The 144,179-nt window shown below is 40.2% G+C and overlaps 2 protein-coding genes and 1 long non-coding RNA gene across 7 annotated transcripts; 2 read left to right on the top strand and 1 right to left on the bottom strand.

Moving 5' to 3' along the window:
• Window positions 1-38,135: 38,135 nt before the first annotated feature.
• On the bottom strand, window positions 38,136-43,839 carry LOC135418024 (uncharacterized). Its single transcript, XR_010432297.1, has 3 exons — window positions 43,119-43,839; window positions 40,268-42,706; window positions 38,136-39,226 (listed from the first exon to the last, which is right to left on the bottom strand). It is a non-coding gene; the product is annotated as an uncharacterized LOC135418024 (long non-coding RNA).
• Window positions 43,840-75,518: 31,679 nt separating this feature from the next.
• On the top strand, window positions 75,519-122,734 carry ERCC6 (ERCC excision repair 6, chromatin remodeling factor). Of its 5 annotated transcripts, none has more exons than XM_064662811.1 (21): window positions 75,519-75,662; window positions 76,521-76,954; window positions 79,382-79,502; window positions 81,766-81,874; window positions 83,672-84,395; window positions 92,540-92,665; window positions 96,396-96,554; window positions 100,855-100,990; window positions 107,567-107,737; window positions 108,173-108,349; window positions 109,688-109,804; window positions 111,189-111,284; window positions 113,092-113,310; window positions 114,042-114,152; window positions 114,599-114,718; window positions 115,741-115,835; window positions 117,719-117,864; window positions 117,947-118,651; window positions 119,222-119,423; window positions 119,746-119,824; window positions 120,245-122,734. In XM_064662811.1, the coding sequence occupies exons 2-21, from the start codon at window positions 76,524-76,526 to the stop codon at window positions 120,668-120,670; spliced, it is 4,470 nt and encodes a 1,489-aa protein (XP_064518881.1). In that variant the 5' UTR covers window positions 75,519-75,662; window positions 76,521-76,523; the 3' UTR covers window positions 120,671-122,734. The 5 variants fall into 5 exon arrangements, with proteins under 5 accessions (XP_064518881.1, XP_064518880.1, XP_064518878.1 ...); XM_064662810.1 differs by having other exon boundaries at window positions 75,526-75,662; window positions 76,518-76,954; XM_064662808.1 differs by having other exon boundaries at window positions 75,526-75,662; window positions 75,938-76,954.
• Window positions 122,735-128,880: 6,146 nt separating this feature from the next.
• Window positions 128,881-134,838, top strand: LOC135418012 (bone morphogenetic protein 2-like). Its single transcript, XM_064662792.1, has 4 exons — window positions 128,881-129,471; window positions 130,030-130,146; window positions 131,344-131,545; window positions 133,160-134,838. The coding sequence occupies exons 1-4, from the start codon at window positions 128,881-128,883 to the stop codon at window positions 133,606-133,608; spliced, it is 1,359 nt and encodes a 452-aa protein (XP_064518862.1). The 3' UTR covers window positions 133,609-134,838.
• Window positions 134,839-144,179: the final 9,341 nt, after the last annotated feature.

The following is a 144,179-nucleotide window of genomic DNA, read 5'->3' as shown; positions in this document are numbered from 1 at the left end:
GAATGGTGATGTTTGAGAAGGATTTAGCCGGTGATAGGCGCCTTTAGCGGAGTGCAAGTTCTTCTCAAAGTTTGTCCCTGAAGCAGGGGTGCATGAGGTGCAATGAGAGAGCATGAGAGAGAGGCAATTGATAGCAGATGGGGGAATAAAGAACTGCTTTCAACAGACCTCTGAAACAGTATGGAAAGTGGTGGGAAAGAAGGGCTACAGACAAAGCTATCCTGCGTCTTGTAAGAGCTTCAGAAAAAGGGGCAGGGGAGAGTGGTGTGCCTTGAAAAACTAGATTTCCCAATATACAATATATACAATATATACATGACTCTGAAAAAGAGGGTCACATGGAAGGAAAGAAAAATACCCAAACTAAAAATCAACAGAGACAATCCTGAAAAAATGCTTTTTAATCTGAAGGGTCACCATCCCTCACAATGTGACTGTGGATATTGTGAAATCTGGTGATTTTTTAAAAGTCCAGATTGCGAAATCCCAGGATTTATGTGTGAGCCTCATCCAGCATTCTGTCAATGCTTCATGGAGACTTCTTGCCCCCATGCTTAGAAATGTAACTTGCAGGTTACCTAAAGGCTCAGAAATCAGCTGCAAGAAACAGAAATGTCCCCACTTATAAAATTTGTTTTAAGCCAAGCTCAGGACTTTTTAAGGCTCATTTTTCAGCAGTAGTAGAAAATGGGAAGCTGAACTTTGCTCCCTTTTGACAGTCAGAGACTTACAGATCACTTTGCCAGAACAAAACAAGCCTGCAAACAATATGATTAGGTAAAGCCTTTTCTATTAATGTCCTAGCAAGAAATCCTCTGCAGCAAAAACAATGTACTAATCTCTGATCTGCTTCTAACTCTATAATATCACTCCAAGCACTATATTAAGCCTTATTGTTCCCTTCAGTAAAAGGCAGTTCTTAGGCTGCGTTTTTGGGGACAGCTTCACACAATTAGAGATTGAATAGCTGTAAGCATGACTCCTACAACTGAAAGGAATGAGCATTTAGTATGGCCTTTCATAAAAGACAGAAGATATGAGGATAAAGGTCAAGTACTTTGAACCAAAGGCTGGGAAAGAAAACCAACTTCTTGCTACTTTAGGCAATGGTACTGCCTGTCTGTTCCATTGATCTGCTAAGCTCTCTCGTGAGTGAATGCACAGGGCATGTGGTACCCTATGTGCCATTTTCTTATGAGGCTCCATCTTACTTCATTTCTGTTGTACTTAAGATTACATCTGTAGTCCAGAAAGAGGGTTAGAGAACAACAGACCCTAAAGTGTCCTTCCACATTTTCATATGTGCTTTTCTTGACAGGTAACATGAGATTACAGTTAATTTCCTGGGTAGCAAGGGAATTTTTGTTCCATGGGAGTGACTAGAAGGGTGGTAAAAGAGCCTCAAAACTTGCTGGAATTAACTAGAATCAGGTACCATTGCAAAGTGCCTCAAGTTTTTAATTTCCAATGCAAATTGGTCCAGTGTTGCCCCTTCAGATGAAGGGATTTTCTATTTTTAATCAAAAGGGAAAATCCTGAACAAAAGCAGAGCAAAAGGTTACCAATCCACGTCTGCCTTTTTTTCCCCTTTAGATTCATCCAAATCTCCCATGGAGTAATAGAAACATCACTATATAATGAAACTTATAAAACTTTAACATAGGATTTATACTTTTTCATGTCTATTATTTCCAAAGCTTGCCTCCACACCCTGTCAATCGGCTTCCTCAAGGGTATGGGTAAGGATCTCAGCTGTATCTGATTTGATTACATCCTAATGAAAATGGTGAGTTGGTAAGGATCGGATATATCTGAACATTCTCCCAAAATTACATCTGACATTTACAAGAAATAATACTGTAAATTCAGCCTTAGGATCTAGTAGTTGCTTGTAAAGCAAAAATTGGCATTGGCAGGCTCATGTTGATCTAGAAATTTCAGGGAACATAAGAATTCCTTCAGCAGAAAAAAATCTGTGCCTGTATTGACAGTAAATTTTAAGCGTCCAATATCAATCAGAAATGAAATGCAATGTAATTCAATATCCCTCCTTGAGACCTGGCCAAAAAGGAGAACTTTCACAAGTTGAAGAGTAGATAGTAACCCATCCTCCCATATTGCATAATGCAACCTTGCTCACATATGGTTCTGCTCAGTGTTTATCAGACAACATAGACACTTCCACAAGCAGGAAAGAAAGTCCTAGGGACAGATTGGGGCTGTAAAAGGGAGATCTGTGACAAGCTGCATTGCCTCAAGATGAACTCTTGGAAGTACAGGGCTGAGCACCATCCGTTTTCAGAGATAGCTGCTGGGCAGAGAGAATCAGGGTTTTTTCAGGGTTTCATAATGCAGTGCCATTCCATTATAACTGTTTTTCTTCCTGGGAAAGAGTTTTTTCTTGTGAAGTTTCCAGTTTGAAGTTTCCCTCTTCTAAATTGCTCAGACCTCCATTTTTCAAAGTAACTTTTAATTTCCAAATTTAAGGTAATTGTATGGCTAGAAACAATTTAGAAATATCCAGAACTAAAACAAAACATTTGAAAATTGTCTAAACAAAGTGCTGCACTTGACCCCTAACCTCACTGCTCTTTTCCAGATTTTCAGTTCACCAATATGGTTCAGATTTTGACTTTCTGGCCTCTGTCAGAACAAAAAAAGTTTTTCCAGCTCTTTGAAAATCCTCACAAACTAAGAAAATAACTTCCAGCCTAGATCTAGTGCCTGTCCTATGCTCTTCTATCTATATAATTCTTAGTTTTTCTCCAGTGGCACAGGATGTCAAAAAAGAAGAGTTTTGACATTCGAAAGTGTGCAAAGACTGTAGATGCAGCGGAGATAAAGGGGAGAGAAGAAGGGAGATGGTGTCAGACAGAGTGCATCTCCTGTGAACCTCAGTCTTGCCTGTTTCAGTTTTCTCTTCACCCTCAGTAAGTTTTTACTAGAGCCAGTATAAGAAATCTCCCAAGGCACTGTTGCTCCAGCCCACACGAGGTCCTGGTAGCAATTCCCTTTTTCTTTTACATTTGACCTCACGTGGAACAGCCATGAAGTGCAGATCTCAGTTAGAGTCAGCCTCACCCACAGACTCATTACTTGCTCTGGATCAGATCCATAACTTTAATTCCAATTGTTACTCAGTCAAAACTCCCAACTGACTCCCAGAAGACTTGAGTGCAAAGTATGTCTCTGCCATCACTCATAACTCTTGCAAAACATCCATGACCTTAGAAAAATACTGGGTGCCCTTTTGGATTCAGAGAAATTCTTCTTCAGAAGAGAAGGATTCACATCACCCTTGCCTCTCCAGCTGTAGTAGAACACCACAGCCATCCTCTCCAGCTGTCCCAGGCCTGAGTGAGAGCAGGCAAGATCACACAGCCACAAAAATTTGAAGTACTTCTCAAGTTAGTTGAGTGCTGTCTCTGCTCTCCTCTCACTTTGATGCACTGGTCAGTATAACAGGCTGGAGAGCCATCTTCCAGTAGAGACATACAAAGCAAGGAAATCCTGCAGAGGCTGCTGTTCACACACTCTGCTCAGGGGACTACTGCCCCTTGAAATTGGTCATAGACAAAACTGGCAGAGGCAAGGATTCAACTGACCTGGCCACAGCCATTTAGAATAAAGCACATATCATAGCCTGTGTTTTCTCCCTCAGCACTCAAAAGAGGAGAGCAGAGACTTCATTTAAGAAATATAATTTTTTTTATCCACATCTAGGCATGTCTGGGAGACCAATGGAGTCAGGGCTTTAGGCAACGCCCTGACATCACAGTCTAGTGGGGAGGGAGATGATGCCAAAAGTGTCTATGGTGCAGAATCCCTGGGTTCCACTCCTTCTCCCTAGGCATACTAAGAGAAATCAGCCCATCAGGGGAAACAAACCCAACTCCAAACCAAGGTCACCCCTTGGCACAAAACCTGCCAGATACAGAGGCAGGGATGGGCTGTCTGCATTCCACGAAGGCACATTAAGCACCCACACACACTACAAGCTGCGCAGCCGAGAGCAGAGTGGAGCCACCATGGCTTGGACTGCTCTCAGCAGACTAGAGCTCATCTCTGAGCTGTCACAAGGAAGATCTGCCACATCTATCTCCCCACTGAGCATGATTTTTGCTTTCAAGCTTAGAGCTGAAAGCCCCAAGTGCAATGGGACAGTGTGCAGTGCAAAAAGCATGAGCTCTGGAAACCATCTTGTGTGAGCAGCTCCTCCGAGGCGGGACATACTGTTTTGGCAGCTAAATGGTGAGCAGGTTGTTCTGGCATCTCATGCATCTCATTAACCCTAGGAAGCAGCAGAAACTGGAAGTAACCTTAGCAGCCCCTGATGCCTCCATTTCTCATCTTCCCTAGTGCCTCCACTTCTCACCCCGGCATGTGTAGTGACTGGAGCTGAGTCTTGGTCAGATTGAATTTAAACAGACTGATTTTCACCCCAGACTACAGCAGATCTCGAGGCAGTGAGTGCCTGCAAGTGCTGTGAAGTACCTGTGTGAGGTTTAGAAGGAAAGAGTTCTATGAGACCTGAGTGTGGAGAAGTATGTGTTTCTCACAAGTGCGGCCAACCATACCCTCCCAAAATCATACGTGAGATCCCTGAAGAAGGCAGCTTAAAAATCACTGAATTCATCAGCATAACAGTGATGTTTCTGGGATTATTTTTATTTGCCTTCTGGTTTGAAGGCATTTTAGATCATATTTATGTGGTTTTTTTTTCTTCAACCATAAAACCTAAAAACCCTGTTGAGATTTTTATTGTTCCCATGAATCCAGGAGCTGGAAGTTCACAGAATGTTCATGGGACTTACAGTAAAACTCATGAGCTAAGAACGCATAGGCTTGCATGCAAGAGGCTGTTGTGTAGTGCTAAGCAAATTTAGTCTGTATAACAATATGTAAAGGGAAGTATGTGAGGAGGATGTTGTAAGTTAGTATGACGTGTCTGTGGGAGAGATGATGGGTATATAGGGGATTGCTGCACTTTAGGGCCATAAGTACATCTCTGGCAATTGTCTTTTCTTAAGTGTGCCTGGTATTTAATTTTTTTTCAGTGTGCAGAGGAGCATGAACATCGTTTGCTAGCGATTTGCTGGCTGCATAAGGAGGTGTTACAGAACACAGAAACATAGACAGGTATTTGAGGACTAGGCTGTGACCGAGAATAGTCACAGCTGGACTTGGCCGTTCTGTTGATCCAGAAATAGACTTTTCTCCCATGTGCTCACTGAATCCAAATCACAGAGAGAATTAAATCTAGTTGAATCACAAACTGCTGGCTAGTGGTAGATGAACTCTAAAGCTAGAAGGTAAAATTTCAGAATCAGCTATTTTTGGCTATTCTGTACCTTTTCAGTCCTCAGTGCTGATACACTTGTGGATTGTTCTAGAAGGCCCACCTGCTAATAAGGACCCTCTGATGCAAATTTAAGGCACCTAGAGTTTTACGAGTCCAAGCACTCTCGATATGCAAGTCAGCCCTGTCCCCCACGCCCTCCCCATTTCAGGAGCTTGCATGTGCTGTGTACCACACAGGCACACCCCTCACAATAGCACAATTGCAGGGGCAAATCCTGTCACAGCCTCTCTGAGCTCCCAGAGCCACTGCTGCCAGAGCCAGCATTGTGCTGCTGGCAGGCAGCCACCATGTCAGGCTTCCCTGAGAGCCCAGAGATACGACACTATTGAGGCAGCGCTGGAGTATCTGCTGCTCTGCATCCCTGCTGCCCCGCACAGCCCCACGAGCATCAGCAGCGCTGTCACAAATGTAAACATTCAGCAGTCTTGATGTTTGTAATCCTCTAAAGACCACTCCATCTTTCAAGTGAGACTGCCCAAGTGTTCAAGCCGCAGAGCCAGGTATCTGGTTACACTTATCTCAGGGACATAACTGCCATGATATTATCAACTGTTAAATTGTCCGATCAGTTAATAGGCCTCCAACACAACTGACCTGGTGACACATCTGCTGCAGCAAATACCAGGAGTCCCTCGAGAAACCCAGCACACAGTGAACTGTCCCACTCTGGTTTTCTGGGCTGGCTCTGCAGTTTAAACCACTCAGTTGTGTCAGGGCTTAGCTCTTCTGAAAACCTGTTCTCAGAAATGCCTGGCTCATCTTCTTGTTGAGACAGAATACTTGGTCATTTATCATTTGTCTTCTCATGGTTTTCTGCCTGAGGCCCAGCACCTCGCTTGGAAGTTAAGCCCTAATTGTTTTTCCTCTCAGGTTTCTCAGCGAGGTATCTTGGGGATTTTCACAGGAGCACATAGGAGTGACCAGTAGGAACATAAAATACCGCAGACTTTCACATTACCCAGCCAAGATTTAGTACTCTTCTAGGTTGTAATAAAAAGGACTCTGTTGCTAATTAATCACCTGATTAAGATTCTGGGCTTGCAGTTCTCATTTTTTTTCTACTGAGATGTGCTTTCTTTCTCTGCCTGTCAGCATAGCTGAGAACTCCAACCCTTGCTCAGCAGAAGCACAACAAGGTTCTCTTTATGGGCATGGCTGTGGTGGTCATCAGTGAAACAGTGGCTTCAGATCCTGCTGACCTAGAGGTTCACATGGAGATGCTACTTCCACATGGTGAACTGATAGCAATAACTTAGAAATGTAACAGATATGGTATGATAAATATTAGAAGGAATTAGACTTTTTCATATGCACAACATTCCCAGAAGCTTCATCAAGACCTTACATGGAGCTTGCAGGGAAGGATAGGGAAAAATAACTATATTTTTTTCTTTAGTCCTAATGTTCACTTCTGACCTTGCACCAGGAGCTGAAGCAGAAATGTCAGAAAGAGCTGGGGGCAGAGTTGTTCTGGTCCACTTTAGCTTAGCCCATCAGGTTCGGAGCTCAGTTTGCACTTCTTAATCACCACGGTGGTTGTGCCAAAGATAAGGCAGAAGAGCTACATGCAGAAGCAATTTTCCTGTGAGTTACTGTTTCAGTGATTCAATCATTTTACTGGTCAGTGTGGAGTGGCTCTCAAGCGATTCCCTTAAACTGATGGGCAGCTGTTTTTCAGCCTGAAAAGAATTACAATTACAGCAGAATTCCAGGCATGACCCTTTCCACATGCATTTTAGCTCCTATATAAAACCTTTTGGCAGCATCAGATGGGAGGAAAAGGTTCTTTGGTCAAACAGTTTAAAACTTATTGTTTTTTTTTAAGTAAATACTTGATAACATCTATTTAACACAAGCTCTCTGTGAATACGTGTATAAGGAAAAAAATCTGTGTGAGAGAGATATAAGACTATAACTAAAGCTGGTTTGCAAATTTCCGACTAAACAAAGTTTCATCAGTAAACACTGCTTCCTTGAACGTTTCATCTGAAGCATCTCACATTTGATCAAGTTTCACTGAAGTTGAGACAAAGCTAAGGTTTAACAGATTGACAATAAAATAGATTTGCATTGCTAAGCAGCTCAGATGACTTTCATTTTTCAGATTTGTTTTCAGAATTTCCAGTACACAACAGTAAAGAACAAATTGGAAACGGAAAATGTGCATCTCACAAAGCTTTCTCAAGTCAGCAATGCTGACTTTTTGGTCACATTTACTGATCTCATCCTCAGTTGTGCTTTGAGAAGTTCTCATCCTTGTTCTCAATCCCTTAGAAAGGGGAGATCAGATATTACTGAACAGACACCAATTATAACGTAATTGTAAATTACGCCAGAAAAAGTGAAAAAAGCAACGGGGGGGGGGGGAAGAGGAGGAGGAACAAAAAATTTCATGGGTAGTTTTAATCCTCACCTCTTCAGTATCTCTGCAGAACTAAGGCAGACTCTGGTGTATTAAACGGAAATAGCTGCAAGCTCTTTGTTTATTTGTGTTTCTTATTTTTGACCTCTGACAAAGCAGTCACCAAAGATCCCAAAGAAGACACTGTAGCCACTTTTTTTTAGCAGTGACTGGGAATTTAAAGAGGCATGAAATTTAAAACATATCCCAGGTACTAACTTTCAGAAAGCACTAAGAAGCAGTGCCCTGGAAATCAGCCTCCTTGAGGTTTTCCCATTCAGAAACTCAAACACCGAGGTATTCAAAATCACCACCACATGGACTCTTTATAGTCCTAAAAGCTCAGTCCCCAATTAGGCTGATGCATAAAAACAGGGTAATTTTTTGCTATTTTTGGAAACCATTTTCTAAATACTAATTCAGTTAATTGCCTAACCAGATACTGGGAAATCACCTCCTTCTTAGTTAACTGTCTCAAACACTGATAAAAACAACTTTGCAAGAACTTGCCTCAATCAATCTGGGAACTTTCAACACTGTTTCATGGAAATTGGACCATATGCTATCATTGTCACCCTGCATCATATATGCAAGTGTATGTGTGTTCATATACACACATGGTGCTTGGAAGAGCCAAAATATGCCAGAGGCCATTCTGGCATTACAAAAAGTCTTAGAGGTTTATGGAATAACTGTAAAAAAAGATAATTTTTCCTCTCAACGTATCTCAGTATCTATATCTGCACTTCTTAAATATTATTTCAAGCACTGACGATGCCTGTTTGTGTGTGCATATATTGTGCTTTGTTTTCTTTTCTATCTGGGTCATTAACTGGAAAAAGTCAGCTCATGTGCAAAACATCTGGTTTTTGGTAAAGTCCTGCTTTTCCTCAGCTTAGCAGCTGCATTGATTGAGGCATAAAGCTGTTGCCGAATTGTTCACAAGTAGTGTGACACGGGCAGAACAGCAACCTACACTTCTTTCCAACCTTGGTTGCTTTCTTTCTGGTGCCAAGTCAGAAAAATTATCATTATGAATGATTGATAGCATGCAATCAGCTGCTTTCAGGACTATTACCATCTCTAATTCAATGAGGGAGGAGGTGAATCAGTCTTGTTTATACTATTGAAATCTGGCTGGAGGGCTTTGGCTAGGCTGTGAAGGTTCAGTTCAGTTCATTTGGGGATTTATGTCAGCATTTCACACATTCTGGGAAACTTCACTCACTCTGTAGACAGTGCCTCTAGCTCTAGAAGTTAACCTGGGCCATAGAGTATCTATAACAACCACCTCATTATCCAAGGTGGTTCCCATCTAGTTTATGGTTAGTGTTTATTATTTCTAGGGCACCATAGGTGTGCACAGCATATTTTATGGCCATGTACAACATGGAATCTAGGGCTCAACTCCTGCAATCAGGTCCATTGCTAGGAGCTCTGGTGACCATGCTTTGTCTAGAAGGGCTCTGCTGGTGCATCAGCATCTGGGTCTCTAACTCTGGAGGCAGGATCAGGGAGAGCACTAGGCAATGCACAGATAAGTGTGAGTCAGGGTAGAAGGAGACTGAGATGTGAAATCCTGGAGTGCAAAACATTTTGGCTACAGATAGTTTCAGGTATTACTCTTCACTTAACTACGTTTTAGCTGCACTAGTGCCATTCAGGCTAACTAACTCACCTTGTTTATGCCTGTCTCTCACCATGAATGAAAAATGAGATGGAGGCAACAGAGATCCTAATTTCAGTATCTCAGTCAAATGTCTTTGGGCTGAATGGATATGGGATGTAGTACTGAGGAGTCTGGAGAAGACCATATTCCTTTGAGAAAGATCAGTACAACTACAGATGATCCCAGTGTAAAGAGAAAGATGATGGGGGAGACATAGACAGGGCACTCCCAGGAACTGTGAGTATGATAGGCAGAGATCTCAGAACACCAGTATTTGTTCTCATCAACCAATCAACTCACATCAACTAAAGCTGGCCACTGCAGTCCAGGGCATCTTGATGTAATTATTGCAGAGGTTTTTTGCTCAAATGAGCCAGACTAACCAGCAGCCATATTTAGGATGAATTTAAACCATACTGTCCCTCTCAATGCAAATATGAGCTAGATGTCCCCTGATAGCAGTGCCTTTAACCTTTCAGGAAGCATGAGGCAGCTGCCATCTGGCTGGCCATCTGTCTTTCAAAAGGCGCATGTATAGATGAGGAAGCAGGAAGACTAGGTGACGTATGACAATGCTGAAGGCCCAAAGTATTGGTGACCTCAGTGCTTTTAAGGTCTGGGTTTGCCCCACATGTATTCTGTCACTCCCTTGCTTTTGGGGTACCAGCCACATGCACAATTACCACTGGGCTGGAGGTTCTCCCCCTCTTCCTTTGACATTAATGGAGTTGCAAGAAGATACAGCTGCACAAGTCACACTTGCTGCCCTGCTTTGGCAAAGTTTATCAAGCTGTTACCTTGTGAGCTCCCAGTTCAGTGCCAAGCGGAGGAAAAATCTTTTGAGGTTTCATTTACTATTTTACCTTCTTGAATAATGTTATGTCTTCTGGCTGGGAGCTGGGATACCAGCGCAGACAGAACTAATTAGCCAAGCCCCTCCACATCTGGCACCCAAGTATCTGCATGCTACCACAGCTAAATGGCATTTGACCTGGGAGCTTGATCTTCCACAGACAGCAACTTTATTAAGAACAGCTCAAGGAAATCCCCCATCCCCCTACCCTAGTCTGCACTGTGCTAAGTTGCCCTCTGCTCAGTCACTCCTGACAAACACTGGACTGCTTACGAGACCCTGGGGCACACACACAGAGCCACTACAATGGATTTTACTGGCATACCCAGCCTTCTCTGCTGTTGCCTATTGCCATCTTTCAGCACAGTGTCATGGGATGATTGTATAAAAGGCTTAAATATTCATTTCTCTGGAGATTCTTTTGCACTGTGACATCTCAGACTTGGACTCTACCGTTTTTAATACATTCTGTGGGATTTGTAGTGTATAAACCAACACAGAGAGGTTTACGAGAGCTTTTCTCCAGCAGCATGTACAGCCAAAATTTCTTGGAGTATGAGATCTTGTGTGGAGGGTGTGAGTTTTGCTTCTTGAAGTGTTTTTTGTTGTTCGTAGCCTGCTTAGCCCAGATGTACATGGCATTTTATATCTAAGTGAAAGCAGATGCCCAAAATAAAACAAGACACTTTCATGGGGGGAAGGAAAACCCAATTATGTAGTTTTGATATGATTGTTAAGTATCACATTAGCAGAAGGCTCAGGAGCTACACATCCAAGTCATGTAAAAAAAGACCTAAAGATGCATGACTCTGCACATACGGACTAATTACAGTCATCTTCTCAGTTGAGACACCTTTCCACATTACCTGACCATAAATGTCACAACAAAAAAGTAATCTGTTAAGAGATGACCCATTTTAATTACTTATATAAGTGCACTGTTGTAACACATGGAAGTCTATCTTGTTATTATTCTTAGCCTGTTCTGCTCAGATGACAAGTGCAAACTGGGACATATAGAAAGAAAAAATGACACAGCCAAAGCTTCACAGACTGTTTAGGGCAGAAGATTGACATTGGAGGCTTAAGACACAGGTCTAGCCTTCTTTGTACTAGACTGGCTGTTGTCTCAAGAAACTTCATCTGCAGATAAGGACATGCACTCTCTCTCTGCATATACAGCAGATGATGAGTTTGCTGTACTACAACAGAGAACAAGAATAAAAACTGTGTAAAGTCACTTAAAGCTGGATGATAAAGGATTCAAGATCTGGTGCTAAATATCAATTACAAGGCCTGAAGTGAAACACCACCTGTCTTTTAGATTTTGCTTGTTCTACTAGGCTGCTCCAATCCAACTCATCATTTCCAAGGACATCTTTGTCTACAAGTTCATGTCATTCTCTTTACAAAAAGCAAATTTATATCCTAAGAAGAGAGAAGAAGGTGTAGCACTCTTCAAGCAGTACTGTTTCAGTGTTGTTTCCTGCTGTGGGTAGACTAGCTTAGAAATATAGCAGTAAGAACTATTCATTATGAACTGTCATTGCAGTTGTACTATAGATTCATGGTTTATATATCAAGTTCCTCAAAGTCTGTTAGCATTTTCAAGTGATGCCTGCCCCCTCCCCCCCACCTCAAACCAGAGCTGATTGAAACAGGGTCATTTATAACTCCAGGTCAGAACTAGAAGAAATTCTCGTTTTTGACCTCAAAGCAGTTGATTTTGTGTATGCTCAGACCTCAGACCATGGATATGCGGATCAAAACCAAAGAAACAGAAACCCTTTCACTATGAACCTGCATGGCTTTCCCTGGGAACTGAAGGAAAAAAGCTGCTGTTCATTTATCTTTGAAGTAAGAACAGTGTCAGAGGAGTGGGATGATGCAGTGGTTTATTAATCACCGTGGGATCCCAGACATGTGTCTTCATTTTCCACTTCTAGAACTACATAATGGGATTTTCAACCAGTTCTTTAGATAGGAAAGAGTGTGGTGTACTCTGAATACCAAGCTAGCACTGGTGAAGGAGCATTTTAACCTTGCTTAAAATCTATAGGTGCTACAGGGGCAGTAGCACCTATAAATCATAAATCATAACAGTCAAAATGGGACAACATGGACTATGTGCAAGTGTCATAACCTGTCTTCATTCATTCTAATTTTTCAATTCAGAGTATTGTCTCTGAAAAACAGAAGGCACAGAGGCAACAACTTTGCTGATTAGATATAATTGACATATATCTAATGTTCAGAAAAGAGAAAATCACAACAGACTTTTTTTCCCACACATTTAGATAAAAGTTTGATTCTGCCTTGTACTCTGCTTTCTGTTACTAATTGATTACAATATTTACATCATCTAGAAATTCAAAAAGTAGGTACATTTACTGAGATCACCTTTCAGGCAGATATAAAAACAACAAAACTAAACTGGCAGAGAAGCAGCAGTAACCAGAGAAATCCACCCTATGGTTACTCTAGTTTTACCTTGCATTGTCTACTTTGGTTCAGAGCAGAGCAAGAGGACAGAGAGGGGCTCAGGTATCATTGTGGCAAACATCAATGAGGATTCAAGGATCACGTGTCCCAGTTTTAATTTTCCAGAAGGACTTTAAAGTTCTTAGGACATTTAGGATCTAACATTTAAGACAATATGAGCCTAAGTCACTACAGAAAAACATAATTAGGAGTGTTTTCTGCCTTTAGATCCAAGAACCTCAACTTGATGAGGCAAAGATTCCCAGAACTTTTCAACAGCTCTCGGAAGCCTAGGAACAGAAGATATCTCTAGCTACTGCCCCAGACAGAAAGATTTTCTTCTTTCAAGACTACAGCTTCCATGTGAGAGAAAATGTTTAAAGTGAGACCCACAACTTGAGGAAACCTCAACCTTCAAGACAGCACTCTTAGGTCAATAGTAACGTGGATGCAAGCAATGGGAACCTGACCCTGTGTCATGGGAGCATCCTGTTATCCCGGGTGACTTGAGTATAGAAATCAAGCTGCCCTGGGTATCCAACAGCTTACAGAGAGAGCCCATTTACTTTGTGGGCTGCCCAACTGGCTGTATCCTCTGAAACCTAATATCATCAGTCCTGAGAATCAGCCTCCCATTCAGACTCTGCCCTGTGGGAGAGGTCACATCCAGATCTCATACTTCTGACAGACAAAACAAAGGGAGCTGGAAGACTCAATGGGTTTGAATATATATATATAATAAAATTAAAAAAAAAAAAAAAAGGAAAAGAAACAAGACACAAAATTCAAATGTTGGATGTGAAAAGTAACTAAACTCTATTTTACATGGTCCAAAATGCTGTGAAACATCTGGCAGCTTCTTCCAAGGAAGAAGGATATTCATTGGCGTTTCCTGCAATTTCTGCTCCTAGGAAAAAGAAAGAATCATTGGGCTTCTCTGGCTATCCAGCTCCCTTCACATTCTAAGAGAATTATACTCTAAGATCTAAACTTTCTCTTCCTGAAAACCATGTATTTATCCATGCTTTATAACTGATGCTGACTAAATGACTGGGAATGATGAAATCATTGAGTGGGCTAAATCTGTTTCCCCAGCTTGATTTAATGGGCATTATTTTAAATGTTAATGACTGCAAGGAAACAACCTGGTTTGATTAGCTGTGGTTGGGCATAGAGGTCATCTGGGTTTTCTTGTTGGTGGATACAAATTCTACATATGCTCATTATTCATGGAGAGCAATATATTCATTTGCAGGTGGTTTGCACAAGCTGATGCCAGTGAAAATTGTCCTATTAAAAGGTCCTTGAAAGCTGAAAGCACACAGCTGCTTTCAGATCATCAAACAGTATTAGCCAAGCCTTGTAAAATGACTGGTACAATCAACATCCCCATTGTCACAATTGCCTAGAAGCATCCAGCTTGCAGAGGATCCACTCATGCCAAGCATGCTCAATACTGTACAAAGAAAAAGTACAGTAGGTTCTTGACTAAGAAATCTTGTCTTTAGTGGTGCTTCCAGTCTTCTCTTGTTGTGCTGAGACTCTTAAATCTCCTTGATCAAAAGAGCTGATTGAATCCACTTCTCAATGAAAAATATCTGGTATTGGAACATAGACATTGGATGGAAATTTAATAGAGATTGCTGCTTCTCCCTCTTTTTGTATAAGAGCACACCATTCAGAATCACAGTGTTAGTATCTAAAGACTAAAACACTCAAACCCAGTGTGGTTTGTGTGGGAACACCATAATAACTGTGTGGGATATCCAATAAAAGGTTGCTTTAAAGTGCAAGCCAAAAACTGAGCTAAAAATCAGGCAAGCTGTACGGGAATGATGGCAAAAAATCCTCCTCCAAACCAGTCTTTTCTCTTTGGCCACCCTGCCCCAGGGCTGGTCACCCCCACAGCTCCCACAGTCCTGTAAAATCTGCCATTGGAGACAGAAGCTCAGTTCTCACTGAAGTCAGCAGGGTCTTCTACAGTCCTTCACAACCAGCACATGCCCATCACCCATCCCTCCCTCCCCTCCACTGGGTACACCATGCAGAACACCCCTTGAAGTGAACAGGAGTTTTGCCAAATTAAGATCTGCGGGTTCAAGCCCTGCATGCTGTAAATAATTAGCCTTAAAAACATCCCCACAACAAAATTCACTGCCTGAGGACTTGTAAATGAGCATAGTAAAAATAATTCTCTTGCCGTCTGTAAAATGTGTTTCTTATTAGAGAATGCTCCTGACCCCAGGAGTGGCCACACTGTATTTCTCTCTCTGGTTCTCACTCTTACACACATGAGCGCATGTGCACATGCACTTTGTTGATTTCTAAAGCTGGCAGCTGTAACAGTAACAGCAGTTGTAGACATTTTGAGTATTTATTCATCCCCCATATGTTGGGAAAGTCTTTGGGGGTTCAAAATAAGATCCTTTGCCCTCATAGAAAGAAGAATAAATATGTTTAAAAGAATGTTACAAATTTGGCAAACATCACATCACAACATCAATCCAGACCCTCATCATAGCGAAGCAAATAACAATGTGCAGATTTTAGTAGAAGTACAAGAATGAAAAAACTGTTTCCCACAACTGAGGAACTTAAAGTCAAAAATAAGCAATCCTGAACTCTAGCTTTGCCTGTGGTAATGAGCTGTTCCTCCCCCAGCAGAGTGCGGATGACTGTTTGCTTCACCCTGCATTGCACTCCTTTCTCTGAGAGTTGTCAGTTAAAGAATAGATTGTGCTGAACAAAAAGAAAACATTTTCTTCAGTAGCCAATGGATCCTGATCCTCCCTCTGCCCCGGCTTTACATGTTGTCTAAAGCAAAAACAACATTTTTATGGATGAATGCTTTTCCATGCAAGGTGCCTTCTGTTCAGTTTCCCAGCACACAATGGCTGCTCAGTTTCCACAAAGATGCAACATCACTTGATTGTAATGATTCCTGATCAGAACTAAAGACAATTTATCAGCACAATTGGACACATAACAAACATATGTAAGTGACCGTGTTCTGGGAGCAGTGAGAACCACAGCCATCAGCACCACAGCTCAAAGCATTTTTTGAGGAGAAAGAAAATTCTTTTTGGTGTCATTGGAATTGTAATCACTGAGATCAGGCATAAGAGGGAGACGTGGTCACATAACAGAGCAATTCAGAGTTTAATTCCATTCTTCCTACTCTTACTGATAGCACAGGATGAGAGTTTCCCCCAAATGAAAATATGGATAACTATCGGTTCCACAAAGGTTACTCTGATTTATGCTAAAGGAAACAAAACACTGTCTAGCCTTAGGGGCTTTAGCTTTTAAAAAGGGCTTATTAGAATGCAGCCACAGGAGATTTAAAAAGAATAGGGTCAAGTTCCCTGCTCTTGATAGTTACAAGCCAAACAAGAAGTTCTGGGATTGGTACTGAATACACAGCATGAACTTCAAGACATTTGCTTTGAAAAAGTCAGATTAGGTGATCAGTGATTCCTTCAGGCCTTAAAACATCAAACATATATGATGAAAGTAGAGAAACCAAGGGAAACATTTTATAAAAGATCCTGTGCTTGGTTCTTCTGTATTCCTTTCTATTTCCTATTGGTTCACTTTGTCACTGCTGTACTTTGATCGAAATGAAATGTTCTTCAGTTCATGAAAGAAATATCACTAAGGCATGGCTCTTGCTAATAATTCCCAGCAGAACCACTTGGTGGATAATGCTTGTTTATCAAATTTGACATTGATTTGCATTTTCAACACTCGAAGCAACCTGATCTCTGTAGAAACTGGCACCTCTATGTTGTCTTTGAAGCTGAAGGGTGTTTAGAATAATTCTTCAGACCCTGTAAACCAAGATCCTTATCCCATAAGGGGATTTCACACAGAACTTTGACTGCAAGTTTGAATCAGTTATATTAAACCTGAACATTTTTCAAGCAGTCAGACAAGTTTAAATTCCAGTGGAGCCAAAACATTTTCAGCCATATAACAACCAGGTTTTAGTGTTAATAAATGTCCTTTTCCTCCTGTCTACAGTATGTCACTGCAAAATGAAACTGCTCCTAAAGAATGTTAACAGAGACACACAATACATTTTACCTCCTTGGACTCCTACAGCTGTGCAGCAAGGGTAATTCACGGCTACATTCCAGTCCCTGGTGCTTATAAAGTAGTTTTCCTTTGTCCTCAGGACCACACTTGCCTCTGATGAGGTCAAAGACATGACTGGGATGAAGGGGCTTATGAGTGCAGATCTCATTTCCATCCTAAATGGAACTATAATTCTAGGCAGGCTTTGTTTCCTAAGGGCCAAAATCAAAGATGGAGTCTACAACATTGTAACATCTAAATCAATAGCTTCTTCCGGCTCCTTCTGTCATTCCAAGCACAGTTACTCCAACTTTGTTTAAACCTGAGCTCGCTTCCTACCATGGAAATACATGGCTCACCTTTACAGAAGGTTGCATCCCTTCCCGTACACATGTATTAGGTCCCACATGCCAATAGATCACACCAAGCACAAAGTAAAAACCAAACTGATGTAGAAAGTGGCAAATTAGGAGACCTAATTCAGACGAATTTGCATCACAGTAGATTCTCAACTGTACTGGCTGGGCATAAACAGATCTACACGAAGGAATCTAAACCAGAATGTGTCACTACCCTACTGAATGTAGCCAAAATTTGTTTCCCTATTTACTGTCTGTAACCTGATGTAGTAAGGTCATATTAGCTCAAAGTGAATTAATTAATTTGTCTGAGCTTGAACCCATGGAACCTCTTGGTGAGCTGTCAAGAGTCTTGCCCCAGACATATTACCCTTTGTAACCTTGTAGGTGGAGAGTAAACAGAGAATAAACTATATTGTCTCACAACAGATGAAAAATACCCTTATGTCCACTAAATGCATGCAAGCAAATTTTACTGATAAGACTTTATAAGCTTCCAGGTGTAAAATCCCAGTAAAATATTCTACAATTTCTGAAACATTGATTTTAATGATTGAAATCTTCCAGGCTGTCATTTTCCCAAAATCATTCGGAAGTTTGACCAAAATGTTTAAGCAGCTTCTAGAGCACAAGGATAAAACTGTCTACGAAAGTATTTTTGTTATTAAAATAGGGGAAGAAAGGGAGATTTATTAATTATATTTTTTTATTAAATCCAAATGCAGTAAAAGTTTGCACCAAAATAACAAATGGAAATAATTAAAGCTCTTCCTTGGGCATGTGTATTACAGATCCTCATTTGTTGTCCTCTCCTCCAGTCAGGCCCTGAGACATATGGGAAAAACGAAGTTAAAACAGTTATATTAATAAAGCCATGAAGAATAATTGTTTATAAGCACACAGCCAGTATCCACCTGCCATAACCTGGAACTGCACTATGCTACCAGATAAGAATGTGACCCATGATAAAGTACAATGGAGGTCACAGACAGCTTTGGGGGAAAAGGAAATCCAGCCTTTTCCCTCCTAGTTAAATCCTCAAATAAAATAACATGGTTACAAACTGGGAAGGTGGCTCTTTTCACTGGCAATTAGAGGCATGTCTAGGGCCACTGTGGAATTCAAGACCGTATGAAGGTAAAAGGTAGCATGAACAATCCCAGGACTCTGGCTGGATGCAGATTCATCCCTCGGCAGTGATTGTCCACAGAGTCTACAACCACCAGGGAAACAGAGGAAGCAATGCAAGTAGAATTATAAAGTACTTAAATATTCTAAGTAGTTAGTCTGAGAATGTGAGTTATATTGATCTTGATGTCATGAAGTTCTAATCAGCCATTTCACGTGTCACAGTGAGAGCTATGGATTCAGGCAAACATGTATTCTCAGCAATATTTTATTACACATCTCATGATTTTGCCCTGAGGGGGAAAGGAACTTGACTATAACTTCAGAACCACAGTGTACATGTCTAAAACACGAAGCTGCCCTTGTGTCATCTCCTGATCCTGCTGTATCACCTTACTACTGAGGGCAGGAAGCTCTTTTTCTGGAATCACAACAATCACACTAAGACATAAGCAAGAGTTAAGATGAATATGTGGTGGGACCTATTATACAGCACAGTCAAAAGTGGTTCTTAAAAGTGGTCCATGGGCCATTTTAGCCCTTGATCAAAATCTTCTAAGTAGGGAGAAATCTCAGACCCATCATTTCCTACTGAATTTATATATAACATTTCTCCAAGTGCTTTAATGATCTCCTTCCTGTTGGGACTGGAATAGGCAGAGGTTAAAATTCCAGCCCAGATTTATGACAAGTAAAATGTGAGTTTTGCGGCACAGACACAGACAGATATTCAGTTCAAGGGTTCTGCATCCTAGTTCTTTAAACTACTGCCATTTTCTTTTTGACATTCCCTTAGGTAAGAGAGCTGTAAACAAGTACAGCAAGACAGCTATTACTGTTGTTTATTTGTATCAAAACTTTTTCTTTGGAAATTTGCAATTAGACAACATTTTTATAAAAGTCTCATGTTTTACTATTTTTTTTCTTCAAAAGCTTGTAATTTAATGGATTTACAGTGTTTGCCAAAATTTATTGATTGAAGAAGTTTGTAGAAAGTGGCAGGTATGAGGGATGCACATACTAATTCATAGTGTCTGGGGGAGGAGAGCTATTTTCTGCCAAAAACTGTTCAGCTTTCAGAAACAGATGTATTTTGGGTTTTCAGAGTTTGAAGGAGATTCCTGAAAGCAAAGTTTCTACAATGGGAAGGAGACACACTTTTTATACTAGCTGTACATGATTCATCAGTTCAATTGTGTGTTAGATGAACCAGCAACCTGAAGTTCACTGTGCTATTACTTAGCCAGACTAAGAGGGGAAAGCTGACCTGAACAAAACACTAATATGTATAACAATACATATGTGAAGGCAAGAATACTGTATATGAGCAGGGTATAATAGCAAAAGGAAAGCTCATTGAGAAATGAACTTCAGTTTGGAAGAACAATAAGGTGTTATCAGGCAGGTCTCACGGCAGTGGATAGTGTAGAAAGATAACTTGCATCCAGAAGCTTGTGCAGCATCCACACAAGCCAGTAAATCCTGCCAACACTTTGTATAACAGTTAGTTCAGGGGCAGTCCCAGAAAGGTCTGTAGTGGAACATATTCTAAGAGAAGATGGAGTCCAGAATCTGAATCTGAATCTCTGAGATCCTACAAACAAAATTCTATTCTCTAGGAGAAAGATAATTTCCAAGAAAACTTCGTTCCAAATTTCCCCATCAAGTAATAATGGCTTCCCTGTAGGAAAATTAGAAAAAAATCGGGCACAGGCAGGGGGAAGGGTGACAAAACAAAGACTCGCTTTGTTCCCCATCCTATGACTCTCCTTAAGCTCTTGTCAGTTGAAAACCAGATAATTTTTTTTTTTATTATTATTCTAACTTTTCCAGCTGGAACAGAGCAGTGGAGCTATGTGCAAGCATTACCTTCCGAGCAGAAGTAACACTTCCACATGGAAATGAAATTATTTTTTAAAAAGTTGTTCAAGAGAAAAAAATCCTGCAATTACACCCTATTTCATTCTGGTGAAAAACCTTCATTTTTGACAGAAAGCTTTAACTTTCATTTAAAACGTTTTTTAACCAGCTCTGCTTACAGAAGATATTTTAAAGATCTGTTTCACAAATCAGCATGAGCCTTTCTAGGGCTCATCAGTGAGGCACGCATTATTTTGTCCAAAGCTATTACCCTTGTCCAAAGCTATTACCCTTATCCAGAGCTTTCTGCCTCAGCTCACAAGCTGATCAGCCTGCAACTGCCTCATTTTATACTTGAATGCCTCATTTACACCAATGAAAACATGTGAGAGCCATTTGTGTTGGCTCACATCATATTCTGCTCAGCACAAAAGAACTGAGGGCAATTTCACTGCAGGCCCGACAATGGCCACTGTGCCTTTGAGCCCTCCAGCCTGCCTTATTTACAGCCCCACACACGCTCCACCGCTGCTCCAGCCGGGAACACCAGCCTTCCCGTTGGGACTGTTTGCTCTCAATGTTTTGGTCTCTCCAGCAGGAGATCAGAGGCAGATCAAACACACAGGATCCTCCCGCTGAAGAAAGAGAAGGCAGGAATCACCTCAAAGTCACTCTTCTTTTATAATCCAGATGGGAAATAGACTCTGAGTATTTTCTCTGCAGTTATAAAAAGTTGTAAGCACAAAATATAAGGATATAAATGGAATAGTTCATGTGACAACAGACAGAATTTAAGTGACAAATTCCCAGTGCAGCAAAAATGTCAGTTTTTAACTGCCCCAGCCTAAGACCAGATGCCACCCAAAGAAATTCATGCCAGCACTCTAGCAGCATAAGGCTGGCCCCGAAGTGTTACGGCTAAGTGTTCACATCTAGAACTCAGTAGCAGGGCTGGGAGGTCTGGCCTGGGATCCCTGAATTAATCCACCTATACCCACTGGTTAAGCAAAAATCTTAGCTTTAAAGATCTCAGTTTCTAATTATGTTGAAGAGCCATGGGCTTGAAGCAGAGGATAGGAAGAACATGAAATCAGCTGGAGCTCTCTTAAGAATAGCTACTCTCTGTACCTCTGGTTGAATGGACAGATCAATGTCTTTTTTTTTGTCTACTGAAAAACATTCATTCCTCAGCCAAGATAGGGATTGTAAACTTTGTCTAATTTGGCTCCTGCATAAGGTCATGCCACGATTCACTACCTTCCTCCCCTCACTGCTCTGATATTTGTAAGCTCTCAGGCCTTCCTGTGCAGCAGGGCTGGAAAGGAAGGCACTACACTGCAGCCTGAAACAGCTCCACCTTTGTCCTTCTTGGTTTACCCTTTGGCACAAGAAGACACATTACAATTGTCTCCTAGTTGGGAGAAATATGCAGGAAACACCTAAGGAAAATATCTGGTTTTCCTTTCCTTTTCCTTTTCCTTTCCTTTTCCTTTTCCTTTCCTTTCCTCAAGAGGAGGAAGATCATGAAATTGCCCATTTGCAGAGAATATTTTCTAAAATGGATAGCAAATTCCTGAACTCAAAAATCTGCAGTTGATACCTGTGTTAAGACTTATTTTTGGAGGAAACCAAATGGCAGGAACATCCTGCATGGATGCACCAGTGACCTGATTTCATTTCTTCCCTGGGGTGTAAGTCTCATTACAAAACACAGCATTACCCTCTGGAACTCATTTCCACAGGAGCCTCAGGAGTGGGAGTCGGGAGCTAACTACACATACATACAATTGACAGGAACAACCACAGTCAGAGTAGTTGGAAATCACTTCAAAACGCAGAAAAGATATGACTGACACTGCTTCAGGGAATTAGTCAAGCACCATGTAACAGAAATTAGAATAACGCTTTATCCTCTGGTAATTTTTTTCATTATTGTACCCACCGAGAAACTTTTCTATTATTTCATGCTTTCTTTTCAGAATGTTTCAGACTGGTCACTAACAGAAAGAGGAGATGGAGTAAATTTGACAGAACTCATAAACAATTCCTATTTCCCATTTATTTGAGTTAAAACCACCATCAGCCCTTAAAGAAGATGTTGGCAACTAGACGATGTTTTTGTGAGCTCAGCTCTATGACCAAAGAATCAGAGTTTAAATTGTTTCCATGCAATTTGTGCACATAGGTAAGTGTTTTCCTGAAGAAAGGCCCCTGTGCCTCAGTTTTCCACCTATTTAACAAGAGCAGTAGACTTGCCACTTCACAAAAGCTTTTGGGCAAAGAGGAGCATGTTGGTTCACAAAGGGTGAGGGCACCACTCCACCTACCACTCTGGATCCTTACAAGGAAACAGAGAGGATCAGCCAAGTGACCAGTCAGATACTGAAGAAGGGTGGGTTCATGGTGGTACCACTAACAATAACTCCTCTCAGCCATCCCACTTTCCCTTCAATATCACCCTTTCCTGGGACTTGCACTATGGCCCTCCCATGCCAAGCAAAATGAGGACTTGATTCTTGGCTGAAAACCATTTTGATATGCTGCAATAGTGACAAATAAACAAAAGTTTTAAGACAGGAATCCAGATGCACAGAACAATGCCATGATACCAGCTGATTCCAGAGCCTATGTAGAATTGGATATCATCTTTTGGGCACTGCTGATGGTGAACTTGGGGGGCAAAGACAAGCCTGTCTGGTGTTTGAAAGGAGTCAGGAAAAGTTGTAAGAGCAAAGGGTGTCTCTGCAGAGGGAAGATAGTGTTGACATCCAGCTGAACTGAGCATTCACTTTTATGCCAGAATGAAACCCCCAGATCTAAATACTGCCTAGTTTTGGAGGGCACCTCCCCAAGATCTGTGCCTCACAAACATCCACTCTGAAGATGGTGAACCAAAACTTATGTCTGAGTTTCCCATGCTACGGGGTGGCCACATCGAAATGCCAGACTCAAATTCTAATCTTGATCCTCTTTCACAGATTAGATCCCATAGGGAAAACCAAAGGTTCAGGTTTGTTGCTTATCCCAGCATCTGTACTTTGCACAGTGGCTAGAAATCACAGCAAGCTTGGTTATCCCTTGGCACTGCAAGATTTCTGCTGGAGTTAACGCTGGAAAGTACTCAGAAATGGCCACAAACCAAAACCACAAAGGGCCTGTCACAAGTCTCACAAACCTTGGTTTTGCACCGAGCTAATAACATCAACATCACTGAAGCTATGCATGATTTGTAGTCTGTAAGTGAGAACAGAAGCTGGCCGTCTGTGCAGAGAAGCTAAATCCCTTTAATTATTAAAACATATCCTACTGCTGTTGAAAATCCCATTGCCGTTGGAAAAAATACACTAGTAATAAATGTATGCTATACATCAAAGGCCTCTTTTGTAAATATAGTATCCAATTTTTTTTTCTTAAAAAAAATGACCTAAGGACTAAATTAATGTTTAATCTTTTATCTCAGAAACATTCTGTAGTGGCATATTTATCTGCTGTTTACATTTTTCTTCCTAATACAGCAATTAATAACTCTTGTTGATAATGAGAAATGATTTAATATAAATGGTTGAAGGGTCCTCTTCTGAAGTCGGTGGGAGATTTGACTGGGCAGGAAAGGCATCATTGGAGAGGAGTGCAGTAAAACTCATTCCTGCAGTCCCAAAAATGCCTTTCAGAGTGTCCATGCAAGTTGACCCATCCTGGCCTTTGGAGATGAATAAAGCTTTAGCCCCCTTTCAAACTCGTACAATATTTTGTTTGTGAAATGGCAACTGTGCAGTTAACTCTGACATGTTAGGAATCCATGGCTTATTTCAAAGATCCAATGTCCCATACCAGCATAAGCACCACAGCTGAGTATTTGCTCTTAATCTGGTGAAAACGTGCCTTGGCTTAGAACTGCACAGAGGACTAGGCACGAGCAGCTGGGGTTCCTGACTCCCCTCCCAGCCAGTTGTGTGGGCAGCATTTCTGGCACACAGATCACAGACAACTCTTCTGGCCCCAGAGTCAAGCTTGGCCAGCTGGATGGGTGCAATTAGCCTGCAGTGACTGGAGAGGAGAGCTGGTGAGTGCTCAGCCTGCAGCAGTAGGGCCTTTGCCATCCAAACTGCACCAATAATCTGGACTCTGCAGGGGGGTCTCATGATATGAAAGGTGTCACTTTTAGCAGCTATATCTGCCTTACTATGCCCTTTCATCCTCTGCAGGCAGCAGACAGGCAGATTTTTGTCCCCATGTCCCACTACGGGTTTGTACACTTCATGCCATCACTTCCCTTGCTGAAAGCAGGGCCCATTCCTGCCCTGTGCACTGCCTGTCCTGCCCCAGGGCTGCTGGCACAGCAGGATGGAGCCACTGGCACGGCTCATAGCCCCTGATGCCTCTACGTGCTGCACCTCCCCATTCCGTCCCTGCAGCCCCGGGCACAGAGCCAAGGTCCTACTTTCCCTCCTGCAGTGCACCACGGAGACTGGCCAGGGCTGCATTTATGTAATGCTTCATAAGCAAGACTATCTAAATAAGCAATGTCAGCACAACATCTGTTACCCAGCCCTGTCCATTGTTTTCATGGACGGCTTCAATCAGCATTCCCCTCCACCCAAATTCAAGTTAGTGCAAGGATATTGAGTGCACATTTCAGGGGTGCAGAGGAGAAACATGTTCTTGGACATCCCATGGAACTTAAGCTCTGCACTCTCTTACTGGTTTCCAACCCCTTCCACTCCTTTCATCATGGTGAAGAGCACTGACACAGTCCTTTCCCAGGGTGTCCAAAGAGAAGGTGCCATCCCTCCTCCACCCTCCCAGCCCACTGATGAAGACTCCAGGGCACCATCCTCTAGCCAGGGACTTCTAGAGTGCTCAGAGTTTTAGTCACACATACTCTGCTCCCTCTATACTCGTGAGACATGACCCATGCACATTTTCAGTAAGGTTTGCCAGGAAGATCTCTTGCCATCATAAAATGCTTGGCTCTGTCCTTGTCTGCTCCATCCTTTTGCCATGCTAGACTGGCAAAAAAGGAATGGATCTGGTCAGAGTACTCACTCCCTGCTTGAGTGCTGCCTGATCCTCAGTCTATCTGAGATGGATGAACTTGAAAAACTATGACCTGTGAACACATATGCTATGAAAAAGCATGGGGAAATGATAACTTAGTTCTCCAAATGATCAATCTCCCATCTAGCTATATCAGACACTGAAGGAACTTTAAGGTAGGGCAGGAATTCTCCTTAAGTAAGCCTCTTGAAAGCTAAGTGTCATACCTGAAGCCTGTGTTAAGGGTCTTCAGAGAGTCAGGGAGAGGCACAAGTGCTTCCTCTGCAATTGATTCCAGTAATTGATAGCTGGGCAGATCTGACAGGACCTTTCTGGAGATGCTGGTCTTTTTCTTGACTCAGAGACTCAGTGAATACTTTAGATTCAATGACAGGGCTGAAATTAAAAAAAAAAAAAAAAGACATTGCAGAGTGAGTCTTGCTAAGCAAAGCTACCAGCTGCAGGCAGGAGAAGCCTGGAAAGAAAACCTGTATCAGGTTTCAAGCATCATGAATGTATCCCCTCAAAGCAAGCCCAGATATAAATGTTCCATACTTAGGTCTTTCCACTTCACACTACAGTCGTTATAAAAATCCTCTACTCCCTGCCTGAGCAGATCTGCAGATGAGGAGACCCTCCTGTGTGCCTTTGCCAAGTGATAGTGCAGTTCCCATCCCTGAACGTTCAAGTAATTCAGGCAAGTCTTAAATCAATCTATAATAAATCCAGTTTTGGTTGGCAGGGCTTTGCAAGTACTCTGTGAGCTTTCCTGATACCCCTGGGGCTGAACTGAAAGAAAACCCACAATCTGAGGAGAAGAAACAAATTCAGAGATTGCTTTTGGGTAGCTGAGAGAGCAGGATCTATTTTGGGACTAACTCAATGAGAAATTTGTTTATGAGACTCTGGGGAGGAATAGAAGTTATGTGTTATAAACCAAAATAGGTCCTTTACCCTCTTCCTAAATACAGTGTACTTGAAGGCTGCTTTAGGGTGGAAATACATGTAATCCTTTGAGACAAACCACAGGAACAAGAACAAAAAGAAATATAGAGCTCTGCCTACCCACCCACCACTGCAGCAATATCCCTCTATGCCCTGGTGCCCCAGGGCAATGGTTAGGAGATTGTCCAAATGGACTTTGGTCAGGGTAAGAACCTTGGCAGTGCAAATACTGCTGTAGGTTGAAATACAGACCTACAGGGTGGAGTTTCAACCAGAGGCAGTTGGTGCCTTGCTCTCCTGGCTTCCATGATTCCCAGGGTGGCTGGGGCGAGCTGCCTTCAATCCTATAAGAGATGCATGCAGGGGCAGCTGCATGGCTCTGTCTTCAGATGATCGGGCTGTTAGCCTTTCTGGCAGGCAAATTGTACAATGGTTTATGATGCCAAATATTCACCAGAGAAAATACAGTGAGTTTTTCGTGAGAGAACTGGTGGCTGAAATTTTCACTGAGGTTTTCATAAAATCTGGGTTTTCAGCTTTGTTATTGGTTTTGTATCTTCCTGAAGCCTTACAAAGCAACAAACTGGCAATCTAAAGTATACATCCATATCATGTCTATACACATTTACATATTCTGCTTCGTATTATTGAGATTAAAGAGACTCTGATGCTAAGCTCTATATCACATTTCCTCTCTTATTCTAGACCAGATCATATCTTCAAAGCAGCTTCACAGCTGCTGGAAAAATTAGGTTAAATAGGTTGGATCCCCCAAAAATATTTCTCTAAAAAATTTTCTAATGGCAATTTTTTAAATTAAATATCTCATTTCGAAAATGCTGAAATATTTCATGTTGACTGTTTTAATTATATTTAGGTCAGAGTTTGTTTTCAAAATAGAAATATTAATTTAAAAGGATCTACACTTGAAATTTAAAAAAAGGTGAAAATGTTTTAATATGGGCAAACTAACTCAAGAGCAACTCTGTTGCAGCCAGATCTGAAATTTGATGGAATTAAAATATAACTTTTTTTCCCACAGTGTATCTGTTTACTACGCTCAATAATTGCATCAAAATAATGGCATCAAAAAAAACACTTGCTGATCCATCCCTAAGCAATATTCATCCTTCAGCTATCAGTGAGATTAGTTCTCTAAAGAGTCACAGATGCTTCACAGAGTGAGGTCACAGCAACCCCTTGTGAAGATCTGAGGATGTCTTAGCTCAGTGCTCTCACAATATATCATACACAGTCCTCTGTCTTTTCCACCCCTCCTTTCCCCAAGAATAGCACAGCTATGGGATGGAAATATATCTGAATACTGCAGATATACAAAATACTGTGAAGGCCATGATGGAATATGAGAATGGTCCCTTGCCATAATAAAATTTCCTTTCCATTGCTCCAGTTGTATCAATGACTATGGCTCAGGAACAGCAGGAGCTGGACACCTTCCAAATCTGCTGAACAGAGCACCAAGATGCTGATTACAATGGAGAAGGCTCCTCACGGCCTCTGCTTCAGCAGGACAGAGGGATCTGTGTGAAGGATCACACAGAAGGGTCTTACAGTCCCAGAACTGGAAGAGTTTGCACTCTGAGGTCCCTCTTCAGGCCCATCAATTACCCTTCATTAAAGGGGTGATGATTCTCCACAAAATCTGATCCGCCTCCTAGGAAAAGCAGAGCTGCATCAGTTCTCTTCAGAATACATTTCTACTCTGCTGTTTCATTCAGCCCCACAGAACCAAACATGTAAAATTGTGCTGATGAGTTAGCTAGCCCAGGAGCAGCAACCTGAAGACTATTCCTGCCTAGGCACTGGCATGAAATCTGTGTATTAAGACAAAAGCAATCTTTGGGTGAAAGTAGTCAGCCAGCTTGAGTCTCAGATTCCCATTGGATTTGTAGGGAAGGAGGATGGAAAGGAGCATCTTTCCTGCCCAGTAAAGGGGGTGCATGTGAATTTGGCTTTCTGTGCAGCGGTAACCAAGGCACAGTTTTGCTGACTCTTTTCAGAGCAGAACCACACTTAAACAGCAGATATGTATCTGGGAGTAGGAAACTAATTGAAAGCAGCCCTGATATCCTAATTATGGACTGCTGCCTCTTCCAGCTGGAATAGCCACAGAAGGCCCTGCAGGAAGACCAGCCACCCCACACACAGGGAGCTTGTCAGTAAGAGCCAGCCGGTCCTGAGGCCTGCCATTCCTGCTGTCATTCCATGGCTGTATTACAGAAGGAAGTCTCTGTCTGCTCCTCTGTGTGCACTCTGTGCTGGGCTTCTGGCAAGTTACCAGTTGAAGTCATGGTGGGAAAGCCTGAAATTCTTCCTTTCCCTCTACATTTCCCTTTCAGTTTCTCATGCTCTCCAGACAGTCACTCCTACAGCTTTCCTTCTCTCTTGCCCCGACCCGATCAACACCCCAGCGAGGTGGTGACGGCATTCTGCCAGATATGCTGAACCTGAAAGCATCCCCATCTTGCCCAACAATCACCCAGGGAGGGAAGCAGCATTTATCACCACTCCATCAGCCGCTGCCAGACACTCTTTCCATTAAGATGTCAAAACAGGTTTCTCTCTAGAAATCCAACAGCCCTGCAGACTTACCCTTGCCGGCAGCAGCCCCAGTTGGACATCTGTTCCCTTTCAACCTCACACGTGCACTTAAAATGCCGGTACTGTCCACTTCTTTGGGGGATTAAGCTCCTATTAAAGCTGCCTTCCACATGATTCATTGTTATCTCCTGGTGTTGATCTGATTTATGGATTGGCCTGTGCTAATTAAGGTCATAAAATTGGGAGTGGGAAAAGGCTTCCAGCACTGTGAAGCTGTTTAATGTTGGGTCATTTTCCAGCGCCTATGTTATTTTGCAGGAGATGGGAGATACCACAGCTGATATGCTGTGGTCAGAAATGAGATTTCACTGGGATGAGACCTTGCTGCCCTCTCAGTCTTGGGAGAGGAGACAAGTCACTGGGAAGGTGAAACCATTTTTGCTCAGCACTGATTCACAGATGAACTCATAGTCCAAACTCTTATTACTCAGATTAGGCTTGTGTCTACAGCCCCATCTGAGACTGGAGTTCCATTCTGCTAGGCACCACATAATCATCTTGCAAAGATGTTTCCTGCCACATGAAATCTTGCTGAGAACTCAGCCCATGGGCACACTGCACTCTTTACTGTAACTGCAGCAAAACAAAGACAGACCTGAGCCCCCCTGTTCAGCTCAGGAACCACCAGTCACATAACTCTGGCCAAACGCCACTCTCTGCAGGTTGCCACTGTGCTTCCAGGTCACACAGAGCTCCAAGCTACCATGGCAGGTCTGTTACTCCATCCCGAGCTGCACTGGTTCAAGCTACCTCAAGCACCTAAACTAGTGTATGGATCACAAGGTGCGCTGTCACCAAAGCATCACCCAGACGTGCAGCAACTGGTCACTGCACCCAGGGTCACACTACAAGTTCACAGAAAAGCCAGAACCCAAAGGCGTGCAGTCACGACAGCCCTTCAGCCACTTGGCCACTTCCCACAGGACCTGTGTGTTAGTCCAGCTGCAGGGATACTGTCCTATATAACATCTTTTCACACTTAACTTTGGGAGTTTGGTTTGGGATTAGGTTTTTCGTTTGGTGGGTTTTGGGGAAAAAAATCTACAGAGTCCAGATGCTTTCTTTAATATAAAAATTACTGAAGAGATTCGCCTCTGGTACAGTAGCACAGACCTGGCCAGACATTTGGCCTCATGTGCTATGAAATAGGCAGATAAATACACATAAAACCAGCACTACCCATTTAACTTTGTGAGCTGCTACACTTTGTTTTGCTAATTTGCTACAATTTGTGATTTTTCTTAGTTTCACAACATTCACTTTCCCAAATCTTCCTTTGTGAAGCCTAGCCATGACAACATTCACTTATTTTAACACACCTGCTCCCATTGGTAGCAGCAAGTTTACCTTTGGCATATGAACCTGACTTGCCCAGAAAGGGTGAGGTTTTCTGTTTCACCTTCCTCTTCCAGCCAATTTTGTTACAAGATTCCTGCAAACTGGCTCAGTAATTCATTTGTTGTGGCCATTTTAGCAAGCAGGGACTGTATAAGCATATGCTCATTACACTTCTATTTTAACATCAGCATTGGTCCCTGTAAATCTGCTATGGCTTCGCCATCAACTACAGCAAAATTGTTTGTTTGATGCAAACATGGTGCAATCTTAAATATTTCCAATGCTAGACCAAAATATTATGTGTTCTATAAATAAAAATTAGAAACAGGGCAAAATATTGAAATATCTGAAATATCAATTTAAATAAAAAATAAAAAGCAACATAAAAATAAAATTAATTCTCTGATTAGGAGTTCGCAAACTTTACCAGAGGGATATCCAAGTAGAAAAGCAGAAAAAAATAAACATGCTAAGTTCTTCATAACATAAAGTCTTTATTTAAGGAGTTAATATCTTTTTTTTAAAAAAAAGGTACAATTTATAGCCTGGCTGAAGGAATTTCTTGGTGAGCTTCTGTGACCTTTGTTGTGCATGAGGTCAGATCAATTATCATAATGGTCCCTTCTGGCCATGAGCTATGAATCTGTTAATTTTAGCTCAATATCCTCTTTCTCTGGGGGCTAAGCTAACTGAAATGATATCACATTTTCCACTTAGGACTAGAGACACACACAGTCCCTACAGTTGAGTTGGCATGTACCGCTGTACCATCACACATTAACTTCTCTGTGTGTCTGAACCTTCATTCTGCTACTTAATAAGTGACATTGTTCTCCTTGGGTCATGAATTATTACTGATATCCCTGATGATCAAAATCAGAGTGAGATAGCCTTTCTGTTCCACTCTCCAAAAACTGGGACATTTTAAAACAATTCAAATATTCATCTTCCTTCTGACGCAAATGTTTAAGTTCCTGTTTGGGAGTTCCTGTTATATTCTATTTATGTTTTACCACAGCTTATTTATGTATTTTAAGAGGACCTGAAATTCTCTCAGCTACCCCCTTCCCATAGGTGGGGCTTTACAAAAGAATAAACAGATCCCGTGATACTAAGCAGTGATGCAAAGAGCACTGCAGTTGTAGATTATTAGAAGACAGACTGAACAATTTTGCAGTTAAGCACACCAGTGTGTTTTATGGCAGTAAGGCTTCTTGGTGGCCAAGTAAAAGCTACAAATTTCATTTCCAGATCCAGTTGTTCATACGATACAATGTTTTAAAAAGGTTCTTTTTCAGCACAGATAATCCACCCTCAGTTAACTGTGAGCTGACTATTCCACTCAGGGCTGCTTAAGCTGAAATGAAAACATTTTGTCCTGGCTAGATGAGCAGAAGAATTTTACTGCAGGTCAGTTCAGTGCCCCTTTGCCTGTGCCCCTGGTGCCTCCCAGCCACTGCAGAAATTGGGGTGCAACACACTTAAATGCTTTGCAGACTGCACCCCTCATCTGCTTTAAAATTTTTGATTTCACATTTTTTTCTAATGGTTTGTGTGGGAAACAAATGAGTTATCTGGTCCCTTTTCCCCAGCTTGGAATGAAAACTAATAGTGATATATGCAGATTTCCCTTGAGAGAAAACATCCAGTTTTTACACAGTATCTACACAAGATGTTGAACTTGAACAGAGAAAAGCTTTGGTGAAAGCAGAGAGGAGGTTTTTAGCCCAGGAAAACTTATATAATAATTAATCCTGATCAGTTCTCCAATCCACTTCTCCACAAGGACATCCAAAGGGCTGCACTGATGCAAAGGAAAGAGAGAAGGCAGAGATGTTGGGCACAGAAAACAGTGGCGTGCAGCCAGGGCAACTTAATCCAGTTCTCAGGAAACTACAGCATCAGAGAGGAAAGGTCAAAATGGGGTTTACAGCAGAAATGCAGACACAATATGATGATGGGGAGACAATCTGCTCTCCATAATATTCTTGTTATCCTAAGCAAACAGTAGAAGAGAATGAAAAGTACCACAGGGCTGTTCTGTTGTGTTTGTGTAAGAATGTCATTTTAATTCAAGTTTGCCAATGCCTCTAAGTTAATACTTCTTTAGAGCTACATTCTCATGTGAAATCTATATCCCAGCCATTGGAATCAAGACTGCCCCAGGTCAGACACCTGTAAAACTGAACTGCAACAGGAAAGAATGGCACTTTGTATTAATAGGGAAAAGACAATTCAGAGTCATAGTTTTCCTGTTGGACCAGAAGGCAGAAAGAAAGACTCATGGTGCAATTACAAATGCCCATATTATTAGGCAACTTCTCTTGAACCTTCTCCCTTCACTCATCTCTATACCCACTCTCAGAGAGGCTACTCAAGGAGCTGCATTCCAAGGTGAATGGACATACAACAGACCCAAGCCAAATATGTCTACAAACAAACACTTTTGTAGATTTAATCAGTTTTTAAAGACTTAGACTCCAGATTCTTTGCCTTTCCCAGACTTTGATCTCCAAGATTTGTTTAGTGAGATACCTATGACTTAGTCACTGAACTCAACAGTCAGAGGATTGGGAGAAGCAGAAAGCCTGGTCACTTGCAGTTTATGCTAATATAAAAACTGTAGATGTCCTCAACTGTAAGAAAAACTTGCTTTTGTCTCCAGTAAAACACAGCTACTGCCTTGACCTAAGGGTTCATCACGCAAAATGTGTGCTGTGAGTTACTAACCACCTTCATCCCAAACAACCCTCAGAGGATGCTCTTACATGTGCCCACAGCCCCCAGATGCTTTGCCAGCAGAAGTAAAGAATGCAGATTCTGCTCACCTTAGTGAGCAGTCTGCACATCCCCCACCATCCCTGGTGCCTGTGGTGAGAGCTGGCAGACCTCACTCAGAAGCAGTAGATGTGTTGGGGTGACTGATTGGGTTACACTTCCTCACCTTTCCCCTCACGCGTTCTCTCAGAGGTTGCTGCCACTGCAGCATGGGTGGCTTCACTGCTTGTGAAACTGTGAACTACAATAGTTTACTGCCTGATGTCTTAAAGGCTTCACCAGATGTGCTGGCAACCACTTCCAAGAGAGGGATGACACGAACAGCTGAGGACAGCAATTTCACCACCCATTCTAGCTGCATCCATGGGTGCCTGTGACTCAACACCCTCAAGCTCTTCAGCTTTGCTCAGAGGCTGTGGTCTCTCAGCAGACACATCACCAGTGCTTGAGTTGGAAAAAGATCAAGCACTAGCAGACCAGGCCTTGAATGTGCCTCCAGGAGCTGCAGCTAATGGCTCAGAGAAGTGCCAGGGACACCCACCCACTCTGTCTTCCAGAAAACAGGTAATACTATGCAGAAGGCAGATGCAGGGAAGAGAGATGTTGCTGCTCTGTGCATCTCTGCTGCTGCTGCAGCCTGGGAGGTGTCTTCTCTGGCAACCAAGTGCTAGGAATCTCCAAGAAATTCTGCTATGATTTACAAGAGAGCTATTAATTGTCTGGAAATGCTAAAGAATTTTAGATCCTAAGGCATAAAATATCTATCAACCTTAACTCAAATGAAATTGCTGTATATTATTACATAAACTGAAGGCCTATTATTTTCTCCATGCTAAGTGCTTTTTAACTGAAATCCCTGATTGTTTTTTCCAGGTCCCTCTCCAGCCCATCACCCAAAGATTAGTGATGCATGTAGCAAAGTGTTGTTAACGTGCAAGATGTGTGGTAGGGATTGCCCACGATTATTTCACCAATTCCCTCTGTGGTCTGGTCTTTTTATTGAAGCAAAAGGGTCTTGCCAGACTTAATTGAAGTTAAATAAGATGAAATTTTTCCAGGGGCCTCCCTCCACAAATTGCAAATCATATACATGACACTCAATTTTGCAGCCCATAACCACATTAGCAAGCCCACTGAAGTGAACAGATCTCCTTGGGTGAGTAAGAGTTACTTGCACAGAAACGAATTTCAGATTTGGTTAGAGCCTAAGCTGGACTCACTCCAAACTGAAAGTTTCATATGCCCTAGTCTTGTTCACGATTTTGGGGCAAAGTTCATCTTTTTAAGAAGTGATGCCAACTTCACATCAGATGAATGTGGCTTTTCTGTCTAGAGAGGGGAGTGTTTCTAACAACTTAATTCCACTGATGCTTTATGACTATAATCCCAAACACTGTTTTTGCAGCTGGCTGTTCAGAACTGAAATAAAACCAAAGCACCTCTGTAAGGACAAGTCTTTCAAACTGCACTGAATGGCAGACCCACACACTTCTGTGAGACACCAAAAGAGACATATGTGCTGAACAGGACAGGATAGACCCAGTCTGGCATCAAACACTATTTAATGTAGCTCAAGCTCATAGAATTGACTGTGCTGGGATGTTCAAGCTGAACAGGAAGTTGAATGCCTTTTTTTCAATGTAACTTTTAGAGTGGTGTGTCCTAGGGCTACAGGTGAAAAGCTTCAATCAAAAGCTATGTCTTCTGTAGGCAGCGTACAGCCTGTGACACACTGGGCTCACACAGAGGGGTCATTCACACCACCAGAAGACACACCACATGATTTCAGTTGCTAATGGATACACTCAACTGGGGTTTGCTGATCCACTGAGCTCCTCTCGGGCTCTGGCACGCTGCCCAGCAGCCCCAGCAGTCCTCCTGTGCCACACCATAGCAAAGTCACACAAGCGGTGGGACCATTGGGAGCTATCATCTAACTCCCTTGGGGTCCTTTTGTCCACAGACAATGCTGAAATAACTTTGGCCATTGTGGCCAATCTCAGTGACTGTATAGCTCTCCAGAAACAAAACCACAAGGTTTCAGACTGACTTCAGCTACTTTGCACAATGAATGTCTCTACCACACATACCTCCAACAGGTCAGAGCTAAAGGGCCTCTGGAGACACATAAAACTCTTTCCTTCTCACATAGACATTTGACTTTTGGTCTTAATTCATGTTTTCCCTGGATCATTCTGAATCTGGAATCAGGCCCCCAGACCGTGATCTCTCTTTCAACATGAATTACACATTATGCTACAACTTTGACATTCTCTGTGGCTTTGCCATGATGACATCTCATCTGAGGTGCCCAGGCTTTCAAAAGAAAAGGGCTTTCTCCACCAAAGAGGTGGCCAGAATGACTAGATGGAGCTTCCAGAAAATCTACCAGCAATGTCCTTCCCACACCCCAAATACCCTCCATAATACTGCAAGCAATAAGTAAAAGTTTGCTTCCTATGAAAGATCTTTGAGAGTCCTTTGGGACTACAGTACAGATCAGGACAATATAAGTCTTTGGGATCACAAGGGCAGGAAACAATGAAACAATGTTAATTTTTTTATTATTTTTTAATAAAATGTATTCCATATTGTATTTCAATACTTCTATGAGACTTGTCTTCAGTCACTCATGGCCCTTAGAACACCCTCTTCATCTTCCCTCGGGGCAACTGACATTTTTAACATCAGCAAATTTGAATGTGATTTATACAGTTTCTTAAATATAGCCCTTACCTCGTTATAAAATGCTGCCCCAATTCTTTTATATACAATAACCATTGTGTTTATGATGACTTAAGTCATGTGTATTATTTTTTAAAAGAATTATATTTACATGGAATGTTTAAGAAAAGAATTTTCCAGATTCCGGAAGTAGAACCTCCTTCAGAACAGGAAGGAAAACATTAATTTTTACCTTAAAACCCAGCAAGTGTAATGGTTTATTACCCAGCAGGAAAAGTGTGAGAGAGTTTCTTTTCAACTTGATGAGGTGGATGTTTACATTAAGAGATTGTTCTGAAACTTTGGTACCACCAGCAAGTGAATAAAAATAGTCAGATCATACCTCAACTCATTTTAGAGATGAAGTCAGTAATATTTTGGGATGGTGGGACACATGAGGCACAGTGAAAGACAGATGACTTGCTCAAAGCCACCTCAGAGGTCAGTAGCAAAGCTGACCTCTTTGAGCATGGAACTCAGGGCTCCAGTCCCTCCCTTCTACTGGTCTGACCATGATTCCTTCCTTCCTTACTCATAAAGCCTCAGTCATGAAGTCTTTTTCTGCAGTGATTAGTTCTTCCTTAGCAGACAGGACCCTATAAGGTACTCTGTCATACTGTGAGGTTCCAGTATACACTGTCAGTAACTCAGAATTTTACAGTATTTGGAAAGTCCTATTTAAAAATTAAGAGAGGAGAAAAAAAAGAAATCTAGAGCCTCAATGCAGCAAGGCACTCTGTGTTCACATCTATTCCTGTCTTCCAAGTGATCCCATTTCTGGAAATGCCCAATATGGATATGCAGGGATCTGAGGAGGGTGTTATAACAGTGTGTTTTCCCAAATAATTTCTGAATCACTGTTCTTGAAAAGCTGAAGTGCCCCAACTGTATCACAAATCAAGATCAAAACCCCATTCTTCTTCAGACCTGCTCAACATCTGGGGACTTGTACCACCTCAAACACCTTCTTTGGCCAATAAGGTCCTAAGCATTTGTGCTATCAGTGATCTTTTGACACATGTGAGTAGCATGACACCAACACTTATATCCTGGCCACATAACGATCAGGGAAGTGCTGTCTAGTCCCTTCTACATTCCTGCTGGTGATTCAGTTCCCTTTGTACCCTGCTTTGCTGCACAACCTTGACAGTAAATAGGCTGCCCCACTGTGTCCCAGTGGTGGGGCTGCCTTTCAACAGTGGTGAAAGTAATTCCTAAACATAATAGTTTTCTGTTATTTTCAGGCTTCAAAGCACTTTGAGATGCCTCAGAAGCTGGGGAGATATTACTACTTCTATAGAATTTTACTTCTCCTGCAGACTTGCATGTACCCCTAGGACCCAAAGGCAAACATGGGGGAACTTAAGTCCTAGAGCTGAACTCCAGCTGCATTCATCACCTCATCTGTTATTATATGGACTTTCGCCAATGGGCATTGTCAACAGGAAAACAATAAAGAAAAGAAAAAAGAAAATCCTGACAACTTTCCAGCTAGTATTTTAAGGCTGTGAGTTACACGTCACTTCCAAGAAAGGAGAAGTAGAAATATTTTGAGCATGTGTTCTGACATGGGGAAGGTATGCCAGCATGGTGTACTGGTCTTCCAGTATGAACATTGCATTAATCAGTCAAGAGAGCTGGGAGAGGGGAGCTGCAGCCCCTCAAGCCATATCTTCTCCTTTGACAAATCTACCCCTTCATGAGAATACAGGAGAAAGTTAACTAGTAGGGAAGAAGATTTGATGTTGGGCTCTCCATCTCATCCCCATGTCAATGCCTTTAAGGAATCTTCAGCTAATGTGTCAGTGAAAGCAAGCTCCAGGCTGGCAGTCACCCAAACCTGTGGGACATTTGTGTGCCTCCACTAACACCCATTCACCCTCGACTGGGGAAATGGTCTGCATGGCCCCTGATCCCTAATCTCAACTATCAGACATCACTTTTAGAGAAGTCTCTCCTTATTTTAAGAGCAAAATTAAACTTAAACATTTTCTTGAATTGTGTTCCCTAAAACAAAACCTTCCCAACTTTTTTTATCCCTCACTTGCTTTATTTACTCACAGTTTGTCAGTTCATCACAGGGACCAGGCTGTGTTAAATCTGGTGGTTGGCAATGTGTGTATGTAGTCACAGACAAGTGCCTCTGCCCTGAACTGGATGAGATCAGAACAGGAGGACAGCAAAACTGTGTCCCCCGGACCCTCTGCCAAAGGGCAACAGATGATTAACCTACTGTATAAGACTTTGGAATTTGTACTTCTGGAACAATACATTTATTTTCCTGGGTTTTGTGAAAAGATGTAGCTACTGGGTGTGTAGCCAAATCAGGTATTGGGAGTCCATACACTTCTTACAGTTCTTCTGTGGGATAGCAGTTGTCAGAACTGGAACCAGCATGTCACAGCCAGCAGACATGGGGGTTAGCTAACTTGCATCTTATGCATTTCCAATATCTGTCATTTAGTGTGCAAAAGATTCACCTTCCATAAGAACAGACAGAATTTGCATATTTGCCACTATTTATTGTTGGGCTTCAAGAGGCACAGCACCTCCAGAATTTGCTGCTCAAAGGATTGGAGCTGCAGATCCTCCTGCAGTAACTCAGAGCAACTTCAACCATTTCAGCTTGAAGCTCTGCAAAACATTAGTGACAGGCATACCAATGTATGACTGGACACTGATTCAGAGTTTTTGTCTGATCTCACTGTCAGTTCTTGGAAAAAAGGAGGGAAAGGGGGAAGGGAAGACTGGATTGAAGTTGAAGTCATTGCTACCCTTCTACTTGAAGAATGAGTCCAGGGAGAAAAAGCAAGTAAGGTCGAATGTACATTAAAGCAGTGAGAAAGAATAGCCACCAGGCACATCTGAAGTCACAGCAATACTTTTGCCTTCTTTTTCCACCCTCCAAATTCAAGAATCCTTTTCTAAGCAAAATTAAGTATCTAGACAGAGAAGAATCTGTATTTATGATCCTTGATTCTGAAGCAGAGTGAAGCAAGCTGCCAGATGCAGGGGGCAGGTGGCTGAAAATCAGCTGCTCTAGGCCTTAGAGATGTCATCACTCCTACGCCACAGATCATGTGCACTCTGTTAGAGCTGCACGAGTGTTATTGCAAAAGTGGTCACCTCTGGGCTCCCCATGACTTGCAGAGCACCCTGAAGAGTAGCAAGTGAGATGTTTGGGCTCTCTGAACCAATTTACTGCACTACTTCTGCACATGGGAGAGAGGGCACTTGGTAAACGGAGATGGCTCAAAATGAGGAATTCTTCTAAAAGCTGCTCCTCGTACATTATTGCTAAAACAAGAAGCCTCTTCCCATACCACTGTCCAGATTCGACTTGTGAAACCAGGAGGAAGAACGTCTTCGCTTTCACTGACAGGTCCTTCAGCGAGAACTGTATTTTCCTGAGTACCTGCGTTCTTCACAGCTCTGGAAGGGACATCTCCATCTAGTGGTCAGGCCAGGGAAGAGAGGCTGACAGGCCATGCTCCAGCTTGTCCAGGGCTGAGCAAGCCTGCTCTGCTTCAGTGGCTTTGGCTTCTCCGGTCGCACATTGATACAGCAACATTTCTCAAACTTCCAGGGGGTCCTGTTAATGTCAGAGAAAGGCCTGGAGATTCTTGGCTGGAGACTCTGCTGAGAGCTACAGCCCAGATTCCACCCACTCAGCTCAGCCAGAGCAGGAAGGGATCAAATTGTCATCTCAACATCTGGTTTGAATCCAGAAGAGAGATGCTGTAGTGTCGCACACACGCACACACATACATACACTCTCAGGGGCTTACAAGTATCAGGCTGTGGTGACATCCAAGTGGTTTCAGAAGGTGGAGGTGTGAGTGAGGGAAAAATCTGGCTGTCCATCAACTCCCAACTACTATTTGTTTGGCTTTCCTTAACAGCGAGTATAGCAAGTAACAGCAGTCAATGCCAACATTAATGCTTTTATCTCCTCAGCATCCCTAAGAGGCAGTGTAGTGCTGTCAGTCTCACTTTACAGTTGGGGAACCAATGGCCAGGAGTAGCCAAAGTGAGGCAACCCAAGTCCTATGCAGGCTAGAGGCAGAATGAGGGGGTGAATGTAGGTTCTCCATCACTCAGCTAAGCCTGCTTGCTGGCTCCACTCATACTGACTCACTCTGGAGCCTGGCAGAGGGTTCAGAGCAAAGGTACAGCCCAGTATAAATACTGTAATATAGCTTAATTCCCCAAGCTTTGTGTAAAGAGGTATCTCAGCCAGGGGACACACTCAGATGCCTCAACAGGAGAGCTTTGTGTTGTCACCAAGTACAATGATGAATTACCTGCTAGAAGACAGATTTCATCCTGTGCAGCAGCTGGGGAACGAGCCATAAAGAGAGCTCAAAAGAGTATGGAGGGGAGTGGGGCTGGGTCCTCCTGCTAGCAGGCACAGTGCATCACCTGCCACAGGGTCCTGGCCCCAAACAGAGCATTTTGAGGGGTAGCCAAAAGAGAAGAGTGGAAATGAATGCAAAGGTACAAAAAGTGGCAGGACTTCGTGCAATGTAAGCAAACACATTTGGAATGGAAAAAGCAGCTCTTATCAAATGGAACTCCAAATTTCCCTCTAGACACAGGGTATTAAAAATAATCCCAGCTGAACTTTACCCACCTCTCTCACAGCATCTCCCAGATGCTTCAAAAATAAACAGCTCTGTCTGGGTGGAGCTGCAGCCACATATGATTTTGGGCTCCCAACATGAGTGCAGAGATGGTGAATAAAGCTTCCCTGGCCCACCTGTCCAGGGGGGTCTGCCATGTACAGTTTGTGACTGCAATGCCAACTACCCAGTGGATAAGCCACAGTGAAATGAAGAACAAGGAGAAGGGCTCTGAGTCCACAACCCCGCTCCCACACCGTTGCCACAAGTTGCCCCTTGCAGACCCACAGCCCCTCAAGCTCAGAGACCCCTCCTGCCCTGCAGCCACTGTCCTGCCCTGCCCCAGCACAGCCTGTGCTCCCACCCAGCCATTGGTTGACCTGAGCCCAATTCTGGTGAGCTCTTTTCCAATAGTACTGCCAACAGCACCCTCCCAGCACCCACATGGGGCAACACCTTGTCAGGTGCCCCAAGAAGAGAAGGTGTTCGACCTTCCCCCCACCATGCCAGGATATAAACCCCAGGTTACAAGCTGCCAGGAAGCACACACATTACATTTTAAGACGATTTAGCATTAGTTATGTGAATTCCAGTGCCCATGGGACTCTTCTGGTCCTCAGGCTCTCCAAACCTGGGACAAAAGTTTCACAGGAGGGCATGGGTGCCTTGTGGAGTCAGAGACAGCATAGGCTGCAGGCCACTGGAAGTCCCAGTACTTCTCCAATGACCATGTTTAACCACAAACAGTTGCCACAGACTTTGTACCTCTCCTCTGGTGCTGGGCCAGCAGCAAGTGGCAGCATGGGAGTTGGGGAACACAAACCTGAGGCTTTATTGGTGCCAGGGAATAGGACACAGTTTTTGGTGTGAAACAGTGACTGGCTCTTGGGTTGTAAGTGATTTATGCTGCAGCTTCTACATTTTTAAGTTATCTGAGGTTGGTCAGGCACACAAAATCTCCTGCTTCGGGCTCCACTGATCTTCAGACACCAGAAAGCTTTTCATTTTTTAACAAATTCTCTCCCAGGGAATGCAAGATCTAACAGGTACCTGGCAATGACAAATGGGCCCATCCCAGGCTGAAATGCTGCTCTTCGTCAGTTGTCTTTGTCTCCCTCCTAGTCTAAAGACCAGGATCCCTTCTACCCTTGAACCCTGCCAAATCCAAACACTGTACAGAAATCCCCAGGGGAGGTAGAAACTACTCTCCCCAGCAGACTCTAAGTCTCTAGCAAGTTCCGAATTTTTGAAGGTGTTAACCTTATTTGAAAGGGGAAGCAAGTAACAAGGCTAGTCCATGGCAAAAATAATCAGGCTGGGTGGGAATTACAGCTGCTTTTGACAGGGCCACACAATCCGCTCTGCAACAAACCCTTTGTTAATCTCCCACCTATTTCCTGCTGCAGCATTAATTGTCGGGCGTTGCTCAGAGGGAGGCAGCAGTCAGCAGGAGGCTTTCCCTTCCGACCCAGTGAGAACCACCACACACCATGCCGCTCTGGAAAGCTCCTTTCTGAGGGACTTGGCCGAAGCACAGTTTCCAATTCTGGCTGCTCTATTTCAGGCAGAGCACGTACACCCACCCTGGGCTTTTTGCCTCGTTGTAGGCTTGCCTTTTTACTTTCCTCAGATTCTGTTGAGGCAAATTCTCATTGACCTCCATTCTCTGGTACATCATCCTCATAGAACAACTGATTTACTCAGCTGTGACAATGCAGAGCAGCCTGTGCCCTGCTCAGACACAATATCCAAGAAAGCCTCTTACAGAGATGCAACCCCAGGCTCCCACCAGCCCTACCTGCCATGGGTTCACAGTGGGAGGCTCTCAGCAGAGAAGCCCCCCAGAAGAAGCTGCAGCCACTGTCCTTCCCAAGATGCCCATGTGCTGGGGGAAGAGGAACATGGCTGGGTACCTTCCAGCTCCCAGCAGAAGTTTCCCAGGATGAACATAGTGAGAACTCTTCTGGGGTAACAAGACTCACCCAGCACAGTCATGCATAGAAGTACCCGCCTGGCACAGTTCCTCCTTGGTAATTTTAGAAATGTCTTTCTGGCATGAGTGAGAAGCTTTTCATTCAGGACAGACAGGGCATGGGAACAAAGAAGGCATGCACAAGAGAGAGCCCTCAGGCAGTGCTTGAAAAGGGGGTTGGAAAGTGTGACAGAGATTGAAAATCTAATGTTGGAGACTTCATGAAGCAACAGAAAACCACCACTAACAATCAGGTCCTCTGAGTCCAAGGACTCACACACGCTCCTGAGCTTGTCACTCCTGCCAGCTGCATTCTGGTGTGACAAATTCAAATTTTTAACATACCAGTGTGCTTTCCCCACCTTTCCTACATGGATTGCTCATTGTTCTCTCATTCCTCACAGCAGGTGATGGCTCCTTGCAATGTAGATGTTAAAGAGTCACAAGTTTCCTGAAAACTGTATCATGGGCTGTGAAACTAAACAACACGTGCTGTACAATAAGTCATAAAGCATGTGTGAGAAATAGTTGACACAGAAGCTGTCATGGAAACCAGTGCTACCAGAGAGCACACAGCCACAGAGCTCCCATTAAAGGCTGCAAAGTTGAACAAAAACGCTAATCACTAAGGCAGAATATATTTAATTTACTGTCATGCCCAATTCAGTTTTTACAGCAAGTGAGCTGAAAACTACAACCATTTCCACTAACAGTGCTGGATGGTAGTTAGTGGTAATTACATTACCAGAAATCTTCTCACGGAGAAATTCTTTTTGTTTTGTGTACCCTAGAAACTGTTTTTGCTGACTAGGGGCCATTCTTCTCCCAGGAAGTAAGTCTGTTTAAAACAGACTATGCACATTTCTCAGGTTTGGGTTATATTCTCCTACCTGATTGTCTTCCAGCTGCCCTCAGCAACAATACCCTGCAAGCAAGAAAAAGCACAGTCTGGAAAAAGAAACATGGTGAAACCAGATTAAGCTGTTCAGGCAAGATAAAGAGAGACAGATTGAAAACTACACAATACCCTGCAAGTATTACAGGCGTATCCCACACAGTGATCCAACCTGTGGTCCTTAGATACCAGCTAGAAGGAAGCAAGTGACCTAAAAGTAATCGCATATAGATACCTTTTGACATCTCAGAGGCAGAGCAGGGGTGGAGGAACCTTGCCCTCTGTTGTGGAAAAAAAGCTGTACAGCCTTTCCTCATTCTCCAGCTCAGCACACTCCTCAGGTGGCCTCACTGGCTGGGCTTCAGACATGGGTGTTGCATGTTCTGCTGTGATGGGGACACACCAGAATTCATCCCTGACAGCAACATTTACATCCTAGAGCAATGCTAAGCTGTCTGGTGTGGTCTGGATGGAGGCACAGCATTCTAATTTTTCCCTCCACCACTTTGTTCAAAATATTTTTATGTATCCAAGGGCCAGAGCCATGCATTTAAGTGTATTTTTTGTGCTCTCTCTCAGGGCCTGGTCTTTATCTCAGTGACTTCAGAAAGCTTCAGGATTGCACTGGTTCAGGCTATGAAGAAAGCCAGCTTTTTCTGCTGACTCTACAAACATATAACAAGGCTTTTACTGACCTATAAAGGAAGCGTCTAGGCCAGGGTTGTCAAAAATAGGGCACCAGCAAACTTATTTCACCTTATTTTTAATCCACTCAAATACCATAGGTTGGAAAGTTCACCTAGTGCTCAAATGTTTATAGGGATCTTATTTTGCTCAAGAGGCAAAGAAAGAGAAATGGTGAAGGAGAAAATAAAATCCTTATGAAGAAAAATTAGGACTGGTTAAAAACTCCTGATGAAGAAAAATTAGGGCTGGCTGAAAAATTTGTCAGAATTATTTTTCTGGACATAAGTCAGATCCTTGAGTAAGTGAAATTTTTTGAGCATATGAAATATGTGTACTTTCTGTAGAAAATAGAATGTTTGTCATAACCTTTTGACTGAAAAGTTTGTGATTCTGCCAGACACTCCTGGTTAACTCTTTCTGGCTTATAAATGAAAAGTTGCCTTGTTTCACATGGAGATGCAAGAGGAAGAAGAAGGGTCCAGCTACAGTTCTACAAGAGATTTTAAAATAAACTAGAGAATGACCCACTGCAAATGAGAAATGAAGAATGGTCCTGAAAAGGGGATGAAACAAGAAAGTGGAAAATTAAAGTATGGGTTACGATTTAATAAGGTACATAAGAATATAAGAGTTTGTAGTATAAGAGTTAGTGCTCTTCTAAAGTAAGAGTCAGAATAAGGTTTTTGGCCAAGACTAGGGCCTTTTCTACACATTCATTGCCCTCTTTAATGGCAAGATCACAATCCATTTTTCCTACAGTTCTTTTCACTGCATATACCTTGTTATTATGCTCCAACAATAACATATAATAATAGCATATCAAACTCCAATATGCACATTTTTTATGATACATAAAAGGCGAAAGCTTAGCTAACACAGATGGCTAGATGACAGTCATGATGGGAAAAGGACAATATTTTCCACCAAACAAAGCGCCTTCGGTACATAAATATTGAAGTGTGACAGAAGATCAAGCTGCAGCTCATCAGATTGGGTGTAGCTTTCCTTTAGACTCCCCGGAATCCGAAGTTCTGCTGCTGACCCCACGCCAATCTAGGTTTGGTTCTTCAAATGAAGGATGTGAGTGCTGTGGCTCCGAAGGCGGCATTGTCTCTTCACTTGCTCTTTCCCCGCATGGCAAGATGGGGAGGTGACTATACTTCTGACATTTCCCATCTAAAGTCAAAATGCTTCTACTGATGTTGCCAAGACATACACAGAGGAAATCACATTAGCTCCACTATGTCAATACAGTGGGGCAAATTTACACCAATGGAACTTGTGACCCAAAATGACTCAGACCTCAGCATTTTTTTCTATGAGATGCCAGTTTTATCTCCCAGGCTTGACAAAAGCAGCTTAAAGGCTTTCCCATCACACTCACAGTGAGAGCTGATAAGGCCCAAAATCCAGAAATTGCTTACTTTACAACTCTGAGTCCCTTTCAAGCTGACCTTCTGCCCTGAAAGCCTAAAACTCCTCACCAACAACTATATTTAGGCAACTAAAGGACTGGAACATCTGGGAATAATAACAGCAGTCTCACTTGGAAATGGCATTTATATACCATTGTCTAGAAAGCATCACCATGCTGCAAAAGCTTTGTAAAATTCACTTTGTAGATTTCAGACTGAAAAATTACCTGCAGGATGATCTGTGCATCACCAGAGGTAATGAGTGGCAATCATATGTAGAAACAGTACAGTTATTAAAAAAAATCTTAAAACAATGTGACCTGGCAAAATAAAATATAATAAAAAAAATACTCTTTAGAAAGTGTCTAACATTTTCTTCAACCAGAATGTTTTTCATGATCTGTTGAAGGTGTATTTCAACATTACCCTTCCAGCACAGAAAATGCAAAGTCATCAACATTGACCAAAGTCTGAGAAAGAGGAAATCAAACTGATGGGTATTTTCACCTCCCAAGCTGAACAGCATGTGAAAAAACAAACAAGCAGCCTTCAGGATCTCACAGTGCTTCCTTTTGATTGCTTCCTTTTAAAGGGGGCTGCAAAGCTAAATGGAGCTCTGGGTCAATATTAGCAGCATTAGTTGTTTGTCCAGCCTGCTCTTCATCACAGCTTGCCTAGGGCTATTCGTATTCAACACATAAGTAAGCAAAATAACTAATCTCAGCTGAAAGTTCTTCATTAATATCCAGAATTCTGTTGGTCCACCCTCTGATTCTTGAGAATCCCTAAATACTTCAGTAGTGTTGCAAAATAACTAACAAGCCTACATCATACAGCCAGAGGGGCAGAAGCAAATGTGAAATCTAACTTGACGTAACACAGGACTATAAGCTGGATGCAGACACTAACTGCTGGACCTCTTGATGTCCCCAGTAAAGATCTTTGCTAAACTGTCCAGTACCAGGGATAGGTGATAGTTTGTTGGAGCCAGTGGCTAAGCTTGCAGTGAAGTGCAAAGATAGCAGGTTACAGTTATACACGTAGGGGCTAAAATAGCTGTATCTGGCTAGACAGCCAGGACAACCCAAGCAGCGATGGACTGAGCCTAGCAAACATCTTCATGATGTGGCCAAGATTTGAGGTACAGACAGTGAAGAACTCATTTGCATCTGGACATATCAATACATTGAGTACTTAAAAGCATTAGATGGATCACACTGATACATGAGGCAGATAACTCATTGCCTGTGGATGAGATACTCAAATTTACATCTCTGGCTCTGCCTGTTTGCCGTAATAGCAGCTCCACATGATAATTAAATGCCTGTTACACTAGTACTAATTCCAGGACTAGTAGTAACATCCTCAACTAAACAGCACACCATCAATAAGGGCAGCAAACAGTGTAAGACTGTGGGACTTGTTAGCATTTGTAGAAGTCAACACACATGCGTTTACATACCAACCCCTACCATAGCTGAAAGCAAAGGTTGGGCTCCTAAATCCAACAGCACGTCCACACTGATTACTGGGATCAACATCAAGGCCACAGTTAAGCCGTGACCCAGTGATCATCTGTTGCAAACCCCTTTTCTCATTCTCATCATCATCCAGCGCAGTTTTGCTGAATCCCCACACATGAAGTCAACACCATCCCGCCTTCACCCTCTCCACTGGTGTTTGGTCAGCAATGCAGGCAATCAGCCCAAGAAGATCCCCCACCTCACTCCCACTCCCCTTGCACCCCACTTAGTCTTCAACCTCCCTGTAAGTAGCAGCAAATCTGCAAGGATGGGTAAAAGGCTATTTTAGATAAGCTTGTTTCCTTGAAATGAACTCTGAAATAAATCTGAAATACTTTCATTTGCATGGAGCTTAAAAAACTACAAAAAAAAGCAGCACCCTCTGGACAGTCTCGGTGTGCACTGCATGGTGCACAGCCTGCAGAGGAATGGCAGGTCCACTCATCAAACTTTGCTCCATTTGTGATGTCACACCACCTTCTCGGCTCACCTTGGTGACTGTACAGTGTCTGCATGCTTGCTACATGCTTGGCAAGTGTTGAGGTCAAACTGAATTCCCATTGCCTCTCTGATTTCGACTCTAGGCTCACTTAAAAACCCAAAGCTGTATCATGTAGCACACATTCTTTAATTTTAAAATTAACTTTTGAGGGGACAAAGGGTGAAATAAAATAGGCAAGTAGGACAGGGAAAGGCAAAGGAAATTGCTTTACTGGAACACATTTTATTAATTTTGGTACTGTCTCTTTTTCAGCTGGCCAAATAATTGTCAAGGCTGTTTCAAGTCCTGCAGAGGAGTTTGTGGAAACTGGAGTGATATGCACTTGTCACGACTCAGCCAGTCAAATTAAGGTTCCCATGCATCAGCCTCTAAGCCAACAGGACACTTCATGACTCCACTAACAAAACCAATAATTAGAATTACAGAGACTGACAGCTATGAAAAATAAACAGCAACAAAGATTAAAGACTCCAAAGCTGCCCAACCAATGGGAGCTAAAGTTTATGTACTCAGTTTAAGAAAGACCTAGTAGAGCTCCCCTGTGGTCTTTTGGCAATTTGATTTAATTTAGTCTGTTCCTCCAACAAATAATTTTTAAATTAAAAGAGAATAAAATAAAAAAATCCCAACCCAAACACTGCAGTGCATTTGTCCAGTGCTCAGGCTTGGTTGATTACATCCCTCTAGCTTCCAGGAAATCTTGGAAAGCTTTAAAAGCCAGATGACTGTTACTGGATCAACAAATTCTTCTTTTTTGTTATGTTTCTCCCTTTACTTCACCCCAACAGGGCTCAGCACTTCCAGCCACAGTCACACAGGGAGATGGGATTCCCCTGTCTCTGCAGAACCTGACCACAGCCATACACACAGCCAAGTTGTAGGTACACAGGGCTGTGTACCATACAGGTAGGGCACGAGGAGCTATTCCCAGTCCTGCCCCCACAACACTAAAGAAGTAAGAGGAGGATTTAAACACACATTTTCAACCCAAACAGTACAGCCATTATTGCCTTTAGCACCTGTTACACACAGGTCGACTAACAACACTTTTCTTCAGGACCTCTTCTCTGGGCACTTGGGCTTGCCTTGCTCTGTTCTGTACACCCTCTAATCAGGCATATCATCAGGGGGTTCAAATGACATACCTCTTTCTTTTTTCCCTGCCTTTTGTAGCCTGAAACCTTCACCTCCCTTCTCTGCAGAGGTGTGGGTGTCATCTGCCCTATTCCCTGACATCTTTCTTTCTTTGGTTCTGGTCACAATTTGCAACTCCAGCAGTGCAAACCCCAGTTTTCCTCTGTTGCCCTTCAGGGTACAGCCCTAACTCACCTTTTTCCAGCCCAAGTCTGCAGCAATTTTAACATAGAGATATGCACTGAAAGCTGCTGAAGGGAAATCAAAGTCAAAAAGATAGAAAGAGACAGGAAAGCAGATCCCATTCTGACATATACACAATTCTCTGCAGCTAAACATGGCATGTTGCAGTATGAAATGACACATCTCCAGACATGTTCTCAGCCTGGAGCCTTACACTGCCAGAGCTCCTTCAGCAGCACAGGGTGTGCTGGCCTGTACTTACTCACAGATGAGATCCATGAGCTGAATGACACCTTTCAGTCAACATTACATAAAGCTATTGAGTTACTGAATTTTCTTCTCAGGTGCTTCCTTCTAGACAGGTTATAGTCAAAGACTCATCCTACCCTCTCTGAAGTCAACAGAAAGATTAGCAGGCACAGGGCCAGACCCCAGCACCACAGCACTAGCTTTAAATTTCCACGGAGTAAATTGCACACTCACTTTCTTCCTCCTTCCAGCAGTATTTTACAGGCAATAACCATCACTCAGAGCTGGATCCTTCTCCTTTAGCTTTTGAAATATCTATTGGTACACTATTGTCCACCAAATACAAAAAATTGCTGATCAGTTTTAAAAGGATTGTCAAAGGCTACTTTTACTATTAGTTTGAGAGAAGGGACACCCAGTGCAATTACCTGTGGAAGAAAATTTAAGACATGAAAACCCTGATTGATTTACAGTGTCCTGAAGAAGCAAAAATTACCTGTGTGACTTTCTAGAAAAATAGTGGTATTTAAATGAGTCTTCATTTTATGCTGGAATATATCTTTCCTATTTTCCTTACCTCTTCCTGCTAACCACATTCTTTCCCCTGCCCGCCTTTGTCTCTATGCTTTGTATCAATTGTGCCTTCAGGAACTTGCTTCTGAAAACCTTAATTTTAGAGTCACATTTTTTCCTCCGAGATTTTTCTCTTCTTTATATTCTTGTCACTTCCCTTCACTTAACACTGAGTTTTTACATGATGAAACAACAACAAAACCACAGTTAAAAAAAAAAAAAAGAAAAAATTAATGCTGTTGGCTGTCTCTTTTGTCAAGCACACACTCCTCCCACCTTCCAGACACCTTGGCAGTACTCAGAAGACTTGCTGCTCACATGCTGGCACAGGCACGTGATTACTACAAATAACTACCCTTTAAATAACAGACCCAGCCCCTGTATGTGGCCAGTTTGTGGCCAGCACGAACTCAGTGGTAGTTCTAAGGATTCTCACCATCCCCTGATCCTTACAATTTTACCTTTCTAACTTATTCAGTCAGTGTTTCATACAAACATATTTCAGCCTCTTATCTGTTTCTCTTCAGATTCACAGAGCATTTTCATAGCTACAGAGTGCAAAAATCAGGAAGAAAACTCATAAGAAAAGTTACCAAACCTTATTTGGCAAGGATGTCCAAACAAACAATGCTATGCTTAAAAAAAAATAGGGTTTCCTTTTACCAGAAAAACAGGACTTTGGTGTTCAAACAACCACCAGATAAACTTCAGTAGCACAGTGACTGCAGAGCTTTGCTGGGACATTGACTTAATAAATAAAAATATCTCAATAAACCAACACCATTTCATGAAACACCTGCTCTTGTCTGCTTCCTATACAAGTTTTGGCATGGTCAACTCTTGCTTAGCATGGAGATCTGATGAAATCATAGCCTAAAGCAGTATGTTGAGAACTGAAGGGATGAGTTAACCAACATCATCAGAAGCCCTAAATTCTCCTTCAAGTCAACACTGGTGGGCTACATGCCCTTTGGAAGAAATCACTATATAGTTGTTACAAGGCACTTAAGAAATCACCTTGCGTCCTTCAATTCATTTTTATCAGGAAAATAACCAGACAAGGAATGAGTTTCAGTTGTTCCAAGTCACTTATCTTTTTCTACATTAAAATGTAATAAAAAGTGAAGCAGTCATTTTTGCAGTACTTCGAGGGCTGCTCCATGCGGAAAATCCAATGTGAACATTTTGAGTCAATATGACAACAACCAAGTCCCTCACTATACTAATGATCTGCAAGTAAGTATCACTTTACATCCTCCTTCATATATTATCTCCCTTACACCTAATCAATCCCATCATGATCTCAGTGTGATTTGTAGAATCCCTTATTATTTGTCAGTGGGAGGGAAGGGCTGTAGTTTTTGGGAAGTCCTCCATAAGCCAAAAGAATACGCATCAATTGGTAACATTTAGGGTCTATTGCAATCATCCTTTATAAATTCCACTCTAATTGCTGCCATGGACCATGCTGCGTGCCAGCAGTTCCCGGTAATAGGCTTCTTCACATGAGGAGTGAAAGAGATCTGGCAGTAAGTGGTAGGTAGTGTCAGTGGCTTTCCTGAGTAATTTCCTGTGTTCCTACAGAAAATGAACCTGCAAGACAGCTGCCTTAAAGTTCAAGAGGCATAATCAGACACAGATGTGAAACAAGGGTAGCTCTTAGGGCTCAGTGAGAGGAATTCATCATTTTGAACACACTCCTCCATTGGTGGCTAATTAGTTCCAATAAAATGGGGTGTGCATTGTTTGTCAGGGCTCTGAAGCCATTCATTCCCAGAACATAGATAACAAAAAACGCTCTGCATGACCCACCTGTGCTATCATCCAGAAAAAAAAGCTCATGATTATTTTTTAAAGGTGTCTTACCAAAACAACTATTTCATACTTATTAGAACTATTTCCACGAGCCTTTCTAACTACCTCAGTCCCTCTCTGATCACTAGGTACAGCTCTGTCCTGCTGCTGTAAAATGCCTGGGTTTGCAAAGTCCAGTCAAACCTCAGATATGCAAGCCTGAATACAGGTTTCTGAAAAGCCACCTCCACCTCTTCCAGTGATGGAGCACTGGAGAGTCAAGTCTAAAAGCCTTGGAAGATGAAGCACCCACTACTGGCACAACTGAAGGCAAGGAAGCATTAACTTCCATGCAAGTTTGATATTCTCCAGTGAAGGCTACCCAGACGAGCAGTAGAAAAGCAGCTTAGACAGACAGAATATGCAGCATCATACTTGGAATACTGCTGCTCTAAATAGAACATTGCTTGTGACTTCAGATGGAGTCTCTTCAAGCAATTCAAGTGGCTAAGATGAGGATACTGTTGGTGGTTGTTTCACACCAAGTTGATTGTTTTTGCTGGAATCTTTCTTACTTTGCCTTTTTTCCCCCATACATTAAAAGAACTAAGATTTTGTCTAAGACTTGTTAAATCAAGAGGGAGAATCCTATTGACCACAAAGAATGGGGCATCGATCTGTTTGCAAGGACACATTGTTGATTTTACTCCAGCAACATGAGCAGATTGAAGATGCTTGCATAATATTTAAAGACTGGTTTACTCCTTGGAAAAAAATCCTGAATGAATTCTGTAACACTTGCCCTTTTTGTGAATCTTAAAGATAACTTCTTTGTCATAATTCAATAAAAATGGCTCTTCCCTACTAAAATAACCATATCCTTGAATGAGTACAGTGAATTTGTATTTGGAGAAGAGGCAGATCTTACATGTTTTGCTCTTGCTCAGTGAGCATATTTTTGTGCAGTGTTCCTCCTCTTCCCCTTCACAAGGAAGCTTATAAGTGCAGGGTGGAACTTTTCTGCCAGGCTTTTTATTCACCAAGCCAAGGCACTGCTTAGTCCCAGTACCCCGACTGTCTCATCTTTTCACCGTAGAGATAAATAAGAACAAAAGCTGCTGGCTTCTCTTTAATCTATACTGCACTCCCTGAGGAGGCCAGAAGCCAGCCAGGATCAGAAGAGAAAAGCTGTGGTCATTGCAGGTCATGGCTGTATTTTCTTTCTGGCTTCCTTCCAAAGTAATACCTTCTCTTGGACCAGAGTTTATTTTGCATTCTGAAAATATTCTTAACAACACCGTTTCCTTTTTCAAGTTATTTTTTGCCCAGCCCTTTGGGAACCTCTCCAGCATGCTGGCCAGCATGTGTGCGTGAGCGTGTGCATGCCTGGGTCTCACACCAACGCCCAGGGCAGCCCCAGAGCTTTCCCAACATCTTTTGACCTCTGCAACCTCTATTAAGTCTTGAGTGGTTGCTCAGTGCCAGGCAGCTACAAACATGTGGCAATACAAACAACTACTGGTCTAATAGACGTAGGCCTAAAGTGGGTCTTGTTCCCTCATTCAAAACCATATCTTTTTTTCCAAACATCACATACAGATCAGCTACGACAAGATCATGGTGTGAAGTTAAACCATGCAGGATACCTGTCCCAGTGATTGAAACAGAAGCAGCCAACACACTGAAACGTTTCAGCCAGGCTGTGTTCACAGAGACCTCGTACACGTTAGCCAAGGTCCTCTCCCAGAGGTCAAACTGTAGATATCATCAAGGCAGTTGCAGAGAAGAGCTACATTCCCATCTGGGATCCTCTGACCCAGGATCTCCAGTTCAGCTGTCATAACTCTGCTCTTGCTTAAACCTAAGAAGATCCAGTTTGCATAGTATCTCTTTCACTTCCAGTTCAGACACCAGACTTAGCAAACAGTCTCAGATCTTCCAGATGACATCAGCCTTGAGTCACAGCTGACCACTTCTCCATGTAGGAAATGAAAGATTAAACAGCACTCTGGTTCCCCCAGCAACAAAAACTCAGGGCATTTCCTTCAGCCCCATGCTTCAGTTTCTCAGAGGATGTTTACCCACACACTGCCAGAGCTAATGATGTACTGCAGGTTTGGGGACTTGTCATGAACCAACTGTAGGACGAATCGAGGAGTAGATTGCAACCGCATGGTGTTTCTGAAGGTGAAGAATGGCTCAGTGAGTAGGAGCAAAGGATGTTGATTAATCTTACTTAAAAATTACGTGCCTTACTTGTCCCTACAGAGGATTTCTGTTGTACCAGAAAAATAGCAGTTTGAAATATATGAGACACCACATTCTGTATTCAAAAGGGCCTCTGTATTTTCTCAGCCACCATGGGACTAGACCAGACAATGCTTTCCATGGCTGCTGGACTAACTATAAAAAGTCAAGTCTGGTGTCTTAGACGCTGCCTCCTGAACAATGACTTGTCCCCCTTTTGGTAAACAAAGAGAAAAGCTGAGCTTGAGACAAAAATTTCACCGTGATACAACTCTGACTCTGGCTTTGGGTCAAGTAGCAGGGTCAGTAGGGCCACTGTGGTACCTATTCATTATTCTACTGTTGGAAAATGTAGTGTTCTTGAACTTTAGATTTTCTGTTGGAAAACAATGTCAGCAGAATTGACCCTGGAGAAGAGGAGGGAAGCATGGAGTCAATCAAGAAGAAATAATCCCTTGCATCCACTCAGTTCCTTATACCCCCATTTTCTCCAACGGAGCACACTAACCTCCCAGCTGTCTCTTAATTTACTTGCAATCAGAGGCACTGTAACCTGCACCTTCCATTATTCTTCCCTATTGAAATTACCACTTTAAGGCAAAGATAGGACATATGACTGACTATTTCTTTATGCTTCCCTGGAGGTTTATGTGTCTAGCACTAATCTGAGTCACTATACTGAAGGAGAGCACAGATTCCCTCAACAATTCAGGACACTGCACAGTCTCTATGCCTGTATCACAGATGTCAGTACTGGAGACCCTTCCTTGGAAACAACCAATCCCTCTCATCCCAGCCTGCTCTCAACTGCAGGTCACTCATATTTTATTTCTGCTCTCAGCTCATATATATGAACTCTCATTCAAAATTATTTCCAAGCAACTGTGAAGCACAACTGCAGCAAAGGCAACTGAGGGAATGAGCTTGGTTGTTTAGATGCTCCGAGTGCCCTAGCTGAGGCAGACAAAAGGAAAAGAGAATAGCAATTTCATCAAATAAGCCACACAGAATTACCATACCTCTTTGAGTGAGGCCACCTTTAACAGAATAGGTAAGTCCCATTAAGAGATTTAATTTCCTATGTCCATGGGCAGCTTCCTAACAATATTAGAAATCTTTCAGTTTTCTTCCCAAAGAGTGGGTGGACAAAGAGGGGAAAACATAATTTTAGGAAACAAATCCTCAGGACCACTGCCGAATCTGTGATACATTAAGCTTTCTGAAATGAACCACTTTCACAGCATGCATTGTTCAATAGCCATTATACACACTGCAGAAAACATCTCCCCCACCATGCAGAATGCCCATGGATAAATGCCATGCCTCCTTCATTCCCTCTCTGTCTTTGCATCTGCTCTGTGCTGCACAGGGAGCAGCAGAAATGGCCACTACGTGAGTGAAAGGATCACACTTCAACTCATGGCCTTGCTTGGAGCAGCTGGGACTTTTCAGGATCTGGGGAACAGTCAATTCCTTTTGTTTGATACCTATTTCTTGAGCAACTGCTTCAAATCTACTATAGAAGTAATAGAAATGTACTTTTACCTTACTGTAAAAGTTCCTTTCGCACAGCACTACTAAAGCTTCTCTGCCTAGATTTATGTTCCTTCTGTTAAATAAATATAATAGCCTGCACCTCTAATGGTGAATAAGCCATGGTTGTTTTGTGTTTCAGTAAGGGTTTAGCTCTTGACAAATAGAGATGGTCAGATTATTATATATGTATGATGTGAACTGGAGAGTAAAGCAACGCTAAATGGTTTAATGAGCTGGAAGAAAGCAAACTCTGCTTAACCACTATTTTTGCAGGCCTGCTAATATCTATAATTCATCCAAATAATTGGCAGATGGAAGATCTATAGCAGCCAAGTAATCCTGGCCATTCCCACCTGGCTAGTAAAAAATTTTGATGATTAAACAAAATGTCTGAATCTTCTGGCAGCAATAAAACCTAGTGTGTTGACACCGGATCTGACCTAGCAGAGTCCATGGAGACCAGGAACACTTTGTGCTGGCTAGATCCCACTAGGGCAAACTGTGGTTGGGTTTGCAAGACCAGTAGCTACATTACCCTTGATGAAGATGAGGTGGCAGAAAATAAAATTGCTGTTCTTAAAGTATCTGCTGCTATTGCTTATATACAGCTTTCTGGAAGGCAGAGTTCTGTAGCCTGCTTGAACTGACTGTGTCAACCATCATGTGAATTTCTGTCAAGACTGAGGTTCATGAAAAGATGGATGTGCCCCCATGCCTCCAAACTATATTCCAGTGAGAGGAGCTTTAAGACTCTGTTGAATTACACATGAGAAATATGTATGTCAGAGAAAAATAAAACCACCCTGATTTTAGTGAAGTCTCTTTTTTATGGCTACCACCCACTTAGCTTCAGAGAAATAAGCACTGCAAAGTGGACACACAGCCTCCAGTACCCAGACACTGATGGGGTGCTCTGGGATGTATTAAACTCTCTGACACAGAACAGCAGCACCAGTGAACTTGTAAGGTAACAGCAAAAATACACAGAGCTAAGCACTGGTCGCATGTCCTGCTAAGACAGCCAGAGCTGGGGTTCGCTTTCCGGCATCAATCCAATACTTTAGAGAAATTCTGCTGTTAGATGCAACTCCAAGTCAGCTGTCAACACCCTCTAGCTTCTGGGCCTACACATTGCTGCTAACATCTGCCTCTGGACAGATGATCTGAGCCTCCCTAAACCTCCATTCGAGACAGTGACCAACCTCATGTCTCAGACCAATCCACAGCTGCAGTTAGTGGAAACTCTAATGTGCAATTGTGCTAGGAGCAGGGTTTGCCATTAGCAAGACTCCATGCTTTAGGTTCTTCCAGAATATGTTACTGATGCTTCCTAACATGGAAATCATAATACCAGCAAAATTTGACAGTGTAGAGAATTTCCCTTCCCCTCTTCCCCTCAACACACTTATATTCTTGGTCCTTGAATCATTCAGTTTACTTCTAGGACATCACTAAGTAATCAGGTGGATGTAAACATTCTGGATATGAAAACAGTAGTATGACATCCTGGAGAAAAAAAAAATAAAGAGAAATAATTTTATTTCATCATGAATAATAGTTTTGCAGATGGATGGAAACTAAAGTATAAATCTATGTGCCTCAACTGAGTTTATCAGTTAATATAGGCTATGAGAATCAGAAACAGTCTTGCAAAACCCAAGATAGCCTTGGTAAGAATTTTCCTTATTGACTATTGAGTTAAGGGGAAAAAACCCAAACAACAACGAAAAAAACCCCGTCTGCTTAACCCCGTCTGCTTATCTGTCTCAGAACAGCCACCAGAAAAGCCCATTCCAAAATTACACTGGTGCAATCCAACCATCTCCATTTGCTCCCATAAATGCTGTTCAAAGCAAGGCTTTTCCCTGTTCTCAGCAGCACGTAACTGTGCTTTCACAGTGGAAGAACAAAGCACCGCAGATTTGATTAGCACTCTCAACTTACATTTGTTTTGAGGAAAAATGGGCACAAAAAACCTCAAGCACTTCTTCAATAGTTTGCAACTCTGTTCTCTATGCATCTGGTTTACGCTGGCTTTCATTCCAACTTATTTCAAGTTAAGCCTTCTGGTTACTAACTGGAACAAATTGCTGTCATGTTCCCTTCAGCTTGGTAATCAGGGGAAGATTTTATATCCATAAAAATGCATCAGATCATTGTGATAACACTTTTGGGGGAAGGGGAGTTAATATGAAACTCCTGCCACCTTGAACGCATTGAATACTTTCTCTTAAGCTAACATGGGAGGATGTGCTCCACACCTCCAACAGAGGGACTCAAGTGAGTGCTCTCCAGATAAACCACCAGCAATGCATAAAGAAATGTCCTGTCATACTTCCTAGGTTTACATTAAACAGGTCCTTTTGACAAGGAAGAGCAAAGGAAGGAAGTTGCAGCTCACATGCCCTTGATTATAAGTAAATCAAGAGATCACTGGGAAGTTAATCTCAGATGTAGCATTTGCAGAGTATTGTACTTAATGGAACACATCTCCCTCTTGTGATACACTGCCTTCCATTAAGCAGCTGTGAGTCTTTTAAAATATTGCTTTCCTAAGGGTGACATACACAGACAATAGGTAGCTATTTGAAGAACATATTGGTATGTTTAACTCCAAGGAGGACAAAACCCCTGCCTGGGCTGTTCACCATATCCATGTGCAAAACTGGTGCCCAGGGACTGCTCCTATGGCATCCATGTCAGATGGAATTCTGCTGTCAACCTCAATGTGAGCAAGATCAGGTTCCTGAAGGCTCTGACTGCAGTTCTCTCAGCAAACTAAATTGATTCCCAGGCTCACTATTGCTGAAAGAGTGAAAGGGTCTTGCTGACACTCTCCACTGATAATTTTCACCTACATTAGTGAACTGAATCAGGTTACAGATGGACGTAACAAACAGCAGAGTTGGCGGAAGAAAGGAGATGGGGTGACACAGCCAGGAGCAAGAGCAGGAGGCACACATGCTACCTCTCAGCCAAAGTGTACTAACCAAAATAATGCCAGAGAAAACTTCCTAAAATAAGGTAAAAGCTAGAAGCAGTTGCATGAGATTAGCATGGGTCCCTTCCAACTCAGAATATTCTGTGATTCTGTGATAAGAACTGCCCACCCATGGAGGGTGCAAACACCCAGCGGGCTGCAGAGGGGTGCACAACAGCACAGATGCCAGTTAGCTTAAATCACCTGTGAAACTCTATCTTCAATACAAGGGGCCCAAGTGCCAGGAAGGAGCTATTCTACTCTGATATACCTACACCCGAGTGTATTAGTTTGTTACAATGTGATTAATCAAGGCTTCAGGGAGTTTAAAAGCATGCTGTGTTCCTAGTTGATAGCATATTTATGAACGTGCTCTATTCCTATTTGGTACTAGATCATCATTGTATAATTTGAGAGCCATAAGCTGTCAGGCTGCCAGCAGCACACTGTACATGCAGCACGATGTTTTTTGTTGTTTCACCATCGTTTAATTTTAAATAAAATCTTAATTGCAAATGTGAAAAAAATCTGCCTAATCAATCAGGCCTGCTCTGAAGAGAGTTTCCAAAAGTTTCATAATTGGGAAGTTCAACCCAGTTCAGAAAAGATTTACTGGAGTTAACAATAGGAAAGGGCTTGCTCGAAACTGTTGCCAAACTCCCACTCAGGACAGAAAATCAGCTGGAGAGCACCATCTATTGGCCGGAAGAAATGGCTGGATTGCTTTCTTTTCGCTTTTTAGAACTCAAACCGAAAGCAGCTCCAGCACGGCGGGAGCCAGAGCAGTTCCCCAGCTCGGCTCCGCAGGACATGCCCAGCAGTGGGAGCGGGAGGACGCTCCGACCCAATGCACACCCACAGACCCGTGCGTGGGCAGCTCTTTTACCTGTCGGGCAAAACTCTGGGTTTGACCGAATGCAACCCAAGGGCTGGCTGCTGAGGGCAGGACAGTACAGGCAGTCTCAGTGCTTCATTTCAATGTCATTTTCCTCCCCACCAATGACCTCTACATTTGGTAGCTTCATGGCACAACCAAGCTACCAAGAGTTTTCTGATTCTGGCTTCAGACAATCACTGATGCCCACCTGAAGGCCCATCCCACAAATGAGCAGCATCCCAGACCAGTGTGAAATTAGCACCTGGCAGTTGTCTCTGCATGGCACTGAGCGAATTCATCAGCCCTCTGGCCTCTCCCTTCTTTCCCCCCCCCCCTGCATTTTGCTGTGTGTCTCAATACAGAAGGGGCAGGAGAGGGCTAGCCTACACCAGCATCTATTTCTGTGACACTGTCAACAGCTCCATAGATGTCTGGCTTAGCCAGAAAATGTATTTTTGACTGCAGAATTATGTTTATGAGGATTCCTACTCCAAGCTGGTCTTATCTTTAGACTATCTCTATTTAGATGCCTAAGTTTAAAATTCAAGGGTTGCCCTATGAATCCTACTTTTAACTGTGAAACGCAACTCCCTGGGGAATGCTTTTATTAGAGCTGGCTAACACTTCTGGCCAGAGAAACAGGAAAGAAATCTTAAGTAGCTTTTCACTACTTTTTGCCTAATTGCCAATTGTGTTTATTAGAAATACCATGAAGGCATAAAAACTAAATTAATGCTGTCTTTGCACCCAGGGTGGCTGACCCAGGTCACCACCCTCCATGGCACTGGTGTTCTCCTGGAAAAGTTCATTGGAAGTTAAATAGGTTGAAAGGTCCCACTCAGTGACCACCTCCAGCAACATCAGAGGGACCTGGCTGTGGTACATACATAAGAGAGGCACAAAGCCCCACAGCAAAGACACTGCTGCAGGTAACATGAGTTCAGTTTCCAAAGCAACACCAGCGATTCAGATCCTGACTGGACATGAGGAAGGCTCTGAGCTGCCTAAGCAGTGAGTCACAGGAGGACTGTCTCCATCCTATGTGGTCTTTAGAGCATTTCCAGCTCCAGTACTTTTCCAAAGACCTTTTGCAGAAGCTATACAGAGTTAAGCTGGATAAATATAAGTTATCAGTGATAATTGTGAACTAACTATCTGTGATATCAATGAATCAAATAGCCAGTACAGACTGTGTTTTGGTTTGAACTAAAATAGAGGCTTCCTGAGAAATAGAAAAGCTGTTCTGATCAAACATGAATATTTAATACATATTTTTTCTAAAAAGAAATCTATTAATGGTTGTGTTTCGATTTTTTATTTTTTTTTGGAGGTGCGTGGAGCTAAATTCAAAGTGGATACAAACATCAAACTTCAGAGTAATAAAAATCTGGATCCCAGTTGGAACATCTCAGTTCAAATCAAACACTGGATGAGAAAGTAAATCTAACAGTGGCAATAGCTGCAGCCCAAAAGGTCTGCCCACCTTAGCAAATTTCCTGATCTAAAAGCATAGAATGAAACAATACAAATCCAACTGGATTTCGTGGGAGAAAGAGGGGTCCTCTTTTGTCAGAGCTCTTCCCCATGATGCCCATTCAAACTGGCTCAGGGCACAGTAAGGAATGTGGCAGTGTAGGGATGGAAAGGCAGGCCATGGCAAACTGCAACAAGTGCTCAGATAAATCACCGCCAATAAGCTAAATACTAGGGCAAAATTCTGCTGCAGAGTAGAGAGGACACAATTAAATCAGAAGCAAAATTTATGGGTGACAAATAACTTGACACAATTAGAGAAAGATAAATCAGCCTGTAAATTACTCCAAAAGAGGCAGGCAAGAGAATGTCCAGCAAAGAGCACCCTGTCTGATCTGCTTAAGTGGAATTCCTCTGGGAGAAGGCCAGCAGGTCTGAGGTCTCAGAGCCCAGAGCACAAATTGGAAAATAATGAAGCTGGTCTGCTGCGATTGCTGTAGAGGTGACAGCGCTGCAAAACAAAGGGATTCTGGAGCCTGAGTTAGGGCAGTCTGAGAGATCGGCTTGCACATACAGCAAGGGGTTGGGTTACATGTAATTGCTCCTGTGAAGAGTGGGTGGTTTGCAAGTGTTATGACAGCTGCAGAACAGAGGATGTCTCTGCTATGAGACAATACAGAGCTAGACCAGAAAGCAGGGAGGCACGAGTCACCGAACTTTCTAACACAGGGTAAGTACTCTGTCCCAAGGCACTTGCTCTATGCAGGGACTTCAGAAGCAGGTAAGTTTATCAGCACTTACATTCATCCATTCATCCCCTCCAAGGAGCACAGAGTGGCTCTATGCAGCCAAAGAAATAAACTTCAGGGTATCTAACAGGTCCATTTGCTGTACAAATTCATGTGATAACCATATGAATGGGGCTTTCTTCTCACAACTTGCAGGGCAGGACTGGGGGACAGTGATTTTCAGTCTAGATCTACCAACTTTATCATGTTTTCATCTTCATTACTTGAAGACAAAAAAGCTTTAATTGTATGTTCTTAACATGACAGGTTGTCTTGCCAAAATAATCTGTATTCAGAAGTTCCTGGAACTGCATAGCTAATTACATCATGATTTTAACTTTTAAATGACTGATACACAACCTCACCTTTAACTCCACCTTTACATCTTTTATCTAGCAATGCATTTGGCAGCCATTTCCTCTCATCTGAATCTTCTATTCAGAAATGAGCGAGCAGCAGGACTGCTAGCACGTTCCTACACTAACAGCTAACCCACACACAAGAGCTCACCTTAAGGCTTGCTGCTTTTAAAAAGCTCTCTACTTGGATGCCAGTTTGGGCACAGTGCTCACAAAGCACTCCCTTGTATCCAAATAAAGTGGACACTGATGCCTTATAGATGCACACGTGGGGAGTGAGCCTGGCACTCTGGACACAGCCAAAACATGAGCAGGCCCCCAGGCTCAAGCTGGACAGCCGGGCAAGGCTGCTCAGCCTGCTGGCACTGTCATTGGATCATCAGACAGCCCTGTGGCACCTTCCCCATCTTCCCCACCAAGTAGGGCCCTATGGGTGCTGGTTTCTTCCTTAATGGCATCAGCATCCAAAACCCTTTGGAAATGCCTCACACGACGACAAGCTTGTGTCATAAGCAGGTCATGTTTTCTCCTTCTGATGTTCTTTCACTGAGTCCCATTTTGCCTGTGCATGGTTGATCTCCTAAACTATATTAGGGTACCACTTCATTTTCCTGTTCTGAGAAAACTGGCAAGTGAAAAATGGATTTGAACAGAGAGGGGAAAAGTTGTCCTGAAGTGTTAGCCTTCCAGGACAGCACTTTTATCACAGACAGCAAGACAAAACTTCAGCTTAACAGCTTGGTTTTGATACTGCAGCAATGAATGTTCTTCCACAGTGTTTTCCATACCAAGTCCTGTCATGGAAATTAAATGGGAACCCCTATCTACACACCTTCCTGCCCTAGTTCCCAGTGTTCCCAACAATTGACACCTGTGTGGTTGTTTCTACTCTTTGGCCAGTCTTTGTTCACCCTAGTCCTGAGCCCTGTGGTCATTTCCCCAAGGATATAAGCCCATTACAAACCTTAATTGCAGAACCCACTTTAGCTCAGTCTGCACGGATCCAAGTGTTTTCAGTACAGGAGGTCTCTCATTTCAATCCTGGGGGAACCTGCCTAGACATCTGCTGGCACAAAACTAATAGAGCCAGATTGTGCCTTGAAGGCTTGGGCTTATGTGGGAGCATCACTGAGGTGCATGACCTGGGCAGAAGCTTGAAATATGATTCTCCAGAAGGAAGTGCAGTCCTTCATCAACTGACAGTCATCTCTGCTATACTGAAAGCACTGCCCCCTTCCCTACTAACAGTGAGGGTGGCTTGTGCCTGACAAGTACACTCAGCTCTGAAAGTAAGACCCACTAAACTGATGGGGAAAGGGACCAGCAGGAAAAGAGGAGTAAACAGATAAAGAGTCCTTGTATTCAACATACTCTTTTAAAAAGCAATACTGGTTATCTCTGCCTCATGTCCTGAAAGAACACCTTTTGTTTCTACTGATGTGCTTTCTCCTAGACCCTGCGGAGAGCTATCTGATGTAGAGCAAAAACAAGTCCAGTGCATCACAAAGTTTGACTCTGCCAGGAAATCTGGGAGTGAAACAGAGAACTATGCTGCAGAAAACCAGTATCTCTCCTTCACACCTCCCTGTCCTTGCAGAAAAAGCAGACAGCCAGCATAGTGGTTTGCTGCAAAGGGAGGCAAAACGGCACATACTGAGTCATCACTGCTCAGTGCACACAAGAGAGGCACTACTGTATCAGGTCACTTCGGCACATACTGCATGGAAGGGGAGATGAGCAGGGGACCTGCAGCCTGGGGGCCACAACTGTGCACTCTGGTGGCTGCTTCGTTATCCCCAGCCCCCTGATTATTCAATCACACAATGATTGGCTCACAAAAGCCTATTTGATTCTCACTGAGAATCTGATTTAACAGATCTAGCATTTTCTGCAGAGAGAATCAGGCTCTTTGGCCAGTTATCATTCTCACTTAGTTCTCTGAGAGTTTATCTGAGTAAAGACTGAGAAATTTTGCCCTTCCACTGTAACCCAGAACGTACAAACCAAGAGCCACAGGAACATTGTCACTGGTTTTATTTGGGCCATGATTTTACACTTAGTTTTCTATTGAGAGAGGAAAGAGAAGCCCCCTCTCCTCCCTCCCCTTCCCCCATTCTCACCAATGCTTGCCAGTTACTCAAATCTACAACACAATTTGCACAAGAGATTCTTTGTTATTTTTCCTTTCCTACAGTAGCGCAAATTTAACATGCAAACAACCTTGGCCTTTCTGATGTCAGATATGACTCATGAGATAGAAGCTGGCTTTACTGATTAATCTTACTTATGCACATGTCTTCTTTCTCCCCTATGACTTGCCAAGAGCATTTATTTCTGCTACACTAGGAACAAAATCTCAGCTATGTCTCCGGAGCATTACATATTGCAGATTCTGTCTCTTTGGCCCTCTGCATTAATTTTCTTCAAGTGACACCAAGAGGCCAATATGTTAAATTTGCACTATTGGTCTGACAAAATTTTGGCTTCTATTTATAATCATTTGTGTAAAAAGCAACAGTTTGAGTTAGCTTAGACCTATTGTGAAGGGAATCACTCTAGCACAGATAATTCTGAAACTGCTTTCACTTTCTATACTTGCTGAGGTTTGTGGTTTTGAGGCAGTGTAAATTGTATCGGGGATACTGGCAACTCTCTGACGTGCAGTTGGAGATGTACACTGAAAGACTCTATTAATCCCAGTTTTGGTCTCCTGTCCTTTTTAAGAGGATTTCTTTATAGAATTAGGTATTGATCCTACCCTAGTTATTGGAGTTGATTCACAGCTGCATTACTCCATGGCCTGCTGGCATAAACACTTGAAAATCAGATGAATACTATGAGCATCAATACACATGATGCAACAAGGGCAATTCCAATTACATAATAAGGATGGAAATTTATGAGCTCCTCTGGACCTCTGCCCCAGTGTTTTACTTTCCTTACTGTTCTTTTTCTTCATCTTTCAGATACAAAAATCTAAGATTATTCATTACACATTATTCTCCTAGGTTTGGGTATATTATGATTGTATGTAACTCGTGTTACAAGCCTTCTGATGTTTCTTTAGGCTGACTTCACTGTAATAAATTTATCTGTTGTAAAGTTCTTTGATATTTAGTCTAACTTTTGGGTTTTAGTGTTGTCATAATAATTCTGATTATAAAGGAATGCTGTTCCCAGCTACTTTATGGAGAAGACTGTAAACCAGAGTATATGTGTCCAAAACATTCAGAGAACACAAAGGTTTCCCAAACAGTGAGAGGTGGATCCCACTCAATCAAAGGAAAAATCCCTTCTTCGCTAGATGGTTGTTCAGGTATATGTCAAAAAAAGTCTTGCAAGCTTCCTTCTGATGCAGGAGCTCTGAGCTCCTAGATCTTCTACCTCAGCCTGCTCATCTTGGAAGCATACTGAATGCTGGCAAAGTTGTATTTGTGTCAGCAGCCTGCCCTCAGACATCTTTTCTCCAGCCCTTCCAGACAGTGCATTGCATGGGGCACCATCTACTCTCACCCAGCAGTTCTGTGAGTAGTTTCCTACAGTTGCCAAACAGCAGAGACATTGCTACACAGTAAGACGGATATTTCCAGGAGTATCAAACATCCTGCCTGACTGAGGGGGAAAAGCAGCATCATGCCAACATTCCCATACACAGAAAGGATGCAAAACTTCCATCAGAAAAAAATCTTGGGCTCTGTGAACCAATTCTAGATCCACTTTGTATTATTCTTGCAGAAAGATATAGAAATGGGGAAGAAGTGTACCAACATGTGGAATGGACTGAGCAAGGACATATATTTTGATGCAGAACCTACTGGCTCACAGTTCCTATTGTGTGTCCCAAAGGAAAGCATAGCAATACTTTTTGTAGATATCTAAACAAAGGTATTGCTACCCAACCACATGGCAAAATACAAGACAGAGCTCCTACATTCTAAAAGTATACACCGTATACCCTACCCTGTAGCAAGCATTAAACTCAGTTAAGTTAAAAACATGGGATTATTTACTGAGGAATTTTGATCTGAAGTTTTGCTTTTTGAGCACTCCTCAATTAACTAAGAATATAAAACAACAGGGTAACTGATTTATCCATGTTTGGAAAAATATATAGAGAGATATATATGTGTGATATATAGAGCAAGAAAATACAGCTAACTGGGACTATCCCTTGCAAAAACAGACCAGCGTGGACAGGGTCCCAAATATCTCATGCCTGCCTCTTTCTAGGTACATTGTAATCATATTTGGCAGCCTCTACAATTTAGGAAAGACAAGTTTTTACATGTGTTCTTATGAAAAGCCCAACAAAATTTTGCAACCTTAACTTCATCTTGCCTTAATGAAAAGCGTCTTAGCAGAGGCTCTATAGAGCCTGGATCTACTCCAGTGTAGTCTGTGGAAGGTTGCTTATGGATCTCAACCTTTTAGGCTCAAATCTAAAAAGATTCGTTCACAAAAAACAGCTCAGTAAAGCCAATTAACTAGGCTTAGCCTAGGCTGTTCTGAGATATTTTATTAGAGATGAAACCAATTCCCTTTGAAGATAAGGGAATGCTTTAGTTGATGGACTCTATTTTGCTTTTGGCAATATCTATGTAAATCTGGAGTAATGCCATTGATTTCATAAGAACTTCAGCCCAGATTTACAGTGATGTCACCAGGAGCAGCATATAAGCCCTGGTTGATTGAAAATGAGTACTGAACCCTTTAATTGAAACTGAATCTTAAAGTTACCAGTGGGAAGATATTTTTTCAATTGCACTTGTGATTAATGTTAATTTGCAGTGAATTATTAATTTAACCCTTAAAGTCAAAGAATTCACATAAATGTGAGGAATTGAGCATACCTGATCAACTCCAATTGTTGGTTATTAATTATTGTTTTTTTCTGGGCAAGCAAGGCTCCTAATGCTCTAGGGTGAGCCAGAAAATCTAGTTTGCTTTGACAGTGTATAGATATTTGGGATTTGGAGCACATTGAAAGGCCCACATTTTCTTTACTATAACTTCCCACAACTCAAACACATCCAAAGCGAGACACAGGGAGAATTAAGTTTATTCTTAGGTAGTCTCTCAATGTTCTGTTTCCAAAATATTTGAATTTTGGACCAAAATAAACTAAAAACATATATGGAAAAAACTTTTTACCATAGATGGTAAAAACCTCCATATGCTTCAAAAGTCTCCTCTTCTGAGAGAAATGCATTGTTGAGACACCTTTTTTCACACTACTCTTAATGTCAAAGCGCCAATAGTGAACAGGTTAGAGTTATGCCCTACTTTTAAATGGTATTTCATGTAACATTAAGAAATCATTTGAGTTCCTGACAAAGTCTACTTATTCCTTTCTAAATGTTTGAGGCAAAGAGGGAACACTATCATAATCTAGTCTGATCTTCTGCTAAACTGACAGACAAGCATTGAGAGGGAATATATTATGGATATTGTTAGTAGTGAGGCTTTGTATACCCAGTCTGGACATGGAAGACACCAAGGCACCACTTTGAAGTTGAACTGTTCTTCTCATTTTGACCAACCAGGCTAAACTAGTGAGAATTCTCAATGTAAATTTATTTATTCAGCCATTTTAAGGAATTTCATGATACACAGCTAGGATTATACAACAGCATAGACATTTACCCCATTGATGATCTTCACCTTTTCACCCCACTCCAACTTGCCTCCAGTACTGTCTATCATTAGACTATGGCCTCTAGAGGCATTCGATGGAGGTATGGTACCTTTTAAACCTCTCAATATGTATAGTTAAACCCCTACCCTAAGGTCCCTCACTGATGCTCACCTTGGGTCATTCTGACACAGAAAGCAAGCTGCGTGGGCATTATTATTTCATCAGTGATGTCAGTAGCCAGAACATTTATCCAGATCCTATTTCATGTTCCAACAGGACCGTTGCCTCAGAAGATGTCATATGGTCAGGAAGAAAAGTCCAGAGACAAGAAGGAGAACATCAACCTCAGAATAAGGCACAGAGCGTTAGTATAAAGCGCATTGTACCACAGACAACAGCAAGCCACTGCACAGCAGCAAGATGGAAGATGTTTTCATATTATTCTGAGAATTTATACTCTGGGTCTAGTATGTAATCCCAAGCTTTACAACAGTCTGATCAGCCTCTTCACCTCATCTTTCTAATTTCCACCTCATGCCCCCTGGATCTATTTAAAACAGTCCAGAAAAAATTATTTTCTTGGGCTATTATTTGACCATGTCACATAAACCAAATCTGAGCCAAAGGCAAATCCAGTTCAGGCTGTGGTTCAGGTTTGGGTTTAAATCAAAAGAATGCTTGTGATTTGAGTAGACAGAACATTAACAAGTATCAACAATGTATAATAACTGTAATAATAAGCTCACTTTGCAAGAATAGAGTCACAGATGAGTCAAAGGAAGAAACTAACCCTCTGAGTGATATGGTTTTAGGATTAATATGGTATGAACACAGATCCTCAGAGACATGCAAACCAATTTAAAATGCAGTAGGGTTTGTTTGGCACCAAGCTTCCAGCTTTGACTCCATATTAACAAAAATAAGATTTTTGTATCTTTCCTCCAACTTATATAAAAATATTTCAACCATTTTAAAGAGCAAAACCTTCCCAAACTACCAAGGTCCAGTGGCCTCTATTTTTGCAGCTCCAACAATTTTACTAAGACATCTCCTACTTTGTGACATTTTAATTATTCACAGCACTAGTGCACTACAAGTGAAACATGCTGTGTATTCTCCATTCACTCGTTCATTAGTTTTAATTAAACCCTCTAATTTTATTTATGCTGTCATGGACTGATTAACAATTTGCAGCACAAAACAGGAAGTTTTAAACAGCACCTTGAGAAATCTTCCTTGCTCTAAACAGAGGTCTGCTATAATAACTACAAATCTGCTGGATTATGTTCTGAAAGCCAAGAGGAACTACATCAGCAGCTTTCCCAAAGCAATTTTCTTTTAGCTGTTTAACAAAATATATCTCACAGCCTTCGGTGAGAAACACAGATGATGAGGTGTCCAAGGGATTCAACAGAATGAAACTGCAGACAGACACTATGAAAGTTCCTTTATTAGAAGCAGTCTAGGGCTGAGATGGAGCAGCATGATGCAATTGGAACTGTGGACCATGTCCCACTTCAGCAGACACTCAGGACACTTTAGTTGTTGCCAAAAGGATGAAAGTCAATTCCTGAAACTTGTTAAAGTTGGAACATCTTAAGTAACTCCAGTCTTTATAGCTGTAATTTACACATTTTATTATTCTTCTAAATTCCTGTCATCAATTTGAAGTGTCTGTAACTTGCACCTTCTGACAACAGATCTTCTATCTCTAAAGACCTTCATCACAGTGATCTTAGAGCACCTGAGTTCATCAGCACGTGTGCTATACCTCACAAATGCAAAGATTTAAGTTCACTCAAAACAGCCACCCATATACCTCTGCAGCGCCCTGCTCAGCAATTCATTCTGGTCCCCAGAATTCATAACAGCCCTTCTCTCACTCTTCACATCTGTTCTTTCCTCGCTGGTCCCCCTCTACACATTTCCTCCTCACATCTGTTTCTGTCCCCACCTGAACATCTCAGGTCTGCCTCTCCTGCTCTCTCAACAGTGACTGGAAAAGACTGCCTCAGACCACTTTTTCCACCTTTCCCTGCTAGGTGTAGCTGTGCTCACCAGCTGAGGCAAGGCAGATAAAAGTCTAGGAGAAGAAATAAGTATCTCCATTGAACAGAACTCATTGAAAGATTTGAAGAGGATAACTGGGGTTCCTGGGCCCTTTCTCTTACCTCACTTCCCTTCTCCATGAACATATTTACTCCCAAAAATAAGGAGTGGGGGAAGTAACAGGTAATCATACTCCCTCTCCCCTTCTGCTGGAATTACCTTGCAGCTACCCTGTCCCTACTTCAGAAAAGTAACTTCCAGCTCTCTGCTCAGTACAATATATGCTTTATACAACTCTGAGTTACTGTCAGCTCCTGTGGAGCCCTCAAATAACTACTCACATTCTTCTATTGTCTTTTTGTGCAACCTAGCAAAATGTAGTCTACAGACATAGAAGTCCTAATACAAACAAGAGAGCTGTGCATTACCTCCCCTTTTTATGGTACACACTGCAACAGGACAAGCTAATGGGGTAAAGTGGGAGAGGGAAAGCCTCCTCAGGGACCACAACCATTCCTACATAGCAATCATCATTATGTGAATCCCTATGATTTTGCTTATAGGCTTGCAATTAGGGAGAAATAAATAGAGAGTGAGGCATAGACATTTCATCTTCCTGGGCTCTGCTCTGAGTACAAACTGAGGCAAGACAGTGAAATCTGTTTGCGTGTGTCAGTCTAAAGCAAACTAGACCAACACAAGACTTTATCCTTTGGCACAACGATCAAAATCTGTTCACACAAGAATTAAGCAGTTGGCTATTTATAGAGGCTGCACTACCTCCAGATCCGGAGCAAAAGGTTGTCCCAGGAGAGCCCAGCTAAGACAAAGCAGAGCAGCTCAGGCTGAATCTGCCTTCCTCATCAGGAGGGTTGGATTTCACTCTGGCCAAGAGCGTTCCCAGCAACAAATGAGGCCTCCCATAATGTATTCCAATAAAAACAGAGGCTTTAAAAAGAAATCAGTGTTTTGTTCCCTTCCAAGACATATAAATCCTTCTAAATTGCGCTATTTTAGAAGCATTAGCAATTTCTTTTAGGCGATGCCTCCCTCTAGTGTTAGTCCGCAGGTGGCCGCCACCGGGTCTCTGCCAGCCCAGTTTTTGAGGAGGTGAAAGATTTTCGAGTACTCGCTACTTATTATGCTTCTCGTCCTGGCACCATCCAACAGTTCAAACACAGTTTTAGCAGGACTGTGCCAGCGAGCTTTAGGAATCACCCCAGGTGCTACTCCTTGCAAGGAGACCTAGCACAGGTCGTCAGCAGGTGAGAAAGCAGCAGCCGATGGCTGCCTGGATAAGATGGCAGAAGAAGATAAAAGTGTTAGAGCCCTGTCATAAGCTTTAAAATGAACAGCTATGAAGTTCACAAAATGTGCAAGGCTGATTTGAAAAGACTCAATAAACTCCCAGGTTCAACTTCCCTCTTTTCCTGCAGGAGATCGACGCAATGGCTCTGCCAACATCCTATTACATGCTTACTCAGGGCCTTAAAAAGTCTTGTGCACACACAGCTATAGAAGATATATAACAAAGACACACATGAAGCACTGATCTGGCTGCAAGCTCAGGATCAGGCCTCTACAAGCAGCAGCAGATTCATCTAGAAAGTAACCTTTTAATTCCTCTGGAGAAACGTACAGCCCAAATAATCACAAATTCAGAGCTTTCTTAAAAATGTGATACTATCAAGAACGCCCTTACATGTGAGCCATAGTCCAGCAATATTTGTTGGAAATACAAAAGGTGACCATGGAAAAGTGGTGGGAGAAACCTTCACTTCTGCAATCTGTTCCCATTTGCAGTCATGATTTTTTCAACCTAATAGTGCATTAGGAGTAGATTTCTCCATTTAATTTCTTAAGCTCACCACAGCAGGGAGAGTGAGGGAGGGGAAAAAACAGTTTTATTTCTCTGCAATATAAAGAGTAACAGTTATTGCTTGCCAACTACACAATTATTTTCAAAGAGCTTACCATCTCTCTTAGGTTGATATATTAGCTTTATTACACTGGCATGGCTCTGAGAGATACTTGCCATTCAACTCGTTGGTACAAAGAGATACAGATGCTTTATTACTGTGGATGGAATTCCCATTTCTGCCAATGCTCCTGGCAATTCTGTGCCCCCCCGAGAAGTAATGCAGACCCTAAATCATTTATTATCTATTCTCATCACAGTTTTGGCATTTTGCTTTAAAAGTATCAGGATGCCTCAGTGTATAGCATTTTCACTACCAGTACAGAAATCTCCTAGGGTGTTGGCTCAGACCCACAGCTGCTCTTTCATGGAGAAAGGATTGAAAAATAGAGGAGCTGAACTGATATGCACTAAAATATGCCACTGCCATCTGTTTTTTAGCACAACAGTACTGCCTGTGGGCACTAGGACACTCCATACCTGACTAACTGACCCCTCTAGCATAGTGTTGGGATTTTCAGCTTCTAAGCTGGCCTCAGGCAGGACAAGTGTACCCAGCTGATCAGCTCAGCCATAAAAGCAGCATTTCTAGGAACAGCCATAGCACAGGGAAGCACATAACTGCTTTGGTAAGTTTTAGGTGAAACCTCTGGTGTCCATCCCATTGCAGACTTCTAAGCAGGTAAGGGAAAGTTTTTTCTCCTGGAATATTGCCTCAAGATTTTACAAAGTTGTGTTTGAGCCTTATTCCAAAATACCATTGAAGTCTTTCCTTCCCCTATGTTTAATACTCACTTAAACATAGTGAGTGTTAAACATTCACTTAATGTTTAACTTAGTTTTTTTCAAAGCTAGTGTGTTTCAGGCTACTCGAAAGATAGCAGGGGAATTAGCTCCTGGAACAATCTACCAAGTCATTTAGTGGATTTTCTACTGTTCAGTGTATTTAAATCAAAATGTGATGTCCTGCTAAGCCATCTGTACTACCTCAGCTCCAAGACTCAGGCCTAATATAGAAGTTACTGAGTATTTTTACTGTGTGTCACACAGGAGGTCAGAAAAAATGATCTAATGGTCCTGTCTGGCCTTAAGCTCTATGAATCTATGAATAAATGAAAATCTTAGGCCTAAGCACTTTGGGACAAAGAACATCTTTAAATATTTAGCAAAGCGCTACGTCCACTGGGACTGCTCCATAAATGAAAGTAGCAGTCACATGCCTGAGGCTCAGGCATCTCAGGTCATCTGAATGCATGTAAACACTGGTGTGATGAGAGATCGAAGATGTTCAAATCCTGGGGTCACTTAACTCTTAAAATGTAGTGATTCAGATTACTTTTTTCTTAGACAGTCAGTTCAAGCCTTTCTGTGCAGTTGCTCCATTGCAATCAGTCATAGTTCATGTACAGAATTTCCTCAGAACAAAATCCATAAATATGTTCTGTCACAAAGTCATCCTTAGCCTTCGGTTTGGCAAAATACATACTAAAATCTGTGGAGGAAATGCCTAATTGAAAAAGCAAGAATGAAGATTTGGCCAACTTCCAGCAGGGCACACCCTTAATAGCACAACCAGACCCTCAAGCACAAAGGGCTTAAGAGGATCATCTCCTGCTAAGAAACAGGGACTTAGACATGGCAGGTTATTACTGGTTATACTGGGTACATCACTGGGATGTATTTCTCACAGAAATCCCAAGCCATGACTCTTGGGATAGCTTCTTAGAGCAGGAAACTGAACAAAAATGATGGTCTAAGAATTAAACCACTGTCCTTTTCCCCCTCATCACTGACCATAATTTAGAGAACCTGACTTTTCATTAGCCAATTCTGAGTAACAGAAACAAACTGCTTCCTTTCCAAGTTGTTGTTGTATTTGAGCTTCCTTGGAAGTCTGTTTGCATTTCCTCACAGCCCTCCAGATCCAACAGCTGAGCTCTGAGCTGCTGCTTCACATGATCTGTCAGGATCCTTCCCAGTAACCCCTCAAGGCTGATGGAAAGGAAAGATGCCCATACAGTTTAATTACCCAGTCTTCCTAGTTCAAGTTAAAGAGTATAATATCTGCATATCAAAATTTGCCAGAAGCAGCTCCAGCAAGAATTGTCATCATTAATGCTTGCATACAATGGACGTGAAGATAGTGGCTATGTTAACAACATTTTAAAAAACTAATCAAACAAGCAGGACTTGTCCTACCCGGGAAACCACACTGCCAATGGTTTAGCAGAGTACCTGTACTGCGGCTAGCAGTTATCTATATGTAGGGAAAAAAAGAAGGAAAATAAAATGAAGGTAAATGCAATTAAGTACTTTCGTAAAAGATAAACATGCATGCATGCAGGCTATTTGAAAATATCTGAAGCCACAGATGTATGTAGTCAAGACCAGAACCGAACTTTTGGTTCATCAGAAGTTAATTTTCTGTGTGAAAATAACTGCACTGAAAATATAACTTCGTTCTGTTTTATAGTACCGATTTTGTACTTTTACAGCCTTTGTAATAAACCATTCCAGGTAATAGATAAGGCTGAGAACAGACTAAATGACAGATCTCACCTGCTTAGGCAAAACTATTTTTTGAGACAGAAAAGTTAAAGAAAGGCATAGTGTTGCAAATGCATCAAGGACAGACCACCACAGAATAAGTTTTAAAGGCCTATAGAATCTATCCCTGCTATGACTTTAATGCAGCCATATTGATTTTAATCTGCTGGAAGATCTGGCATCAGCAGACTTCAGTCGAACAGCACATGGGAGTTCGACCGAGTTTCTGCAAGATCTGCTTGTTGTTGATACATCATTGCCAGTCTCGATGGTGTTTCATGGAGAGATGCCATTGGTCAGTCTCTGAAGGGACTCCCACATTTTTATATCATGGTTTCAGAACACTCCCAGAAAGACCATCTTCAGTCCCAGAAATGCCCTTATATACAGAGCACAATAGGGACCTTTATGAGCAAGCTCTACTAGGGATCTTTGGAGTCACAATCAGGATCTCAGTGTAACTGTTTTATTTAGTGAGTACCTGCTTTGATGCAATAGTATTTAATCACAGAATCAACTAGGTTGAGAAAGACCTCTGAGATCAATGTTGGATTAGAAATCTTCTTCTGTCTTAGTAGTGACTCTCACTCGCACTAGTAATCTCTTAACCCATAGAAGTCTCTTAACATATAGGAAAATTTCCTCCTGAGCTTAGGAAAGAGTCAGCCTTTCGTTTGAAAACTCTCCTAGCAAACAACACAAAGCTCTTCTTTTCTGCTTCCAGGACAACTCATCTTTTGACCCTCATTAATCAGTTCCTTGAAAACTGAGCCTACCCCTCCATACCATGGTTTAGTTTTGACAACAGCTTGATGTTGCTCTGTCCTTAAGTGACTCATGGTTGCTGCCTCTCTCACTTTGCTGAAAGACTTTGCACTACAAATTTTAAATTGTTTCAGCAATTACAAAACATCATTCCTTCTACTGAGAACATGGCAATGAAGATGAAAAAAGCCTCCTCACTGTAGTCACTAAATATTAAGTAAAGGATATTTGCAGTAATAGGATATTTCTGGGCTGAGGAAAGAAACAAGAGTTTATCAATGTAGTACTGCTTTATTTGCCTGATGACCTTTCAGGTCTTGGTCTTATAGAGAACCCATTCTGTGTTTTCCTGAGACTTCAGGCACTGTGAGAAGTCTCAATGAAAGAAGAAAAGGAACATCTTCAGTCAAGGACCTGAAATTGTAGTTCAGAGTAAAGCCACCAATGATTTTGAGAATTATCCATTAATACTCACATCAGCGGATATTAAAAGAAATTGTATAATCTGACACAGAGGCAGCAACACGGAGAACTTGGTAGGACACAGCATTTTATAAAAACTGTCAGTGGTGGTCACTTATGAGAAAAAGTAACAGAACTCTTGCTCTTGGAGCAAGCGTGTAAGTACTCCATGGGTCTGTTAAGCATGCCACAAATTTTGAAAAAAAAACTATGTCGATGTTTGAAATGCTTGAATCGCTGGATACTTGATTTATCAACAGTGTTATATCACAGCAATGTGGGCTCCATCAGTGTAATGTAGGAACATAGTCAAGGAAATGTCAGACCACCAGTGTCTAGAGAGCCTTTCCCGGTGCAAGAGACATGGGGCTACCAGAGAGCGTGCGGCAAAGGGCCACTGAGATGAGCAGGGATGGATCATGACCCTCTCCCCTAGGAGGAAAGGCTGGAAAGAGCTGGGTCTGCATAACCTAAAGAATAAGAAAGATCGTCAATATGTACAAATAGGGTGAAAAGAAGACAAAGCCCGAAATCTAATAGAAGTTATCTTCTCTCCCTGTATACCCTAACCTACACCCTTAAACTTTCCACTGGCCCACCACACCCGGCCGGGCCCGCCGCTAACGGGGCTGCCGCGGCCCCCGCGCCCTCCCGCGCACGCGCACCGCCACGCCCCCGCCGCTGCGGAAGTGACGTGCTGCGGAAGAGCCGTCCCGGTGCGGAGCAGCTGCGGGCCCGGCCCGGCCGCTCCCGGCCCTGTCCCTGCACAGCCCGGGGGGAGGCGGCGGCCTCCGCAGCCCCTCGCGTTCCTATCCCGAGCCGGGGGCTCGCCCGCAGGGAGAGGTGGGTGAAACAGTGCCTGAGGCCCCGCGGTGTGGGCGGTGACGGGGTCCGGGGTCTCTCGGAGCTCATGGCCGGTGCGTGCGGTTGTATCCGCACCGAGCGCGGTGCGAGAGCGTTCGGAGCGGAGGGGAGGGAACCGTGGGGTGGGGACTGAGGGACACGGGCTGCCCTCCCGGGAGAGGCTGCTGATGGAGCCCAGCAAAGTTATTAGTGCCCTCCTGCAAGTTAATAGGACTTGTTTCTCCACGAATTTGACAAGAAATACATCCTTTCAGGTGACAGTTTTGTTCTGAAGGTGCCGAACCATACCAGCTTCAGGCTTGCCTGAGTATGTCTGTCCAGCGTTAATTTCCCAAGAACTAAGGTGCTTTATATTTCACTTTAAAGCTGAATTGTCAAACTAAAGCTTACAGTCAGCTGTTCTCATCAATGCTTTCACTGGCAAGTCTTAACCTGTTTCAGAAACTTGTATTTTGGGTGTTCGGTTATGTTAAGTTGTGCATGTTTTTGTTATGTCATAATCATCTAGAGCATGACCATTTACACACAAGACTGAGTTTACTGTCTGGCAAGCAGAGTAATTTTTAGAGGTTGTCTTATTTGTTTTCATATCGACATCTTCCAGGAGAGTTAGGCACAGTTGTCTCTAAGAGGTTTAGGCCACTCTTTTCTTTTGATTGTGGAAGTTGGTGGGGAGGACTTATGGAGGAGTAAACTACCAGGTGTTTAGAGGCACCAGTTTCTCATAAATGTGCTTATTGGTTTGCTTACTTTGATTTGGGCACAGTCTTGATGAGGAGCTTTGTATGTGTGAATGTTCTTGTGACCATGTGTTTTTTCTTTGTTGCCTTTGAGCAGAGGATGCCAACAGACAACAGCCCCCTGCCAGACAGTATCCAAGAACAAGACTCTGCTACTACTTCAAGCAATAATTGCCTGCTTAAAGATGAGGAATTGGGAATTGAACAAGAAAATGGCATATGTGACAATGACGTGGGTAATAGTGCCAGAGTTCCCAACTCTGACAGCCAGCCTTCCACTTCTATGGGTGTTCCTTTGGAGATGCCCAGAAGAGGACATCCCCTTTTACAGATTAACAGGCAGCAGATTCAGTCTGTCTCCTGTAGTGCACATGCTGCTGAGCTCAAAGATTTAGGAGTTGATGTCTATGACCAGGATGTACTGGAGCAAGGAGTTCTTCAGCAAGTAGATAATGCAATTAACGAAGCTAATAAAGCAGCAAAAATAGCTAATGCATCAAAAGAATATGAGTCAGTACTGGAGGACTTAAGGTAAATGGTGTTCTTTCTTATTGTTCTTTCCTGTTACTGACCATCTGATGAGACCCAGTATCTCAAGTTTTTATAATCTGGAAGAGATGTTTTGAAAGCTCTATATCACTTATACTCTTTGGAGTCACTCTTAAAAAAGGCGAAAATATTTTTCACGTCAGACAGTGCTTCACTGCTCTTATTTGACTAATCTAGTCATGCATCAAGGCAGCAGAGTACAGTACATCTCCTTTTTCTGTTTTGTCTGCTACCTTACCAAGATTCATATCTGTTTTCTGGGCAGGGGAGAACTGCATTATACTCTTACTCAGACTTCCTTGCTTCTGATTAGGTACTTTCTGTAATTTGGATAACTCCATCTCATGAATGTCCTACAACCAAAACAACCTCCTCACAAGTGCTCGTAAGCTTGTAAGAAGTACCGAATGACACCTCAAAAGAATCAAATGCTTAAGTAACATGGTGTATTGATAGTAGAAGACTTTGAGGAATAGGAGGCACTAACCTTTAGAGTTTTGATCTCCCTTTCTAATTTCATTGTAGAGTTAGTATGTGAACTATTGCAGGTAAATAATTCTACCTGTGTATCTTTTGCTGTTTGCATTAACGGTGGATTTTAGTGCTCAGGAGTGCTGTAGGCCTCAGTTACCTGTGTGAACTCACGTAGCTCTCTTATGCCTAATATTATGCACTTTATTAATTTTCCAGTTTGGGCGTGGAGTGTGAAATTAAATAAGTTTGCAAAACTGAAATCTAATTTCAGATGTTATGGAGCAGAAGAAAATAATGAGTAAGATGGTACTGAGAGGAAGAATGGAGCAGCGTAACCATTACAATTAGATTATGTGGTTGTTTAAAGAGTTGTGCACAGTGGTGTCAATTAGTTTATGTTTTCCCATTTTTCTTTTAAGTAGCATCCTTGATTTTTGTTATCCCTCTGTTTTTGTCTTTCACTGAAATTCGTAAAATGAGATTTACGTGAGGGAATACAAATGGTTTATGCAGACTTGTAGAACCTTGTCTGAGTAAGACGTAATGTGAGAATCTGAAAGCTGATAGTCTGAAAGTTGATATCTGAGAAAATTAACAGGTATAGCTGACTTTTTGAACAGAGGGGACTAACAAAACCAAAGACATATGAGTAGAGCATGGTAGAGTTGGTTAAAATCTTGTAGCGCAGTGAATCCATGACTAGAGGAAAGATCAGGCAAGAGGTGGCTGGTTTTTGTGTAGTTGGCACAAAGTTCATAGTAGAAGCTGCATGATTCTGTAATATACACACAAATTTAAGCAAAACTGTTTGAAGTTAAATCCTGTTTAAATCCCAGATTCCAGAGTCCTATTAATTAAAGCTTTGTGGTAGAGGACATTAGTGGTATGTGTCAAGAGACTCTATGGCCAGAAGTTAGGAGATGTGCAAGAGGATGGTGTACTTCAAAGCAGCAAAACTAAAGAGTGAAAAAGGGGATGAGGTGGTCCAGAAGTGTTGAAAGTGGCAGTGATAGCTGGAGAGCTGGTGAAATATATCTCATAGGAAGGATAACAGTTGGTAGAATCCACATTAGAGCTGGAGATAATTGTGGCCCAACAATTTCCTCCCTGACAACTGAGGAGCAGTTGCATGAGGCGAATAATGGCTGTTCTGCAGGTGTTGTGAAGAGTTTTCTTTGACTTTTTAATAATGATTTGATATACTAATTTGTGTATCCTTATGAAATATTCTGCTATTTGAATCAACGAGCCTAGATTTCTTGCTTCTGATGGCAGTGCCTTCTTTCTTGCAAATGAATTCAGCATCTGAAACATGATATTAGGTTATAGCATGTGGTTCAACTTGAATTTCGTATTGTATATGGAAACATGAAAAATGTTCCACATAAGGGAAGTTTAATGTTGATGTGCTGCTAATTCTTTGAGCTAGTCTGTTTTCCTGAAATTGCATTTCTATCTTGTAATCTACTTTTGGTGTAAAAGAAACTGTAAAGGTAAAAAATATAAGCTTCCTTATATACTGGCATCAAACGAATAAAAACATTTTAGAAAATGAAAACATGGGGTTTCCCATTTAGATTTGTTTGTGTTTTGTTTACCTTGAGTAATAAAAACAACCACTCTCGTTTGCTTATCATCATCATCAGACTTGTAACTTTTGAGTGCTAAACATTACAGTGGTTGTTCAGTTTCCTTTCCTTTGGAATTTTACTATTAGCAAAATTTAGTTTAAAAATATTCTATGGTGTACAAGTTTTTAAAGTGTTTAGTATTTCTAGTGTTGTTTAAATATAATATGCTTGTTCAGAAACTTACCTGTAGACCTTTTTACACCTTACCTTAAATCTCTTGGAATTTCTGAATTGTCTGAATCAAGATTGTGCTAGTTTTCTTTCTAGAGGTTACTGGTACATTACAATCTTATTGTTTTTTCAGATCATGTACAACATCTCTGAGACAAATAAATAAAATAATTGAGGAAATTTCACCTCAAGCTGCCGACAACAAAAGTATTAGCAGAAAATTAGATTCTGTAAAACGGCAAAAATATAACAAGGTAATTGGATTACATTAATTTCCTGCTAACAATACTTAGTTTGTACTTTGTCTTAAGGTTTGGATTTTGTGATATAATTTTGAATTATATAGTTCAGAGTTAATCTACAGTTGCTGTTCCTTCCCTTTGAAATGGTTTCATTTTCTACCAAACATACAAATAACTATATTTAAAGATGTGCAAGTGAGAGCTGAATTTTTTTTTTTCGTTCTCAGTTTTGGAACAAGCTCTAAACCCGAAGTTCCAGGACCTGCTCAGAAGATGAATTTGCATTAATTTAAAAAAAAAAAACCTCCCAGCAGCATTTGGAGAATTAGCAGAGCATTGTTAGGGTGTGATTCAGTAGTTGACCTAAATCTCAGCTCTCGTGGTTTCATTCCCTATGTTCTTTTCCTTAATCTTCTTTCGTTGTCTGTGTCTTGTATCAGTACACATCATTCTTTTCTGTGAGCCTCTTTAACTCATCCATTTGTCAGAAGGTGCTCCAGCTTTTTCCTGCCGGAGTAGTAGGTGAAAGGAGCTGTAGAGCAATGTAGCAGGCATCAGGACAATGTCAGCAATAGACCTCTAGCTGTGAGTAGGAAGGAGATTTGAGAAAAGGGAAACTTCTGCTGATCAGGGATGTAGCACCTTGATCAGCTCACTGTCTGCTGGAAATTCACCTTCAGCTTTCTCTAATGATAAACCTAATAGTGAAATTTGCTGTCCTTTGCCCTCAGACAGGACAGCCTCAGGCTATTTGCCACTGACTCATTTGCTTGTTTGTTTTTTAGCCTTTATAATTTCAGCAACTTGGATAACACCGTGCTCATAATTCAGCCAATTAAGATGGTGATGGGGGCAGTACTGAACTGTGGCACAGGACTAGGAACAAGTAGTTAGAAGTAGTAGGAAGAAATGCATTAAACCAGACTTACAAATAAAGACTGAGCATGTAATTGGGCACTGTATTTTGTTTGTTTTCATATTGCTTGAAGTGATTTACACAAGTGTTAGTTTCAGGGGAAGTTCAGACCTCGTTTCAAGTTCATTGTTAACCATCTTTAAGGTGTAAGAAAAAATTTCCATCTGAAAGCTATAATCCATAAAAGTGCTCCTAATAACCTGAGGAGTGTTTTTGGAGGCTGCTTGGAGGCAGGCACTGTATTTAAAGCTGGTCTTGAGCTACTTTTGCATGGAGAAGTGCTTTTTAGTACTCTTCCTTTTGTCGTATTTTTAAAAAATTGCTAGAGAAGACTTCTGTTATTGAGACAAATGGGAAATTAAGGACTGGTACAAGACAGCTGTTTCCTCAGAGCAGACATACAGGACATATTGTATGATACAAAGTACTCTGGTAGCAAGGATAATAGTGCATACACAGGAGGTAATACATTGTACCATACATGAATACACTTACCCTTTGTGGTTTGAAAAGTGCTACATGAAGACAGGAGCAGGCTAGTGAACAGTTCTTCATCAAAAAGAAAAGAAAAATTGCTCATTTTGTCTTGAACTTTATTTTTGCTGAAGCATATGCCTCCCTGGGTAAGGAAGTATTTCCAGAGAATGGAATTACAAATGTGGAAGGTTACATTGCCCCTGTCTTTGTCTTACTGGTTGGAATGTTTCATAACACTAGGAATCATAACATCTCCAGTAAATATACAGTTGAGGATATTACAATCAGATAAAAGATGTAACAGAAGAGCTACCTATGAATTATTTTCATAGAAGTAATAAACTATACTTCTTATGGCATCTGTAACATTGATTTTTTTGAAGTCATTTGACTTTTTAGTTTTTGCTGTTAAATTAGCTGTGACCACTCCTGATAAGTAAATCTTACAGCTGGACTTTTTGTGGCTTAGTAATCATAGTAACCATTAACCCAATCTTGCAATCAAAAACTTTCGGTGTTCTCTCTTAATCTCAGCAGTCTGCTTGATGGGCTTCCTTCACTAGAATCAACACATTGATAAAAAGACCTTAAGAGATGCACATAAACGTAATGTCCACTGTGTGTAAACAGTCTGATCTTACTGTACACATATGGTAAGATGATCATACCCACAAAATTGTGTGTCTTCTGTGAGTTGGAGCCCTACAGGTATTGTGACACGTTTTTGCACTTTTTTTTGTTTCAAGTGCAATACTGTAAACATTTGAATGTGAGATTCTGGTTGAGAATACTACAAATGTAGTAACTTAAGTCATGCTTAAAAAGATAGCAAGTTTATGAACCAGATTAAAAATTAAATTACATATCTAATTCTCATTGAAGGAGCAACAGCTGAAGAAAATAAAAGCAAAACAAAAGCGTCTCCAAGGAATTCTTGGTTTAACAGAGTTTGTTGATGAAGCAAATGAGATTGAATTGGAGGAAGATGAAGGTATGTATGGGAGAAGGCTACCTTTTTTTTGTTTGAAGCTAGTTTGTAAGGCTTTTGCCAGTAATGAGGTAAATTTCAGTGCCTGGCTTTCAAAGAGGGAGTTAGAACACTTATTCTCTGCACCTGCAGACTTGCAGATCTTGGCATATTCATCTGGGAAGTTTTAAAAAATAAATGTTAATCTGCCTTCAGCTGAGTAGGGATGACTGAGGCACATTAGAGTATTGGACTTAATAAATTGGAAATCCTAACATTTTTTTCACAGCTAATTTGATAAAGATGACTAACATCATGATTGAATTACATTTTAGATGCTGGATGCTATCAATCAGCATTAACAAAATTGTTTTTTCTTACTGTTGGGAAGTATCACTAGAAGTGGAAGGGGGACGTGCATCTCTTTTGCAGGCTGCAATGTGATTTTTTTTAAATTGAAAATAAAATTTCTTCCAGAGCAGGACATATGTTCTCTGTGTTTTTGTAGCTGTTCTTTCTCACTGCTGTCTGCAGACTGAGCTTGGATTTTGTAACTCCAGTTTATCTGTGTCTTGGCCACAGTCACTAATCTGCAATATTCTGTAGGGCAAGTTTGGATCCCACTGACATCAGTGCATAACCTTTGGGTTATATTATTGTTTTCAGAGGAGAAAATTTTGTGCTATTTGTCCCATGCAAATGTGGCTGGAGTGGATTCCAGATCTCACAGAGCTCATGCTTCTCTCCTGATTCAACAAAACTTACAGTTGTCAAAACCTTAGTAAACTTTTCTCAGTGGAAAAGCATCTTTAATCCTTTTTCTTTAAATGGGTTCATGCAGCAAAACTCAGGCACCCAATATGTTGAAATGTAACTAGGAAATGAGTGGAGCCCAACAGAAGAAATGGAATAGAGCAGTTCCAGTAGGAGGGGGTGGAGGTGGAGAGGTTTCGTGCGTCGTCATTGCTCGTTAAACATACGATAGATACAGTGCTTTAAATGGGGTTGGCAATTCTGATACAGTTATTTTGAAGTTTTGGACCCCAATAATAGATTTCAGGCCAGGATTCCCCTTCAGTTTCCTGAATTCGAGAGCTTTTCTTCCTCTTAGGTTTCAGACACTAGTTATAGTTTGTGTATAGTAGCTGTATGCGTAGTGTAACTGAAGTGCTCTTTTATGACAAAATGCTGTGCAGCCAATCTGACTTTTAAAGTCATCATGCTAATATTAGTATTGTAGGATAAGAAGACAGACTTTGGGTTTTTTGATTTATTGATTTGGGTTTTGGGATTTTTTTCTGAAGCATGTGTTAGGACAGTCTATGTGTTTTGTAAGATTTGTGTCTATTCTGGTGTGGTAATCGAAATGTCAGATCTCAAGCTTATGAGTAGGACTGAAAAATCAGTAATAAAATGGACATGGGCAATGTTGCTGCATATGGGAACACTGGTTTCTTGCACTGAACATGGTGACATGGGTGGTATTGACAGCATAGGTGGCACATTAGAGTTCATGTGCCATCAGGGACTGTAATTTTATCATAGTTCTTGCTGCTGTGTATTGTTTCAGAAGTATTTGCATTTTGATAGTAAGTATAATATTTCCTATGTGAAGTTTGAGAAGTAGGTTAAAGTAAAAGTCTCGGCTTTTTTGGCCATCTGTTCTGTTGGGGTTTGCCATTTTTGAACTTCAAGTATTATGTGTGATGATAATTTGGAATTTAAGTTGTATATAAAAACTGAGCTAACCACCCTTCTTCCTATGTTTTAGTTATACAGAAGGTGTTAAAGGCATGCCGTATGTTCTGATTTTTGTTGTAGAACCTGGTCCCTCATGTCTTGGTAGTATGCTTATGCCTGCTCAGGAAACAGAGTGGGAAGAACTTATTCGTACTGGTCAGATGACTCCATTTGGAACTAAAATACCTCAGAAGCCAGAGAGGAAGACACGACAATTACGACTCAATGAAACATCTGATTTTGAGAAGTACTTAGCTGACCAAGCTAAGCTGTCATCTGAAAGAAAGAAGTTATCCCGTCGCAAAGGAGCAAAGAAGAAACCACAAGCCAAAAGTGTTCCATGTATAGCTCCCACAACTACTACAAAGGAAAAAAGTGGAAAAGCCCTGTCAAAAACAGATAAGCGCTTAAAAAAACACATGAGAGAACTTCAGAAGCGTGCTCTTCAGATTCAGTCAAAGGCCAGGATTCCAAAGGAAAAGAAGTATCCTGAGACCAAGTTCAGGGATGACCAGGAGGATGATAGTGGGGAGTCCGAGTATGTACCTGATGAGGAACTTTTCGATCCAGAAGCAGCAGAAGAGGAGGAAGAGCAGGCGTCTTCTCTTGCTGAGAATGATTCTGATTATGAACTTAAGAATTTATCAAGAAAAAGAAAACGTTTGGCAAAGAAGGTTTTAAAAGAAACTGAACATGATGCTAACTTTGTTCCAAGCTCTGAGGAAGAAGAGCATACACCGGGGAAGCACAGAGTAAGAAGGTGGAGAGATGATGGAGATGTGGACTATTATAAACAGAGACTAAGGTTAGTCCTAGACATTTTTATTAGTAATATTAATAAACTATGTTGAACATGCAAAGGGCAATGTCTGTAATACTTCAGTGCACTTCCTAGCAGTGTAAGGGAAATCCGGCAGTGTAAGGGAACATAGACTTCCAGAAGGAATCAGACATACTTATTAATTACTTATTAAGTTCTTATTAATATAAGAACTTTGCTGTTAGATTTTGCTGATTGTTATAGGTCCTTCGGTAATAAGCTATTTGAGCATTGGTGTGTTTGTTTGGAGAAATGCGAATATACCAAAAATTAAGTATATATTAAAAAAGGTATTACTTGGCAGCTTTGTACTTAAGTGCTGCCTTTGTCTGTAGATCATATACCCACCTTTCAAAAAAAAAAAAATTAACGTCTTCTGCTTGATAGGTGAAATTAATGTGCAGACAGTGCCCTCCCTCTTCAGAGGGGTGTCACTTTTCCACTGAGAGAGAAATCTTTGGTTTGGGATGGGGTGGAATGCTTAGTTTTCAGTTTTATATAATTAACTACTAGTCAAGAAGAAATAATTTGACTAAATTACAGTTACATACTATTTCTGTAGAATCTGTTACTTTATTTAAATCCGAGGCATTTATTTATAGTTTATATGGCTAACAAGTTTATTTGAAAATCAGTATTAAAAGAATCTTTTGAATTTAAACTTGTAAAAACATTTATACTGGAAATGACAGTATATTATTTAATCAATATCACATGATATTGCTTGTATAACTTATGTTAGAAGTCATAAGTAATTAACACTGGACATTTGTACTGCTCTTAGTCAAGTCTAAAACAAGCTGCTCTGTTTGACAGTGATTTTTTTCCTCTCTGTTCTTGATGAGAGTGAGGGTAAAAGCTTCCTCATCTATAGAGATGGTGACAGTGGTGTTAATAGTGATGTTTTCTGTTGCTACAGTGACCTAAGGTTGTAAACTAAATAAAGTTTGTAAGGAGAATCTAGTGTGCCAGGTGGGAAAATACTTGTTCTAAGCTAAGAACAGGTTCCTTTCAAAAACGGCAGCTGAAACACCTCGTACTAAGCTGTGACTTATGATATTTGTATAACCTATGTGTTGGTGTTCTCTGGGAAGCTACAGGGTGTGGTTGAGATGTTTTCTCTGCTGATAGCATAGCAGTTGAGCTCCTTACAATAAGACTGCAATGTTTCTATTTTTCACAACTCAATGGAAAACATTTTGAAGAGGCAATGAAATGACATGTAGTTTGTTAAGCTGTTAAAATGCTAACTAGACATGCCAGTGAAGTTAGAGACTCTTCTGGACACACTGGGAGTCAAAAGATCAAGATCACTAAAATGGTTGCTTTAATTGTTCTCTAACGACTGGCATGTTTCTTTTCTAGTATAAGGTTGAGCTTCATATAGTAAACTTCGGCTTGCTGATAGCATGTTTACTTTCAATTAATTACCTTTCATGAATGCCCTTCAAGTAGTTATATAGTCCTCTAGAAAACCATGGAACTTGAAAACTGATGTTCCAGAGCAGAAGGAAGAATATATATTAGGTCTGTCAGTGAAGGGTGATTGATGTAGAGATAAAGCCTAGCATAAAAACTTGATTAATGCTTCGGAGGCTCCAATTTTACATTTCTATGGAAATATAAAATCTTATGTGTTTAAATAATGTTATGTCAGAGAAGGAATCAAGAAGTAGAGGTATAATCACCATCTCTTCTGGAGTGAGAGCCTGGGTTGCTGTGGAGGAAGGAGTATCTTCTGGTCGTAGAGATACTGAGGTTGTAGAAAACCTCCCAAAGAAAGGGCCCAACTTTGACATCCCAGGTTATCAAGGCAGATCAGCACCTGATATAAGGCAATAGGTTTGCAATCCCAGGATGTTACCCTTCAAAGTTTAAACATGGTTTATTGGTCTTGAATAGAAATTTCAGAAAGAGGCTAATCTGAACAATATCCAAAGGGTCAAAAAGAAATATGTTTTCTGTTGGATGCATTAACAAAAATTAATTGTTCTTATCGGTAAAATATTTACTGTTTTACTGAATAAAACTGTATTCTTCACATTTAAATTAGACCAATATTAAATCATTTTTAATTCAGTGTTTTCATCAAGAGTAATTTATTTTGATTGAAAGTTTTAATATGACTCACAGTTTAAATTCATTCAAAAACGTTTTTTAATAACGTTAAGATTGTGACAATTTATCCTTAGCAAAGTCATATCATAGACTACATTTCTTTTGGTTACTGAAGTTACAATAAAAGCCTAAATGAATTTTAGAAATATCAATAACTGTAATTGCTACCAAAACACTACATCTCTTAAAAATTTCATAGCTACAGTTATTGTGGCTGTTAAGCTGCAGCTGTCCACATTGATGTTTTTATGCTGACATCCCCAGGTAATCTTCATTATGGGAAATGCCACAAGAAAATAAAATGTAGTGAATTAAGAAACATATTAAGAATGCTATAGAAATGCTGTCATTTTCTTATGTTTATATCTTGTTTCATGTCAGTTTTACTTTTGAATGCAAACGAATGGGTGAGATTATGGTGTATTTTACCCGTGAGAGAGGCAGAGGAAAACCCTTTAGGATTACTTTATTCTTCTGAACATCTAGTCTTGTGCTTGGTGATGAATGCAGTCCTATACTCTTAGAGATTGAAAATGAGTTTCCTTAACATTAAAACTTTTCAGAGATGGGACTTCAAGAGATTGGTCTGTGTCAAGGGGAAACTACATTGATGTTGTTGAAGCATGATAATGAACTAACTGTGCAACTGCAGAGCATCTCTGAAAAAAGAGACTGCTGTCAGAACAGGAGCTGTTATCTGTAGTAAACATCAGGCAGGAGAGTACCCAACTCTTTCCTTCTTAAAGGCTACTTGAAGTGGTTGGCCTAGTCATTTAAAGCAGGATGTGATCAGTGGAACATGAAAAACTAAAAGTTAGTTATATAGAATTCAGCTCAGGCTCTCAGTAATTTCATTTTTTTTCCTTGTGTGGGTCTTGCTTTTCTCTTAGTTACTGTTACTAGAGCCATGTTGCTGTGCAGAGATGCAGGTGAAAAAAAATCTTCTGTTCTGAAAGGTCAATGTCTAAGGTGAATCTTGCTATAACTGTGACTTGCTATAACATCAGGGTTACAGAGAGTAAGATAAATAAGCAGGATACTGTCAAGCACCTATAAAATAAGTTTAAGATTCAGTGAAATTGTCATTGCCAGCTGTCCTTCGTACATTACCAGCTGAACCCGGAGGCTTAGGTAAGCATTCTCTGGGTTGCTGCTGAATGTCTCAGAGACTTATCCCTATCAGCAGGTATGTTACCAATGTGTCTTTTGTCATACTTGACAGTGACCATCTTGGTCTAGAAGTGTTCAAAATTGGAGCTGTGGGATCTAAACCTGTAGCCTCCTGTCTGGTCAGGTAGAATGGTCAGGTGTCATGGTTTAACCCCTGCCAGCAACCAAGCCCACCCCACCCACCCAGCAGTGGGATCAGGGGAGAATCCTTAGGGTAAAAGCAAGAAAACTTGTGGATTGAGATAAAGACAGTTTAATAGGGAAAGCAGAAGCTGCACACACAAGCAAAGCATCATGAGGAATTAATTCAGTGCTTCCCATGGGCAGGCAGGTGTTCAGCCATCTCCAGGAGAGCAGAGCCCCATCACGTAGCAGTTTCTTGGGAAGACAAATGCTGTCACTCCAAATGTCTCCCCCTTCCTCCTTCTTCCCCCCCATTTTATATACTGAGCATGATGCTGTATGGTCAGGAGTATCCCCTAGGTCAGTTTGGGTCTCCTGTCTCAGCTGTGTCTCCTCCCAACCTCTCACACACCCCTAGCCTCCTCACCAGTGTGGCAGTACAAAAAGCAAAGGCCTTGGCTCTGTGCAAGTCCTGCTCAGCAATAAGAGAAACATCTCGATATTATCAGCCCTGTTTTCAGCACAAATCCAAAACACAGCCACATACTAACAACTGTGAAGAAAATTAGTCCATCAAAGACCAGCACATCAGGTCGTGACAGAGCCAGTTTCTTTGAAGACTATGGAAAAGAGTGGAAATGAGCCTGTTTTCAGCTTTTTGCCTAGAATCCCAAAAGAAAAGTAACCTTATATGCATATTAAATGCATAGGAAATAAACCTTTTTTTTGTCATTTTTTTTTTTCTCAATAAGAAAACTGCTGTTTGGTTTTCTTGCATTATTCCCAAGCTTAGCAGATGTAGAAATTGCAAATTATCAAGAAATTTGTTTTTTAATATTACAGTTTTCCTTTGCATGTCTTAAAATGCCAATCAAAAGTATAAAAAAGTAATTTTTGCTGCTTATATGTAGTTACTATGTTAAATTATTGGCATCAGTAATACAGTATCTGCATAAGGTAACAGCTTGGGGTCAAAACAAAAATTAGCAGTATTATGGACACTGTTCCCATAATTGTCAGTATGTTGCTTCAAGACTGCTGCTTCAAGCAAGCAATTACATGTCATCTTAAGGGAGATAAGTGCCATATCTATGTTTTCCTGTGCATTCTGTATAGTTTGTGGAGTAGAGCTGTTTGACTTCTATTGCTGTCAAGTGCTCAAAGGCAAGGCTAGGAAAGCTACTTCTTTTCATGTTCACCAAGTGATGTCCGAGCAGCTGAGTAGATGGAAATTGTGGCTATCAGTATACAAAGCAGTTGATCCAAGGAATCAAACAAAAAAATCAAGATTTGTTTTAAAGTTGGGTTTCAAAGATCAGTTTTCGTGTGCTAGCTTTCTTTGATGTATCTGAGTCACTGAATCTCTTGATGTTTCAGAGTTATAAATTAAAAAAGGTTTAAATATTACCTTTCCTGAAAGATACTTTCTTAGAGCATCCCAACTGCTCTTTAGAATGACAAAGCTGAGACATAAATGAAGATATATTTTATCTCACTTGCTGAGTACACCTTTCATTCTAAGCTCAAGTGTGTAATTGTGTACATCAGTCTTAATTTACTTATGGAGAATCGTGGTACTAACTGCATGTATTTCATCTGTTAGGACGTACCAATTAAATCCACCCATATAGACCATAAAAAGTTAGATCAAAAAAGTAATACTGAATGCTTCAATTTAGCAAATTAGAATAATCTGTAAGGGATTCTTAACTGTATAAAATATAAAACATATTATGCTTCACAAATGTAAACTATATTAAATACTCAGCTTGGTTCCTGACTGTATTTTTTTAAATGTGCTCATTACTGTTTTGGGTGCAGAATTTCTTTCTAGGGTATTGCAGTAAGTAGGAAATGGGCTTAGTATCTGAATACAGTCTTATATTAAGAAAAATTTAATTGTATGATATATGGCTTTCATACTTCACTTCCAGGATAAAATTGTATTTATGGCATTGACCATGGACAACATAAGATAGATTTCTTAAAGGTCATGCTTCTATTTTCAAGAGACCTTGGTGATATAGTAAAACCTGTATTTTCTGATTGTTTAAACATACTAATGCTGTTTAACTGAGATGCATAAGGAATATATCAACCAAATGCTCACTAAGTTACTGTGTAGTTACGTTGAAGATGAGCTACTGCTGTTTCTCCCTCCAATGTTTGACTTCCAGGGTAAGGTACAAGACCAGATTGACCAACTGTGACTGATCTGGTCTAGCAAATAGTTTTTGTCCTCCCATTGCTTCAACCATTTAGATATTCACACTTTTTTAAAGAAAATAATCAAGTTTTAGTGTAGAATATCTTAATGCTATGTGTTACATGAAGTTCATAGCCTTTCAGAAACAGAATAGCTTCTTCAAACTGTGAAAGTTTGTAGTAATAACAAGTTGCTGATTTTTCTTTGAAATGGGAATCAAGTGCAAAAAAACCTCCTGACATTTGGAGGAGATGTAGTACGAGAGCCTTCAATACTACAGCTGGAGTAATTACACACTTCAATGAAATAACAGAGACAGTGTGTGAAAAGTAAACTTGAGTAAAATTAAGTACAGTTTTTATTAGTTCAAGTTGTAGATGTATGTATTTCCTAGGTATCTAATAATTTTAGGAGAAATCCCAACATCGATCACCCTTCTTACAGAAAATATAGTAGTTACATTGAGTGTCTAAATATCTGGACAGCTTCGAGCTGATCTCGGGCCGCTTCCTCTTGGTTGTTTCGGGGTCACTTTTTCTAATGCACACTAGAGGGCAATCTGCTTCTTCCCAGGGGATGCTGACGCCCCGGTGCTGGCTAGTGGTGATTCACGTTGGAGTATAGAATTAGAAGCAAACCCTTGTACAAATTATTGCTCTGCTTGGGTTTAGCATTGATTGTTTACCTAGATGTCTCTTTGGAAGCTTTGTAATCTGTAGTTGTTTTGATTTTAGTGTGATAAGTAACAGTTTCCTTCCTTGGTTTAAGTCCTGTCATAACCCACTCAGATAAAATAATCAACTTCTAACATGTCTCAGTTCTAGTAGTGACACAGTCTGAAGCTATGACTATCACCATTTGTCAATTTGAATTGTTGATCTTTTTCTGGAACTCAGAAGAATAATTGACTCTCTGTGCCTGATAGCATAACACTGTAGATCTGAAGAAAAATAGAAGCATTTTTATGCTGTGCCTCTAGAATGTGTCATATCTGCCTGTTAGACTCCAGAGCATGAATGCTATTTTTCTAAGTTAGACATTTAACAGACTGCTAGTCTAAGACAGAGATTTCCATTCTCGTTTTAGGATAGGTAAATAAAAGGGGAAAGCACTGATGCTTTATATATTATTAGTAAGTTCTTTTTTACTACTTAACTGGATATATGATTTCATATAATGAAATAAGAACAATCCAGTAATAAACATTAGCAGTTCATCAGTTTTAATCAGCAAACTGAAGACTATCTTTGTCCATCTTATTTTTTACCCAGTGTTTGCTGGTTTTTTTCCTCTCCATCATTATTTTTGCATCTGAAGACTTCCTGACTTGAGATCAAAATATACTTAAGTGAAACTGGCCCTTTAAGCCTGTTCAGCATTGTGTTGTCTTAGTTTTTCAGTGCTATCTATCTTGGCAGTTTATTGTAACTTGTGTCTGTTTGGACATGGTGGTGTTTATTTTCAGTTGATAAAACAATACCAAGTTTGTGACTGGTTCCACAAAGGTGAACTTTTAAGTATTTTTTCAAAATATCCTGCTGAAAAGCCAGTCTAGAAACTCCCATAATTAGCTTTCTTTTATGAGAAAGGGTGTCTGATTGTGTTGCTTGTGTATGAAGCATTGTAACTTCTTCCCTGCTTTCTTGTTTCTAATCCAAGTTTCTTTAAACAAATTTGCCAGATATGCAGATATGCAGAAACCTTTATGTGGAAGTTTCAACAAGTTTAACTGAAGTAAGTGGTCGGGAAGGCATGAGAAAATCTATTAATGCTGCCACTGGAAAAAACACAGCCTGAGCTTGTCTTGTAATAAGTTTGCCAGTCCTGGGGAAGATGATTCTGAATAACCCAACCGCAAGAAGAGACTCATTTTTAGTGTTTTCACCTGATTTCATACCAGAGAATGCAGTGTAATGTCCTTAGGCATAATTGGTGAAGTTGTCCTCAAGAACTGCTTACGTAGTTAAAACATACAAGTTTCCATGGCTGATGGTATTTTCAACTTTGGGACAGAAATTAACCAGTATTTTTATGATTATGCTTCTTTTTCCTGACATGGATGGAATTGGTATAGTAGCTTTGAAAACATACAGCAATCAACACATAAGCTTAAAGTACACTGGATTATGTGTACCAAGGCTGGAAGTAAAATACTGTTTACATATCAACCTCTAGATGCAGTTTATCTTCAAATGCTTAAAAGCAATGCAGAGCTTTACAGAAAAATCAGGACAAATAACTTTAAAAATGAAAAAAAAAAAGGTAAATTTTATTTTTGTCACGGTTTTAAATAGTTCAGAAATCCTTCTTCCCAGAATATGGAGTGTGTTTTGAGGAAGGGGGCTAGGGGATTTACTTGCATAATTCGATCCTCCAAAAGATTACTGTTTTAAATCATTACATCAGAAAATGTGTTCTTTTTGGGGTTTTGCCTGATTGAAAATTCTGTGTCATTTTCATAGACTTTCTTTTCCATCTTATAATTGAGTGTTGACTTTTCGTGTCATTCCAGGAAGTGGCAAAAAGAACGTTTGAAGGACAAAGAACATCAAACAGCTGAGGAACTTTCTGAAGAAAGTGATGTGGAATTTGAAGAGGGTTTCAAAGTACCAGGATTTCTCTTCAAAAAGCTATTTAAGTATGTATTGCATACTTTATGTTAATATTATGCTGGTGTATGCTGTTAATAATATTGGTACTAATTAATAGTTGTGGTGAATTCCAGATGCCCTTTACTGTAACTTTTACTTCAGTCAACGATTCCTCGACTTTAACTTCAGTTATTTCAGTGAGATTCTTTCTTTTAAAAAAGGTTCCAGGGTTGAACTTCAAAGAAATTAATTTATTGAGAGCACAAAATGCAGTTAAAAAAAATTACAGATGATAACTGGCTGATGTGAATGTTGTGGATGGGTATTACCTAAACTATGAATGGAGAAGCTCTCCTTGTCTATTTTTTAAATGCTTTCTTTTGGTGATACATACTTGCTCTTAATTCAGGTGTGGAGTTGTAGAATTACTCCAAACATAATATGTTGTCAAGATGTGACAAATGAAAACAAGAAATATGGTGTTTCTGTGATTGTGTGGAGTGTGTGAAATTTTATGCCGGTAAAAAATACATAGAACTTTTTCTTTAAATAACTACTCAAAGTCTACTCAAAGTAACTACTTGTAATTCATATTATGAAATAGTATTGAATGAAGTAAAGTTTTAAAATACAGAGTGAACTCTTAATTCCTTTAGTAGATGGAAAACACTCTGCAACTCATTCTTTACTTATTTAATGCTGGATTACAGATTTGGACATAACTCCTTTCTGTTTCAGTTTTTTGAGACGTGGTGCACAGTGATGCTTCCAAGTTCATCTCAAAAAGCTATTTACAAAAGCTAGCAGCTGACCAGTTATCTTCGTTCATAATCTCTCCCTTACATTTCATGCATGAGGGACTTGAATTCAATTTTGTTGACGTTTCACACAGCAGGAAAAACATCTCTTTCAAAAGCAAACTCTCTAAAATCTTATTGTTGTGGTAGAAAGCCCTGGTTTATAATGGGCATGTGTGGTATCCCTTCCAACAGAGCCACTTAGTCTTGACCTCAAAGAAATTATTACTGTTGTTCTGTAGTCCTTGGAAGGAAAGCACTAGCTCTGAAATGGAATTGAATTAATGGCTTGATTGCTGGGACCATCCAGAGCCAATATGTGGTCTCCAGTTGTTTATGCAAAGGTACTGCAGAAGTATTCATCTTGAGGATGGATGTGTGGTCTAAGCAACCCGAAGGGAAATAAAATAAAGCAGACACTAAAAATTAATCATAAAGATGCAAGCCTCACTAATGAAGGGTATCCCTGCAAGCATGAGTCAGTTGGCAAAACCTCTTAAGTGGTTAGAAAGATCAATGGAGTTGAATGATTCGTCTGACTTGTAACTTAAATGCTGATATCTCCAGTGTAGGAAAGCCCATGGTCAATAGGCATTAAACTGTTGAGTTCTGAGCAAGTTTCATACAAAACATGTAAGTATATTGACCTGAGGATATACATAGCATGTACTGTGAGTGATCTTCTTGCATAGTTAAATTACACAGAAGTTAGCTCATGCTAGAAATAGAAGAGCCTCAAGTTTGTCCTTTGGCAAATCTGTTAAAGTGGGTGATCTGTTTCTTCCCTCTATGCTTGTCTGCTTTGATGAACATTCAGCAGGAATAACAATGGTACTGCTGTGGAGCAAAACCAAACAGACTTGCAAACATTGCCTTATATACTGTCTGCACTTAGCCTGAGAGAATGCTGTCTGTATTAAAAAGAAGACAGATTTCATCATTATTTACCTTCAGTATATGATTTCCCTGATATATCTGAAATGCAATTTTGTCTCCACAACAATGCAGCTAAACTATGGTAGCTACTGTGATGAATTTTAAGGGATGCATCACAACATGATTGCTCATGTGAAAAACAGTCCAAATATAACTATTTTGGAAGACCAGCATTTTTATTTTACTTCCACAGTGTTTTTGGTATTAAAAAAAGGGGGGAACAAAAGTATAAGATTTGAAGAGAATTGATTATCTCTCCATATAAGTACAAAAAATTGAAGGAGAGGTTTCCTTTAACTTTTGCATAAGTGCATGTTTATATAAAAGATGATTATGCATGATTATACAAAGAAAGGACCTGCATCTTTTACATTTTTAGATAATTTGGAGCAGGATTTTTCACAAACCTAATTCTCTACTGTGAAACTTTCTCAGAAGAAGGAAGGTGAGAAAGAAATACGCTTATAAATGCAGCTACTTTAAGCTCTGTATGTAATCCTAAGAAATAATACAAAATGATATCAGGAAGTTCTTGGATGCTTGTCTTCTGAAGAGACATGCTTCACATTAGTCTGGGGGAGCAGCTTCTGACTGGAATGAGGATTCCCTTCAATTCTTTACTATTTGTCAGGAAATGTTTTGTCTTCATAAAATGTAGTAATGATAGCATCTTAGCCCAATTATATCTAATCCTGAAAGCCATTTCATAGTTGTTTTATAGATTGCTGCATTTTAAGGTGAATTAATTTCTAATAAGAGGGTTTTTTTAAGGGCTTCTTGGCATAATGCTTTTGAGACAGCAGTGAATAGTGTGATGTTTGAACCATTAGACGTGTTCTTTGATCATCTTTTTTTTTACCTGCTCACGCCATTTGTTTGTCTCCATTTAGCTTTCTCTAAATCCATACAGAACTCATCATAAATTGATTTTTAATAGTACTTTGTAGGCACTAGTGTCATGAGCTGTTAGTAGTCCTAAATATTATTTGTTCAAGGAAGGAAACAGGATTTTGAAATGCACACAAGAAATCCCCTAGAATGAACAACCCCTATTAAAAAAAAAAAAAAAAGTGTTTTGTTCTTTGCTTTGCTCTGCACTCCAGGAATGCGTGCTATCAAGAAAATTATATCAGTAACCTTTTTCTTCTAGTGAGTTAGGAGACAGAGAAGTGTTAAAACATGCTTGATTTCTTTTTTTTTTTTAGTGTGATTTAAAGGTACTGTTTTTCATTTCTTTCTGTTGTTTTAATTTAACCCACACACATGGTGTGTTATTCCTACTGGTCTCACTGTTTCATATAATTATAAAAAAACATGTTCTCCAGTGATTCTCAGTCCAGCATCTTATCTCCACCTTTTCAACTTGCTATTGTAAATCTTGCTTTCCAGTCTTCTTATTTTAACTGGAATATGTTTTACATTGTTGCTTGTACAATTTCCAGTGAAGGACTGGGAGTAGAAACTGCTTTGATGCTCTCATAATGTTCTGCTGCATCCCATTCACTGCAATAGTTTCTGTTGTTTTGCCATGGGTTTTTTCTTCACTGAAAGAGACTAAATATTATTAAATAAACTTATTTAGAAAGAAAAGAGGCTTTGGCAGATGTGATCAGTTTTTGTAGTTGAATATGAAGTCTGTACCACAGAGAAGTCAACCTTTTCATTGAGTTCAAGGTATATGTTCCAGATAATATGATTTACTAGACTCTTGCATGTCGTCTTTTCTGAGAAGATAATGCTTTGTAAGAGTAACTTTCCAGGTTGCTTTTAGCACTTAAAATATATATGAAATAAAATACCCTCTAATTACCATGACTATCAGTTTAATTAGAAATGTTTTAGTGTTGCATAAAGAATGAAAGTCACATGTAATGTCTGAGCCATCAAAAATGTATGACCTAGTAAATACAGCACTCATGTAAAACACACATCCAGCATGTTACTGTAACTAGTATAAGAACCTTGCCAAATGATTAATTAATGAGTACTTTCTGTTATGATCTGTATTATCAGACATTTGCCATTTTCTTTTTCCTTGTTTTAGGTACCAACAGACAGGTGTTAGGTGGCTCTGGGAATTGCACTGCCAGCAGGCAGGAGGAATTCTGGGAGATGAGATGGGATTGGGCAAGACCATCCAGATAATTGCCTTCTTGGCAGGTCTGAGCTACAGCAATATGAGGACTCGTGGTTCAAATTACAGGCAAGTGCTCCTCTGCAGACTGTCAGTCTGTGGAGCTCAATTAATATTTCATCAGATGTATTGCTGGTGGAGGAGGGTCCTGTGAATTATTAATGACATTTCAATTACAATATTCCTTTAATTCTTTTAGTGGGGGACATCAAAGGAAAAATTTTACGAGACAATGGAGCTGTAGGGCAGGAAAAATTAAACATGTAACACTTTTAATGAATTCCAGGCATTGATGCTTCATTTTGCAGATGAGCCGCACTAGATATTTTGGGTCAATACAGTGTCTAAGGTTACCTTCCACAAATGGATTGTTTACAAACTCAATTACATTAATATCAATAGTTTACACAATATGGAATTTTAAATTAGATGTAATACCTTTAGTTCCATTTATTAAATTTTACATCAAAATATTTGTTCTGGCAAGCCACCAGGTAAATGCTTTACAGGAAGTAACAAGCTGATCTGCAATGAAAGTTAGAGTTTCTGATGGGCAGGGAATTACCCATGTCAAAAAGTAGTACTAACAGTAAAACCAGTAACTTATACAGAGGAATTCCCATCTACTTTTTTTTTTTTATTGCTGTTGTTGCTTTTCAAAATATATGTTACTGTGACTGGCCTTTCTTACAAGATAATTTATGGTTTTTTGTTACTGAACAATGCTTTAAAATTTCTTCTTCATAGGTGAAATTACCGGCAAGATACTTGCTTGTGTCCTTGGATTTGCAAATGCACGCATGAATAATACTTGATTTTTCTACTTCTGTTGGCCTGTTTACGTGATGTAAATAGCTACATGCAATTTAGCAACTATCATAGGACTGTACTAAACAAAAATAATTATCTTTACATAGAGGTACGTTTAAATTATGTACAGCATGCACATGAATTGTAAAATAATGCTTTAAAGAGAAAATATTCCTCTCTTTTCTCCAGTTGCTTCTTACTGTAGCCTTTATGTAAAAAAAGCTTAAAAAGAGGTCCTTCATCACTCAGGCCAGTTGATTTACTTCTATATGGCTGCCTGGTTAAGGATGCTACTGTACAGATCGTTTTGTGGGGTTATATTACCTACCCCACTTGGGGAACACTAAACGATGAAAATCGTTTAGGACACCTCTTGACACTGTTACATAGTGTGAAACTACAGCAAAACTTTGAAAAGGCCAAAATCCATTTGCACACCTAAGTTGCAGTGTTTTTTCTCCATGTAAAATAATGTGTTGAGTCTCATTTTTTGGCTGGTGCATGTTACTAAGTTCATCGTGATAGTAATTCCGTGGGAGGAAATAAGGTTTAATTTATTGGTGTAACTTGCTCTGATTTTGTTTGTATGCTGTAAGGCAGAGGGTCTAAACAACTTGATCTTTCATAGTCCAATATTTTCCTCATCTGGAGTAAGAGGGCAGTAATACTGGTTGACTAGTTTCTATCTGAAAGACATACTCTGGCAAGCAGGAGACCTTCTGGTCAGCCTGCCTGCGAAGTTGGCATTGGGGTGAACGCAGTTGTGTTGTCAGCGTACCTAATTGTATTTTTTTGATTTTGGAGGAGCCTGAAGACTAGCTGAAGTAAGGAACTACTTGTTACATGGAGTAAAACTATTACAAAAATTAAAATGGCATCTCACTTCTAACAGTTATTGAGACATACAGGTGGGGAAAGTCAAATATTGTGATGCATTTGTAGAGATGGTGACACTGCGGTGTAAAGATACAAGGGAAGCAAGATTTTTGGAGGGGAAAAGATCTTTAGTTAGACCAGCTGAGATAGTAGGAACAAGCAACAGCTTTCAAACCAACTGTCCCTTCATAAGAAAAAAAAGAAAGCATCAGCAAACTTAAGTGACCCATCTCTAGCCTGTATCTAGGTTGAAATCTTGTTGAAACCTGTTGAAGACTTGGGAGTCCTTAAGTTTCATTGTTTCCCAAATACGTTATTTTATTTAACAAATATGTTATGTTTGACTACAGACATATTTATTTGAGAGATCAGATGAGAAACTGACAGAAAGTTTATACACTGATTATTTACCCATCTGTGCTCTTCAAGATACTGAGATATAATCATAAACAGCTCAATCTCTACTGTGAGTGGCAGAGATTAATTTCCATGGTGCTTGGGTAAATAAAACTCCATTGCCTCAGAAAGTTGCTCTTCCTGCCTTGTTCTTTTATTTTCACTAGGGTTTAGTTACTGTTTCAGCTTGAAGGCATGATTTGCCAGTCCTTGGCAACAGAGTTGGTTATAATGCAACATGTTTTCCTCTACTATTTTTTGAGTACTTAAAGATTGTAAATATAGTATGACTACAGCTTCTTTTTTCATGATATTAAGTTGCAGGAATAGATCTTATTTGCAATTCCAATTTGCTTCCAATTAAATAACAACAAATAAAGGATACTTGTTGTGAATTTGGGTTTTATAAACCAGGAGCAATGGAAGAAAGAGATTTGGGTATATTGATCATATATTATATTGACCATAAGCTATTACTACAGCAGCTGTGAAAAAGGGACAAAATACATTATGACAATATATTTGCAGTAGGAACAGGGCAGTACTGTTACCTTGGTACAAGGCACCAGTAAGATTTTTATTTTTAATGTTTTTAGTTTTACCTTTGTTCAAGGAAAACAAATATAAATTGAATGGACAGCAGATCAAATATGTTGCAGTGATTAGGCGAATGGAGGATGCCTCCTAAGTGTAGCAAGCAGAAGTATGTGATTTGTTTAGTTTTGTGAAACAGCTCAGACTGGAAGAAGTTAGATGACTCTTTTATATAAATAAATAAAAGCTCTCAAGAGAATAATAAAATGTTGGCTAGTGGAAAGTGGTTAGAGCCAGACTAGACACAGAAGAGTTTTCACACAACCGAGTGGAGGGGGAGTGGATTTTCTGAAAATTGATCAAAGAGGTGTGAACTCTTTATGTAAGATGAAGGGGGAAAAAAACTGGATAAACCCAGCATGTGAGCTTGTGTGATACAGACCAGGGGAATAAACAGAGCTATTTTGTTACAACCCGTGAAGAATGAGAAACTAGTATGTTCTAGGAAAGTTGGCTTTTTTGCTATGGATATTTTTAAGAGCAATAGCAGTGGTTATTTGGATTCATATCGTAATTTGAAGCTATTTTTTGCATCTCTGAGTTCTTACTTCCCCTTGGATTGATGGGAGTTTTTTAATTAGACTATGTAAGGTTGTGTGATAGTATTTGTTCGTAAGCAACATCCAGGCTGTTATTCTGCATATGTATAAGCTTTTAATAAAGAATATTATTTCTTCATGTCAGCAGTTTCTGAAGGCATTAAGACATTTGGTTCTTTTAAAGCCAGGTATTGATGGAGTCTGAGAAACCCTTCTTTATTGCTATCAGTGTGTGATCTTGAATGTATACTGTGATCTTTTGCATTGTTTATTTATTACCACTTGAATGTACATAGTCAGCCAGACACAGATCAGTATGTGACAACTGTAGCTTTTACCTTTGTTTGCAAAGTCATTTTGTTCTAGTTTTTAAAGACCAAATATATTTGAAAAATAACTGCTAGTAACCACTACTTAGTATATTTCCTATGTAATTGTTGGTATTTTTATGTGGTGGTAGTATTTCTTGTTTGGCTGTTGTGTGAGAGATTTTTCCCTTTTTAACCTTAAGAGTAGCTCTAAACTTAATATACAGAAAGACTTTGTTTCAAACTGCCTTAATAATTCTCAGAAACAATCGTGTGATTATGAATAAGAAACTTATGAGACAGTTTGAGCTGAGCTCAGTCCTCAACTTCCATGATGATATAGTCTGCTGCTTTAGAGTCCATGTCTTTTCTGTAAATTATGATGATGATAGTACATTATATTACAAACATGAAGCAGAACACCTGTGTGTAAATCTATTTGTGAGACTCTAGCTACACATTCTGTATAATAGAAGTAATAAAATAATTGCTTGTTAATGATTTCTTTTCTCTTACAGAAACAGCAGTCACTAAAACCTGATTTGTAATATCACAGGAGGAAGTTCCCTTATGCCTTGTTGTTTGGAGCTTTTCTATTTCTGTTTATCTTGATAGATGCATCCATAAACTGTTCAATGGATAGATTCTTTTAGCAGTACCTTCTTCATCTTCCTTTAAAAAACAGACTTCCAGGAAAACAAAGTGCCAATTAATTTTCATAGCTCTCATATTCCACTCTAAACTATAAACTGTGTCATTTTAATATGTGTGTATTTTAATGAGCCACTTAATACAAAGTATTTATTTCATGTTAAAGGTTTTTTTTCCTCGAATACTCTATTTTAGGTACCAGGGATTGGGTCCAACAGTGATTGTTTGTCCAGCTACTGTGTTGCATCAGTGGGTTAAAGAATTCCACACTTGGTGGCCTCCATTTAGAGTCGCTGTTCTCCATGAAACTGGTTCTTATACCAAGAGTAAGGTAATGGCTGACATCCATTTTGTAATTCCAGAGACTTTTTTTTTTTTGTATGCCCTTTCTCTGAATGTTTTAAAAGAACAAAAAGTTCACTGTCTTGTATAGATTTATTAGTAAACTGGACAAAAAGTGTATGACACAGAATAGGTACATATTATGCATATTATGATTTAGACTTGTGTTACCTGAAAAAATTAATCATAGTAACAGGTTTCTTGTGTGAGGCTTCCTTGTGCTGTAGTCCATGCTAGGAGTTTATGACTAGACTGCTTGTACACCAGATATAGCACCTAGGAATTCTCTTCTTGCATTTCTGTGTATCAGTATGTCATTGGTCTGATATTTAATATGTTTTGCATGCACGTGCAATTTCTCTTCAGTTGGTCACTGTCAGTTGACATGACTTAATCTCCTTTTCTTTCATGGCAGTGTTACTTTCTTAGTTTTCATTGTTTCAAACAGTGCATTTTCTGTCTTTTTAACTTTCTTCATCACTCTCTTCATATGCATGTTCTTAGTCTGTTTCTTAAGTTGGACAGCCTGACTTGTCTGAAGTTTCAAACTTTGGTACCTTGTAGGAACAAAACAAGGAAAACTTAAATTTTTACTTTCCCTTAGGTGCTTAAATGGATTTTCAGGATTCAGCAGAACATTTTTAAATTTCTCTTTAAATATTTATTGAGTTTATTGTAATAACATTAAAATGATATGGTGCTTAATTGCACTTGATTAAACATATTCTGAGGTAATTGATGCAGTTACAGTACGTGGCAAAAAAGGAATAGCACACTCTAATGTGCTAATAGCTTCCTGTTGTTCAATTAACTTGGTGTGTTTTCAAGCCCTAAAAAACTGTTGACCTCAATAACATGCTTGCATGTCTTCCTAAATTAAATCATGTGTGCTTATTTTGGGCTATTTGTTAATTAATGGACTTGACAGAGTGGCTCAAATTTTTCCATCTGCAGGTATAGTCAGGTTTTCAAGGACTTCACCTTCCCGTTGTCCTCCTGCAAATGTATATTCAACAACTTAAAATTATAAGCACTTTAAATAGGGCAGATTTAGAGAACTGAATCTAATGCCTCGTCTTCTAAGAGCTGCACAAAATACAGGATAGGTGATTTACTCCTGCATAGGATTTCTTTTCAATATACATTCTGTCTATGAATACTTTGATGCTGATCTGATCTCGTGACAATTCCATCTTATGATAACCTGTGGCATTACAGGAAGCTACTTTTGCATATGTTAACTTTATAATGCTCATCCCATGACCATTCTGCTTTTATGCTCTGGCGTAATGCATAAACCTAACTAAGTTTAAGAAATATATTTAAAAATAGTGGTTATACTGCCTAAGAAGATATGTTTATTCTTTGAGATTAATTTTACGTGGCCAAAAGCCAGCTTGCTGTGCACCTGTGGTCTCAATGTTGCACAGACCTGTTTGTAATTAACTGACAATTGCAGAATTGACCTATTATTCTGTTTGTGTATCATGGTTTATCACAAAATAAATGAGAAGAGTTTTGTGCTGGACAGCTGGCTTGCCAGGAGAGGATTGGGGAACTGAACTTTGTTATCAACTTTGGAGTGAGAAAGATCACTTCAGCCTCTGATGAGGTTAGAATTATCTGAACTAGTGGAAGAACATAATTGTCCTCTGGATTAACTGGACATCAGACAGTGGATTTTGAGGACTACATTATCCTGTAGTGGTTGGCCAGCAGGTTGTTTGTGATAAAACAGAGTATTGCAACTTGTTCTCTGCAGGCCTGTGAAAGAGGGACAGATAATTTCCAAGGAACAGAGAAAGATTAATTGTAAAACTATTGAATGAGATTTTTGGATAAAAGGAGGTAAGCAATGACAGATGTCTCATAAGGCAAGACAGTATTTCATAGCAGAAAGAGACAACAGCTGAAGTTTCATTTGATAAAATTTAAGTTGATGTTTTAGGTGTGATTAGTGTATGTAATTTTTACCATAACATTGTCAGGAATCCTGAAATATTAGCAAATAGTAAATCTTTCAACATTGGTGAAATTATGTGCTTTTATGAATAGACAGTTTGTGTTGCACCTTCTAAGATACAAAAACATCAGTGCAAGAGCCTGTCTCCCACTTCTTTAGGCTTGCCTATGGAAGTATTTCACTTGACAATGAAGAGTGGGGAAGACATCTGTTCTGATTGTTTTATCATAAATTGATACCAGGCAATACCTTGCACATCTGTTCAGTTAGTGACACTTCTTTAGTGTTACAGTAGGACTTCTGAGCAATGTGGTAAGTGAAAGGCTCACCAATTTTGTTGTTGTTGTTGTTTGGTTTTGGGGTTTTTTTTGTTTTTTGTTTTACCTTGGCATATCCTCTCTTCCCATTTTGGTTTTCTTTGCACGCAATTACAGGATTTTCGGAATAATAGTATGGAATAACAGTCTGAATTGTGAGCACCAGATTGGCCGCCAATCTTACCAGCCAATTTCAGATCAGTCATTGAGACATCCCACTAAGATACCTCTGGGTCTATAATATTTGTGTAGGTTTTTAGCATATGTGAAGCTTCAAAAGGGAGATTACGTTATTCCTTTCCTAAAATAACAAAGGTAGAAAATTTTGGCAGTGAAGAAGAGAAGTGTGAAGTTCCAGTTTCACCCCCTGAAATATGCTTAATAATTTAAAGACCTTCAGCTATCCTCAAGGGAAGGCAGATTGGTATTTTAGATAGTGAAAGTGAAATAGAAAGTTGAAGGGGTTTCCAAAGCTTTTGAGCTACTTTGGATGAAATGTAAAACTTGCCCCTTTTTTTATTACTGTCATTTGTGATCACAGAAGATCATTTGGTTCTTCTGTGATGAAAAATGTGCTTAAGTTGGAAGCTGTAGGAAAAACCAGATTTAAGTAATAGTCTTCCTTTGTGAAGTCAGCTTTCAGTTTGAACAAGGTATAGCATTCGTGGCTAAATATTTCCTGTGGTGCTGTCTTATGCTATTAAGCTTCTACTATGGTTTATGGTTAAATCTGATCTGTAAACATTGAGTGCTCTGAGACCTCTAAGGATGAGAGAAAACAAAGAAGTAAATCTAATGTAGTGTATCACAAATACTATTTTATTTATGATATAGAACACAAGGTAAGGAGAAGAAAGCTCTGCAAGTGTTGGAAAAACACTTCTGTACAAAGAGCTTCTCCTGTTGTTTCAAAACTTCTGTTGGCACATGAACATTTGTAAATTGTAGAATGTAAGAGGGAACATGAACTTTAGTTATCTTGTTTAACATAGGACATATGGAAGGAGACTGTGTTTTTTAAGTTCGAGGCTGAACTTCTAATTTCTTGATCTTTAGAACAGGTAACACTGAGTTTAACAGTTCTTTAATGGTAATCACACAGCGTTTGTAAAGCTGCAACTTTGCATTCCCTTGTTCGGGTCAAATGCAGGACACACCACACAGCCCTCAAAAGCATTGTCAGTTCATGGTGTGAAACCATCTACTTGAAGATGCCTACACACTGAAAACTTTAGACCTTCTACTCTCACAGTAGAGTACATAATCTACATGCAAACAAAATAAGCCTCAGGGGTTATGGTTATCGGCTCACTCCACATGACTGTATATGGAACCATACTTTAGCCAAAGGATCTATTTCTGAGTTGAGGACCAAACTCAGATAAACTTAGTATCATGCCCCAAGAAGCAGCATTCTTGATAAATACGTGCTAAGTGCTTTAGCTCTTTTTATTGCAACTTTTACATTATTAAACATTGTAATGTGTTCTTCTGAAGCCTCTTCGTGGTGCCATTTAGATTGTTTTATTGGGGGCAGGGAAATAATAAAGAGGTTTTATATGTTGCATTTATGGATCTCCGGGCTTAGTGGTTGGTTATGAGATGTGATAAGTCTGCTTATAAGAGATAAGAGTGCGTTTTTGATTCACAAGTGAAATATGGTTGTGTGACTAGATATTATCTCTATATTCACACTTGCTCAAAGGTATCTGAATGTTTAGAGAATTTTGTAGTTATCACTAGTCTATTTCTTTAATTTGAGTCTTAGTATATACATTTCTGTCTAAGAAAATTACAATTTTTAATACATAATACATAATAATTCAGAATTCGGGTCCTCTTAAACCTTTTTTCAAAGACTGCTTTATCCAAAAAAAGATAAACATTATTTCTGTAAGTCAGAAAAATTGTCCTGTTTTTGTACACTCAGAAACAAACTTGTAGCTACATTGAGGTACCAACAGGAAAAAAGAATTTGCTTAAAGGTGTGTCCTTAGAATAAATCATAAATATTTTGGCCTTAGGAAGTATTGTTTGCCAAAAATCATCCAGTACATTGCTTGTGTCCCAGTGTAGATAAGGCAACACAATCAACTTATCACCCAAAGTTAGGAGAAAATACTGTCCTTGAATTTTAAAGGTCTGAAGTACTGCGCTGAACATAAATGTAAGTTCATAATTACTCAGTCTACTCACATGTTCCTCTATTCATTAGGATCATAAAAAGGCCAGAGTTGAGAATTTCAAAACTAGCTAACGACTGTGTTATCTTTTGGCATTAGTAGGATTTGTCTCTCTTAAGCAAATTTTTTTTTTTTTTTTTTAGTTTAACAGTGCATATCCTGAAATATTTCACTGAAATGTATTGCTCAAGAAAAAATAAAATTAAATTAAACATGCTTTAATCTAACCAAACAAGAATTGTGAATTAAGTAATACATTATAAAATAACATAAATTCTGAAATGCCACACCCTCAAAAGAGTGTGTATCCAATATTAAATGTTACCATATTTTAAAATATTTAAAATTACTCCAAGAGCTGCACCTAGAGTGAAGGCAACCTCTGAGAAAGTACCTAATGCAGTAAAATGAGAGTTAGTGTTATAGCGTGAGTTGATAAAATTGTGTTGTATTTCTTCATTGTCAGCACAAATCCTTGTTTATTAAAAATTTAGCTTGAAGGAAACTTTAATTAATTACAGGTTCAGTAAATCCTGACTAGGATTCTGCTGTGGTGTGTTTACAGTGAATGGCCTTCATGTGCCTGTGTTTCACTTCTGTTCTCTCTGCTACCTGACAGCGTGATTTATGGCTGTTGTTTTCTACTGGTCCACTGTTTGCCCTCTAGGAGGGATTGGTCTCTTGAGCCTCCATAATAACAGCAGCACTTTCACAAAACATCTTTTAATGACAAGAGTGTAGCATTCTGTAAGTCAGGCTAATTGCAGACATACCCTATTAATTGCAAAAATTAGGAGAGGTTACATATTTTACAAGCTTTTAATTTTAAATCGCCCGAGATGATTTGTCGTAAGTGTTTGGGTAGAGATGTCTACAATATTCTAGGATAGGCCCTTGCTGACACTCGAGAAATGTTGCAGACTGTGGATAATATGCATCGTAGAATTAAGCTTTGGGTGTCCACACCTGCCTAGAAATCATACTCTCCCTGTAATGCAAATTGTTTTGAAGATTGCATATTCTCTTGAGAATCGTGATATCAACATTAAATAACGTGTTGTGGTTTTATCAGGAGATGATAATCAGAAAGTAGAAATTCTTGAAAAGTTCAAGTCATAAGAGCTTTAAATCTTGGAGTATGTGTAAGCAACTAATTTTACAATAAAAGATCATGGACTTTTTAACTTATCTCACTTTTTGAGATGGATTTTTCCTTTTTTTTTTTTTGTTGGGTTTGTTTGGGGGGTTTTTGTTGGGTTTTTTTGATTTTATTTTCTTAAAGGCATTTCAAGTAATAAGGATTTTGTCTTTCCTGTAGCAAATTCAGTGGTGGTTCTACTTTCTTTTTTTCTTTTATATTGGATGTGTTTCTTTCATCTAGAATTGCTTCTCAGCCCATCATCTTCTGTTTAAGTCTTCTAGATTTGTATGTGGAGGATAAATGCAATAGAGATGAGTTTTGAGTGCTGTGAAAAGTGGCACAGACTGTCTCTGCCCTACATAATTTGCAACTATAAAGGCTAGTAAAAACTTGGGGAAAGGTTATAGCTTAAAAGAGAAGCACAAAATTTGAAGATTGATAACAAATATATTAATCCTGTTAATGAGAAAGGTTAGACAGAATTTAGAATTAACTAAATAGATTTTTTTTTTGTGGTTGTTTTTCAGTTTTTCACTTGTTTAATTTTCCTCTAATGTGCTAGATCTTGCTTGCAGCACACAAAGCTGGGTTTGTGACATGCATATTGGAGAACTTGAAGGAACCCGTTGCGTTAATCAAATCCAGTGTTTGCTTTTTTAGGCATTGTCTTTAAAAAATTAAAAATAAAAACCACTGTTTCCTTTTGACCAGACTTCAGGTCAAATTCTGATCTGTTATAACATAGTATTCAAGTGCTTGAAAATTCTTTTACAGATGAGCTTAGGACCATATAATCAAAATCTTACCTATGCTTTTTTTTTTTTTTTGCAATGTAAATTATATATCTGCTTTTACAAAACTTTTTATACATACCTTGGATAGCAGACTTGTATGTGTGTAGTTCAGTAGGTTTGAGATTTCTGTCTCACTGTTGCTGACAACGTGCACCTTTTGCTTTTAGGTGAAGCTAATTCATGAAATTGCTTCATGCCATGGAATTCTCATTACATCTTATTCCTACATTCGACTGATGCAGGACAACATCCACACGTATGATTGGCATTATGTGATTCTGGATGAGGGTCACAAAATCCGAAATCCAAATGCTGCAGTCACACTTGCATGCAAGCAGGTACTTTATAAAAAATAAATTTGTGCTCTGGGAGGAGGTTCCAAGATCTAAAAGCCTATCATAAAAATATATGTTTGATCATTAATAAAGAATAAAAGCATAAATCACAATGGTTTGTATTTGACTATTTAATTTACTTAGCATTTTTAATGAATTTACATGAGTAAATTTACAGCAGTATGGTAAAGAAAAAAATCAGAAATTTTAAGTTGCATAGTAATTTACCATTGGGTATAAATGTCAGATAGCTGGTGTCAATTTTCTGCCAATAGTTTATGGACAGTATATTGCAGAAAGCTGTTTTATTCATAAATATGAGGCCACGTATTTTAACATGAGAATTCATTGATGGTAAAATTGAATATCCTCTGAGGGAGGGTTACATCATGAACCATGAAAATAACTTTCTTTTGGTTTTGTGGTTTTTATTAATAGTTCCGCACACCCCATCGAATCATCTTGTCTGGCTCCCCTATGCAAAATAACCTAAAGGAGCTCTGGTCCCTCTTTGACTTTATATTCCCAGGAAAACTGGGAACACTGCCTGTGTTCATGGAGCAGTTTTCTGTCCCGATAACCATGGGAGGATATTGCAATGCCTCTCCTGTCCAGGTAAATGCATCAAAAATAGCACTTTGCTTGAAGGAAACTGTTATGTTGTTTCTAAACTGACATCTAAATGTACTTCATGCTGTATGTTCTAGACACTATACTAACCCAAAAAAGAGCTGCATGTGTGTTTTACTGCTGCATGTACAAAAAGAGCTGTTCAACTAAATGAGGCCATTTCATTTATATGGGGGGTGCAGCTTATACAAAGGGTTTTCTTGTCAAAAGCCCTGAAGTTTGTGTCATTAGAAGTATTCTTTGATGTGAAGTAAAGATAAACAAAATGGGGTGGAAAATGACTGTCTTATATTTTGATGTACTTAAATAGAACTTCCCTATTTGATATGAAGCTTTGTCAAATTATGCAATAAGAAGAATCCTTAAATCCAAACTGAAAACTATTTTTATTTTAAAAGGTAAAGTAGGTGTTGGAAGTCTGAAAGTAGAGAAACAAATTTTGAAAGCAAAAATTATTTGGAAAATGATTTTTAGTAAGTATGTCTATTAATCTTTGTAGTTGTGGTTCTCAGTATTGCCTGAGAACATTTTTCAAATTAGATGATAAATTAATTGTCTGCATCATAATCTGCAGACTAATTTTTGTATAAATGCTAAGCAAGTTGTATCCTTTTAAATCCTCTTTGTAATGCACACATGCATTTCTAAAGTTTTATTTTATTTTTGAGTGTAAGTACTTCCCTTTTCTAAATCTTAGTAATTTACTAAATTGGACTTTCAATTTGGTTTTTTACATATCAATAATTTATTATATTATTTGTTTTGCTTTAAGAGAAATTTAGTTGGTTTTAGCTATTATGTACAGTTATTACCCATCTCACACATCCATTACCCATTACAGAACCATATGCTCCATTTAAAGCCAGAGTGACCTTTAGTTTCTGTGTTCATGGGGATTTTCTTGTACCGATTTTTTTTTTAATAGTCTCAAGTGAGCACTAATCTTCACTTATTGTCTAGTAACCACCATTGCTGCAGGCTTCTTTTTTGATCTTCAGTATATGTATTAGCACTTTTTCATGAGGATTTTAGTTTTGTGTAGATTTATACTCACTTCTATCTTTGGTTTCTAATGAAATATTTCTGGTCTCTTTTAAAGACAAATCTGTGGTATCTCAGGAAGACTTATTCAATTTTATTGTTGCTAACATGAATTGTATTGCAATTATTATTGTGTTGAATATGTAACTTTAGATCCATGTAAAATATAAAACATCTAATTTTATTAGAATTTTCCTGTCACTAGTGATGGAATTTTGCTTGTTGATAAAATTAATATCAAGAATCAAAATATAACTTTTGCTTTTTTCTTCCTGTTTTCAGGTAAAAACTGCATACAAATGTGCCTGTGTGTTACGGGACACCATAAACCCCTACTTGCTGCGAAGAATGAAGGCTGATGTAAAAATGAGCCTTTCACTTCCAGATAAAAATGAACAGGTTTGTTTATCTTCACTACTAGATCTGAGTCCTTTTCCTTCCCAAAACTCAATCTTTCTTGGTCATTTGGAAATAATTTTTGCTAATAGCAGTTGAAATGCTGTTTTAACTAAAGAGAAGATGTGGAGCTTTCAAGATTCATATTCTCTTCACCAGTGTTCTGAATATTAAATGGTCACAGTCTTGCAGGGTCTCTGTGAGTGCACTCATCTAAAAAACAAAGGATAGATGAAGTGTAGTCAGGTCTGCTTAATACTGTGCATAGAAATGAGTTGCTTGTCTGTTTCCTTTTTCACAGCAGGAAACACTTTAGCATTATTTCCTGCTGTAAAAATATTAATTTGGGCAGGAAATAATAGAGAAATACTTGATGGCAGTTGTTCATCTTGCAAGCTAGCTGACCTATACATTTTAATAAATTTCCAAAATATTATGCCTTCTGATGTAAAACTTGTTTGCTTTACCATGAGGTGGAATGTTTTTTTAGGAAACATTTTGACTCAAAGTAGAGGAGGTTGAAAGTATTAGTTAACTAAAATTCCTACAAATACTCACTTGTGGTAATTATTAGAGTCTTCTGCCACTCAGGTTTCAGTGCTTTCATGTTTTCTTCTCATTCTCTTTCTGTCTTCTCCCTCTAAAAGAGAAGTAGACGTGCTAGCCTTTGTAAGACAGTGCTGAAGGGTACATAATAAACGAGTAGGCCATACTCGGTTTCTGCTGGTCAGTCTAATGATCTTTTTTAATCAATTTTAATTTCTACGTACTTTAAAGTGTACTGGGCTACTTCATCTAAAGAATGCAATCATAAACAGATGAAACAAATTTGATTTTTGTTCTGGTCAGTCAGAAGGCACTACCTCAGTTTGACTTACAGCATAATGTTGGGTGCCTTGCAGGATGCAAGGAAGTGTTTTTTTCCATTTTAGCCCATCAAAGCATCTGAAAAATCATTATATGCTCACACTCAAAGTCTAATGACAGATCACATGTGCTAAACTTCCCATGAGGTAGTAAGAATTTGCAAGTTGTAAGGGACGTAACAGACCCACAATGGAAAGCACTTCCTATAAACATAGCTTCGAGAGAACACTAACGCTGCACAGTTACCTCATTAAAACTGGAAAATGGCAGCACTTTCAAAACTAAAGCAATTTAAGGGGAAAGCATAAATGGGAAAGAGCACATAAAACCTCATGAAACTCATTTTACTGATTATGTTCATTCTCTAAAAATTATATTTTTTTTATTTCTGATTATTTCTATGCAGTATCTTTTAACTTAGTATTTCAGTATGTCAGACATCTGTGAAGCTTCACTGTAGCACATTGTAAAGTTTTAAAATTCACACAGGTTGGGCTTGAGTGGTCGTTTTGTTTTGTAGGTCCTCTTTTGCCGTTTGACAGAGGAGCAACGTCAAATCTATCAAGATTACATCAACTCTAAAGAAGTTTACCAGATTCTCAATGGAGACATGCAGGTGGGCATTAATAAGGATAATGACAGGTAGAGTTTGGTGGATAAAGTCAGGGACTGGCCTTTGCATTCTTCTAGCTGGCTTCTGAGGAGAAAGGGAAGCACACTGATCTTAGTTCTGCTTTGTAAATGTCTGCTTTTTTGTTCTCAATAAATGTTATATGAAATATGTAGAGTTAGCGATCCATATGTAGTGACATGACCAGATAAAAGTAGGATTGGAATGGGGATCTTGGAAACAAATCATGGCTATTGGATGACCTGTTGTAGGTAACTGCATACATGCTTTTAATTATTTGCAGAAGTGAAGCAAATGAAAAGCATAATTTGTTGTGAGAGTACAGTTCAGGTGTGATAACTTTGTGATGCAACAGTTGATGATTACAGAATCTTAACATATAGCAGAGCAAATAGCAAGCATCCTTGTTATTGTCTTATTAGTCACTTCTCAACATCTGCCTCCATCCTCACAGTGTAAGTGTTGAAATTGCTGTGGCCAAGGTGACGGGAGTAATTGAAATACAGTTTCAAATGCTAGCTGTTGCCTGTGTAAAATGTCTGTTCTTCTCTTTGACTCCTACATTGCACACATCTGATCCCTTTGGCATTTTTATGCATGCAGTGGATGTTTCTCCCTTCCATTTTAGCTGCAGGATACAGATCTGTTGTTTATAAGAGGAGAGATAGTATGCCTTGGCTATAATGTGTAGTTTACCACATTTTCTTATCTTGTGAACTGTGAAATCCTTTCTCCCCTCATACACAGTTGTTCCAGTCGGTTGTTTGGTCAATACAGCCAAATGCAATACATACTGCAGTTCCATACAAAGCACATGTTGTCCTTATTCCTGTTTTGAATGTTTTTATATTTTTCCAGGTCTTGCAAAAGGTATAGTGGCCAAGTTTTTTCAAGTGCCTAGCCATTTTAGTTATTCCAGTGAAAATTATTTTAAGGAGCTTGATCTTCGAGGTGGCTTGTACAAGACTATCTGCAGAAATTTCCCAAAGATGTTACAGAATGAGCTATCATATTTGCTAGGATTTTGAAAATTTTGGATAGTAAATCCCAGTGCTTTTATTAGATGTTTTGTGTGATAGCAGCAAATCCCAGCTGAAAAACAAAAACCCCATTGTCCAAACAAACCATAAATTATGAGCAGGCTCATCCAACTTGTAGTGCTGGAAGACAGGGATTTGCTGTTTCAAGCTAGCTCTTTTTAATGAGTGCTCATTATATCAGAAGAATAAATAACACTTGTATCATTATTGAATAAATAACTGAACAGAACCCTTCTAAATGGCATCAAAAGTGGTAATTTCAGCTTTTTATGTTTGTTCAAATATTTTTACTCATATGTTCTTTGTTTCCCTGCACTCTAGTGGGTATACTTACTATACTCAAGGTCTATCTTAAGTTACCTGCTAATATAGCAGCAGCTGGAAGGAAGGACACAATAACTTCAAGAAACAAACTTGGTGAAAGTTTTCCTTTTGAGTAGGAAAAATTCGACTGTGAGTTACAGCTAAGGACTGCTTTTGCTGATGTGGAAATTGTTGAAGAATTCTCTTGTCACCAGAATAGACTCATAAGAAAATAAAGTTTCATTGACCTTCTCTTATACTGAAATTTCCTAAACCTTTCCATGAAACAAGTATTATCATCCACTGACTTCCCAAAAGAGCATTATTAAAAACAAACTTCTTTATGATGACTGGATTAATCCATTGCTGTTTATTTTTCTCAACCACAGCCTTTATAGATACAAGTATTTGTCATAAAAATAAAAATACTTTTATCGTGTGTTCTTTAGATTCTCTTAGGACTATCAACTTTGAGAAAGATTTGCAACCACCCTGACTTTGTCGCTGATAGTACCAGCTTTTCAAAGAGTGTACCAGATGCTGAAGTGGAGGAATCAAATCAGTTTGGGTATTGGAAACGTTCTGGAAAAATGATAGTGGTAGAATCCTTGCTGAAAATATGGCACAAGCAAGGTCACAGGGTGTTATTTTTTACTCAGTCAAGACAGGTAAGATGAGCTACTTGGTTTTAGTTTTAGTGATAACTAAAACTAAAAACAGTGTGTGTGTGTGTGTGTTCCAACAAGATTTGTGATTAGAACCACCTTTTGTAGTGTCCTTCTCAGAAAATTACGATCTTACTGAAAAAAAATGATGAAAATTACTAATATCTGGAATAATTGGAGACCAGTTCCCAAGCTCAGTAAGCTTTACTGGAGTGACAGAGTGTTGTGGCAGTGTTGCCCAATTTCAGTATACTGGGTCAAAGCTTGTATCAGTTGTACCCATATCATAGCAAGCTGTCCCTGCTGTGCAGCTTCAGGATAGAATTAGTACTCAGTTTGTGTAATGCATGTGCATGTCTAATCCTGAGAACTGTGTGTGTTGGGCCGGTAACTCAGTGACCTTCATTTGTTTTCCCTGTGTAGTCACGATTTTGTCTTGCTTCTGAGGATTCCCTTGGAATGCTGCACCATTTATCTGTTTAAGTTTTGAGACTATGGCCCTGGACTTTCCAAACCAAGCACAAACATTCCACTTATGCGTTCAGCAGTGAAATAAGTAATTTTCTTCCCCAATTACATAAGTAAATTTTCTGTTCATTTAAGATTCACGAGTTTTTGTTTGTCATCTTGGTTGTTTGATTAACACTGCAGTTCATACCACAAATTCTTATGGATTGATCAAGTAGTTGCTGTCTTCACATCTGGATTTCATTGAATTTTTTCCATCACAACAGATGATGCAGATACTTGAAGTCTTTGTGAGACAGAGAAACTATTCCTACCTCAGGATGGATGGCACCACAGCAGTAGCTTCCAGGCAACCTCTTGTAACAAAATATAATGAGGTGAGGTGTTACATCCCATACATGAATGACTATTAGTGAGTATGGCTAAGTTCTTGCATTCCTCTTTGGTGTGTTTTTAAATATACTGCGTCAGGTTTGAGACACAAAACTGGGGAGTTATGTCAAATGAAACAACTTACTTAGTGAGAGAGCAGAAAAAAGTCATCACTTCTTTCACACTTAAATTGGGTTTTCTGCTAGGAAAAAAAAACACAGTTGAGAAGGGGGAAAAGAAATTTTATTGGACAACAGTAAATGAAATTTAGATTAGACTACTTTTTTTTGTCAAAATAGATACTAGATGAACAAGGAAATTTATTCCTTCTCTTACCCCCCTTTGCATCTTTGTAAATAATGCTGATAATAAAAGATTTCAGGAATTATTTTTTTTTTTAATGTTACACTTTGGTAATTTTTGCTTTAGTAAATTCTCTCTTGTGTTATAGGACAAATCCATATTTCTTTTTCTCTTAACAACTCGTGTTGGTGGCATTGGTGTTAACTTGGTTGGTGCTGACCGGGTTATTATTTATGATCCTGACTGGAATCCCAGTGTAGACACACAGGTGAGTTTGTTTTATTGCATTCCATTTACCAGCTAAGCTGAAACAAAACTGAAGATGAAATTACATTTATCTCCTCAAGTGGTGTTAAAGCACTCTGTAGCTCTTTCCAAGGTTGCTGTTCCCAGCAGTGGTCGCTTAGGGTGCAGTTCCACATTATGATATACTCTTGTGGCAAAACCAATTTAAGTGGTTCCCACCACATCCCCTTTATGTTGTTACGTCTTACCACTCTTCAATATTGTCAATTCTTGTAGTCAAACAAACAGTTCAAATGGCCTGTGTTTTTAAAATGAATAAACCAGATGTTTTTGAAGGGAGAGTACAGCTGTGCAAGCTGTTGAACAGATATAACTGTTCGTGGTGACAATGCAGGGTAAGAAAAGGAGAACAAGTGTTGCTCAAATTGGCTTTGTCACTAGATAATGATATGTAGCTATGTCCTTTGAATGCTGCTCTAAGCCAATATTGTTAAAAGTCATGCTTTATCTCAGGGTGTGATGGGACTCTGGTTCATCAGATCTCATAGTAGTATGTAGTGCTTATGTGTTTGAGAGAAAAAAACTTTTTGATAGAATCCTACGTAGCTCTGAGATCTACGTGTCTCTGACTTTGGTATGTATTAGTGGTTGGTTCAAGATGTTCGTAGGAAAGCTTTCAGTTAAGAAAAAGAATAAAAATTCAAAAGAAAGGTGTATATTAAAGCTCTGTTGTAAAATAGTTCCCTACTGGAATAAGTCTATATAAACTACTTATTCTAGATACAAGTTCCAATTTTAATATAATTTTATTGATAATTTTTACATAGATTTCTTGGTACAGTTGGAGACTTGTCTTTCTACATATGTAAACTCTCTAAATCTTGTTCTTTTCCTGCTGAGTTAGTTGTCATAATGCTGTAGAAATACCACTTCTTGAACTATGTTAAGTGTCCAAACTAAGTTTGAAACAGTGTTATCATTAGCTCTCTGTCAGACACATGTTTAAGAGGCTAATGTCTGATAACCAAACCTTTTGTGTTCCAGGCTCGGGAACGTGCTTGGAGAATAGGCCAAAAGAAAGAGGTGACTGTGTATAGGCTTCTCACTGCAGGTACTATTGAAGAGAAGATATACCACAGGTCAGTCAGAATGTTTTCTTGGATACAGCTGCATGCTCAGGAAAATGCTTGTAGCAACTCAAGGTGGTGCAACACTGACATACCCAGTGTGCATGTGCTCACATGGCTTGTAACTCCCAACCTTGGTCATGGTGGGCACATTGCACAAAACTTTTTAAAATTTCTCCTGAAAAATGGACCTTCTTCTAGTATTAGACTCCCAGCTTCAGGGCTGTGCTGCACCCTGTCAGCTCCAAGACCCACCTGCTAAATGTACCTTATCAGTCTGTTCCAACATCTGTGTCCAGCACACACTAGAAAAGAGAGTATGAGGCATAAACAGAAAATAGTCAGCACCTTACTCAGAACGTGAGACTCAACAAGTTTGAAATGCAAATTGAAATCAACAAGTTCTTTATATTCTCCTTGGGATATATCAAGATGTATATGGTACATACATCCATTTACTACTGTGCAAACCCAATTTGATTTTATTCCCAAATCATTACAAAGTGAAAGAATTAAATCCAAATAACCACCAGTCATATTCGTGTTATTTATTCCAAAATGTAGCTAAAGCCTTTAAAGTTGCTTGCATTTTGAAATCAATGAAATCTTTTTATTTTGCTTTCCAATTCATCTTTCTCAGTAGTTAGCTTCACTCACATGAATTCCAAATGAATGTGCATGGGAATCCTCTGTCTAGGCATTACTCTTCAGAACTGAAATATCCTTTTGGAAAACTCAGATGAACGAAAAGCTCTAGATGATGAAATGCCAGCACTTATTGAATGCCTTTCTTAATCTGTTTTGCCACATGGACACAAAGCATCCGCTGTTGGTTGGCTTCCGTCCCTCTGGCGTACTTGTGTTTAAACAACACTGACCACATCAAGGCATTGGACTGTAAGGGTCAGCACAGCCATCAGAAATTCATTTCTTTCCAGAACTGTGCAATGGACTGTGAACTTAAAGCAACTGTCTTTTCTCTTTTCCTGTGTGTTCTTCCCTGCAAATATGTGATCATCATTGCAGGAAGCTATGAAGCTCAGATAATCTTTAAAAACTTTATGAAGTCTTTTGGTGGATACTTGCAGTAGCTGATGCTTATGTTTAAACTTAGTTTTCAACAACTAGATTTAAAAATAGTTTCACTGTGTAATGTACACAGAGCCAAAAACATGATAAAAACAGTTCTAAAGAACTGATTTCCAGTTTTATTTAGGGATGTATTTTTTGTAGAGAAAAAATAGCTTTTACTCTAGGCACTGTGTAGTACAAATAGAGCATAGAAGTAGTTTTACCAATACTAGAAGATTTTTTGCATCTCAGTTCTCCCCCAGATTTATTCCTGTTAGTCCTCTGCAGGTGGGCTCTCTTTTTCCCTTCCTCTTAACCACAAGTCTGATTTCCCTTTTCAGTGGCTGTCATCCAGTCATCACAATCAGACTGAGCTACTCTGTTGCTTTTGATCCCTCCAATCAATTGAACATGTAAAATGTTGTCATTTTAACAAGCTCTTGTTTTTCTTCCTGGAGTTTTCTGATAGTTTTATTGTAACATGCAAGCTTTTCAATTTTAATGGACAAAAAAAAATACTAGCTGTGAAATTATTTATTGCTTAGTTAAGGGATGCCTTGTAGGACATCTCAGGATGGTGGTTACCTGTTGTGTTATGGGGCTGTTGCAAAATAATAAATCTCTGCGTTTAACAATTTCCTTGGTTGTTTTGAAAGTTACTAACTCAAGATTGTTTTGGAAACTAACATAATCTTCCCACTGCTTAATTGTTCTGCAGGGTAATATTTGTGCTTATACAGTTTTCTGTTTAAGTACTGTATTCAGTACTTAAACATAGCTAGACATTGTTTTATGCACAAAGTACTTTTTTTTTCTTGTTTTAGACAAATCTTCAAACAGTTTTTAACAAACAGAGTGCTGAAAGACCCTAAGCAGAATCGCTTCTTCAAATCCAATGACCTTTATGAACTCTTTACTCTGAACAGCCCAGATGTGTCTCAGGGGACAGAAACAAGTGCGATTTTTGCAGGTACATGTTTTTTTCTATTTGTTTAGAAGAGAAAATGTTTTAAGTGGTTGTTAAATGGATACTTATTTCATTCATCCCTCAGGTACTGGTTCAGATGTTCAAGTCCCAAAGCCATCTCATAATGGTACTTCTAAACGTGATCTCCATCTTGCAGAAAGCAGCTCACACAAGAGGAGCAAGTCCTCCAATTCCTGCTCAACCACACACATGAAAGATTCTTCTTCTAAAGCAATAGAGACAAGTGAGGAAACCAAAGGAAATTTGGAATCCTTTGACCAAAACAGCTATGCAAAAGATAATGCACAAGATACTACTGATACAAATTCACTGAATAAATGCAAGGAGGAACACTTGGACAGTGGCAACAAATCTGTGTCCCAGTCGTTGCCATGCGATGCAGGGTCTTCAGAGGATGCCAAAAGTCTGACTGCTGTGGTGGCTGATGAAGTACATGGAGCAGCTAATGCAAATGCCAAGGCAGATTTTAGCCTTACTTGTGATGCAGCTGGCTCCTCGGAAAAGCAGGATGCTAAAACTGAAGATGGGCAGATAGATAATAATCATTATAAATGTATCTCAAAAACAAAGCACAAGGTGGCTGTGCTGTCACATGAGAGCCACAAAGATGAGTTTAAGAAGAAACATCACAAAGATGCCAAATTTGAAGGAAAACGCATTCCTCATCTAGTGAAACAAAAACAGTACAGAAGGGAGAACAGTGAAGAGAAGGAGGAAGACTCAAAGAAAAATGATGATTATGTCTTGCAGAAACTTTTCAAAAAATCAGGTAACAGTTCTTGTTTTTAAACAGAGGTTTAACCTATGCAAATGAGGGAAAGAGCAGTTCTGTTACTCTGATAGTTAGAGCTACAATACAAAACTTGTTTATTATGTTACTGTGGTGAGACCTTAAGATGTTCATAATTTAAATGCAACATTTATGAATGTGCTAATTACCTTGGCCCCAGCAGTTCAGATAGACCTGCACTTCTGGATATATAGAAGTAATGCAGTGTTTCTCCTGGAAATAAGGATGTAATCAACCTTCATTTACACAAGGGTTTCACTTCTGTCTGTCCTGTCCATAACAATGGAAATGATCAATTTACCCACATAATTGCCAGATCTGTTGTGAATAATGACCTCATCAGCACACCAGAAGTGATTTACTGTCAAATTGATTACTTAACTCATATAGAAAGGGGTTCTCGTTAGGAATGACTGTACTGATGTGCTTAATATAGTCAACATGAGAAAGGAAAAATGTTATTGTGGCATTCACTTAAAAAGTGAGTGTTTGATTTTCATGTAAATTAGCAGATGTCCTCCTTCACCTCTTGAATCTTGTGGTTTTTAGGGGTACACAGTGTTCTGAAGCATGATGCCATTATGGAAGCTTCCAGTGTAGATCATGTGCTGGAGGAAGCAGAAGCAAGCAGAGTGGCCCAGAATGCCTTGAGAGCCTTAAAAATCTCTCGTCAGCAATGTTTAGGAGCTGCTTCTGGTGTGCCAACCTGGACAGGCATGAGTGGTCTTTCTGGTGCACCATCAGGAATAAAGTAAGTTCTGTCCTCACACTGCTTTTTCAAAAACAGAAGAGTGAGTTAGGATGTTATGGATTTATCTTTTTTTGCACTTGTTATTTGCAGTAACATGTATCAAAGTGGTGTTCATGTTTTATATTTAATATAGAGATGAAGGCACATTACAAGCCAAGGTAGTCTATTCTGAAGCACAAAGAAATCATTATTGTTGCACAGTAGAACAGAAAACTTAGCAGAATGCTCTTGAGAACCCTAAAACACAAACCCAGTCTGTCTTTGGAAAAACTGTACTAGTCATTTTGAGAAGGATGTTTGATGGATGTTTGTGGGTTTTTAGGAGACGGTTTGGTCAAAAAAGAAACTCCATGCTGCTGTCTCCACATGCCACTTGTGCATCACCTGCAAAGAAGCAGAAGGTAAGAGTCATTTCTGTCTTAAGAGCTGATATATGTGAAATGTTATGATTTATGCAATAAATCTGTTTTATACTGTAGATGTCTCATACACATTTGTTGTATGATTATGTAGAATTCTAGAATTTTTAGTCACCTGTGAATTTTTGTTTTTTCATGTTTTAATGAGGTCTGATTGGATACAACAGTCACAAATTGCACTGTGCTGTAGTTATCTGTCTCAAGACCAGCAATGCTTTTCTTTCACTTCCTAAGTTCTAAAGTTGAGACCAGAATATATTGCCTCTTTATTGTGTATTTCAGATGACTAAGTTTGAGTGGTCATGTTTATGGTTTAAGTCTAAACAACAGGCAGATTTTGTTTAACAGATTCTGTGGGTCTCAAAATACAACTTCCTCCATAGTCTGTATGTTTGTTTGCAGGATGCAGATCCAACAAAGAAACAAAATATAAAGAAGTGTAGTTCCAGTGAGCACTTCGATGGAAAATCTGGAGAATCGTCCAGTGCTCTAGACTCTTCATCTTTATTAGCTAATATGAGGGCAAGAAACCACTTTATTTTACCACAACAGACAAGGAATGAAGGAGATGAGAATCATCAGCCAGCACCCACCCCAGCCGAGGGTTCAACAGAATACGATGAACTGCTTGTGGATTTACGTAACTTCATAGCATTCCAGGCGCGCGGCGACGGCGAGGCCAGCACTCAGGAATTACTGCAGGAATTTGAGTCCAAACTGCCTGCGGCGCACTCCTGCGTCTTCAGAGAACTTCTCCGCAACATCTGCACCTTCCACAGGACCCCGAACGGTGAAGGGGTCTGGAGGCTAAAGCCAGAATTCCGATGACCTTTGACAAGCAAAGGCATCTCTCTGTCCACTCGGCCACCATTCTCCTCTCAAAGACTTACTGTTTGACTTTTAAAATTTACAAGTATTTTGTATTCATAAATAATTACTATGAACAGTCAGTAGAGCAGGACTTGTTGCAGGCTTAGAGCTACCTTAATTTCTGATTTACACTATTTATATGAAAGTGCCATCTACCTCATAGATGAAACAATACAAAATAGCACCTTTTCTTTAAAAGAAATCTTAATATAAATAGGATTAAGAACATATACTGACTTTTTATTACAATAAGAACCATGGATGTTGCCATGAGTTGTAAGACTTTGATTTCTGTGAAATTCCGGAAAACTTCTTCCTTCGTTTCCTCTTTGTTACTTGAATGGTCACGGGGCACACAGTGTACCATTAAAAAAACAAGGGGGGGAGATGATAGTAGTTAACGTGAGAGATTCACTTGTACTGCCAAGTGCATCAGAATCACTGTATGAAACTTTCATCAGTAGTGAAAATTTTGGTTTAATGTTGGTGCTTCAGTTGTTGCCAGTATCTAGCATATACAGTATAACTTATATCACTAGCTAACTTGGAAAATTAATTCTACTGCCATGAAGGTTTAATCATAAAAAATGGGAAGCCTGGCAGAATATTGAGTTAACTGCCAATTGATAATTAAGGAAAACTTATTAAATTCCAGAACACCCACTTGCACCATAATCAGCAGTTCAGTTACAGTCCCAAACACCACTGGCAGGTGTTTGGTGCACTGTTTCTTACCACCGAGGTGATAGTAACTGTTATGTTTGTCACAGGTGTGGACTGATAATTGAAATATCATTAAATGTTCATGTGTTTCACTGTGATTTATATCCAAAATGTTCCAGTTCCCTCCTAGCACTTATACCTTGACATAGGCTGGGGTGTTAGTTGGTCAGAGGGTTGATGGTGTTACTGGATTTTACTAAACATAATCACTTTTGGATGGAAACATAGTTGGAACATATGCAGAAGTTACAGGTTATACCTCTTCTGTAGGTAGGGAAAATATCAAACTTCTTGACAGTTGGATAAGTTCCAATACCCATTTTTTTCCAAGGAAGGAAGAACTGGGTCATTTGTAGCAAATCCAAGTATGACATTTGGTCTGTCTTCCTTGTGTGCTACACAAGGAAATCTTAAGAGGGAAAATACAGATAGATTTTGTGAAGAAAACCACATTGTTGGAGCAACATTAAATTACTGTATGGCTCAAACTAAGAACAGTTAAATATGCCTAATGTCCTTCCTATTCCTAAGCTATTAAGAGAAGGGAAAGCTAAGCTACTTTTAGTTTTTGCTTACTGTGAAATTATCTTGTTTACTTTGAGTGAAAGTACAAATACTGAAAGATGAATGGTGAAGCAAGAATACAAACTATTACTTTCTGATAAAAAAAGCCTTTAGGAGACTTCCAGTGGCTTTACCTCTTGTTTTTGCTCAGTGATAAAGGATCTGTAGAAATGTGCAAGAAGTGGTTCTTCACTGTTTCAATAACTGATCAACTGGCTTTTCAGAGACTAGAGTTGAACAGGGCAGACAATTCAAGAATTTGTTTTCCTCATGGTATTTGAAGGTGAGACTACTGCATCTTCTCTTAATCTCTTTTTCTGATCCTGTTTATATTCACCTACATTCCCTCTTTCAAGAGAAAGATGAAAGTAATAATTTAGGGTGTAGATCTGTTGATATGACTTTAAACTGATCAGAAAAAGAGTAAAATTGAAATTATTTTGCTCTTCTCTTCAAAGCTGTAGGGAATTTGAATTGTTTTGGTTATATCATGTCCCCATGCATCTCTACTTGCCTGAAGAACAAACCAGAAATTCAGCAGTCAGCAAAGCTACTGTTGTCACCTTATCTGTTAGTTTTGGTGTCCTGTTTTATTTACTACTCCCAATCTTAAAGACATAGTTCCTTTACTAAGGAGAGTTTGCAGCTTCTTGATGATCCATTAATGTAAATAGACTTGCATGTACTTTTTATAAATCCTTGGCTTTTATGGACTTATTAAAAAAGGAAAAACAACAGTGTGTTGTACAAGTGTTTGGGCACAGGGGAAGAGTGGGAGTGGGGGGCCATCTTTTCCTGTATAGTGTGGCACTGGCCAAATGATTTATATTATCTTTAATTATATTTCCATTTTTCATACAATTTCAAATAATGCTTCCTAGCAACTAGTTTTTTTCCAGTACTAGAATTTGTTTAAAATGTTTAATTGACTAAATTAGTATAATACTCAAAAAATATTTTTAAGTAGTTAAAAGCATGTGTGATTAAACATCTACAGGCTGATTTTTAGGTAAAAGTTTTTCTGGAACATAATATAGCTGCTATGCATTTTGAATTAGAAGAGGGGGTTTTTTTCTACTTTTATTCCATAAAACATTATTTGATTTTTGTTTGTTTAGCTTTACCTGTGTAAAGTGAATTCCTTTCACATCTTCACAGAACATCTAAAGCAATTCCTGACTAATGATATTGCATAGTCAAACAAACCTTGTATTTTAAATGTCTCAGTTTCCAAATACTCAATACTATAGTTGATAGTTGCTACTTTATTTGTGCATGATTCCAAAAATCATCCATGTGGAATGCTTGTGGTTTTATATTTTGTTTTCTTATCTCAGTAAAAAGGGGATAAAGAACAATCAAAGGTTAATTTAGGAATCAAGTTGGACAAAAACATTAAATCTTAGTAAGGGAAGATGTTTCAGCATGGAACAGTGAGTATAATCTTAAATTAAAAAAAAAAAAAAATACCACAAGGAACTACTGAAAATTTCTTTCCTGTAAAGATGCTAAAACCTGAGCACCATACTACTCCAAAAATGTCTTGCAAGTGTAGATGATGTGACCTACCATCCACACAAATGTAGTTGAACAAAATTCTAGAAAGCTAAATAGCAAAAACTTTGTTCTGTAGGCAGTTATGGGGGACTGTGTGCACTTTTTGGATAAAACCTGCTGCACTGATATTTTAACAGCAGAAGTTAAAACTTATCATAATTGTTCCTTCTGGTTTCAAACCATATTTAGAAAGGGAGAGGTGAAAAAAAAAGTATAAGATTTTTTTCTCACCCCATGCTACCCTCCTTTTACTTTATTCCAGATGTTTATTCTCCTCTGTTCATCCTTTTGCTGACAATGTATAGCCAACCCACACATCTCTGGTATAAAAACTGAATTCTGACCTAGAGAAAAGAAACTCCCCTAAAGGCTGTGTAGCCCTTTGACTCTTCTGGACTATAATGACTCACTACAAAAGAAATGTAAGATGATGAATGGATAGATAGGTAGAAATGGTGGTTAAAAATTGAGAGGAGTACTTTTAAATTCCCAGCTTCAGTCTGTGGCTCAGCCTCTTCTGAAAGGGCTGCACCATGTGGAGAATTGAGTCTACTGCAGATAACAAACGTTATCCTCCCAAATAGAGGATAGAGAAGTGGGCTTTTAAATCTGCAAGTTTTGGCTTCAGATGACAGTTACCTATAGACAGTTGTATTCAAATCATAAGGTCAACTTTTCTTTTGATTCCAAGATTGTCTAATTTTTACTGTCTTCTAGTAGTGCAGTTCTCTGTCTTTCAAGAAGCTACAATAGAAGGGAGAAGATTTTCAGAATTATTTGATGGGATTTTTGTTCTTCACTTTTGTTCTTCATAAAAAGTTTTACGTTTGTGAAGACAGAGCAGATACTCAAAATCTGTTAAGTAAATGATATACTGTGTAACTTGGAAAATAAGAGCATTGGTGGGGAGGGAGGGAATTTTCTGATAGATTTTTAAATGTTACACATTAAGATCTATCAAAAACTATACACATATAATGGTATTATCATACTTTTTCAGTGAGGGAGATATCCAGGCAGGCATCAGATTACTAGAAAGAGCAGTGTGAAAGTTATTATTATAGGATGTATCCTTCAGGGAAAGCTGTCACAGGAAACAGTAGCTTAAGCAGCTAATTTGACAAAACAATCTTAGAGAAAACAGTAACTTGATTAATGTTTGTTCTTTTCTTTTTCTCCAACATAAGATAATTTTAAAAGAAGGATCTGAGTAGATGGATAATTAAACTGGTGGAATAGTATCCGACTTGGATTCTTTTTGCATATTGGTGTGACTCCTATGTAAAATCTAATCATTACAGTTTAGGCAATTTTCTCTCTTTGATGGAGGAGGTGTTGAAGAACAGCCATATCCCAGTGATTCAACAAGAAGGGATGGTGCAGTGTGTCTTGTGCGGGTGGTGGCTGTGCTTTCTCAAATGATATATAAAGATGGTGAAAAAAATTAAATGTGAAGAGGCCCTGTAACAACAACATCAAAATTTGGCTTACTCTTGATGTATGGGCCAAGAAATTATTTATTTCCTTCCTAATTTTTCCTCATGTTTTAAATAAGGTAACATAGTTGCTGAGATGATTTAAAGTATGGAATAATCTACCTGTTTGGTCTTTTAGAAGCAGGGATCTCTGGATTCTCCTGCTATAAACTTCTGGGTGACTTTGGATGCAGCACTATAATGCATGCTGCATTGGTTTCTCCATCTGATGGATACAGTCATCTGGGGGAAGCAATACATCTTTCTTCAAAAATGCTTCAGGAAATTATAGCACAGTATGAAGAAGTCCTGATTGGAAAAACACAGGTAATATGGCATCTTATTGTCTAGATTATTAATTCAGCAACTCTAATTTACAAAACTATCATACAAAACTGCTGAGAGTCCAGTCTTTGAAGGGCTTGCATAGGGCACATGTCTAGGAGTCAGGATATGCTGGCAAGTCTGCACTTGGGAGTTTGTCTCCTCTGGGAGAGGTATTTATATATTAGATACATGGTAAAAACACTCTCTGCTACTTAGGGCCATTTATAATTTCCCTGTTCAAACATTCAAGCTAAATGCTGAATATACGCTTACTGACTCAGTGGCTCTCCATCTACCCAGCCCTCAAGGGATTGCTATTCTGGGCTCTGGGGTGATGTCACCACTCCTACTTCACACAGTTTCGCTGATGTGGTACAGTCCTGTGCCTTCAGTTGAGACATAGAAGATGAAGCTTTCCTTAGTAATTCTTAACTTTTGTTAACAGGTAGCCCTGTTTCTGCTGCCTCTACTATCTTTAAGAGAAGCCTGGCGTCTTTCGCACAAGGGCCATTCCACTTTTCTTTTTTAAATGGGACTAAGACAGCTATTATGAAGTGAGTGAAACACCTTGTGTTCTTACTCCCTGCCTGAAAAACCCAGGGATGACTGCAGTGTATCACTGCTGCATTCAGGGAGCAGAAAACTAATCTTTTTTTTTTTCCTCAAAAAGAATAGCTCTGTTGTGAATCACTAAACTAGGAAGTACAGAACCTGCACAGAAAACATATGAAGTGTTAGGCAGCTGTGTTAAGAAGCAACTTCCAACCTTCTCTACCCACTAGCTCTTATTGTTTGTGCCAACACAAAACTAATGGAGGAAGGGAGGGTATATGCTGAGCTCTTAATTTCTGAATGGCAGGGTTGGACTTGCCTTTAAGTCCAAACTTGCTAAGGTTCTAAAATGTACAGTGAAAGCTCCTAAGTAAATTTTGTTCTGCCCACTGCAATTACCATGCAATAACCATGCTTTTTCAATATTGCCATCCTGCAGTAATTAATGGCATCAAAGAGGATGTGGCAGGCTATATAATAAATTCCACCATTCTTACCCATAAGCTATACCTGAAAACCAGATGATTGTGAACTCTTCGGGCTACAGACTCTTTATCCAGTCATTTGAGAGAGAAAGAAGGGAAAGCAATGCCAATGCTGAACTCTAGAGAATCCACCCAACATTTTAAGTTGTTAACTGTCTATCATAGTTCCTGAGAGATTCCCAGCTTTTCCTGGGCTCCCAAAGCCACACTGCTCACAACATGTAAGTTGAGAGAACCTGTTTTTATTGTACAGAACTGGGAGGTTGAAGCCTCGCACTAATTACAAACCAGTATCATCAGAGGAGCTATGACCAACTCCTGCATAAGGCTTACATAAGTGGTGAGTCATGCAGTCTTAGGAAAGAATAGAGAGGCTTTCATTATGTTGTTTGCCTAATCAGAAATATGAAAATAAAAGAACACAGCACTCAGTGGGTTACGTTTGGCTAACTGTACACTGGAATTTCTGCAGTTGCACTACGATTGAGGCATTTCATTGTTTGTGGTCCCAGCTTATATTAAACAGAGAGGATTTTTTTCATAAATCTTCGCCTCTAGGGCAGAGTTAAGGTTCTTTGGGAACCCTAGCTATGTGTTTCCAGACATTAATGTCTAGAAGCAGCACCATGAGAGTAAAACTGAAGGTATATGCCTAGGGAGGGTACTGGGAGTAAATTAAGAAACCCAAGGGCAGGGTAGGGTTTGTGAGGATAAGCATGTGAAGAAGCAATGAAGCGGAAGCAAAGCTTTTAGGATGACTGAGAAACAGTCTCTCATAGATGATCTCTCATATCTTACTAGTCTCTTCCTGTGCTTTCAGGCAGGTAGCTGAATGGGTATTACTTCATCCATCATTTGTTAGCCATGAATTCAGATGCCTACAGCCCTTAGAAGACAACTAGAGAGTTTTGAGGATCAAGGTTGGATGAAGCTTTATGTACAGCAACAGTTTTCTTTTTACACTGGTCTGATTAACCTACCACTGCTTCTCATTTTCCTCCATTAGTCTTCTGCACCTCATGTGGCAAACTGGGTCAGCAGCCTTGTGTCCTGGTGGAAAAAACGAACAAACAAAACAAACAAACAAAAAAAAAGGGGGGGAAAGGCAAAAACATAGCATTTATAATTATCCATATTTTTTTAAACATGGCTACAAGAGCTGAAGGCCGGAATGAACAACAGTAGGAGGGAGTCTGGAGAACCAAGTGGCCAAGGGCCAAGGAACTTCTGCATTAGGAGGACGCGAGGTGAGTGCTTCCTCTGTCAGAGCTGTTTGAACACTCCAGATGAAACTTTGTTTTCAAATGGCTAATTTGGGACTGCGAGGAGCTTTAGCGTCTTTGTCTCCACCTTATTCTCCTATGGATCCACATGCTTGCTCAGTGCAAATATTCCTAACACAGTGCACCTGAGCAGAGGAGCCAGTAGACATTTCTACCTGCCCCACAACCTGCCTCCCACTACTTTCCTGCCTGGAAAGGGAACACAGTGCAATGTGTCACAAGCAGAACAGGCACTACTGTATGAACCATCAGGAATGTATAATTGCTGCTTGCCAGACCGCCTTCAAAAGGACTTGTATGCAGGATGCTTAAGGTTTGAGTGGGTGTGTTTTGGGGATTTGGGGTTTTGTGGGGATTTGTTTTGGGGCTTTTTTCAGGACGGGGGGGGGGTGTGGAATCATCTTCATCAATCAGTGGGTGGGGGAAAAAAGCAAATTGTTCAAAGCTGGTTGACTCTGCATTTATTTAAGCCCTAAAATTGCTCTCCAGAATCTGTATGCCTCTCCCCATCCTTAATTACTTCGACCCTTGGCTGCTCTTGCTGTACTGCAATAGCAGAACCCCAGACTCTGTCCCTAAGCCCTCCCCCTGGGCAGCTGTAGGGCCGGAGTTGGAGACTCAGGTGACTGCAGCAGGTTCTGTCCCGCAGCCCGGCCCAGCCCGCCCTGGTAGCGGGGCCCGCACCGGCGGGGCTGCCCGAGGCTGGGATGTCCCGAGGCTCGGGGATTCCACAGGCTGGGAGGTGCCGAGGCTCACGCCCATGGCCCACTGTACTTTTCATTGCTGCGGCCACAACAGGAAACAGCACTTGGGCTCAGCAGTGCCCAAATCAAAGCCTTTTTCGAGGCGAGAGGAAGGTGGATGTAAAGGACAGTATTTTAACGAGTGCAGTGTTCCTCGCACATCCCTGGCCATCCATGCCTCCGGCAGCCAGAGCCACCCGCGCCCGGCCGGCGGCCCCTCTGATGTCAAAGAGCGATGCCCCATCGAGCCTTTAAGAGCCCTTGATGGCCGGGGCGCGGCGCGGCCGCCCATGCCCGGGGCCCCTGTCCCTGAGGGCTGCGCGCCCTGCCCGGCGCTCCGCGCACTCCCCTGGCCGCGCTCAGCCGGGCCGGGCCGGGCCGGGCCCGCGCAAGGGCCGCCGCCCCCTCAGCGCTGCGCGGGGCACCCGAGGCGGCCTCGCCGAGCCCGCGGTGCCGTCCATGGCGGCCCGTCCGCCCTGCCCGGCGCTGTGCCTGTGCCTGGCCGCGCTGCTGAGCCTGCGGGCGGCCAGCGCCCTGCCCCTGGCCCCCGGCCCGCGGGGCGAGGTGCAAGCCGCGGCTTTGCAGCGGCTGCGGGAGGTGTTCGACATCGAGGAGCTGCCGCCCGACGTGCTGCCCCGCAAGAAGCCGCCGCAGTTCATGGTGGATCTCTTCAACAAGGTGGCCGACGCCAACGGCATCACCCGCGCCCCGGGGCTGCTGCAGGGAGACGTGGTGCGGAGCTTCGAGGACAGAGGTGGGGCGGGGGGTGAATCCCCTCGGCAGAGCGGCCGCCGTGCCCGCTGCGGGGCCCCCGCACCGCCCGGCCGCCGGCACACGGGCTCAGACCCGGCGGGGTACGCGGCTGGTGCTGCCGGGGCTGGCGGTCTTCCTAAAGGACGGTCTTTTCCAGTTCGCGTGGACCAGCACCACTTCTACTTCGACATCAGCGCGATGGAGAAGGGCGAGCAGATGCTGAAAGCAGAGTTCAGGGTCTTCAAGCTCAAGATGGCACGTGTGTCCAGAAGGTCCGACGTGAAGCACTTCTGCAAAGTAAGTGGTAAAATAGGTAAACACTTAATTGTGCTATACCAATGTCAGACCTATCATACCATACTTTTCTGGGATTTTAGATGTTTCCAAATTCGAATAGAACTTCATCTGCTTGAGCTGTTCTGAAAAATAATAATAGCAACCAGGGATTCATAAGAAAACAGGGAGGATAAGGATTCTGATATTGAGTGTATATTTCTCTGGTGAAGAGCAGGATGGGACTTTTTACAAACCTGAAGGCAAAGATGTGGAGCAACAGAATACTTTGAAGGTATTAGGTGTTCAAAATAGAATAGGAATGGTCAGGTTATTTTCCTGTAGTATCAAACAGTTTGGCATCCTGCCTCTGAACTCATCTAGAAGTACATGTATGTAGTGATAATTGTTTTCTCTGTTAAACTGTCCAGTCCAAAACCTACTTTTTGCCTTATTTAGAATGATGGTAAAGAATTACAATTATGATGTAGCAGAAATGTGCATAATCTTCATATTTCTTGTTTTGCTGGAAGAACAATTGGATTAATTTCTTACTGGTTTTGTTATATTGCTGTTATCAAGGTGGAAGTGTATGAGCTCTTGGAGAGTGGAAGTAAGCCACAGAAAAAACATCTAATTGCATCAAGATTATTGTCCCTGTACACAGAAGGCTGGGAAGTCTTCAATGTCACGCAGACAGTAAGCAGAGAAGTCTGACTTCACTTTATTTCTAAATCTCTTAAGATGACAGCTCATAACATCAGCATTGCCATTATGCTGAGGTTTGTGGTCAATTCAAAATGTAGAGAGAAGCTTTCTCTCTACACTTAGAAGTACATCTGGTGCTACCTGAATTAAAGAAGTGTTTATATGCTGCTAGCAGCACAGGCATGGTGAGAATTGAGTAACCCAAACCTAATCGATGGAAGGACATCAGGCCAAGTATGTTGTTGTGATAAAAACAATAATGTGTTAGTCCTTAGACTGCCAAAGGATTTGGTATTGATTGTGTACCAAAAAGTAAGTTTTCATTTCTCCTTTTTATCCTGGCGACATTTCTGTACAGCAGTATGCTTCAACGTTGTGTTTCTGGAACTTATTATACTACTTGGATTGCTTTTCATTTAACTTTCTCTGTACACTTCTTTATTTGTTAGCTTCAAGATTTGTTTTGTAGATATCCATAAACTGTAACGGTAGTAGGTGAACGCCTTTCCATGGCAAAAAAAAAAAACCACACATGGTTTAAGACAAACATTTTTGGGGGTTTAAAACTGTACTCTGTGACAGTGGTTTTTGTTGCCTAAGCTTTATGATCCGACTAAACAGTGTGCTTGGATGGTTGGTCAAATTGCATCTTAAGTCATGACATTCCTGCTTGAGAATGGCCTGGCCTTATCTATTAGTGTGTAATTATAACAATTAGATAAGAAAATATGCTTGATTGCAAGTTAATTTCTTCAAATGCCACGTTTGTTAAATTTAAATGAGTCTTAACGATATGGAAAGTCTGGAGGGTTCATATTACTCTGTTGAGATCGCTATGAAAAATATATATCTGGTGAAGGTCAAAGAGTGTTTATTTTAATATTAATACTTACAGTCATTTATTCACTAGTAAATTCTGTGACATTAATTATCTTGCTGTAAATATAGGTTTGGGGTATGCATATTTTGTATTTTTACATTTTGTATTTTTAAGTGCTGAATTACTGATTTAAATATTAAACTCAATGGACTCTCAGCTATACAGTTATCTCAATTCTGTCATAATATATATCCCTATACTCTCATAGCTTGTTGCCTGTTCCCTTTTCCTAATATAAACATTGCTTAATCATAATGCCGTAATAGGAATATTGAAACAATATTATTTTGCTTCCCTGTCACTACCAGGTTTCCAAGTGGGTTGGAAACAGCAGCTCCAACCATGGCTTATTGTTAACAACGACACACGTATTCAACAATAGAATTGAACACAACCTGATTAAGTTTGCCAAGAGCCAGGACACTTTGCAGGAGAGTAGAAATGCTCTCCTTGTTCTCTTCACTAACAGTAACAAACAGAGGTCTCCCAGCTTTGTACTGTCCTCCACAAGTAAGTTCACTCGAGTTTTAGAATATGAACTGTCTGTTCAGCTTCTGATACCTCCTGCTACCTCATGTATACCTAACCTCAGCTATTTACTTGCAGTGTTGAACATGTTTGAAGTTCAGCTTTGTCACTGATCAGAGTTTAATTTGATAGTTCTCGATAGTAGATCACCCAGCATCTTAAGTTGCCTCTCCCCTGAGAAAAACTGAGTTTGCAGGAAATATTCATAATGCCTACGGGGAATGGGATGGGCGTTCTATTTTTTTTAAGTACTATTTATATTATTTTTGTGGTGGTGAAAATTATATATTAGGTTTAGACTGAAAAAACCTGGAAAACTTCCGTGAAAATGCTGGTAAAGTGTCTGTAAGTAGAGTTATTAAGTGTAATTTTCAAGAGTGAAAGAGGTTGTTAAATAAGCAATTTGAACCTCTCTGTCCTTGGCTTGGTTTTTAAGCACCTATTTAACTTCAGTGACTAATTAGCATTGTGACAAAAGGCTGCTTTCATCAAAGACAACGCCCTTATGCCTTAAATTACAAAACAGTGTCTTACCTCTCCCACTGCTCTTCCTGTAAAACGAACTCAGGCTGGATTTTTAGGGCCTGATAAATGCAAAGAGCAAAAGTTGGGAGGAGGGGCAAAAATAATGCAGTTCTGGCTTTGCAGGCTTTTCTGGTAAACGGTCGTATTTGAATATCGGAAAGAAGCTAGGTAGGACTTGGATCAAAATTAAGAAGTAGATAGTGAAATTGATTAAAAATAAAAATGAGGTTGGCCTGTTTATTTTTGTTTTCCAAAGAAAAATTAATAATGAAATCCTAGATCCCAATTTAATGAGAATCAAGCTCTGCATGGGGTACTGTGCCAAGACTGAGAAATTTCTCAATGAAGAAACTCCCTAGACCTGCCTGTTGTTTGTGGTCAGTGACTACACAGATTGTTCTTCTACATATCAGTGAGTTTCAGCCTCTGTAGCTGGATCTTAAGGTCTCCGTGGATCTCAAGGCTTCTCAGAAGATACTTCAGAAAGCACCCTATTATCAGTAAGCTTTATTCCTTAGCAGAGTTCTGTAAACCTGGTGGTGATTTTTTCAGATCAAAAAATTGAAAAATATATTTTTTAAAATGTTACTTTACACATTATCAGGTTACTGCACACTCTGTTTTGCAAGTGTACCAGTAGAGTTTGTGGGAGAATACTGGAGAGAAAGAGGCTGTGATCTCCACCCTCAGTTAACACTGCTCAGCATAATGTGTGTTGTAGGAGTGGCTGTATGAAGACTGTTAATACCATTCTGACCAGATTCAGCCCTGAAGAGGGACTGTGGAGTTCACAAAATGTGTTTTGTAGATAACTGAGTTTTTCCTTTCTGTTTCTGCTGAATTGGGGCACTTTTTTCACACAAAGTTAAATGCAAGATTTGGCAGGTTTGGAAATATGGCTGAAATGGCAATTGAATACACACCCCTTCTGGTACTTTCACAGGTCAACTGCCATTTAAAAATCTACTCTGAAGGCTTTGATGTAGATTTATGGAATGTATTTTCATGCAGAATACTGTACTTAGTAAATGAATTTCATTTGTGAAATATTAACACAGAACTGCCTTTCAGAATCAGAAATAAACCCCGACAAAATTGATACTTCACATGTGCTTCATGAAAATGATGTCATCAAAAGCAGCAGTGCAAGCATGGACAGGAGACCTCGAGCTGCCCCAGTCCCTTCTGCCAAAAGCCAGGTAACAGCATGTCATCGAAGGGAACTCTATGTAGACTTCCGTGCTATTGGCTGGTCAGGATGGATTATTCATCCGAGTGGATACAACGCATTTTATTGCAGAGGGTCCTGTCTCTTCCCTTTGGGGGAAAGTCTGAATGCAACAAACCATGCTACAGTTCAGTCCATCGTCCATACACTGAAACTGTCTCAAGATGTCAGCATGCCCTGCTGTGTGCCAGATCAATTGAAGTCCCTCAACCTTCTCTACTTTGATGACAAAGAGAATGTGGTCCTTAAAAATTATAAAGACATGGTGGCAACAAGGTGTGGTTGTCATTAGCAGCACCTCTTTTTGTCTGCATTTGGTGTGCACCTGGATTCAGTTCCCCATTTGTCACTGAAGATACCAGAGGAGATGGTATTTCAGCTTACAGGGCAGGAGAGCCAGAAACTTATCTGTACATTAAATCCTTTTCCTCTTACCATGGCTCTGTGGAAAGGTGGCTGACTTTTAAAGAGTTGTGAACTTCAACACCTCCATGGAGAGCTCTTTGAGTGCCTGTACACCAGAGGAAACTACTAAAATCAGGACTTCCTATGTGAAGGAGTTGAAATAGATCAAGTTGACTGTTCAAATTAAGGTCTTGTTCTGTATATTAATGCTCAGAATTTTCTGTGATTTAACAGGTGGGGTATCCTGCCTCAATCCAGGATGGGGTGCAGGTGTCTTAGTAACACAACCTTATTCAGTTTTGGCTGCATGATCCAGTAGGGATGTACATTCCTACATTGAGCTTTCAGGGTTTTTGCCCACAGCTCGTCTTGGAGGCCTCTACCACCTGCTGATGATGCATTATTGGGAAAAGCACTTCTTCCCTGTGCTTTATGCAGCTCTACCAAATGCAGAAACCTCCTTGTAAGTCCCCATGGTACTTGCTAGCCAGTCTGAGGGAATGCAAAAGTCAGTATTTGTCTGGGAATCAGCACATTTGGCTTCTAACTCAGGGCTGCAACTCTGTATAATGAAGGGTCAACCTGTTCCTCTGTAAAACTATTCTCTTCCACCATGGTCTGCTGTGGCTATTCAGCTGTGTGGCACCAGAGATTGTCTTTGTGTGTTTGCACAGTGGTTGTACAATGGGATCCTAATCTTGGATCAGAATACTCATAGTTTAGCAGGAAGAAAACCATTAAGCTTTGGAGGTCCATGGGAACATGCTGGATGCTGGCCTGGTCCTGTGTCTGAGGCAAGTTTGGTGGAATGTGCTCAATGATTCACTTCCATTCTTCCTTGAAGAATAGGACATAGACTTGTAAGGGGCCCCCTGGGGTCTTTCAGTCTCACTGCAGTTTCATGCAAGTAACTAGCCCAGCACAGTTCCTCAGTCAGTTCACTGAGTTGTACCTTTATCCGGGTTAGGTTTCTTGTCTCTATTAATCCTTGAAGGAGGCTGATTTCTCACAGAATGTGACATCTCCCATGGGTAGAAACTTCATAGGGAATTTTTTTACTCCAATGAGATTTAAAAATATATATATATATTTATGTGATGTTTTTCTTTCTGTAAATACTGATGTCTATAATAAATTTATTTTATTTAAAACCCAAACACTTTGGGTATATTAACTTAATCTGTAATATAAAATGTTGATTTTTTTAAATAAATGTAATGTGACATTGGTCTGGTTTGTATGTTGTATTTGAACCTCCTCCCGAGAGGCCTGAATCACATACTTCTGCAGAAGACAGGACATTCCCAATGGCTATGGTGAGTACTGTATCTAGTCCTCTGATTCTGTGTCAAGAAGTATAATGGATAAGCAGAATAAATGAGTTTCTCTTCAGGAAGGATCCAGGGATTGTTCCTGAAATGAAAGCATCTTGATCTTGGTGTATGGTCACCCTGGTGAAGTGGAATGCAAATCTGGTAGCGGGGTGGTTCTAACTGCTGCATCAGCCACACCCAGCCATGGCTGAGCAATTGGCATTGGCAAAGGGACCTTGGAAAGCTTAAAGGGTCTTAAAGGATCACATTTTACTGGTATTTCTCAGGCTGCTCTTTTGGACTTTTCCCTTTTCACTGCAGAAGTATCTGTGGTGCTTTAAGTCTGTAGGAACCACACCTTGGGAGTGGGAAAATGTATCTACAGTGAGAGTCCAGACAAGGTCACTTCTGAATGGTGACTTCAGCTGATATCAGCTGTGCTTCTTTTGGTAGAGGCCCTAAGAACTGAAGTCATAAGTTTTCACAGCCAAGTAACACTGGAAGAAGGACAGCATTTGGAGCAGACTGGCAGAGGCAGTTTTTGTGTCCAACATACTCATTTTCTGTCCATGCATGACAAATGCTTCCAGCACCATCAGCTGTGTATCAGCTTCATCCTTCCCTACTCAACCTAGAGAATTGTTCGATTTTTTTTCTAGGATATCTTAATGTGTTTCTTCTTGTTTCAGAATCCAGGAAAAAAAAAAAAAAGGAAAATTTTCTATTGAAAAGCAAGTATGATTAATAAATAAATGATGGGCACACTGAATATTAGCTAACATAGTGCTGCCCTACAATAGGTGAAATATGCACAGGCAAGCTAGGAGCACTCAGTAGTTTTGCACACATTAAATTATTTTTTTTCTGCGCCACTCAACATAGTCTCATTATGCCCCATTAAACCCTGATAATTAAAACAAAATATATTAGAATTGTTTATCCTGGACTTTGTAAGGAAATGAGGTTCATAATAATGCCAAGGGAAAAAATTTACACTACACCACAACTTGTAATTAGAATAACAATTAAGCACAAGTAGGGTCCTTTTTTTTTGCCTTTTTTGTTTTGGGTTGGTTTAGAATAAAGGTGAATTTTCTTCTTATTCATTAACTGAAATATGTAAGAATTCCAAAATAAGAAATTCTATACATTGGAGTCTTGGTTAAATCAGAATATGATATGTTAGGTGACACACCAAACAGCAGCAGCCAGGGTTTTAGAGGGAATAGGAGTTGTCTTCAGCATGGCCAGTCTGAAAAAGGATTGGTGACTCAAAGTGAGCATTGTTATACCATGTTGCACCACCTCAGCAGCAGGAGAAAGCAAGGCTTGTAGCAAACCCTGTTGTGATGTGCTGTACCAAGACCAACAAGGAGACCACCTGGCCCTGAAGAGCTGTCCCTGTAAAGAGCAGAAACAAAAAGGAATGAGTGCAGATTTTATATTCAGTCTGCCACCAAGAACATCACACCCCAGGAACTGAAATTTGGAGATATATAGATCAAGAGCTACATATTAAAGGACCAAGAGCATTGCATCATGTCTGCCCTGCCTCCAGCTCCAAGCCTCAGAGGGCACAGCCACAGCAAGGGCCTGCCTGGGCTGGAAGCAGAGTGCCCTCAGCCATTCCTTGTGGAGCATCTGGACAGTGCTCAGCTCTGCAGCTCGAGGACTGCTGGCTCAGATCTCTGACAACTCAAGGATCTCTGCATCCTCTCCATAGCATGGGATCAATGTGATGCTCCTCTAGCAACGCAGCTCATGTTTTGTACCCACATGCATATGGAAAGCAGTATATCAAAGGGAGAATGACTCAGGCAACCTTAGAAGAGAATCCAACCCCAGGGTTGTGCTCAGCCACACGACAAAGCATTTGGTCCAATTTTGGAACTAAAGTGCTCCATGCATGTGAGGTATGTGCAGTCACACTGTACTGCTTAAGGTGAGTAGACCACTAAGCCTGGTCCTGACAACACTGCAGTGAGATGGCAGTGGGGTGTCAGTATATTGTGGGAGAGAACTAACAGCAGGGAGTACGAAATCAAGAGAGTGGTCTCCTGTTTGTAGAAATGTTTGTTTTAAGGGATTTGTGTGGCACAGCTTTCACAAGGCATAGATGACGGAAAGTACTTGTTGGTACTGAAGCAGGAGGAGGGGTAGATACACTGTGGATGTCTTTGGATGGGCAGAAGGGATGGGCTTGGGGAAATTGGTCTGGGACAGTTTCCTTTGGTGGGACAAGATAAATGTGCCTGCCCTGAGGAAACTGGAGCACAGCAGTGTTGTAAGCAACTGAAAAGCCTCTGCTCTACTCTATCCTCTTTGCAGGCTTGAAAATGCTGCTCGATATGAGGCATTCTGTTTGAAACGCTCGATGTTGTTTCCAGACTGCCTAGGGCAGTTACTATAGTTACTTGTCCTCGGTGTAGGAAATGGGGCAATTTCTTGAAAGACTCGTGAAGGGTAGTACTTATTCATAGTCCTGGACTTTGTCTCCTGGAAAGAGAGGAGTGGCTGGGTGCCTATGATAAGTTCCAGGGCTTTCCCACAGATACCGAACCCTGTGGACTATCACCGGTCCCTTTCAGATCACATATGCAAATACAAACATGTATACATGCGCGTTCTTTCTTATGTATGCACCCAGGTGCACATGTCTTCAGAGGTAGCCTCACTCCTGGTTTCTCCAAATGATGATGCAACTTTTCCCTAAACAAGGTGGAGTGCTCGGGCTAATTTGAGAACGTTGCCACATCCAGAAGGTGCATTTCAATGGCTTTGTGCAAAAGTATGTCACACCTAAGCCACTTCTCCCCTTCTGGCCTGAAGTGCAGCTCACCACTAAAGAGAGCAGTTAACAGGTGTGAATTTGCCTTACCTTCGGTGAATGAGACAATTGTGTGTTAAAGCAGCTAATAAAATGTTTTCTTTCTTCCCACTAGGTTTATTGCTAGAAGCCATTCACAGAATAAGGGGGACTGCTAACTTTCTGTTGTCACAGAATGTGTACAGCTTTAGATTCATGCAGATACTAACAGCCCTAATTCAGGTTGAGATCACAGCCTGTCTTGTTCTGGAAAACCAAACCTGCAGGTTTTGCCTGGGAAAATAACCTAATATTGAGAGGTGACTGACCTTTAACTAAAACCACGATTTGGTGATGTACAAATCTAGGCCTTGTGACACAAAGCAGCATTAAACCCCAGCATGCTGGTTCAGATCTGCTTACAGAAATCTTGCTTGGTTAAGTATCAGGTTAAATTGAATTGTCAGGCAGCACAAAAACGGTGATAAAAATCAGTATAGACTCTGTAGTGTGATCCACATCGTAAGCAACTGTTTGTCTATGTCAAATTTTCTGCGGAATGTGCTGAGCCAGTGTTGATGGCCAAGCAACTGTGTCTTCAAAACCCACAGACTATAAGGAAAAAAAGTATAATTTCCCCAAAACACTTGTAAAATTCCCCAGGGTTAAATCAGGCTAAGCATTGGGTCAGCTTTCCTGACAATAAAAACCCTAGGGCTGAAGTGCTACTGTGAATAACTTACCACAATTTTCAGAATAAGCAGTAAATTCTGAGTCTCCACTGCTGGTCCTGGGATTCTCATTTTACTGCTGCAGTCCAGGCTGTAAGTGGAAGGTGTCAAGGTTTTAGTGGCTCAAAATCAGATTTAGAACAGATGGTGATGCAAGAAAGAGAATTGAGAGATAGAAATTGAAACTCTGATTTCTTGACAGGAGAGACAGACATTTGCTGTTGGAGTTAAGGTATCATCTCTGTTTAGAAAAAATAAGCAAATGTAAACATGTTAGTTAACCCATTCAATATCTAACTTAACTAGATCAACCAATACCTTCTAAGAATTGTTTCCGTTTATTTTCTAAAATTTATGCTTTCACAAAAAGATGCACACCATGTTGGGGGAATGGAAGAAGTTATTTAGTTTGCCATTTGTAAAATACTCCCATGCTTGATTTACCAACGCTACTTAAGAATTGAATCACATAAAAAAATAGCCTGGAAAGGGCCTCTGCTTGTCCCCTGTGTCCAACCTTCTGGTCAAAGCAGTGTTGACTTCAAAGTCATAGCAGGATGACCAAGATAGCATCAAAACGCCTATCCAGATAACATAAACATGGTGTTGAACCATCTCTGTGCTCATCTAGAGATCTGAGATAAGTTTATTATACAAAAAAAGCCAATTACCCTGTCTTGTTAACACAAGGAGTTACAGAGAAATCAAGAGAACATGTCTCTGGAAAATGTGAGCTGTTTTCAGGATTTCTTAAAGCTGAGACAACAGCTGAGACAATATCTTTGAAAAGCAGGTCATTGTTTTAGTGGCTCTTCATGGATGAGTATCCTGAAACTGGACAGCTATTTTTGAGACTATTATATTGTTCACAAATATTTTTTCATCAGAACAAGAGAGAAATAATAATACAACTGATGCATATTTCAAAGGCCAGTTCCTAGAGACTTCCAAGCATCTGAAAAATTCCAAATAAACTGGTTCCTTGATGGGAGAATAAGGACCACCCAAAGAAAGTGCAAACCTAAATCTGAAATATCATCTTTTTCAAATTTTAAGTGTGACCTGTGCAGTTCTCAATCTTCTGTTAACTCTGGGTACTGATTAGGCAAAAGGAAATTACTTTTCTGCCTTTGACCAGGTTGAATAATATCCATAATCACATCAAACACTTTATGTGACATCTATTCAATTTTCAAAAACATTGTATTCTGGTAAGCCAGAGCAGCTGTTTCTGGGAAAAAAAAAAAACAACAAAAAAAAAACAAACCAAAAAAAACCACACAAACACAACCAAAAACAAAACAAACAAACTTTTCTCCAAAGGGATGGTTAAATATTTAAGACTCTTCTGGAGTAGTTGTCCACTATAGACAACTCAAATATATCAATTAATCTTTCTGTATCTCATTTTCCTTCCTTCAAATAATACTACTGCTTTTCTCACTCTTATAACTGCTCTCTTGGAAATCTTTTCTTCACAAATCTTGGTTAGAAGACTTGTTTTATTGGGAAAGAACACACCTGTGAAGAAATACCTTGTACGATATCTTCACTAAAAGCCTCAGGCAATCCCCTGAAAACAAGGATTGTTTTGCCTCATCAAATCCTGGCATAGTCCCAGCCTGTGCTTTGAGTCACTTCAAATGGTGAACATAGGTTTGGTAAAGGCACAGCTCCAGGCAGAGGACTGATGGCACTCAATAAGGCTCCTGGCAGATTAATCTTCTGTGCCACTAGAGGTGCCACAAGGTACCTTCTAGTTTTCCATGGAAAGGGAAGGCAAGTGTGGTTTATGGGCTCTCTTCTGGGTGTTCACACCATTCTGGCCAGCTCTGAAAGAAAACATATAGTTGTCTTAGACACAGTCCTGTATAGAGGATGGGAGTGAAGGTCTGTGTGTACCTACATGAAGCTTTTTGTGATCTGGGTTGAGTGAGTATAACACTTGCGAGGACATAAACCCAAGAGGTCCTGGGATCAGGGCTGGCATATTGAATGACTTCTCGGTGCTATGTAATTTAAGGTAATACCCTTCCAGTCTCATGCAGTTCCTTTGCCATGTCATGAAATTTCTGTCCAAATCCATCAGTTGCTCAACCCTTGTCCAGGCTTTCATAAGAGACTTTCCTCTCTGATGTTGTAGGTTCCTATATCTAAGGGTCATTTAATTGCAGTCCAGACAGCAGCTCTCAAATGAGAAGAAAATATATACCAGTATATGCATACCAGTCTATGCAGTCCCCATTAAAAGGGGGTGGGAAAGACAGGGAGGGAGAGAGAGAGAGAGAAATTGAAAGAGAGAGAGAGGGACAAGGCTTGTTTTCATTGCAAGTGAGAACATGAATGTAAAAGTTCAATAACCAGAATGCATTTGCTTTGTACATTTTAAACCTGCTGTAGCTACTGTAATCAGCACATGAAGTTGGGTCTAATTGCTGCTTTCCAGCTTGACCTAATTGATGCTCTGATTTGCAGTCACCTACCTCTATGAGCCCATGTTTCATTACATTTTACCCTTGCTCCTGAAATCCTAAAATTCCCATGGGGAAAAATAGACTACAGCGATCCATAGCTTTTGTATGTGAACTGACAATTCTTTCTCCCCTGTAACTTTCATTCATGTATTTCATGAACAATGAAAATACAATGGGTTGACAGAGAGATTTATTAGTTACCCCCAAATACTCCTTATTTAGGCAGGCATAAGTCCTTTTAATTCTCTGGGAGTTTTACTTAAACTCTGAATGAAAACTACAGTGATATAAAATCAGCTTAGAGATATTTTCATAACCTAATTGGGGTGTTCATATTACAAGACTATGTTATTCTCAGTCTCTGCCCATAATTGCAAAGACAAAGTTCTTCGGTGAAGAATGTGTCAGTAATTTTCATGGAAAATGATTTAAAGGAAAGCTTTTGAAATATGGAATCCTCATGGTTTTAGCTTTAAATAAGCATTTCAGTCATCATAAAAAAACCCCTCTAATGTCTCCTGCAGCTTTGATTTCAAACACGTCACATTCTTCATTAAAGCAATCATTGTTAAAACAGAGGGACATAAAGCAACATAGGATTTATTCCTTCATTAAACTGATGATCCGTATATGAAGCCAATTAACATTATGAGTCTGGTGAACATCAAGTGTAAAGAGGTTACAGAAAATTAAAAGCAGTCACCTTGGTCTTTAGATAAAGAAAGAACACTTTTACATTATAAATTATAAGAGTGTCCAAGCGGGACAAATCGGCAAATTTGGTTAATTGGAAAATACATTTTACTGCACATGAATTAGGGTAAAATAACCTTTTAGCTGCTAGCTTTTTTCTGTAATCAGGTATTGAGAATCATGGGAAAGGAGGTGTTTGGACATGGAAAGGCAAAAGTCTCATTTCATCAAAGTAAACCATTCAGACTTCCTTGAGTTCTACGAATGAGCCCCTCAGAGCTCAGTGCTCTGAAGGAAAAGGTCTGTTCAGTGATTTTGCTCATCAGTTCAGCCCTAGGTTTTGTCGTTCTGGGTGAAAAATAAGAGGTGTGTTTGTGTGTGCAGCACGGGAACAGTTCTGCTGTCAGACAGACACAATCAGCAGAATGTCCATCCAGAATTATATTTAGTTGGGCTTTTTCTTGCAGACCTAGTAACTAATATTGATGTCACTCTAAATAGTCACAGTAACAATAACAGTAGTAATAACTGTAACAAAAATTAAGTTTATGAGAGAGACTTTAAGGACTTTACATAACAAGGGAATTTTCTTCTGAAATATTGTAGCTCTGTACGTTATTTCATTCTGCAGCTTATTTTTAGTGCTTGCCTTTGGCAGCTGGATGAGAGGAACCACCAGAGAAACATGGTCCCAAGCAATTTAGTGAGTATGTTTTCCACTGTGGTCCCAGCTTCGCAGGAAAGCGTCTACCTCACGGAGAGACCCAGAAGCAGCCCTGCCAGCATCCTTCCCCCGGAGCAGGGACCAGCCCCGGTCCGCCCCTGCGGGCGGTGCGGGAGGAGCGGCGAGCGCTCTCCGCGGTGCTGAAACGCCGCCGCCGCCCCTGGGCTCCGGCCACCCGAGAGCAGCGCCCAGGACTCCCCTGCGCTAACTTTTAATTATGTCAGCCCCACGTTTCGAGCATTAAAATTAAACAGACATCGAGCTGGCGAGGGGTGGGGGATTATATATTGCTTAGTTATCTCCTTGTTTTGCAGCTGCTGCTCCTTGGGAGAAAGTTGAGCCTCGGCCGGCTCCGAGTCCTTCTGTTTCTATTTAAAAAGCAGCGACTTGGAGCACTTCCCCGTGCTCCATTCCGCCCTCTCCGCCTCCTGCAATACGCTGAACTTGCAGGCTTCAAACTTCTGGGGAAAGTGAGTCTTGGAGCCAAAACAGCAATGCAGCCCCTGACTAGAGCAAGGCCTGAGAGTGCCATAATGAAGTTATTATTATTTTATTAGGGGTTCTTATGATAAAACACTGTCTCACTCCTCTCTTCCCGATGTCAGAAAAAAGTCACTTCTGTCTCTGTGCAAAGGGATCCTACAGTGCTGGCCCTGTGTGCATTTTAAAGCTCAGGATGGAGAGGCTGGCAGGGGAGACCCAGGCAGCACCTCTGGGTTATGTTCTTCTTTTTAAGGTTCCTTGACCTAAAGCTTATGCTGCTATTTTAAGGAGGTCAGTTGGCTTCAGAACACTGGTCTTTGGTCTTGCACGGTGCTGTAGAAGCCGTCTCGATTGGTACTATACTTTGCTGCTCAGAGACTTTCCTGGATGGTGAGTCAATATCTGTTGTCAAACAAAGATATTCATAAAAGTGTTTATGTTAATGTGTAGACATGTAAATATATGTGTGTATATATAAATATATAAACACATGAATGCAGCTTTCTAAATCTGTTACTAGTACGATAAAATTGTAAGTCAGCGGACAAGATCAGATCAAATCAATTTGGATCTCGAGTACAATTAATTTTTGCCTTGTTTTGCTAAAATAATGCTTTGCAGGGCTGAAACATAACTTCAACTTGAATATATATTAGGGAAATTTCCACATCTATGCCAAGTGTCAAGGCAGATAGAGCAGGTGATATTTCTAAGGCTTATTTGTGTTTATATAATGAGATCATATGTGCAAAATAACTTTCCAAAGACATCATCTATTCAAAATCTCTATTTCTGCACCTGTATTGTCTGTATCCATCTCCTTTGCTCTGGTATGAACGTGCTATGTCTTTAAACTCCCATCAGATCTAAGAGAGCCTGTGTAGATTTGCTCGCCCTTCCTGCACAGAACATTACAATGTTTATAAAATATTAAATTTGTGTAGTCTGCCGGAGAAGCAATTGTTCCAAAATAAAATCAGCAGTCTAGACGAAACATAGACACCAGAACTTATCAACAGTTGTCTGACTTACATCTTCTGATGCATCTTGAGTGGGTCATAATACCAACTTTATTTTCAGTGGTGCATAAATTAATTACACGCATTTAATAACCAAAATATCATTATATTCCCCCTTTAATATCATAAAGGCTTTACGCCAGGGAAGCACTTAATGTGCAGGGGGCCATAACAGGCTATTATCCTTGTGTAATGCTATTACAGAACCAATTATG

This window comes from Pseudopipra pipra, chromosome 8, assembly GCF_036250125.1.
Source record: "Pseudopipra pipra isolate bDixPip1 chromosome 8, bDixPip1.hap1, whole genome shotgun sequence".
Lineage (NCBI taxonomy): Eukaryota > Metazoa > Chordata > Aves > Passeriformes > Pipridae > Pseudopipra > Pseudopipra pipra.
Note: the sequence above shows the minus strand (reverse complement) of the source record. Positions and strands in the feature narration are given on the sequence as shown.

Coding starts and splice junctions, on each gene's coding strand:
- LOC135418012 (XM_064662792.1), top strand. CDS start 128,881: ATGGCGGCCCGTCCGCCCTGCCCGGCGCTGTGCCTGTGCCTGGCCGCG. Junction 129,472..130,029: donor ACGTGAAGCACTTCTGCAAA/GTAAGTGGTAAA, acceptor GCTGTTATCAAG/GTGGAAGTGTATGAGCTCTT. Junction 130,147..131,343: donor TCTTCAATGTCACGCAGACA/GTAAGCAGAGAA, acceptor TGTCACTACCAG/GTTTCCAAGTGGGTTGGAAA.
- ERCC6 (XM_064662808.1), top strand. CDS start 76,455: ATGAGGAGCTTTGTATGTGTGAATGTTCTTGTGACCATGTGTTTTTTC. Junction 111,285..113,091: donor TTCTCAATGGAGACATGCAG/GTGGGCATTAAT, acceptor TGTGTTCTTTAG/ATTCTCTTAGGACTATCAAC. Junction 114,153..114,598: donor TTGTAACAAAATATAATGAG/GTGAGGTGTTAC, acceptor CTTGTGTTATAG/GACAAATCCATATTTCTTTT.